We start from the raw sequence: 130106 nt of genomic DNA, 5'->3' as shown, positions 1-130106 counted from the left end.
TATTCTTCTGACTACCTGGTTTTTGTTGCAAAACTACTTTTTAAAATTGATTTTTATTGGAGTATATTTGATGTACAATGCATTGTTAGTTTCAGATGTACAGCAAAGTGAATTAGTTATACATATACAGTGAAGTGAGAAATAGATTTAAAGGACTAGATCTGAGATAGAGTGCCTGATGAACTATGGACTGAGGTTTGTGACATTGTACAGGAGACAGGGATCAAGACCATCCCCATGGAAAAGAAATGCAAAAAGGCAAAATGGCTGTCTGAGGAGGCCTTACAAATAGCTGTGAAAAGAAGAGAAGTGAAAAGCAAAGGAGAAAAGGAAAGATATAAGCATCTGAATGCAGAGTTCCAAAGAATAGCAAGAAGAGAAAAGAAAGCCTTCCTCAGCGATCAGTGCAAAGAAATAGAGGAAAGCAACAGAATGGGAAAGACTAGAGATCTCTTCAAGAAAATCAGATATACCAAAGGAACATTTCATGCAAAGATGGGCTTGATAAAGGACAGAAATGGTATGGACCTAATGGAAGCAGAAGATATTAAGAAGAGGTGGCAAGAATACACAGAAGAACTGTACAAAAAAGATCTTCATGACCCAGATAATCACGATGGTGTGATCACTGACCTAGAGCCAGACATCCTGGAATGTGAAGTCAAGTGGGCCTTAGAAAGCATCACTACAAACAAAGCTAGTGGAGGTGATGGAATTGCAGTTGAGCTATTTCAAATCCTGAAAGATGATGCTGTGAAAGTGCTGCACTCAATATGCCAGCACATTTGGAAGACTCAGCAGTGGCCACAGGACTGGAAAAGGTCAGTTTTCATTCCAATCCCAAAGAAAGGCAATGCCAAAGAATGCTCAAACTACCGCACAATTGCACTCATCTCACACGCTAGTAAAGTAATTCTCAAAATTCTCCAAGGCAGGCTTCAGCTATACATGAACCTTGAACTTCCAGATGTTCAAGCTGGTTTTAGAAAAGGCAGAGGAACCAGAGATCAACTTGCCAACATCTGCTGGATCATGGAAAAAGCAAGAGAGTTCCAGAAAAACATCTATTTCTGCTTTATTGACTATGCCAAAGCCTTTGACTGTGTAGATCACAATACACTGTGGAAAATTCTGAAAGAGATGGGAATACCAGACCACTTGACCTGCCTCTTGAGAAACCTATAGGCAGGTCAGGAAGCAACAGTTAGAACTGGACATGGAGCAACAGACTGGTTCCAAATAGGAAAAGGAGTACATCAAGGCTGTATATTGTCACCCTGCTTATTTAACTTATATGCAGAGTAATGGCACCCTACTCCAGTACTCTTGCCTGGAAAATCCCATGGACAGAGGAGCCTGGTGGGTTGCAGTCCATGGGGTTGCTAAGAGTCGGACACGACTGAGCAACTTCACTTTCACTTTTCACTTTCATGCATTGGAGAAGGAAATGGCAACCCACTCCAGTGTTCTTGCCTGGAGAATCCCAGGGACGGGGGAGCCTGGTGGGCTGCTGTGTCTGGGGTCGCACAGAGTCGGACACGACTGAAGAGACTTGGCAGCAGCAGCAGAGTACATCATGAGAAACGCTGGGATGGAAGAAGCAGAAGCTGGAATCAAGATTGCCGGGAGAAATATCAATAACCTCAGATATGCAGATGACACCACCCTTATGGCAGAAAGTGAAGAGGAACTAAAAAGCCTCTTGATGAAAGTGAAAAAAAGCAGAGTGAAAAAGTTGGCTTAAAGCTCAACATTCAGAAAACCAAGATCATGGCATCTGGTCCTATCACTTCATGGGAAATAGATGGGGGAAGCGGTGGAAACAATGTCAGACTTTATTTTTGGGGGCTCCAAAATCACTGCAGATGGTGACTGCAGCCATGAAATTAAAAAATGCTTACTCCTTGAAAGAAAAGTTATGACCAACCTAGATAGCATATTCAAAAGCAGAGACATTACTTTGCCGACAAAGGTCCGTCTAGTCAAGGCTATGGTTTTTCCAGTGTCATGTTTGGATGTGAGAGTTGGATTGTGAAGAAAGCTGAGCGCCAAAGAATTGATGCTTTTGAACTGTGGTGTTGGAGAAGACTCTTGAGAGTCCCTTGAACTGCAAGGAGATCCAACCAGTCCATTCTGAAGGAGATCAGTCCTGGGATTTCTTTGGAAGGAATGATGCTAAAGCTGAAACTCCAGTACTTTGGCCACCTGATGGGAAAAGTTGACTCATTGGAAAATACTCTGATGCTGGGAGGGATTAGGGGCAGGAGGAAGAGGGGATGACAGAGGATGAGATGGCTGGATGGCATCACTGACTCAATGGATGTGAGTTTGAGTGAACTCCGGGAGATGGTGATGGACAGGGAGGCCTGGCATGCTGTGATTCACAGGGTCGCAAAGAGTCGGACACGACTGAGCGACTGAACTGAAGTGATACATATATCCACTCTTCTAGATTCTATTCCCATATAGGTCATTTACAGATTACTGAATAGATTTCCCTGTACTACACAGTAGGTTCTCTTTAGTTACCTGTTTTATAGTGTTGATCCTAATCTCCCAGTTTATCCCTCCCTGCCTTTCTCCCTTAATAACCACAGTTTGTTTTCTGCATCTGTAACTCTATTTCTATAGTTTTGTAAATAGGTTCAGTTGTACCATTTTTTAAGATTCTACATATAAGTGATATCATATGATATTATCTTTCTCTAACTTCACTCAGTATGATAATTTATAGGTTCATCCATGTTGCTGCAAATGGCATTATTTCATTCTTTTATATATATGTGTGTTATATATATGTACCACATCTTTATCCATTTCTCTGTTGATGGACATTTGGGTTGCTTCCATGTCCTGGCTATTGTAAATAGTGCTGCAATGAATGTTGGGGTACGTATATCTTTTTGAATTATGGTTTTCTCCTGATATATGCCCAGGATTGGAATTGCTGGATCATATGGTAGGCCTATTTTTAGTTTTTTAAGGAACCTCCATACTGTTCTCCATAATGGCTGTACGAATTTACATTCCCACTAGTGTGTAGGAGGGTTCCCTTTTCTCTACACCCTCTCGAGCGATTTTTGTTTGTAAATTTTTTAATAATGGCCATTCTGAGTGGTGTGAGGTGATACCTCGTTATAGTTTTGATTTGCATTTCTCTAATTAGTGATGTTGAACATCTTTTTATGTGCCTCTTGGCCATCTGCATGTCTTCTTTGGAGAAATGTCTATTTAGATCTTTTGCCCATTTTTTGATTGTGTTGTTTGTTTCTATATTGAGCTGCATGAGCTGTTTGTATATTTAGGAGATTAATCCCTTGTCAGCTGCTTTATTTGCAAATATTTTCTCCCATTCTGAGAGTTATTTTTATCTTATTTACAGTTTCCTTTGCTGTGTAAAGACTTTTAACTTTCATTAGTTCCCATTTGTTTATTTTTGTTTTTATTTTCACTATTCTAGGAGGTGAATCAAAAAAGATCTTGCTGAGATTTTTGTCAGAGAGTGTTCTGCCTATGTTTTTGTCTAAGAAAAAACTCCTATTATATGCTGGCCTCTCCCTTACCTCTTTGGAGTAGTATGTCAGCATTTTCTGAAAGTGTGTCTTCTACATTTAGGTCCTCAGCAAGTCCATAAAATAAAACATAGTTCTTAGGCTTCCCTGGTGGCTCAGTGATAAAAGAATCCACCTGCCAATGCAGGCGTTGGATCACTGATTCAGGAAAATCCCACTTGCAGCGGAGCGACTAAGCCCTTGCACCACAACTATTGAGCCTGTGCTCTAGAGCCTAGGAGCCACAACTACTGAGCGCATGTGCTGCAAGTTCTGAAGCCTGCGTGCCCCAGAGCCCATGCTCCGCAACAAGAGAAGCCGCTGCAATGACAAGGCTGTGCACCGCAACTCGAGTGTAGCCCCTGCGTGCCACAACTGGGGAAAAGCCCATGTGGCAACAAAGACTTAGTTCTCATTTGTAAAGGGGAAATCATTTGTCAACTTAGATTCAATGAGTAATCAACTTATTCAGGCCTAGTTACTTTGTTCACTTGAGAAAATTTTGTTCATTTTTAGAGATGTGATATGATATCACATCCTCTAGGAAGTTTTAAAAAATCTAGATCAGGTTAGATTATAGTCCTCCTGTGCCTACTTCAAGGATAACATTTATCTCAATGGGTTCTAACTGCTTCTTTCCTAAATGCTGCAAAGACTTACCTTATCTGACATTATATTAAGTGCTGCAACAGAGAGCAAAATGGATGTGGTTCCTGTGTGAATGGGACTCTCAGTCTAAGAGGAAACAGATACTAATGAGATAATAAGTCTGAATGTATAAACTAAAACTGGAACAGTGAGTTGAAAGAAAGGTATCTTTGAATCTTTGAAGTCAGATAAGAAAGGAATGTAACCTAGACTCAGGGAGTGGTCCCTGGGAAGGCTTTCAGGAGGAAACAACGTTTAGCTGAGATCAAAAGGTAGAGTTAACTGGGAACAGAGACAATAAATTCTTCCATGAGTTTCAATAATTTCTTCCATGGAAGAACATAATTCTTCCATGTAGGAAGAACATGCAGATTTTTACAAATTGAAAGAATACCAGTGTAATTAGAACTCAGAGTGGGACGAGGAGCATCATGGGAAATGAGGCTGGAACAATAGTCAGGTTTCACAGCGTGTGTAGCTTTGTGGACTATCTTAATGGTTTTATACAGGGCGTGGCAGATGGTTGACTCTCTTCATGAAGACCACTCCTACAACCTTCCTAGATCCACAGTTTAGCCAGACTCTTCAGGAAGTCTCTAGAATGCCTGTCTTTATGGAAACAATCTTATCTTTGTCCTGGCAAGCCTGAGAGGGAGAGATGAGGCCCAGCTTTATAGTGCTTGGCTCAGGCACTCCACGGGAAAAGGGCAAGACATTTTTTAGTTCTACCAATCATTTATGTACAGCTGTTGCTACAGGAATACCCTGAAATCTTTCACCAAGAGTAGAAATTTCTGAGGATCCAAATAATGGAAGAAACTTCGCCTCTACCCTAGATACATTCTCGAAAATAAATAGGTGATTATCTAAGATGAATATAGCTAATGAGATGGCTAATAGAAAACCAAGTCCAGCCAGACTTCATAGTAAAGAAAATATGATTTACTTTAAATCCCCATATGATTAGTATCTTCAGATGTGTGGTCTTAGGTCACAGCTAATTCTCCCTGGGTATTTTGCCAAAGAATGAATTTCTTGAGAACCCAATGAAGCAGGAGAGGAGAGAAGGTGAATTCTCACTGTGCTCACTGTTGGAGAAATTTTCTAAGAGTCAGAATGATCCAAAGATAAAATGTCATATCAGTAGATTGTGAATCAAATTTTTAAAAGTAAGCTAGAAGACCAGTTGGGGGAATTATAGAGTAATTCAAGTGTGAAGGTTGGGCTATGTGATCTTAATGGTTTCTTCTCACCAGGAGAACCTTAGGGACAGAAAGTATAATGTGGAAGAGTAGCTACAGGATGGAGAACATTGAGAACTCAGAGAGAGAAAGAGGCTGCTGGTAAAAAGCATTCAGTACCCAAGTCTCCTGCATTGCAGGTGGATTCTTTACCAGCTGATCCATGAGGGAAGCCCAATAAGGAGGAACAGAAAGACTTAATTTTGTTTGGAGTGCAAGCCACTTGGGAAATTGCACCTGATATGATCTGTGTTTGGGGACCAGGGGAAAGAAATCTGACAATGCATCCTTTTCAGGAACTCTGACTTCCAATTTAGACTCAGGTCTGCTCATCTAGTCAACTTCCCTTGAATGTGTTTTCCAGGGAAGCACTAACATTATCATAGTTTGGATGGATATTAGTTATCTATTGCTGTGTAGCAAATTTTCTCAAAATTGTGTGTGTGTGTTTGTGTTTGTGTGTGTGTGTGTGCATGCTCAGTTGAGTAGTTCAGAAGAACAAATATCTGTTTTCTTCACAGTTTATGAGGGTAGATTATCTGAGAGAGGCTCAGCTGGGTGGTTCTGATTCAGGGTCTCTCTTGAGGTTGTTGTCCATCTCTCAGCTATGTCTATAATCAAATCCAGGCTCAAAGGCAGCTGGAGAATCCACTTACAAACTCATTCATTTGGTTGTTGACAGGCCTCCATTCCTTGCTGGCTGTTGGTCAGAGACATGCATTTCTTTTTTTTTTAATTAATTAATTTCAATTGGAGGCTAATTACTTTACAATATTGTAGTGGTTTTTGACATACATTGACATGAATCAGCCATGAGTGTACATGTGTCCCCCATCCTGAACCCCACTTCTACCTCCCTCCCCATCCCATCCCTCAGGGTTGTCCCAGGGCACTGGCTTTGAGCACTCTGTTTCATGCATCGAACTTGGACTGGTGATCTATTTCACATATGGTAATATACATGTTTCAGTGCTATTCTTTCAAATCATCCCACCCTTGCCTTCTCTCACAGAGTCCAAAAGTCTGTTCTTTATCTCTGTCTCTTTTTCTGTCTCTTGTATAGGGTCATTGTTACTATCTTTCTAAATTCCATATATATGCGTTAATATACTATATTGGTGATTTTCTTTCTGACTTCATTCTATTATACAATAGGCTCCAGTTTCATCCACCTCATTAGAACTGATTCAAGTGCATTCTTTTCAATAGCCGAGTAATATTCCATCGTGTATATGTACCACAGCTTTCTTATCCATTCGTCTGCCAATGGACATCCAGGTTGCTTCCATGTCCTAGCTATTGTAAACAGTGCTGCGATGAACAATGGGGTACACATAGAGACATGCATTTCCTAACACACAGCTGTGTTAAGCAGACTTCTCCACAGCCTGCTTGAACAGCCTCATTTCATGGCATCTGGCCTCCCACAGAAGAAGTTATTTAAGAGGAAGAGAAATGTGAGCAGGTAAGTGAAATAATTCTCTAAAAGAAGCAGGATTCATATCTAGAATAATATTAAGATCTTTTATAACTATATTAGTAGGAAGATAAGGTGTCCAAGTAAAAATGGGAAAAATAGTGAAAAAAAGAACTTCACAAAAGAGTATAAACAAATGGCCAATAGGCTCATGAAAGCTATTCAATTATCAGGAGTTATTAGGGAGATAAAAATTAAAACTCACAATGAGAATCTGCTACAGTATCATGAGCATGGCTAAAATTATAAAGGCCGAAAATACCAATCATTGTCAAGGTTGTATGCAGCAAGTTAAATGATCTAAAATTTATGCTGGGAGTGTAAAATGACAGAGCCATTTGTAAACTGGCTTAGTCAGTTTAGTTATAACAAACATTTACCATACAACTTTTAGCTATTTATCCAAGAGAAATGACTTAAGCTGTTCCTAGAAATATTTATACATGAATGTTCCTAAGAGTGTGATGCGTAATAACCAAAACTGAAAATAATACATCTGTTTGTCCAACAAATTTTGGTATGCAGTGGAATGCTACTGAATTTCTTCATTCCAACTCTTGAGAATTAATACTCAACTAAGGTCCCATTAGTTTCCCAAATAATTATGTACTGACACATGAAAGTGAAAGTGAAATTCACTCAGTTGTGTCTGACTCTTTGTGACCCCATGGACTATACATTCCATGGAATTCTCCAGGTCAGGATACTGGAGTGGGTAGTCTTTCCCTTCTCCATGGGATATTCCCAACCCAGGGATCGAACCCAGGTCTCCCTCATTGCAGGCGGATTCTTTACCAGCTGAGCCACAAAAGAAGCCCAAGAATACTTGAGTGGGTAGCCTATCCCTTCTCCAGTGAATCTTCCCGACTGAGGAATTGAACCAGGGTCTCCTGCATTGCAGGTGAATTCTATACCAACGGAACTATCAAGGGAGCCCATACTAATACATTCAGTTCAGTTCAGTTCAGTTCAGTAGCTCAGTTATGTCCGACTATTTGCAACCCCACGGACTGCAGCTTGCCAGGCTTCCCTGTCCATCACCAGCTCTCGGAGCTTACTCAAATTCATGTCCATTAGGCCGGTGATGCCATCCAACCATCTCCTCTGTCATCCCCTTCTCCTCCCACCTTCAATCTTTCCCAGCATCAGAGTCTTTTCTAATGAGTCAGTTCTTCATATCAGGTGGCCAAAGTATTGGGGTTTCAGCTTCAGCATCAGTCCTTCCAATAAACACTCAGGACTGCTTTCCTTTAGGATGGACTGGTTGGGTCTCCTTGCTGTCCAAGGGACTCTCAAGAGTCTTCTCCAACACCACAGTTCAAAAGCATCAATTCTTTGGCACTCAGCTTTCTTTATAGTCCAACTCTCACATCCATACATGACTACTGGAAAAACCATAGCTTTGACTAGACAAACAAAGCAAAATAGTGTCTCTGTTTTTTAATATGCTGTCTAGGTTGGTCATAACTTTTCTTCCAAGGAGTAAGCATCTTTTAATTTCATGGCTGCAGTCGCCATCTGCCGCTCAAGAAAATAAAGTCTGTCACTGTTTCCATTGTTTCCCCATCTATTTGCCATGAAGTGATGGGACCAGATGCCATTATCTTAGTTTTCTGAATGCTGAGTTTTAAGCCAACTTTTTCACTCTCCTCTTTCATTTTCATCAAGAGACTCTTTAGTTCTTCATCTCTTTCTGCCATAAGGGTGGTGTCATCTGCATATCTGAGGTTATTGATATTTCTTCTGGCAATCTTGATTCCAGCTTGTGCGTCATTCAGCCTGGCATTTCTCATGATGTACTCTGCATATTAGTTAAATAAACAGGGTGACAATATACAGCCTTGACGTATATTTGGATTTGGAACCAGTCTGTTGCTCCCTGTCCAGTTCTGTTGCTTCTTGACCTGCATACAGATTTCTCAGGAGGCAGGTCAGGTGATCTGATATTTCCATCTCTTTAAGAATTTTCCAGTTTGTTGTGATCCACACAGTCAAAGGCTTTGGTGTAGTCAATAAAGCAGAAATAGATGTATTTCTGGAACTCTCTCACTTTTTCAGTGATCCAGCGGATGTTGGCAATTTGATCTCTGGTTCCTCTGCCTTTTCTAAATCCAGCTTGAACATCTGGATACATGCAACTATATAATAATCTCTCAAAATGCTGAGTGAAAAAAAGCTAGATAATAAAGAGTACATAGCATATATCTATTGAAAAATGAGTCCACAGTGACAGAAATTATATAATTATATAATCAGTGATTATAAGAGGTAGGGGTTCAGAGGATATTGACTTCAAAGTAACATAAAGAACATTCTGAAATGATGGAAATATTCCATACCTTCTATTATTATGGTTACATAGGTTGTGTGGTATACTTTTGGTAAAAATCATGGAAATATAATTCATCTATATAATTTTATATTATATAAATTATACCTTATAAAAGTAGATTTTTGAAACAAGAAAACCTTTATAATATGTAAATGTTTTTAGAAATATGAGGGAAAATTCACAGAGACAAAATAATACTTGGAAACTTTACTGCCCTCCTAGTCTTTGATCAACTACCCAGGCAAAAATAATAGATAAGAATAATATAATTAATCCCTTTAATTACATATCCATAGACATCCATATAGATAGATACCTATATGAAAATTTTAAGTTCAGGGAAAGTATTTTATTTTCTGTTACCTTTATAACACTTGTGAGAAAGGGCCACAATGATATGCCTCAAATAAAATCTAAATACATTTCCAAACAAAAAATTATAGAGATCACTTTGTCAAAATTCAATGCAAAAAGTCTAGAACTAAATAACTGAAGTGTAATTTTAAAAGCTATTTTAAATTTGAAATTTCTCTACTAAATAACTTTTAAGTTAAAGTAGATAGCAAAAGAAAAAGATGATTTTTAAAATGACAACCTTCTCAAAACCATGATATGATGTATGGTTAAAGATGAATTCAGAGGGAATAAAGTCAGAAGTTCATAGAGTTTCATAGTTTATTAACTCAACAGGTATTTATTGAAGGGCCACTGTGTTCAGAATTTTTCTGCAATCCAGGGATATAGATAAATATCCATGCAACTTCTCTCATAGGGTTACATGCTAGTGGGAGTACATAGACTAACTAAATATATAACATTTTAGACAGTGATAGGTTTTATGTGGATAAAATAATGGTAAGCTCTATATTAGTAAAATAAGCTGAATGTTGGTAGAGAGTGATCAGAGCCATTTCACATATAAGCATACAAGAAAGCCTTTTCTGAAAAGGTGATGTTTCAGCAGACTTCTGAAAGAAAGGGAGTGTGTTAGTCATGCAAGACATTGAGGGAATAGCATGCCAGGCAGAGAAAATAGTAAATGTAAAGACCTAGAGGAAGTTGGGAGTAGATCAAGCAGTGGGTTAGGAGGCGATCAGAGAAATGATATAGAGTCAGGTCATATACCTCTTAGACTAAGGAAAATACAGATACACTATATCCAGAATGAAAAAGAAGATATAGCCTCAAATATGAAATTTTAAATTATAATGAAAAAGTCCAATTTGCTAATGCATTAAAGTGAAGTCATTCAGTCGTGTCCGACTCTTTGCGACCCCATGGACTGTAACCCACCAGGCTCCTCCGCCCATGGGATTCTCCAGGCAAGAGTACTGGAGTGGGTTGCCATTTCCTTCTCCAGGGGATCTTCCCGACCCAGGGATCGAACCCAGGTCTCCCGCATTGCAGGCAGATGCTTTAACCTCTGAGCCGCCAGGGAAGCCCAAAAGTTCCACAGAAATACATATAAAACAAGAATATATATTATTCTATATATTAAAACAAAATAATAATATAATTGAGTAACCTTGGCAGAAATTGAAAACTTTGCTAGGTACTATGTTATAAAAGAACTCGGTGAGAAAATTTCACAGGTGAATTACATCAGGCTTAAGGCAGAGATAATTTTCACAGTATTTGCACTGATTTAAAACAGAAAAAGTTCAAAAGTTTATCAATTCAGGTGATACAATTGCTGTAGCCCCAGTTATAGACTTAACAAAGGTAATACAAAATCCTACATAAATCACAAGCAAATTGAATTTGGAAATAAATTTTAATACATATCCTCTCACAAAGTAGAGTTTATTAAGAAACCACTGCAATGCCCCAAGTGTTTACTCTGAGATGTGGAATCAGTGGAGAATTCTGTACCTAAGGGAGGCATGGTCTGATCTATCTTTATGTAATATTATGAAGAGTAAAGAATGAGTGGGAACAAGGGTCATAATTCTATGAGCTTCTGAGGAAATAACTAGAATCAGTAGGTAGTAAGGATGGTGTTCTAATTAAAAAAACCCACTTAGGGCTTCCCTGGTGGCTCAGTGGTAAAGAATCCACCTGCCAGTGCAGGGAACACAGGTTCAATCCCTGGTCTGGGAAGGTTCCACATGCCACTGAGCAACTAAGCCCATGCGCCACAACTACTGAGCCTGTGCCCTACAGCCTGGGGGCCATAACTCCTGAGCCCATGCGCTGTAACTACTGAAGCCTGCACACCTAGAGCCTGTGCTCTGCAACAAGAGAAACTACTGCAGTGAGAAGCCTGTGCACCACAACTAGAGAGTAGCCCCCATTCACTGCGATTAGAGAAAACCCTGCACAGCAGCAAAGACCCGGCACAGCCAAAAATAAATAAATTATATATATATATATATATATATATATTTTAAGTATAATCCATTTAAAAAAAAACAACAAAACTGGCTGTCCACCAGTGAAATGGGCTGTCCAATCATCTTGGAAGTTACAGTCAATAGCTGGTATCTAGCATTTCCAACAGATACCAAGAATGTTGATGCTGGGAGATTTCTGCATTTAATAAGCCTTTAGACCCTATGACATCCCAGATTCCTTCTAATACTGAATGCCTCTAACTCTACAGCTGGATCACCTCAGTCTCCCCTGGTTAGAACATAAGCCCCATGAATGCAGGGGTTTTTGTCTGTTCTGTTCATTGCTCTTCCTGGAGCTAAAATAGTGTTAAGCCTACAGGAGAGACTCAGTGATTGTTAAACAAGGGAATGTCTCTGTTAAACTTATTTCAGGCCTCTGAGCAATGCACTTTTCTTCTCTGCACCTCAGAAAGTAAAACATTGGATTAGATGGTATCTGATGATCTTTCCAGGTCTACCAGTCTGTGATCCCCTTTCAGATTGTTAGCCACTGCTTCTAAAGGGCTTTGCAGGCTGTGGGGGGTATGAAGAGTGACTGTTGGGAGGTAAGGCAGGAATGGGACATGGGTAAGGAGAAATCTGAGTCAAGGAGAAGAGAACAGATAACCTCTGGGTCTGGGGACCAGAGCACTCCCTGAAAATAAATGTGAATGTCTCTTTGAGATGCTGAGGGTTCTAATTCCAATAAGGGTTTTTCACTTGACACTGAGGGTACATGATGCTGATGACCCAGCCCAAGCATGGTGTCATTGCCTCATTTGAGCCAGCCTGGTCAACAAAGTGTTTACAATTCCCTGAGTTTCTCATGGGAAAAACAGCATAAATAGCAGCAACTGTCCTTTTAACTATATTGAAAATATATTTTTATCTTGATGAAGTGCAAAATGCACTTCATCAAGATAAAAAACATTTCTTTAAATAAAGAGTTCCACTGAGGTTCAGTATTACTACGCACCCTCCAGACACCCACAAGTCAGCGACCTCATGTACTCCTGAGGTTTCGCAGAACAGCTGACAGGCTGGCTGACAGGGTCCAGATTTGCTACCAGCTAAGTCAATGAGATATGTGTCATATTTATTGAATACAGAATCAAATATAAAAAGATGCACTATGGGTAATTGCAATGATTTTATTCTGCATTTGCCTTTATTTCAAGCAAAAAGAAATGTTTTCAGTATCAAGAGACATGCATATATGTGTGTCTTCCTTTCAATTTTTCTTTTCAATTAGTTGCTTTCATGCAAATTAAAAGAAATGGAGTTCAGCTTCTTGGTGACCTAGGAGGAAAAAAAAGAATAGAATATTAGTACTTATTAATAATGAGGCTCTTGTCATGTACTATCTCAATTACTTTTTATATTAATGTTGAAAGGTGGGTATGATTGTTGCCTTCAAGTTATATGGGGAAACCAAGGCTCATGGGGTAACTGGGTCTGCTCCAAGGTTACATAGTAAGGACAAACACAGTATTTGAACCCAAGTCTATACTCTGAATTCAGATGTACATGACATTGTAGGGCTTACTCCAAAGGGAAGGCTCTCTGCCTTTCAAAGTAAAAAACTAGAATAATTACAATTATAACTGCAAAGAAGTTATTTTAAATGAATAGGATCTATACTTCCTCTCAGTGTCACAATAAGACACTGGAAAATATAAATGAATAGAGGGGTTTCAGATATTCAGACTCTCTATTCTATGTCTAGACACTGGGGCCAGCAACTCTGCTGTGGATTTTTTTATGATATAGGAAGTGTTAGAGTGTGGGCTGTACCCCTGCAATACCCAGCCATTTGCCCTGCTATCTGAGGTATTAGCATGCTCACCTTTCTTCCTGGAGTCATTTCACTGCTTAGTGCTGAAGGTCCCTGCGGCGCCGGCCAAAGGCTTTGGAGCCCACGTTGGTGGACATGACGTTCCTCTTAATCTCACTCTCAGATCTGCTTAGTGAGCCTGCCATCTTATGGATCACACAGGAGGCCCTGTTACAGGATCTCTTCTGGGCAGTGATGCTGATTTGCAGAATGGAGAAAAAGAGAAAGTCTGTCAGTGAGAGGTTGAGGGCAAGTGCTACCCCACAGTAATTACTGCTCTGAGAGGCACCAACGAACCTTAAATATTTCTTCTAAGCACAAAATCACAGCAGAAAATCATAGAGCATAAGAGAAAATGCCACAATCATTCTCCATTTCCAGGAGTGTCAGAAAAACCAAACCCTCTCTGGACAACAAGCCATGGAACACAGAACTATAGCAGCCAATCTTTTCTGTGCAAGTAAAAACCTTGGGATTCCCATGTGGCTCTGTGGTAAAAAAAAAAAAAAAAAAAAAAAAAAATCCAGTGCAGGAGACGCAGTAGATGTGGGTTCAATTCCTGGGTTGGAAAAATTCCCTGGAGGAGCAAATGGTAACCCACCCCAGCATTCTTGCCTGGAAAATCTCATGGACAGAGGAGCCTGGTGGGCTACAGTCCATGGGCTTGCAAGGAGTCAGACATGACTGAACATGCATGCAAATGAAAACTTAACTAAGCTTAGGTGACTAGAGAGATTACAGTACCACACCCAACCTCATTCTTAAAGACTGTCTGAGGGATGCATCCCATTCTCAGGGACTCAGTGTTCTTAGGAAAAGAAAAACTCCCCTGTCCCCCTGGAAAAGGATCTTCCCCAACCAGGGATTGAACCTGGACCTCCTGCATTGCAGGCAGACTCTTTACCAATGAGCCACCTGGGAAGCACTGGACTGCCAGACAATTTCCAGAGTGAGCGATTCCACAGCTTCCCCCACTGCTTTCAGAAAGGCATCTTTTTACATGTGGGCAACCATAGTCCCTTCACATGATCTTTGTCTTCAGTGGAGCCTGTAGAAGAGCTGGACCCCAGGCATGAACAGTGACAGCTTGCTGGCTGCCTGGCTAGCTATATTCTCTCCTACCTGTCAGGATACCCCTTCCTGGTAAGCCAGGGGAGAGGGTAAGAGCAGAGTGGAGGGCAGAGCCTTACCGGAATTCCTCTGTATCCTGCTTCAGTTCACTGGTCTTCATCTGCACATAATTGTTCACCATTGCAGCCAGTAGGAGGCACATCTCCTTCTCTGTGAGTGTAGCAGGATCAAAGTCATTCTCCAAGACTGACCTAGGGAAAAGAAGCAAGTCCAATACTGGGTCTGAGTCCCTGCCTACCTCCACCCTCAGGGTAAGCAGCCAGGTTTCCTGGTTTCTGCAGCTTCCCCTGAGGATGTGGCTGCTCCAACTGTCAGTGGAGGAAATGAGCCCATTTTCTATCCAAAAATGCTGCTTCTCCAGCAGTTAGGCTCTGGTGTGACCTCCAAGAAATGGTTTGCTGGAGACTGATGGTTAGATTTTCTGGATCTTTATGAGCTCAGTGTTAAATGCAGCTATTGTTGAAAATTAAATGATAATGGCAGTTTGAATCTGAAAATGGTTTCAGTTTAATAAATATAATTTGAATGAGGATGAGAAATTAGATGACTAGATCACATATCAGACTTAATGACAAATGTATTGGCCAAGCAGTTAGGAGATTAGGGTGAAATCTATTTTTCAAATTATGGTTAAATTAGCAATTATCTTTGTTCAAGATACAAATGTTTGGTAAAAGCAACAAAAGTATGTTTTGAAGTTCAATGAGTTATATGAAACTTATAATAATGAGTACTGTTTTATGCCTATTTGTAAACTGTGTGCTACACATCCTTGTGTTATAAAAAGTTTATGATAAGCTTTATATACAAGTGTACATTCATACATTACCACCATTCATCCCCTGCACCAGGAGCCAGTTGTTAAAGATTCAGCACAGCACAACTGAGAACACAGCACTTACGGGAGGTGAGAGGGCACCTGGTGGGACTGTCTTACCTGAATGGTGCTGCCTGGAGCATGCCTGCTTGGTACACGGCCAGGAAGCTGAGGACCAGGAAGGGCAGAAACTTCCAGAACCCCATGACGTCTCTCTGCAAGGGGGAAAGTGACATCACCACCTGCAGCAGTTCGTTTAGTGAACCCAGAGACCTGGGCTCTACCCCTACCTCGGCTTCTAACACCCTTGCATCCTGGTTTCAGGCTGGTCATTTCACTCCCCTTCACCATCGTTTCCTGTTGGCCAGGACTCCTGGAGGACAGACAGGGAGTACCTGTCTCCACAGCTTTCCCCCTTGGGCCCCCCAGAGCTGTCCTGCTGGAACGGGGCTTTTCCTCATATCTCACTGGGGAAGAGGGTTAGAGAGGAGTTATCACTGCAGTTGGAATCCCTGAAAATTAAAAAACCAAATTCTACCTGTCAGCCACTCCACACTATGGCAAAGAGGACCCTGTAAAAAGCTGGGAGAGTCTCAAATTGGGACCCGGGCTCCCAGAATCTGCAACTGGGGCTTGCGTTTAATAGTTACCCGCCCCTCAGTCGTTGTACCTATTTGCCACCCGCTTTGGCTGGACCAAGTTCTGAACCCATGGAGCAAATTCTGAACCCATTTCCCACGGACCACTAGGCATGAGATGTGCTCCGAGAGCGCTCGGTCCGCACAAAGTTATTCCTGCTTCCTGCTCTGCGGGTGGCACCTGGAGAGCTCCAAAATCTAGAAATTGACCTAAGCACGTGTGCAGCGGGAGAAAGCAAGACTGGAGCCCGGTGTAGCAAGGGGACAGTGGAGCGCAAAGTCCAGGAACTGAGACCATACAGTGTTACCTATGTGGAGAAATCCTTGGGAAGAACCGCGGAGTGACACAGAGTGTGATGAGAACGTGGAACCACACTCTTGATACCGGAAAGGGGATCAGGTAAGAAAAAGTAATGAGGAAAGGGAAGGGAGGGGGAGAGAATAGAATCCAGCTAAGCTGAAGTCTCCAGACTTACCTGGCAACAGGGACTGGGCGGCTTGGAGCAGAGGAGGGAGCAGTGACAGTAGCCTTGGCGGTAGGCGATGGCACTGCAGAAGTGACACGATCTGGTAATGCCTGCCTCTGATGCCTCCAGCACCAGCAGCGGCTCTTATTTCCGCAGCTCTGCGTCTGGGGTGGTCCAAGAGCTCCAGGCAACCAATGACGGGAAGGATCCTGAAGCCCCAGAATGATGGTGTCACTATTTGCGTCCAGAGCCTGGAGCATCCAGGAAGCCCACCCCAAGTGTATTTGCATTGAGATCACTGATGGCAGGGGTGGGAGGGTTGGTAGGGACCCAAAAAAGAATACACGTAAATGTGACCAGCAATTTGAGGACAAATTGACGTCACGGTAAATTTCACCTGTTCAGTTCCTTGAGTTTTGAACACGTCCTACTCCATCCCCAACTGTGTGACGATCTTGTAGGGCAGCATCCAACATTACATGGAATCCTGGCTGCCCTGCAGTCTCACAGTATCCAAAGTGATGCTTTGAGGGTTAATGTACAGCAGAGTGGACGATTCTGTCCCCAAACTAGGGGACACGTCTGATTCAGGCAGCTAGAATGATACACAGAGGGATGGGGCTTCTGGGAATCAAGAAATGGAGGGGCAAGGACTTTGTCAGACCTGAAGTCAGTACCAGCTGTGCCAATATAAGCTAGTAAGATCATAGCAAATTATCAGTGCTTCAACACACTTATCTTTGAAATGGGGACTATATTCCCATCTTGAACACGTGTTTTTTTTTTTTTAATTAAAAAACTCAAATGATCTTTATTTTAGTATCTGACGTTTCTAGCGAAAGGCAACCGATCCCAGTTTAGCCTTACAGCGCTCTGAGCACCCTCTCTTCCATTTTTGCGATTGAATTGTGTTCGTGTGTCTGAGGGAGAGTCAAGCTAGAAACTGTTTCCCTCCTAGGTGGGGATCTAGAAGAGCTTCCTGGTCCGCATAGGGGATTCCGTAAGACTGCAACCTATACTATGGAAATTTCCACTTCGTTTTCTGCCCGGACTCGCAATGGGGGGTCCAAACATACAGGTAAGAAGGCCTGGATGCCCCGCTGGCACTCAGCGCGGAGATTTAAGGCATAGATGTTTCCTAAACCTCGAGGCACGTACTGATCCATCCCCTTCCTAACCAGCCATCCATCATCTCTCACCTGCCCGATCCATTTCCCGATTTCCCCACAGTTTCCATGTGCTTCATGCCAAAATATCCCGACGGCATGTGATTCCAGCTCTGCACTCTCACCCTCCTCACTTCACACTTCCATCCATACTCTTTCCCACACACAGTCTCATTTCTGTCTCTAAATGTGTGCCCACTCCCACACCACCGGAGCTCATAAAACAACACTGGCGCACAGGGGCATCCACGTGGGTTTACTTTGTTCAGTCCCAAGCGTCTTGGGTTCCTATGCACACGACCGCAGTAACACCCAATTAAGCAGCATGTCGACCTTCGTACACCTTCCACAACTAAGCTGCAGAACCTTCTGCCTGATTTTTCGACTTCAAGCCCTCTTCGACGGCCCTAAGAGAATAGAGAGGGCTGCTCCCGGGCTACAGGGGCGCCAGGTCTACTGCACATGCGCAATCTGCTGTTTCTCCTACAGATGTCCCAGCACTGCGAGCACATCGGCCACATCGCGGGCCAACGGTGGGCTGCAAGGACCCCAGCTAGGTGATTCTGCCAGGCAGAGCCGAAACCAGCCCGGGTGTGTGATGAGTGGCCCAGGCCACAAGTCCACGTCCCAGTCCAGGGTTCAGAAACCACTGCATATCCTTCGATACACGGCCCTCGCGCCACACCCCTTCCCCTTTCAGGTTGGTGGTCTCAGGGTTCAGAACACCTAACTTCCAAGAGGCCTTATTCCAGTTTTCTGCTTCTTAACCCAGGAGTGGCACTGATGCAAGAAAAATAAAAATCTCGGGCTGGGGAACTGAGTATCTAAAACTCAGTCGCCTGAGGGTCAATTGGCAGGGCGGGGTGGGGAAGGGGGACACGGAAGTGGAAGAACTCATTGGTTGCGTGCTGCTGGCTTGAGCACAGAGCTGGGAAAGGTGAGCAGACCCAGGGGAGGGCTCAGAATGGCGAATCGCAGACTCAGTGTGCCCTGGAGCTGAGACTCAGAAGGAAATTTGGGGGCTTAGCAGTTAGGATTCCGAGCCTTGGCTCAGGCGTGCATACAGATTTGCAAGTCTAAATTGGTGAAGGGCGCTTAGTAGGTAGTTGTGGCAGTATAAATTGGGCTCTGCCATTTAGTTGAGTCTGACTCTTAGAATACTCTTGCGGATATGACTTCCAAAGAAAGAGGTTTCTCATATATGAACCTTCTGAGATCATTTGTTAGTATGTGTTTACCTGGATGGCATTTTTCTGATGAGAGAACCACAGGTTTCACCAGTGTGATGGTGACTGCAGTGGTTAACAACTTTAGAAGCTGATTTTGTAACCAGTTTACTTTGTGGGCTGGAGCTCCACCCATGACTGCCATGTCTTCACTCTTCAAAGCAAACATCCATTCCTCACTCTGAAAACTTTGCAGGCTACAGAGGATAGCTGTTGGGGCAGGAAGCAGGGTCTGCACCATAGAGGGTGCTAACATAGCCTCTGGCTATTACAGGCTTTACTTTAAAAAGCCTCTCTAGATAGGGAGGGACTGAGATTAATTGTTCCCTCAAGCACTTTCTGAGTGCCTCAAGCTGAGCTGAGTGTTCAGTTCAGTTCAGTTCAATCGCTCAGCCCTGTCCAACTCTTTGCGACCCCATGAACTGCAGCGCACCAGGCCTCCCTGTCCATCACCATACCCGGAGTTCACTCAAACTCACATCCATCGAGTCGGTGATGCCATCCAGCCATCTCATCTTCTGTCATCCCCTTCTCCTCCTGTCCCCAATCCTTCCCAGCATCAGAGTCTTTTCCAATGAGTCAACTCTTCGCATGAGGTGGCCAAAGTACTGGAGTTTCAGCTTTAGCATCAGTCCTTCCAAAGAACACCCAGGGCTGATCTCCTTTAGAATGGATTGGTTGGATCTCCTTGTAGTCCAAGGGACTCTCAAGAGTCTTCTCCAACACCACAGTTCAAAAGGATCGATTCTTCAGCACTCAGCTTTCTTCACAGTCCAACTCTCACATCCATACATGACCACTGGAAAATCCATAGCCTAGACTAGATGGACCTTTGTTGGCAAAGTAATGTCTCTGCTTTTCAATATGCTATCCAGGTTGGTCATGACTTTCCTTCCACGGAGTAAGCGTCTTTTAATTTCATGGCTGAAAAAACCATCTGCAATGATTTTGGAGCCCCCCCAAAATAAAGTCTGCTACTGTTTCTACTGTTTCCCTAGCTATTTCCCATGAAGTGGTGAACCAGATGCCATTATCTTAGTTTTCTGAATGTTGAGCTTTAAGCCAACTTTTTCACTCTCCTCTTTCACTTTCATCAAGAGGCTTTTTAGTTCCTCTTCACTTTCTGCCATAAGGGTGGTGTCATCTGCATATCTGAGGTTATTGATATTTCTCCCGTCAATCTTGATTCCAGCTTGTGCTTCTTCCAGCCCAGCATTTCTTATGATGTACTCTGCATATAAGTTAAATAAGCAGGGTGACAATATAAAGCCTTGACGTACTCCTTTTCCTATTTGGAATCAATCTGTTGTTCCATATCCAGTTCTAACTGTTGCTTGGTCAGGTAGTCTGCTATTCCCATCTCTTTCAGAATTTTCCACAGTTTATTGTGATCCATGCAGTCAAAGGCTTTGGCATAGTCAATAAAGCAGAAATAGATGTTTTTCTGGAACTCTCTTGCTTTTTCCATGATCCAGTGGATATTGGCACTTTGATCTCTGGTTCCTCTGCCTTTTCTAAAACCAGCTTGGACATCTATAAGTTCATGGTTCACGTATTGCTGAAGCCTGGGTTGGAGAATTTTGAGCATTACTTTACTAGCGTGTGAGATGAGTGCAATTGTGCAGTAGTTTGAGCATTCTTTGGCATTGCCTTTCTTTGGGATTGGAATGAAAACTGACCTTTTCCAGTCCTGTGGCCACTGCTGAGTTTTCCAAATGTGCTGGCATATTGAGTGCAGCACTTTCACAGCATCATCTTTCAGGATTTGAAATAGCTCCACTGGAATTCCATCACCTCCACTAGCTTTGTTCATAGTGATGCTTTCCAAGGCCCACTTGACTTCACATTCCGGGATGTCTGGCTCTAGGTCAGTGATCATGCCATTGTGATTGTCTTTGTGGTGAAAATCTTTTTTGTACAGTTCTTTTGTGTATTCTTGCCACCTCTTCTTAATATCTTCTGCTTCCGTTAGGTCCATACCATTTCTGTCCTTTATTGAGCCCATCTTTGCATGAAATATTCCCTTGGTATCTGTAATTTTCTTGAAGAGATCTCTAGTCTTTCCCATTCTGTTGTTTTCCTCTATTTCTTTGCATTGATCCCTGAGGAAGGCTTTCTTATCTCTCCTTGCTATTCTTTGGAACTCTGCATTCAGATTCTTATATCTTTCCTTTTCTCCTTTGCTTTTCACTTCTCTTCTTTTCACAGCTATTTGTAAGGCCTCCTCAGACAGCCATTTTGCTTTTTTGCATTTCTTTTCCATGGGGATGGTCTTGATCCCTGTCTCCTGTACAATGTCATGAACCTCCTTCCACAGTTCATCAGGCACTCTATCTATCAGATCTAGTCCCTTAAATCTATTTCTCACTTCCACTGTATAATCATAAGGGATTTGATTTAGGTCATACCTGAATGGTCTAGTGGTTTTCCCTGCTTTTTTCAATTTCAGTCTAATTTGGCAATAAGGAGTTCATGATCTGAGCCACAGTCAGCTGCTGGTCTTATTTTTGTTGATTGTATAGAGCTTCTCCATCTTTGGTTGCAAAAAATATAATCAATCTGATTTCGGTGTTGACCATCTGGTGATGTCCATGTGTAGAGACTTCTCTTGTGTTGTTGGAAGAGGGTGTTTGCTATGACCAGTGCATTTTCTTGGCAAAACTCTAATAGTCTTTGCCCTGCTTCATTCTGTATTCCAAGGCCAAATTTGCCTGTTACCCCAGGTGTTTCTTGACTTCCTACTTTTGCATTCCAGTCTCCTATAATGAAAAGGATATCTTTTTTGGGGTGTTAGTTCTAAAAGGTCTTGTAGGTCTTCATAGAACTGTTTAGCTTCTTCAGCGTTACTGGTTGGGGCATAGACTTCGATTGCTGTGATACTGAATGATTTGCCTTAGAAACGAACAGAGATCATTCTGTCGTTTTTGAGATTGCATCCAAGTACTGCATTTTGGACTCTTTTGTTGACCATGATGGCTACTCCATTTCTTCTAAGAGATTCCTGCCCACAGTAGTAGATATAATGGTCATCTGAGTTAAATTCACCCATTCCAGTCCATTTTAGTTCACTGATTCCTAGAATGTCGACGTTAACTCTTGCCACCTCCTGTTTGACCACTTCCAATTTGCCTTGATTCATGGACCTAACATTCCAGGTTCGTATGCAATATTGCTCTTTACAGCATCGGACCTTGCTTCTATCACCAGTCACATCCACAACTGGGTATTGTTTCTGCTTTGGTTCCATCCCTTCATTCTTTCTGGAACAGTATGAAAAGGCAAAATGATAGGATACTGAAAGAGGACCTCCCCAGGTCGGTAGGTGCCCAGTATGCTACTGGAGATCAGCTGAGTGTTAAGGTTTATTAAAAACTGTCCTTTTCTTTGTCACTTAACACATCTGGCTCACTAGTCAGCACTCAGCAGATGTTTATTGAGTGAATGGAAATTAATTCATTGGGGGCAAATTCACCAGCCAATCTCTATGACAAATCTCTAATCCCAGGCTGCAGATAATCTGGACCTAGGTAGAGATTCCCAATTTGTGAGTGCAAACATTTCAGTCAGACTTCTCTTATTTTATTTGATACATACAGTTTCCTGATAGATGTTTCTAGGAATGAGACAGGTAAATAACAATTTCCCCTAGGGTGTCCTCTAAAATCTAGGATCTCCTAGTGTGGGATACAAAACCGTTCTCCTCTGAATACATTCCTGATTTATGAAGTGAACTTTGGGAATTTTATACCTCCACGATTGATCACGAATTGTTTGTGATTGTGTCCAGCCCTGCCTGAACCATCTCAGGACAACAGTAAAGAGAGAACGATCTAGCAAAGGTGCCAAGGAAAATGCTAATTTAAAAATAGTCATTGACTATTAGGTTCTTGATTTTATAACCTTATTTCATAACTTTTAAACTTGAAAATCAGGATCAGTTAGAAACAATCTGGTTTGTTAAAAAAAAAAAAAGAAAGAAAAGATTTAACACTATAATAACCTCTCACTTTAATGTCTATTTCCATTCTTTAAAATTATATTTCTGTGCTTTTTGACTTAAAATTTTTTAAAAAGATGGTTTGTCAGAGTGAGCCAGAGACTCAATGTATTAATAGTTGAAAATTCTTATGTGAGTTTCCATGCAGTCAAAAGGTTTACACCTAAAAACTTATTCCTTTAATTCTTTGCAATTCATGTATAATACAGATTCAACAACAACAACAACAAAATCACAACAGTTAACAACCTTAGCAGCAGTGTGTGTGTGTGTGCGCTCAGTCGTGTGTGTCTGACTCTTTACTGCTCCATAGACTGTAGCCTGCCAGGCTCCTCCATGGGATTTCCCAGGCAAGAGTGTTGGAGTGGATTGCCATTTCCTTTTCCAGGGGATCTTCCCCACCCAGGGGTCAAACCTCCTCTCTTGCATCTCCAGTGTTGGCAGGTGGGTTCTTTATGACTGGTGCCACCTGGGAAGCCCCTAGCAGCAGTAGCAACAACACAAATTTTTTTGCTTCAGTCTGGGGGAAATTTGTAGCTATCAAATTAACTGAAGAATTTCAACTGAAAATGCCACAGAGAAGTTTAGAAGTCATAAATACAAATAAAAAGCTGAGCAGACGAAAAAATCAACAACTCTTCAAGGATCACTAGAAGAAGTAAAGACCAAAAGGGCAAATTTCTGCCCCCAAGATTGGCATGATATACAGAAGAATACTTAGGAGACACAAGGGCAGACTCACTTGAAACTAGTGCCAGACAGAGTAGGAAAATGTGAACTATAACTGACAAATTGCTAGAGGCTCAGTGTAAAAAACTCTGAAAGTTAAAAACCCACCTTCCTGCCCAGCAATTGTCTGAGATTTACCTTCAGGAGCCCATGTTCTCACAGTAAATATGGGAGAAAAGTTTCCTCATTCTAGGAAGGGAAAAAGAAAAGGAACCATTTTGAAATACACCAGAGCATTCATTTTTTTTTTTTTAACAAGGTCTGCCTTCAGGAGAAACTAGTAACCCAGAGCCTAACTTGCTGGAATACTATCAGAGCCTAAGTAACCTGGGGGCATGGGAAATTTCCAGCTAACTTCAGTTCTAGTCTTGCAAGTAGGAGAAGGGAAACATTCAACTCCAGGACACTCTAGTTACTTCCTTTATCTAAGAGGGGAGGACAAAAAAGACTGAGAAACACCTGTGAAGTTCACAGTCTGGGAGCATAGGCTGACCAAAAGACCAAGACCTAATTATAGGACTATGGAAATCGTCCCCTGTGCGCAGACTTCACTGCCACCTTACTCACAGCCTCTTTACAGCAGTTTCTCTTATCCTGTACATAATGTCCAGCTAGCAAGAAAAAAAATTACAAGACATGCTAAGAGGCAAAAAAACACAACACGAGTAGTCAGAGCAAAGATCAGAAGCAGACATGGCACGGTTTTGGCCTTAGACTGGGAATTTAAAACAACCATGATTAATATACTAAGGACTGTCAAGCAGACAGCATGTAAGAACAGATGGGCAAAAATGTAAGCAGAGAGATGGAAATCCAAAGAAAGAACCATAAAGAGGGATGAATAGGTAGAGAAGAGAGGATTTTTTTAAGACAGTGAAAATACTTTGTATGTTACTCTAGTGATAGATACATGTCCTTACGTATTTGTCCAAACCCATAGCATATACAACAGTGAGCGTTAACTCTAAGGTTAAATGTGGACTTTGAGTGACTGTGATGTCAGTGTTGTTATAACATATATATCACTCTGGTGGGTGTTCTTGATACTGGGGGAGGTTATGAATGTGTGAATGCAGGAGGAATATGGAAAGTCTCTGTACCTTCCTCTGGACTTTCTTGTGAACTGAAAATGTCTCTAAAAAAAAAAAGTCTTAATAAGTTGGTTGTGTCGTATAAAGAAGGCCATGAACCAAAACTTTTTTATGTTAATCAACATGGGAAGAGACACAAAGCTTCTGAATAATTTCCCTAAAGCATGCTTAGAATTTTAAAAAACCACTATTAGGGGAGCAAGAACAGAAGTGGTTGCCAAAGACTGGCAGGATGTAAATCCTGGTGGGAATTTTGCTAAGATCTTTATTTTCTTTTTAACTGTATTTGTTTATTTTTGGCTGTGTAGTTGTGGCTCATGGATTTAGTTGCACCATAGCATGTGGGATCATCCCAGACCAGGAATTGAACCTGTGTCTTCTACACTGGCAGGCAGATTCTTTACCACTAAGCCACTAGGGAAGCCCCTTGCTGAGACCTTCAGAACAAGTGGATCTATGTAAACACCAGAGAAAGGGAGCATCAATGTTTTATTAATAACCTGGATATAAAATTATCTAAAAGATGTTGCATGTGCAGTGGATATGAAAAATTATGTATAAAACAAAGGAAAATAATATAAATATGATAATGTCATCAATTGAGTTTCAGCTGTGCGCCAGGCACTATGTATACAATATCTCTCATAGCCCCAACAGTTTAAAAATGGACTGTATTTTCTTTGTTTTATTGGCAAGAACATAGTAAGAGTATTTGGCTTGACTTTATTATATTCCCAGGTGCCACTGAGGCTTGAGGTACCGGAACATGGCTTGTCTCTGCATCTGATGAGACATCTGGTCCCCTGAGGACTCAGAGGACAACATGGGCATGTCTGCTTGCTTCAGGGCTAATGTGATTTGTAGTGAGGCTCAATGACCAGGCATCATATACAATTACTGGCCCAACATTTAGAAGATTGACAGTTTTGCAGAAGGAAATTACACATTGGTGCTGTCATTTAAGATAGGTAGACTGCTAAAGAATAAAACCCAAACCTAAACCAATCCAGATGAGTAATTTCTTCACTTTTGCATTACTCATTGTTTCACCTTCTCTTACATTGTGGTTGGTTTTGTAAATTGTTTTACTTTGCCAGTGGTTGAAGTCAGGGGAGGGGATAGTGAAAAGTGTGCTTGGAGTCAAGATTCAGTTCAGTTCAGTCGCTCAGCCATGTCCAACTCTTTGCAACCCCATGGACTTCCCTGTCCATCACCAACTTTTGAAGCTTGCTTAAACTCATGTCTATCAAGTAGGTGATGCCATCCAACCATCTCATCCTCTGTCGTCCCCTATTCCTGCCTTCAATCTTTCCCAGCATCAGGGTCTTTTCTAATGAGTCAGTTCTTCACATCAGGTGGCCAAAGTATTGGAGTTTCAGCTTCAGCATCAGTCCTTCCAATGAATATTCAACAGTATCTCCTTTAGGATGGACTGGTTGGATCTCCTTGCTGTCCAAGGGACTCTCAAGAGTCTTCTCCAACATCACAGTCCAAAAGCATCAATTTTTTGGCGCTCAGCTTTCTTTATAGTCCAACTCTCACATCCATACATGACTACTGGAAAAACTGTAGTTTTGACTAGATGGACTTTTGTTGGCAAAGTCATGGCTCTGCTTTTTAATGTGCTGTCTAGGTTTGTCCTAGCTTTTCTTCCAAGGAGCAAGCATCTTTTAATTTCATGACTGCAATCACCATCTTCAGTGATTTTGGAGCCCAAGAAAATAAACTCTGTCACTGTTTGCATTGTTTCCCATCTATTTGCCATGAAATGATGGGACTGGATGCCACAATCTTAGGTTTTTGAATGTTGAGTTTTAAGCCAACTTTTTCACTGTCCTCTTTCACTTTCATCAAGAGGCTCTTTAGTTCCTCTTCACTTTCTGCCATAAGGGTGGTATCATCTGCATATCTGAGATGATTGATATTTCTTCTGGCAATCTTGATTTCAGCTTGTGCTTCATCCAGCCCAGGATTTTGCATGATGTGCTTTGCACATAAGTTAAATAAGCAGGGTGACAAAATATAGCCTTGATGTATTCCTTTCCCAATTTGGAACCAGTCTGTTGTTCCATGTCCAGTTCTAACTGTTGCTTCTTTACCTGCAAACAGGTTTCTAAGGAGGCAGGTAAGGTGATCTGGTATTCCCATATCTTGTAGAATTTCCCACAGTTTGTTGTGATCCATACGGTCAAAGGTTTTGGCATAGTCAATAAAACAGAAGTAGATGTTTTTCTGGAATTCTCTTGCTTTTTTGATGATCCAACAGATGTTGGCAATTTGATCTCTGGTTCCTCTGTCTCTTCTAAATTCAGCTTGAACATCTGAAAGTTCACGATTCACATACTGTTGAAGCCTGGCTTGGAGAATTTTGAGCATTGCTTTGCTAGCGTGTGAGAGGAGTGCAATTGTGCAGTGGTTTGAACATTCTTTGGCATTGCCCTTCTTTGGGATTAGAATGAAAACTGACCTTTTCCAGTCCTGTGGCCACTGCTGAGTTTTCCAAATTTGCTGGCATATTGAGTGCAGCCCTTTCACAGCATCATCTTTTAGGATTTTCCATAGCTCCACTGGAATTCCATCACCTCCACTAGCTTTGTTCATAGTGATGCTTCCGAAGGCCCACTTGACTTCACATTCTAGGATGTCTGGCCTTAGCCAGGCTCTAACCATCATGGTTATCTGGGTCATGAAGATCTTTTTTGTATAGTTCTTCTGTGTATTCTTGCCGCCTGTTCTTAATATCTTCTGCTTCCGTTAGGTCCATACCATTTCTGTCCTTTATTGTGCCCATCTTCACATGAAATGTTCCCTTGGTATCTCTCATTTTCTTAAAGAAATCTCTAGTCTTTGCCATTCTATTGTTTTCCTCTATTTCTTTGCATTTATTACTGAGGAGGGCTTTCTTATCTCTCCTCTATTCTTTGGAACTCAGCATTCAAATGGATATAACTTTCCTTTTCTCCTTTGCCTTTAGCTTTTCTTCTTTTCTCAACTATTTGTAAGGCCTCCTCAGTCAACTGTTTTGCCTTTATGTGTTTTTTTTTTTTTTTCCCCCTTGGGGATGGTTTTGATCACTGACTCCTCTACAATGTCATGAACCTCTATCCATAGTTCTTCAGGCACTCTACCAGATCTAATCCCTTGAATCTATTTGTCACTTGCACTGTATAATCATAAGAGATTTGATTTAGTTCATACCTGAATGGTCTAGTGGTTTCCCCTACTTTCTTCAATTTAAGTCTGAATTTGGCAATAAGGAGTTCATGATCTGAGCCACAGTCAGCTCCCGGTCTTGATTTAGGACTCTAATTCCTACTCCCTAACTCAAAAGGTGTGACTTAAATAAAACATTTGGACATCTGTTTCCACTTTTGTGAACAAATTTATTGGACTGAGAGATTCTGAACTTCCTTTCTAATTCTGATATTCCATAAATGTGCTTTAAACTTTCTGCCAGATTACAATATGGTTCCTAATAGCAGGTCACTCACCATTTGACTTCCTGGTGGCTCAGACTGTAAAGAATCTGCCTGCAGTGTGGGAGACCTTGGTTCAATCCCTGGGTTGGGAAGATCCCCTGGAAGAGGGCATGGCAATCCACTCCAGTATTCTTCTTACCTGGAGAATTCCCATGGACAGAGGAGCCTGGCGGGCTATAGTGCATGGAATCCCAAAGCAATTGTTCCCTTGAGTGACTAAGCACCGCACAGCACTTATTATCCAGGCCAATGTCTTCACCTCCAGGTCCTTAATTGAATCACATCTTCAAAGTCTCTTTTGCCATGTAAAGTAACATATTTGCATTTCCAAGGATGTAGATTTCTGGGAGTGAGGAAGTTCTTTACTCTACCTACCGCAATAAGTAAATGCTGGGCTGATTTACAGGGACAGTAAGTGCTGGGGCTTTGAGAAGGGAAGCACTGAGGAAGTCTCCTAGGGCAGGTGGGCCAGAGCCAGAAAGTGGCTAAATGGAGGGGAAGTAACAGAGTGCCTGTCCCCACTCCAGTACTATTGCCTGGAAAATCCCATGGACGGAGGAGCCTGGTAGGCTGAAGTCCATGGCGTTGCTAGAGTCGGACTCGACTGAGAGACTTCACTTTCACTTTTCACTTTCATGCACTGGAGAAGGAAATGGCAACCCACTCCAGTGTTCTTGCCTGGAGAATCCCGGGACGGGGAACCTTGGTGGGCTGCCGTCTATGGGGTCGCACAGAGTCGGACACGACTGAAGTGACTTAGCAGCAGCAGCAACAGAGTGCCTGTAAAGGGAGTGCATCTGATGGGGTGTGGGGTGGGGGTGAGGAGATCACTCTTTATATCAGGAGCCATCCTCTGTGCCTCTTCTGCTGGGAATGGCACTCCCACCCCCACCCAAATCTACCACCTGTATGGCTGGCTGCATTCACTCCCCCAACAGTCGTGTCTAGGAATCATGAAATCTCAAGCATAAAATGTTCTTCCCTTACCAGCTTTTGATTTGTCATGTGTCCATCAATATTCTTTTTCAGATATGCTACATAAAATGGGGAACTATTGAGCAAATTGGTGCCAGTTTAGTTTGAAACTCTAGTAGAGATAGGAAATGGACATCTTTGTATCACATAACTCCAGGTCTTGACAGATATTATGATGCAATTAAATCCTGACATTGGTGCTTAGACATTGAGTCCCATGTCTTAGATACCTTTGCTAGACTCCTTTGACCATGACCAAAGAGGTTTTTAATTGTGTCCCCCTAAGGGCTTCCCTGGTGGTTCAGATGATAAGGAATCTGCCTGCAATGCAGGAGATTCAGGTTCAATCCCTGAATCTGGGTCAGGAAGATCCCCTGAAAAAGGGAATGGCTACCCACCCCAGTATTCTTGCTTGGAGAATCCCATAGACAGAGGAACCTGGCAGGCTACAGTCCATGTAATCATAAGACTCAGACATGACTTAGCGACTAAACCACCACCAGATTAAAACCCACCTGAAAAAGCTCACTTTATTTTTTTAACCTGTATCAAATATTTAATGATGCATGTAGTTTGGGTAGGCAGTTGTTAAATAGGGAATTGTTAAAACAAGGAAAATGGATGTCACACCACCAGCTCCCTCCACTGCTGAGACTTTCCATTATCCAAGCTTGGGGATACTTTCTAATATGTCCCTGTACTCAAGAAACAACATTTCAGGCTTGCAGAACTTTGATGTATGATTCTCTGTCCCTTCAGCGAAACACAGCAGCTGCTGTTAGAGCCTAGAACCAATAGTAGATTTTAGGTTAGGCAAAGAATGAGAAGGGCATCTGTGGCAGAAAGAAGAAATGGGGTATCATGTCTGTGGGGCCTTCCTGGCCTATCATTCTTGGAAAAGGAGAGGGTTTAGCTGGTTTCCCTGCAGAGCTGAGTTGTCTTGCCCTTAGGACTGCTTTTCCCAACCCCAAAGGCTCTTGCTTGCTGTAGGCACCAGGAGAGATTCCTTCCTAGGTCAAAAGATTATTTTTAGGACATGATTTTGCTTCCAGGGCAAGAACTAAGTGAGTGTGTGGTTGAGGAGGACCAGGCTGGTCAGTCTGAGAGATGGACAGATTGAACTGGTCTTGTCAAGGAGTTACTCTTGATGGGTTTCTGTTGTACTAGAAAGTTCCTTACAGGGATGACTCCTTTATGGATACTTTCAGGGAGCCATAACGTGCATATAGGGGATTTCCTCTATAACTAGAGTCACCAGGGATGCAATTGGATTGGAATCTTGACTTTATTACTTACTTTTTGTCCCTGAGCAGATAATGATTTCCCTGAACTACAGTTTATCCACATCTAAATTGGGGATGATAATAACTACCTGGCAGGAATAAAGATAATTCATGTTAAGCTTGTCATGGGTCAGATACTTAAGAATGCTATCTTTTTCCTTTCCTCCTTCTCTCTCTCCTCCTCTCCTTCTCCTCTTCCTGCTCTTCCTTCTTCTAACAAATCTTATCCTTTCTAGATTGACATGTACACACTGCTATATTTAAAATGGATAACCAACAAGGACATACTATATAGCACATGGAACTCTGTTCAATGTTATGTGGCAGCCTGGCTGGGAGGGGATTATAGGGGAGAATGGATGCATGTGTATATGTATGGGTGAGTCCCTTGGCTGTCTACCTGAAACTGTCACAATATCGTTAATTGGCTATCAGTTCAGTTCAGTCGCTCAGTCATGTCCGACTCTTTGCCACCCCATGAATCGCAGCACATCAGGCCTCCCTGTCCATCATCATCTCCCGGAGTTCACTCAAACTCACACCCATCGAGTTGGTGATGCCATCTAGCCATCTCATCCTCTGTCGTCCCCTTCGCCTCCTGACCCCAATCCCTCCCAGCATCACGGTCTTTTCCAATGAGTCAACTCTTTGCATGAGGTGGCCAAAGTACTGGAGTTTCAGCTTTAGCATCATTCCTTCCAAAGAACACCCAGGACTGATCTCCTTCAGAATGGACTGGTTGGATCTCCTTGCAGTCCAAGGGACTCTCAAGAGTCTTCTCCTATACTCCAATACAAAATAAAAAGTTTTTTTTTTTTAAGTTTATTCCTTCTAGTTCCAAATGATGTTGGCTTAATACAGTAACCTACAGGAAATCATTGCACATTCCTCTGCTTTCTTAAGAAGAACGCACTCTGTAAGTCTTTAATTCTCAAACTAAAATCAATCACCAAGGCCAGTACAGAATAAATCTGCCTTCTCCAAACTTCTCAGATCCACACCTGGAAATGCTGCACCATCATTGCCCAGCAGGATTATAACAGCATATAACCTGCTGCATTGCTTGACCTGGAGGCCCTCAAAGATGGTGACTATTATTGTCATTATTACAAGAGCTTACCCCTTTAAGTGCCAAATTATATCAACTTGTTTGGAAAATTAGATAAAATGCATTGCATACACTTAAAGATTCTTTAAAATAGTATACAGTATTGAATTTATTTATTTATAGTATCCAACATTTATTGAATACTGTGTACCAGACTCTATACTGAACAGTTTATGTACATAATCTCATTTAATCTTATTGTTGTTCAGGAAAATAGGAACTATTTTGACTTCGTTCATAGGAGGTAACTGAGGAAAATAACTTGCTCAAGGTCACCAATGACTGATCCATCATTCAAACTCAGGAAGACATGGGTCCCAATAAGAGTATACTGAATGTAGTTTAAATCTTTTCTTGAAGATTTATCAGTACCATCACAAGAACATCACTTAGTGTGTTGGGGATTAAATTGTCTACTTTCAAGGCATGTAAGGCCAATAGGCATGAATTACATGATATCACACTGTCTTTCTTTTTTGAGGTAAAATAGCCATATAATTATGTGTTTATTTCATCTCATCAATTTGGCAGTTATTAATATTACTTCTTGCTGATGCCATTGTAGCTGCCTTTTGCAACAATACACTCACCCCTGTTTTCACTGGGTATGCAATGAAATTAACAACAAAACAATAACAACAAAAACCAAGCTTGGTAGAATGACATGTGAATGAAGAGCCTGACTACAGACAGTGCAAACTTGTAAATGTAGCTATATATTTGTATATTTATTATATACATTTACTTTATGTAATGTATATTTTATAAATTTATTGTTATATATTATATGTACATCAAAAACTATAAAAGCATATTTTACGACCTTTACTTAACTAATCTGCACTGAAGTGAACAGAAAGAAAGCTTGTCCAATTTATGTGTAAACACAGAAGAAATAGAAACCAACTGAGCATTTATGAGTAATGATCAGGAATTTTATGGTCTTTGTAACAACAGTTTCAACTAACACATGCTCAGGGGAAAAACAGAAAACAGCCAAACGATTAGAGCTGGGTGTGAATGAAGAGCTGCAGACACTGAGTGAGAACTTGATAATGGTCAGGACAGCAGTAATGATCCATTGTGAGGCCTATTTCAGTTATCTAGAGGCTCTTTTCTTGGTTTCTTCGTCTCAGCTTTGTCTGTTTTAAAGGAAGTCATTAGTCAAGACACATGATGAGTGAGTGTTTTGTAGTTTCTTTCAAGAGGCACCATCATAGTGAAGACAAGACAAAGTCTGTGATGTGGGAAGGGCTCCGTGATCCAGGCTGCAATCTTATGAGGAGTGTGTCCCTGGACAATGGGGCTCTGAAGACATGAGCAGAAATTTCATTTCCAGGCAAATATGTAATTGGTTCTTAGAGCTGATGCAAGATCAGTCAGCTTTCACACGTCCAGATCAAAGTCTCCCATTGGCATAAAAAATCTGTAGGATCTTAAAGGTCCTTTAGGAACCCCTCAGCCCAGGGTCAGTTGTCCTCAGCACACCTTCAACCAGTAGTCAAACAGGCTTAAGCAATCAATGCCTGACTTCTCTTTAGCACTAATAATTGCCATCACAGTAAGACAGGCTGGGACCTGGGACCCTTTCCTGCAGTGCTGTGATGTTTACAACAGGACACACCTCTTTTTGAACACAAAATACAAAGAAACTGTATGGGACTAAAAATAACTGCATTCATGTACAGTTGAGGCAAATTCTGGACAAAAGATACAAGGAGACCAAAAAACCCAACTGCCACTTTTGAAGATCCAGGGGGCTGGAAGCAAAAGTGGGGTATGCTCATGCCTTGTGCACACACCACCACCTAAGGGATGGGCAAACCACCTAAGCCACCCCTCTGGCCTGACCTCTGGACACACCACCACCCTTATCCCATATAAAGAACAAGCTTGCCCTCAGGGAGTGAGCAAGCAAAGGGATCTGTTGTTTATTCTCGCACCCCCCTGCTGTAGCAGGCAGCCCAATAAAGCCTTGCCTGAATTTCTTGTCTGGCTTCTGATCAATTTCTATTGATTAAGGAGGCTAAGACCCTGGTCAGTAACAACAGCAAACTTCCAGTTAAAGTGAGAATGTAAAGAATGGGCTCCCCAAAGAGCCCAAGGGCTGAGCAAAGACCATGGGTTAGAAAGGTTGGTTTCTCCTTTTCCTGCTTTGCCTTGTGGTCAGTCAGGGATGTAGTGTTCCTTTTGGCTTAGAGATTCAGGAATTTTCACTGGCTGCAGTACTTCTATGAAATCCTTGCTGTTCTGTCTGTAGGAAGACAAAGATGTCAAGTCCTGCAGGGGATGAGGCATGATACTTGGAGTTTTGAGAAAATTCATTCCTACTTCTGTCATATATATTGAGCATGAAATGTCTAGAGTGACCCTCTGATATTTGTTTACTTCTCTGCAGCCCAGCTCTGTGTGGGGTAATGTTGGGTTACATGTGGCCATTAGATCATGTATAGCTAATGTTAGGAAAGTCATTCTGCTGATTTGGCCTCTTTATAAGCCTATAAAGTAGTACCATTTAACTAAAATATCTGTGAGGCACCTTCCAATCTTATTCTTTTATTTTATTTAAAGGGGGTGGAAGGAGTGAAGGAGGTAGGTATAGAAGAACAAAGAAGAAATGATGGACATTATGTGATAGCAATGAGATTTAGTTGGAGGTTAGTTGAGAGGCATTGATAATTATTGTATTTTTAAAATATATATATATTAAAAATTTTTTAAAATTATTATTATTATTTTTTGGTTGTACTGTGTGGAATACAGGATCTTAGTTCCCCCACCAGGGATCAAACCAGTGCCCCCTGCATTGAAAGTGTGGATTCTTAACCACTGGACTGCCAGGGAAGTCCCAATGATTTTTGTATTTTAATTTTGTGAACAAGGCCAGCTTGCGTTATCTTGTAAATACTAATGAAGTAAGCTGTCTTCAAGGAAGTCAAATATGAAATGGGACTGGTTCCTTGTGTTCTATGTTTTAGAGCTCATGTCCTCATGAGAAATTTTATTCCTTCCCATTGCTTCACCCATTTTCTCCAATAAGCATGCTTATCCACATCTGTGACAGTCCCTGGTCAGTTTTAGAAACAGAATCAACTCTAGGTATTTTAAGCAGAAAGGCATTTCATACAGGGAACAAGATAGTAAAAAATAATGTGTAGTTCTGGAAGATGCTGGAGTTACGGTAACCACGAGATGGGGATTTGGAAGTCCACACACTTGAACTGCAGACATGAAGAAAATCCCATGGAGTCTGTGATCCAGGGACTGGGACACTGCCCCTGGTGCTGCCACAGCTACCTTTCAACAGCCATGAAATGTTGGGCCCTGGAATGCTGATGTCAAACCCCTGGTTTCTTGGCTGCTCACCAGCAGAAAACAGAAGAGCAGGAAAACAGAACTGTCTGGCTCTGCCATTCAATTCTCACATGAGATATCTAATTGGAAAAAATTTGCATTCAGACACTACCTTTAAGAAAGTGTGGGAAAAATCAATGTAATCCATCACATTAACACACTAAAAAAGAAAAACCACATGATAGTATTAATAGATGGTGAAAAGGCATTTGACAAAAATCTGACACTGATTTATGATAAATTTTGAAATTTATGAAAAATTCAGAGAGCTAGCAATACAGAGAAACTTCCTCAACTTGAAAAATACTATAAAAATCCTGCAGTAGCATTATACTTAATGGTGAGAAATTCAAATCTTCCCACTAAGATCAGGTACGACAATGTCTCCTTTCACTACTCCTTTTCAGTGTCATACTGGAAGTCCTTGCTTGTACAGTAAGGTGAGAAAAGGAGATAAAAGATATACAGTTTGGGGGAAAAAAAAGACAAAAAAAGAAGAAACCCCAGAGAAACACCCCACCCTGGAGCTAATAAGCGATTATAGCAGGTTGCAAAATACAAAGTTAACATACAGAACTGAATTATTTTCCTATATACCAATAATGGACAAATGGTATTTGAAATTAAAAGCAAAATTCTGTTTACATTAGCACCATGCAGAATGAAATAGGTATGAAGCTAACAATATATGTACAAGATCTATATGAGAACTAAAAAACTAATGAATGAAATCAAAGAATAGCTACATATATCAAGAAATATTCCATGTTCATTGAGAGGAAAGACTCAATATTGTCAAGATGTCAGCTCTTCCAAATTTAGTTGATCTATAGATTCAATGCTGTCCCCCCAAATTCCAGCAAGTTATTTTATGAAAACTGACAAACTGATTCTACAGTTTATTTCATTTTCTTATTTTATTTATTTGATCACGCTGTGCAGCATGCAGGATCTGAGTTTCCTGACCAGAGATCAAACCTGTGCCCCTTGCAGTGGAAGCATGGAGTCTTACCCATTGGACTGCCAGGGAAGTCCCTGTTTCTATAGTTTATAAGGAGAAGCAAAAGACCAAGAATAGTCGTGATCTTGAAGGAGAAGTACAAAATTTTGAAGATTGGTGCTACTTGACTTTAACACTTACTATCAGATCAGATCAGTCGCTCAGTCGTGTCCGACTCTTTGCGACCCCATGAATCGCAGCATGCCAGGCCTTACTATAAAACTACAGTAATCAAGACTGTGGTATTGGTGAAAGAATAGACAAATAGATCAATGGAACAGAATAGGGAGCCTGGAAATAGATCCCTCATAATAGAGTCAACTCATCTTTGACAAAGGAACAAGGGCAATGCAAAAGAACTATGGGTGGTATTTTTGTTTTCCAGCTGACTGGGAGAGTTGAAAGAATCCTTAGTGCAATTAAACCATTTTCACTGTAATAGCCAAGTGCTATGAATATTCTCAGCCTGTCATGGTTAAGGCTTAAACCAAAGGAATGGATCTTTAATAATGGGGAACTTCATCTATCAGTGAGAGAAAGTATTTTTTCTCTTCGTGCAGGGAAGCCTTTCATATCTTAAGACATAAATGATCATTTACCAATTTTACCTTTGGTCATCTGATACCATATGGTTATGCATATCCAATAGAGAAAAATAAATAAATGGAACAACTCTTCCTTTTATCACTACTCAGAAATGTGTTATATTCTCATAGGTAATTTTGTGATTGAGATTATCAACTAGATTGTCCCATCTCAGGCTCTTACTTTCTTCCATTCTGGTGAAACACAGCCCTGAGTGCACATAATGTATGTGCAGAGGAGGCACACCTGGGCTGGTTGTATCCCCATGCGCACCGCAGCTCTATGGGGCAAGCACCTAGTCCCAGGCCAGGCTACAGCTATACAAGATCTGGCAAGGACCTTAGGAGACACTCTCACCTGATGCTGCTCCTCAGGAAAAATCTTGGAGGGATAGTTTTCAAAGGGCAAGAAAGAGGCTCTCATTTGAGCAGTGCTGCACTCTTCTCTATTAAAGTGTTACCATTTTGTGAACACAAATGTCAGAACCCTGGACAGAGTATTCACATTTCTCCAGGCACCCATTCCACCTTGGATACTGAAGATAGGATCCTTGCTGTAAAACAGTGAAATCTCTCACTTCCTCTTTCACCAAACATCCTTGTTGTGATCAAATCCATAGATGAACGTTATCGATTGTTTTCTATTACACTAAGAGAAAATGCAGGGACTGTTTCTTTTTTCTGAGCACTGAGAGAACTGGTTACAAGGAAAGCTTTATGTTCTGAGAGATTTTTAGTGGTTATTGAGACCACCCCCCTTACTACCTCTTTTTCTTGGGGAGGAGGCATCTCAACAGTGCTGTTAGACTGGTTGAGTCATGGATCAAGTTCTCCTTTCCCAATGTAACCAGGGGAAGAATGCCAAAGGATGAATGCTGCTTAATTTAAATGAACAGGAGGTATTTACAGAATGGAAATCAATCTTGTTTTGAAGTTAAAAAATGATCTGGCCAAGGATCTTCTCCTGATGGATTTTATGGTTAGACTTTTACTGGTTTTTGTTTTACGGTTTTTGATTTTATGGTTATGGTTTATTTTATGGTTAAAGTTTACTGACATAGATTTCAAGGATTTCAAGGATTTCAAGATTTCAGGATTATCCTTTTTGAATCATCTCCCTTCTTCTGCTGCCTCCTTCTTCACCTAAGGTCCAGTCTTAATGATGTTCTCATAGGTACTTTCTAATGGCCTGACCCTAGGCTGTTATTTATCATTTTGACAAAGTCCTGACCAAAAACCTTATCTTGGAATATCACGTAGCTTGAGGGGCAGTGGAGAAATCTGCATTTGGTACTATTATATAGACCTTTATTATTTAAACCTTCATAATTAATTGTTGCCAACAATTGTGAAACATAGAGTATATTAATCAAAGTCCATAAATAAAATGAGCTCAATGAGCATGATGAATGTTTATAAATCTGGCTATATGTGTAGGAATGTGTTTCTGAGGCTGTCTGAATCTTACTGAAACCATGGTCTAGAAATCCAGGGAAAGTTGACATTTCCTAGTGGTCAAAAAATTAAAGACAAAGTTATACATATGTCTTTGTCTGTTTAGGTTGCTGTGACAGACTACGGTGGACTAGGGGGCCTTTTAACAAAAAAATTTTATTTTTTTATGATTCTGGAGGCTGGGAAATTCAAGATCAAGGTACTGGCAGATTTGGTGTCTGGTGAGAGAGCCCACTTGCTGGTTCATAAATAGATGGCTGTCTTTTCACATGGTAGAGGGGCAAAGGAGCTTTCTAAAGTCTTTTGTAAGGGCACTAATTCCATTCATGAGAGCTCTACCCTCATGAACTAATCACCTTCCAAAGGCTTCACCTCCAAGTACTAATACATTGGGAATTGGGGCTCAACATCTGAATTTGGAGGAAACAAACATTCAGTTTACAGTAGCATAGAACTACTGGAGTATATGAACAAAGCCAGTTGGATGACCTTGGCTCATGCCTAATGTCCCACTGAGCTACTAATACCACCCCCTTTTACTCAGAAGGTTACCAGTATGGACTGCATTTTTGTCCATTTGGGCGGCTATAGCAAAATATCATAGACTGGGTAGCTTATACTCAAAAGAAACTTATTTCTCACATTCCTGGGTTCTGGAAGTCCAAGATCAAGGTGCCAGCTTGATCAAGTGGGGGGTTTGCTTCCTAGGTAATACATGGTTGTCTTGTTGCTGTATCCTCACATAGTGTATGTAGAAAGCTAGGGATCTCTCTGGAGCTTCTTTATAAGACACAAATTCCATTTACCAAGGCTCCACTCTCATGACTTAAGTATCTCCCAAAGGCCTCACTCCCCCAATAATATCATCACATTCATATTAAAATTTCATCATAATGACACAAACATTTCAGACTATAAGCACAATAAAATCTTATATACATACGTCATCAGTCTAGGATATGTGGCCGATCAGTGTAAACTCCTGTCAGTATCATTATTAGATGAGGCCTAGGGGTCGCACAGAGTTGGACACGACTGAAGCGACTCAGCAGCAGCAGCAGCAGTACTATAGAGGCTTCCCAGGTGGCGCTAGTGGTAAAGAATCTTCCTGCCAATGCAGGAGAGGCAGGAGATGTAGGAGATGCAGGTTCAAGCCCTGGCTAGGGAAGATACCCTGGAGGAGGAAATGGCAACCCAGTCTAGTGTTCTTGCCTGGAAAATCCCATAGACAGAGGAACCTGGTGGGCTACAGTCCATGGGTTACAAAGAGTTGGACATGACTGAGTAACTGAGCACCCACACAGTACTATAGAAGACAGGAGAAATAGGCTGTACTGGAGGTGAAAAGAAAGATGAAAAGGAAGACAGATCCCATAAAAAGGTAAATCTTCTGATAGGCAAACCTTTTCTTTATTCTCTAGGCAACAGAATCTACTACACCTCTGATATCTGAAATAAATGTGTCAAATATGAGAGGTATGTGAAGTGTTTGAATGAGAATGTGTAATTTATTAGAACACATGCATATTTATTATTATTCAGCCTTTACTAACTGCAGTTTCTTAGCTACTAGAAATAGAAAAATGAAGAAACAAAGGATTCTGCTTTCAGGGAATACTAGATCTACCCTATGACAGAGAGTGAGGAGGAACTGAAGAGCCTCTTGATAAAAGTGAAAGGGGAAAGTGAAAGGACTGGCTTAAAACTCAACATTCAAAAAATTTGGATCATGGCATCTGGTCCCATCACTTCATGGCAAATAGGTGGGGAAACATTGGAAACAGTGACAGACTTTATTTTCTTGGGCTCCAAAACCACTGCAGATGGTGACTGCAGTCATGAAATTAGGAGATGCTTGCTCCTTGGAAGAAAAGTTATGACCAACTTAGACAGCATATGAAAAAGCAGAGACATTACTTTGCCAACAAGGGTCCATCTAGTCAAAGCTATGGTTTTTGCAGTAGTCATGTATGGATGTGAGAGTTGGACCGTTAAGAAAGCTGAGCACTGAAGAGTTGATACTTTTGAACTGTGGTGTTGGGGAAGACTCTTGGGAGTCCCTTGAACTGCAGGGAGATCGGACCAGTCAATCCTAGGGGAGGTCAGTTCTGAATGTTCATTGGAAGGACTGATGCTGAGGCTGAAACTCCAATACTTTGGCCACCTGATGGGAAGAGGTGACTCATTGGAAAAGACACTGATGCTATGAAAGATTGAAGGCAGGAGGAGAAGGGAATGACAGAGGATGAGATGATTAGATGGCATCACCTACTTGATGGACATGAGTTTGAGTGAGCTCCGGAAGTTGGTGATGGACAGGGAAGCCTGGCGTGCTGAAGTCCATGGGGTCACAGTCGGGCACGACTGAATGACTGAACTGAACTGAGATCTACCTCAGTGTGTATTAACAAGTTCTCTTCAGTCTTGGAGTAATTTTCATATTCCAAGTTACAGGATATCCTTACTCCCTAAATCACTTCTCTTAAGGCACTCTAACATATACTTAGAAAAGATCTTGAGCTCCTGATATATTTATGAAAACATAGAGCATCAAGCTGAAATGGAAAAAGTTTAGGCAATCACCTAGAACTTTCCATTCAACAAAACTTTTAATTTCCTGTAATGATACAAATATTCTGTGCTTGTACTGTCTGATGCCATAGCCACTAGCCACATGTAGTTATTGAACACTTGACATTGACTAGGCCAACTTAGCAACTGATTTTTAAATGTTATTGAATTTAAGTATAGATTGCTACATAGCTAGTGGATACTGTTTTAGACAGTACAGATTCTAGAGCTTTTTTTGCTCAACTAAAATAGTCAAAGTTTTTGCTGATTTTTGTTTTTTTTTCACTTGGATGTTTTAGCACTGTGGGGATATAAGTTGTTTAGTTGCTAAGTTGTGTCTGACTCTTTTATGACCCCATGGACTGTAGCCTGCCAGCTTTCTCTGTCCATGGGATTTTCCAGGCAAGAATACTGGAGTGGGTTGCCATTTCTTCTCCAGGGGATCTTCCCAGCCCAGGTATCAAACCTGAGTCTCCTGAATTGACTAGCAGATTCTTTACCACTGAGCCACCTGGGAAGCCTGTAGGGCTATAATATATGTCCTAAATGAAAGTGGGTAAATTACAGGAATGACAACTAAGAATTTCTGTTTTTAATGGGAGAAATGTATTAATTCACTTAGTGAAGTGAGATTTAGTGAGTATAACTGTGTGCTGGGCACAGTGATGGGATATGATGTGTACATATTTTTGCACCAGGGGATCATAGGAACTCAGGATAAATAATTCATCTGTTCTGGTAATGGATATCATTAGTGCCTATATTGGAATATTTTTCCTACTCTTCTTTCCTTTCCCTGACACCAAATCAGGTGTATCAGAAGTTTCTGACTGTTTAAGCCTTAAACTAAACAGAGGTCAGGCAATATCTCTGTGCTGTGAAAGGGGACTCCATGTCCTGATTTGACTGAGACTAAGGTATTTAATTTCCTGTCCATTAAAGAAAAATATTGAGAGGCCCAGGCAGGAAAGATTTAGAGACATTTCTTATGAAGATTAACTTACTGGTGAGGTATCATTTATAAAAATAAGAAAAAAAATCAAGAAAACGATAGAGACTTCATCTGTTTTTTAATATCTGTACTTTGGAGGGAGATATAATGATATTCCTGGCACGGCAATTTGCCCTCCGGAACCATCAAACATTGTAAATGCTATTAGGTAGGATTATTTAAATATGGTCATATATCTTTACCTTTCTGGTCAATCACAATGTCTGTTTTTTTTCCAGATAATTTACTTTACTTCTGAATATTTTAAATATAATGAAAACAAAAAATATAACAGTTTTGTTTTCAAAACTCTCTTTGAGGTATCAACTATTAAAAGATGGGGGTTTTGTACTAAAAAAAAAAAACACAATGGAGTGGTTTATTGAATATTTACAATGTTTACACCTCCAATATTAATTAAATTCTACTCGGTTTTAAAGGATGGAAGTGCATAAAACAAGGAGCTGTTGGAAACGTCTTCAAAGTTGGAACCCCCACAGATGAAACCGTGGCACTAGACACTGACCCAGTGTCCATGGTGGTGGGGTAGGGGCGGTGGTTTAGTTGCTCAGTTGTGTGCAACCCTTGCGACCTTATGGGTTCACTGCCAGGCTCCTCTGTCCATGGGATTTCCCAGGCAAGAATATTGGTGTGGGTTACCATTTCCTTCTCCATCTGTTATTTTTTTTAAATAAAGTGCTTTTTTTTTTTTTTTTTCAATGTAACCCAACTGTCTGAAAGTCTTCAGGCCTTTTGGGGTCATTCTTTTATTTAACATTAAAAAAAAAATGACTTAAGTTCCCATTCTATGTAACAGCAAGTTCTAGTTTTAACATACCTTTAACTTTATTTCTTTTTCTTTTCTTTCTTTCTTCTTTTTAATCTGTGCTTCCTGTTCCTTAAAAGGATTGGAAAAGGGAGGGTGGAGTGTTTGGAAGTTTTTTTAAGGGGCTCTGAGCAACCGAGCCCATCATTACATTAAGCCTTAATTTTCATCTTCCCCAGAGGATACTGTCTTTGTAGGGCAGCTGGCTAGAATTCAGGATTGTCACTTAACTGAGAACAGGGTAAACTGAATACTGATGATCTGTTTTCCTGAAGCCTGCATAGTTCTTTAAGATCCAGGCCCCTGGGTAATCTTTGTTGAAAGAAAGTCTAAAGACCCACCTGTAGCTTTTCTACACTAAGCCAGTAATCCCCTGGATTTGAGGGGAGGAGGGGTAGACGAGATCATCCCCTTGCATTTTAGGAGTCAGCACCTGAGGCAGCTGACCTCTGCATTGTTTTAATTTTTATTTTTTTAGGTCATTCTATTTTTTTTCTTAAATTGACATATATTTGATTTATAATGTGTTAGTTTCAGGTGTACAGTTGAGTGATTTGTGTGTGTGTGTGTATGTGTGTGTGTGTGTATGTTCCTTTTCAGATTCTTTTCCATTAACGGCTACTAGAAGATATTGAATATAGTTTCCTGTGCTATATGGTAGGTTCTTGTTTATTTTATATATAGTAGTCTGTATATGTTAATCCCAAATTCCTAATTTATTCCTCCCCTCCACCTCTCCCCCTTGGTAACCATAAATTTGTTTTCTATGTCTGTGAGTCTCTCTCTGTTTCTGGAATAAGTGCTTTTATGTCATTTTTAAAGATTCTACATATAAGTGATATCTTATGATATTTGTCTTTCTCTGCCTGACTTCACTTAGTATAATAATCTCTAGGTCCATCCATGTTCCTGCAAATGGCATTATTACACTGTTTTTTTTTTATGGCTGAGTAATATTTCACTGGAGAGTGAAAAAGTTGGCTTAAAGCTCAACATTCAGAAAATGAAGATCATGACATCCGGTCCCATCACTTCATGGGAAATAGATGGGGAAACAGTGGAAACAGTGTCAGACTTTATTTTTGGGGGCTCCAAAATCACTGCAGATGGTGATTGTAGCCATGAAATTAAAAGATGCTTACTCCTTGGAAGGAAAGTTATGACCAACCTAGATAGCATATTCAAAAGCAGAGACATTACTTTGCCAACAAAGGTGCATCTAGTCAAGGCTATAGTTTTTCCTGTGGTCATGTATGGATGTGAGAGTTGGACTGTGAAGAAAGCTGAGCACCAAAGAATTGATGCTTTTGAACTGTGGTGTTGGAGAAGACTCCTGAGAGTCCCTTGGACTGCAAGGAGGTCCAACCAGTCCATTCTAAAGGAGATCAGTCCTGGGTGTTCTTTGGAAGGAATGATGCTAAAGCTGAAACTCCAGTACTTTGGCCACCTGATGCGAAAAGTTGACTCATTGGAAAAGACTCTGATGCTGGGAGCGGTTGGGGGCAGGAGGAGAAGGGGACGACAGAGGATGAGATGGCTGGATGGCATCACTGACTTGATGGATGTGAGGTTGAGTGAACTCCAAGAGTTGGTGATGTTCAGGGAGGCCTGGCGTGCTGCAATTCATGGGGTCGCAAAGAGTCGGACATGACTGAGCGACTAAACTGAACTGAGCTGAATATTTCATTGTGTGTGTATGTTGTATATATATATATGCCATATTTTCTTTTTCCCTTCATTTGTTGAATAATGCTTAGGTTGCTTAGGAAGCCTAGGTTGCTTCTATGTCTTAGCTATTGTATATAGAGCTGCTGTGAACACTGACATGCATATATCCTTCCAAGTTGCAGTTTTTGTCTTTTCCAGATATATGCCCAGGTGTGGGATTGCTGGCTCATATGGTAACTCTATTTTTAATTTAAGGAGCCTCCGTACTATTTTCCATAGTGGCTGTGCCAATTTGCATTCCCAGCTGCATAGGAGGGTTCCCTTTTTGCCATACCCTCTTCATCATTTATTATTCATAGATTTTTTGATGATGGTCATTCTGGCTAATGTGAGGTGATACCTCATTGTAGTTTTGATTTGCATTTCTATAATAATTAGCTATGTTAAATATCTTTTCATGTGCCCACTTACCATGTGTAGGTCTTCTTTGGAGAAATGTCTATCTAGGTCTTCTGCCCACTTTTTGATTTTTTTTTGATATTGAGCTGTATGAGCTGTTTGTATATTAAGAAAAAGGTGTAGGTAACATTGAATGCAAAGCAAGTAACAATTTACTGAAAATGGCCATTTGGCAAGAATAATTCCAAACACAGCTTTATACATATAATCAGATAAAACTATGGATATGTAGGTGGTAAGCAAATAGATACATAAAAACAATTTTACAAAATAGACTGTACATGTCTTTTAAATGTATTATATTTATCATTTGCTGTTCTGTACTTAGTCACTCAGTTGTGTCTGACTCTTTGTGATCCCATGGACTAGCCCACTAGGTTTCTCTGTCCATGGGGATTCTCCATCAAGAATACTGGAGTGGGTTGCCATGCCCTCCTCCACGGTGTCTTCCCAACTCAGGGACTGAAACCAGGTCTCCCAATTGCAGGCAGATTCTTTACTGTCGAGCCACCAGGGAAGTCCAGGAGTACTGGAGTGGATAGCCTATCTCTCCTCCAGGGGATCTTCCTGACCCAGGAATCAAATCGGGGTCTCTTTCACTGCAGGTGGATTCTTTAGCGGCTAAGCTACCAAGGAATCCCTATATTTATCATATTTGAATTCAATAGAAAAGTAAGTTGAAGAAATTGCTGAACTGCAGATAAAGTTGAGAGGAAGATACAAAGATCTCTCATATGTCTTCTGCCCTCACAAATTCTACCCTTCCCCATTATTAACATCACTCACCAGAAAGATACTATTTTTTATATCAAGAATGAACCTACATTAGATATATTAGAATTACCCAAAGTTCATATTACCTTGGAGTTCACTCTTGGTGTTATATATTCTATGGGTTTGGGTAAAAATACAATGACACATATCTGCCACTGTATTATATGGAATATTTTCATCATCCTAAAAGTTTGAAACAAAACTTTTCCTTTTTTTTGATGCATGTTCCTTTCTAGTAGGAAAGCAGGATTTAATTAACACAAAGTTTGAAATACATGTGTTTAAAGCAAAGCCTTGGATAAAATGTGCCACATTATTTTAGGAGAAATTATATTGAGAATAAGATGTTATATATCCCTTTGCCATTTTCCTGGCAATTTTATTAAGGTCTAATTTGCATATAATTAAATGCACTCATTTAAAAAATAATTTATAATTTGATGAGTTTGGACAAATGTATACACCCATGTCATCACCACCATATTAAAGATATAAAACATTTCCATCACCCCCAAAGTCCTCTATCTCTCCTTTCCCAGCTAATCCCTCTTTCCTACCCCCTAAACCAGTGATCTGCTACCTATCATAGATTGGATTACTTTTCTAGAGTCTCAAATAAATGTAACCATACAGTATATATTCTTTTATCTGGCTTCTTTTGGGTAATTATCCATGTTTCTCTGTATCAGTTCTTTATTTTTTTAATTGGTAAGTGTAGTTCATTGTATAAATATACCACATCGCCTTTATCGATTTCAGTTCAGTTCAGTCACTCAGTCGTGTCCGACTCTTTGTGACCGCGTGGACTGCAGCAAGCCAGGCCTCCCTGTCCATCACCAGCTCCAGGAGTTTACACAAACTCATGTCCATTGAGTCAATGATGCCATCCAACCATCTCATCCTCTGTTGTCCCCTTCTCCTCCCACCTTCAATCTTTCCCAGCATCAGGGTCTTTTCAAAGGAGTCAGCTCTTCGCTGGCTCAGGTGGCCAAAACATTGGAGTTTCAGCTTCAGCATCCTTCCTTCCAATGAATATTCAACACTGATCTCCTTTAGGATGGACTGGCTGGATGTCCTTGCAGTCCAAGAGACTCTCAAGAGTCTTCTCCAACACCACAGTTCAAAAGCATCAATTCTTCGTTGCTCAGCTTTCTTTATAATCCAACTCTCACATCCATACATGATTACTGGAAAAATCATAGCCTTGACTAGACAGACCTTTGTTGGCAAAGTAATGTCTCTGCTTTTGAATATGCTATGTAGGTTGGTCATAACTTTCCTTTCAAAGAGTAAGCGTCTTTTAATTTCATGACTACAGTCACCATCTGCAGTGATTTTGAAGCCCCCAAAAATAAAGTCAGCCACTGTTTCCACTGTTTCCCATCTATTTGCCATGAAATGATGGGACCAGATGCTATGATCTTAGTTTTCTGAATGTTGAGCTTTAAGCCAAATTTTTCACTCTGCTCTTTCACTTTCAAGAGGCTCTTTAGTTCTTCACTTTCTGCCATAAAGGTGGTGTCATCTGCATATCTGAGGTTATTGATATTTTTCCTGGCAATCTTAATTCCAGCTTGTGCTTCTTCTAGCCTGGCGTTTCTCATGATGTACTCTGCATATAAGTTAAATAAGCCAGGTGACAATATACAGCCTTAACGTACTCCTTTTCCTATTTGGAACCAGTCTGTTGCTCCATGTCCAGTTCTAAATGTTGCTTCCTGATCTGCATACAGATTTCTCAAGAGGCAGGTTAGGTGGTCAGGTATTCCCATCTCTTTCAGAATTTTCCACAAGTTTATTGTGATCCACACAGTCAAAGACTTTGGCATAGTCAATAAATAGAAATAGATGTTTTTCTAGAACTCTCTTGCTTTTTCGATGATCCAGCGGATGTTGGCAATTTGATCTTTGGTTCCTCTGCCTTTTGTAAAACCAGCTTGAACATCTGGAAGTTCACGGTTTATGTATTGCTGAAGCCTGGCTTGGAGAATTTTGAGCATTACTTTACTAGTGTGTGAGAAGAGTGCAACTGTGCGGTAGTTTGAGCATGCTTTGGCATTGCCTTTCTTTGGGATTGGAAAACTGACCTTTTGCAGTTCTGAGGCCACTGCTGAGTTTTCCAAATTTTCTGGCATATTGAATGCATAACTTTCACAGTATCATCTTTGAGGATTTGAAATAGCTCAACTGGAATTTACTTATTGATAATTGGCTGTTTGCATTTTTGATCTATTTTTTAAAAAGAACTCCTGTAAACATTCCTGTCTAGTCAAAGCTATGGTTTTTCCAGTAGGCATGTGTGGATGTGAGAGTTGGACTATAAATAAAGCTGAGCACCAAAGAATTGATTTTTTTGAACTATGGTGTTGGAGAAGACTCTTGAGAGTCCCTTGGACTGCAAGGAGATCCAACCAGTCCATCCTAAAGGAGATCAGTCCTGGGTATTCATTGGAAGGACTGAAGTTGAAGCTGAAACTCCAATATTTTGGCCACCTGATGCGAAGAGCTGACTTATTGGAAAAGACCTTGATGCTGGGAAAGATTGAGGGCAGGAGGAGAAGGGGACGACAGAGGATGAGATGGTTGGATGGTATCACCAACTCAATGGACATGGATTTGGGTAAACTCCAGGAGTTGGTGATGGACAGGGAGGCCTGGCATGCTGCAGTTCACAGGGTCAGAAAGAGTCGGACACGACTGAGTGACTGAACTGAACTGAACTATGACTGATGATATGAACTACTTCTGATGTGCTTATTGGCCATTTATATGTCTTTTTTTGTAAAGTGTTTGTTCAAATCTTTTGCCCAGTTTTCAGTTGAGATTTTGTCTTTTAACATTGAATTGTAAGAGTTGTTTATATGTATGTGTATGTGTGTGTGTGTATATATATATATATATATATATATATATGGATGGGGAAACAGTGGAAACAGTCACTGACTTTATTTTTTTGGGCTCCATAATCACTGCAGATGGTGACTGCAGCCATGAAATTAAAAGATGCTTACTCCTTGGAAGGAAAGTTATGACCAACCTAGATAGCATATTAAAAAGCAGAAACATTACTTTGTCAACAAAGGTCCATCTAGTCAAGGCTATGGTTTTTCCAGTGGTCATGTATGGATGTGAGAGTTGGACCATAAAGAAAGCTGAGCGCTGAAGAATTGATGCTTTTGAACTGTGGTGTTGGAGAAGACTCTTGAGAGTCCCTTGGACAGCAAGGAGATCCAACCAGTCCATTCTAAAGGAGATCAGTCCTGGGTGTTCATTGGAAGGACTGATGTTGAAACTGAAACTATAATACTTTGGCCACCTGATGTGAAGAGCTGACTCATTTGAAAAGACCTTGATGCTGGGAAAGATTGAGGGCAGGAGGAGAAGGGGACGACAGAGGATGATATGGTTGGATGACATCACTGACTCAATGGACATGAGTTTGTGTAAACTGGAGTTGGTGATGGACAGGGAGGCCTGGCCTGTTGCGGTTCATGGAGTCTCAAAGAGTCAGCCACAACTGAACGACTAACTGAACTGATATGTTGGATACCAGTCCTGTGTTAAATATATGTATCATGAATATTTTCTTCTAGCCTATGGCTTTTTTAAAAATGCTGCCTTTCAAGAAGCAGGAAATTTTAGTTTTTATAAGGTCCAATGTTTCATGCTTTTTGTAACTTATCTAAATAAATTATCAATTACTCCAAGCTTGCAAGATTTTCTCCTATGTTTTCTTTAAACTTTATAGTTTTAATTTTTATATTTAGGTCTGTGATCCACTTCAAGTTAATATTTGGGTATCTATGAGATCAAGATTTCTTTTTTACCATATGGTTGGCCAGTTGTTCCAGCACCATTTGTTCAAAAGATTATCACTTTCCCATTGAATTGCCTAGAACTTGTGTTAAAAATCAGTTGACCACATATGTATATCTATTTCTGGATTATCTATTTTATTGTGTTGATCTACATGTTTATCTTCACTCGATTATCACACTGTTATGATTCCTATAGCTTCATATTAAGTCTTGAAAGTGGGTAATGTAAGTCTTCCCAACTGAGTCTTCTTCAAAATGGCTTTGACTATTCTAGCTCCTTTACATTTAAATTGTCAATTTGGAAAAAAAAAATTCTATGGGTAGTTTGAGTGGCATAGCATTGCATTTATAAGTCAACTTGGGGAGAATTGACTCTTAGCAATACTGACTATTCCAATCCATGAACTTGAATATATCTATTTACTTGGGATTTCTTTAGTCCTGTCAAGAGTGTTTTATAGTTTTCACTGTAAGCTTGTCTGGAAGCGTTTTACATTCTACATCCTTGTAGTTGTAGATGTTATTCCCAGTTGTTAATTACTTGAATATGGAAACAAATTGTTTATCTCTCTGAATGCTTTACATGAATCCTTTGACTTTTATGGGCAACATTTTAATTATGATTTACTTCAGAATAATTTATTTTCCCTATAATTTTTTTTGAGCTATGAGTTCATATGAATTATGAAATTTAATCTCCCAATATTTGAGTATTTAAGTTTTTGTTTAGTTAGTAATTTCTAATTTAATTCCCTTTTGATTTCAATCTTTTAATGTATTGAGACTTAGTTAATGACCTAGCATCTGTTCTACCTTGATAAATGATCCATGTGTACTGGAAAGGATGTATAGTCTGTGGTTGAAGGGTTCAGTTCAGTTCAGTTGCTCAGTCGTGTCTGACTCTTTGCGACCCCATGAATTATTGCATGTCAGGCCTCCCTGTCCATCACCAACTCCTGGAGTTCACTCAGACTCATGTCCATCGAGTCAGTGATGCCATCCAACCATCTCATCCTCTGTCGTCCACTTCTCCTCCTGCCCCCAATTCCTCCCAGCATCAGAGTCTTTTCCAATGAGTCAACTCTTTGCGTGAGGTGGCCAAAGTATTGGAGTTTCAGCTTTAGCATCATTCCTTCCAAAGAACACCCAGGGCTGATCTCCTTTAGAATGGACTGGTTGGATCTCCTTGCAGTCCAAGGGACTCTCAAGAGTCTTCTCCAACACCACAGTTCAAAAGAATCAATTCTTTGGTGCTCAGCTTTCTTCACAGTCCAACTCTCACATCCATACATGACCACTGGAAAAACCATAGCCTTGACTAGACGGACCTTAGTTGGCAAAGTAATGTCTCTGCTTTTGAATATGCTATCTAGGTTGGTCATAACTTTCCTTCCAAGGAGTAAGCGTCTTTTAATTTCATGGGTGCAGTCACCATCTGCAGTGATTTTGGAGCCCCCCAAAATAAAGTCAGCCACTGTTTCTACTGTTTCTGCATCTATTTGCCATGAAGTGATGGGACCAGATGCTATGATCTTAGTTTTCTGAATGTTGAGCTTTAAGCCAATTTTTTCACTCTCCTCTTTCACTTTCATCAAGAGGCTTTTTAGTTCCTTTTCACTTTCTGCCTTAAGGGTGGTGTCATCTGCATATCTGAGGTTATTGTAGTCTTCTAGAAATGTCCATTAGTTTAAGTTCTTTGATAGTGTCATTCAGGTCTTCTATATTCCTACTTATTTCTGTACTTTTTGTATTAAGTACTGATAGAAGAGTTTTGGGACCTACAATTATTATTTTATACTTATCCATTTTTTTTTTGTTTCAATGTAATCAAGTTTTAGTTTTGTGTATGTAAACTTCTACTGTTATCCTTTTAAGAATTTTTTCTCTTCTTTTTTCCTCTCTTTCTGAGACCCAAATCACATTTATGCTAGGCTGCTTGATACTGCTTCACAGATTAGTTAGGCTCTCCTATTTATTTTTATTTTTTTCCCCTAAGTGCTTCATTTTGGACATTTTCTATTGCTTTGTCTCCTAGTTCACTAACCTTCTTTATCTTTTATATCTAATTTGTGGGTAATTTCATTCAGAATAATTTTTACTTCATGTATTTTATTTTTCTTCCCCAGCAGTTCAATTTGGTTTTATTTTTTAATTCTTCTATTCCTACCTCATTATGTTCCTGCTTTTATTTAAGTTCTTAAGCATAGTGAGTATATGTTTAGTGAATATTTATAAAACATAGTGAATATCTGCTTAGTGAATATGCATAGTGAATATTTATAAAAGTTATTTTGTCATTCATATTGCTAACTCCATCAGTTTTATAGTTTATGCATCTGTTTCTATAAAGTCTTTTTTTCTTTTGGTCACATTTTCCTCTATCTTTGCACATCTTGTGCTGGATTATTGCATTTCTTTAAAGGGTGTGGATTTGGTTCTGGTAAGCAGTTAAATTACTCATGATTCATTTTGATATTTTCTAGACTTATTTTAAAGCTTTCTAAGGATGTGACTAGATGTTTTCCTGTAACACCAGTTTAGCCTGAGATATGACTCTTCTAGAGTCACTAGTAAATGTCATGTATATTTAACAAAGTCTTTCTGCTCTGATGGGCAGGAATTTGAATAGTCCTGGCCCTGTATATATGGTGGATGTTTGGTTTCCACTCTGTGGTAATTGGTTTTTTCTCCACACGTTGTCCTTCATGCAGTCTTGTTGAATTTTATGTTATACATGGACATATTAGTATTCAATCAAAGGCTGACAGAGATCCAATTCAGATATCTTAGACTTCTTCTGTATAACCCCCTTCTCTGTAATATTCTACTCTGCAAATTCTAATGGCCTGAGCTGCCCTAAACTCTTAATGTCTGACTCCTCAGCACAGAGAAGACTACTAAGACTTTGAGATCTCCTATCTGCACCCCTGGGCCTGAAATTGTCTTCTTTCTGAAAGCTGGAGCTATTGGATGACCTATATCATTTATTTCCTTTCTTTCAGGGGTCATAACCCTTCAGTGGTTGTTGTCCAGTGTCCAGAATCATTTAATATATATATATATATATGTATATTTGGTCAGTTTTCTAATTGTTTATGATTGAAGAATTTACTCCCTCACAGTTATAAGCACAAACCATAGTATTTTTGTTGAAATTTTTTTTTCCAAGTGGCTTTGTTTCAGTTCTCTGTTCATATCGTGGTCATTACTTATCATTTTACCTCGTTGGGTTCTTAACTTTGAATCAGCTTTTGCTTAGCTCATTTTATCCATCTGAAGTGCTTTTTGTTGAGAGGCTTATGGGTGCTATGTGTCTAGAGAGTTTCAGAAAACATCACTTAACATTTTTTACTTGAAAAACAACTTGTGTGGGTTTAATATTTGTGAGTCATACCCATTTTCCCTTATAATTTATAGACATTTTCCCAATGTCTTCTGCCACTGAATGTTACTGTGAGAAGCCAGTATGATATCCAGCTCACTTTTAATCATTGTATTTTTATTTTTTGCTCATATGTCTGAAGACTTCTGTTTTCATCCTTAGAGTTCAATAATCAAGATCTGTCATTAATGCCCTGTTTAATTCTGGGGCCGGGGGGAAGGTATGTGGTATATACCATTTTAATCCACAGATTTTGATTTGCAGATATATTTTTTTAATTGCAGGTTTATTTTTTAATTTTTGTTGGGTTCACTATTTTAGAGACATCTAAATAACTTAATATTCCAATATGAGATTGTCTTTCTCTGATTTCTGTCTCTATTTTTTTACATCACTTGTTTTACTCTCTGTTTTTTTTTTTCTATTCATTCATCATCATTGTGTTTTTTCTTCTGCCTTCATTTGAGTTTTAGCTATATTTGTCCTATCCATGCAATTTCTAGTTTATAGATAATGTTGTTTGGATCTCATTTTATTTCCTTAGCTTTAAAATTTCTGTTTTTCTTTCCTTTCTGATACTTCATTTTCCATTTAGTCTTTAAGCTCTCATTTTACTGAATTCATGTTTACTAAGTAGTTCTATAAAGCTCAGCACTTGTAGGTAATTTGTTTCTGCATCTCATGCTATGTTATTTTTCAGACTGCATTCTTTGACAGTTCTTGCTTGCTTTCTGGATTGTTTGTTTGTTTTTTTTTGAGTAAATTCTCCTTGATGTTTTTCTCACTGTATCTGGGAATTGGTTTTTTTTTTTTCCCTGCCACTGTTTGAGATTTAGATATTTCACTTTTCTGAAGCCTATTTATCCCTCTGTTCTTGACTTAGTGTTATTACTTAGGGAGGTCTTCTCTTATTCCCCAATCTAAACTAGGACTCCACTGTTATTTTTCCCCCAGATCTCTGGTCTTTCCCCTTATAGCATTTATTGGAATGTGTGATTTTTACCACAATTTGAAAAAAAAACTTTCTACAGTTTTGAAGTAATTTTTCCTCTTCCCTATAAAGTCTATTAGTACCATCAAGCTTTTTTTTTTTGTCTGTTTTTTTTTTAAAGCATTAGGAGTTTCAACCTTGTAAATATTTTATTACCTAGGGAATAAAGATAATTACAGTAAAACTTTCAAATAATCTTAAAGAAAAAATACCTGCTTTACAAACCACACAGATGAGATAGATTGCTTGGGGCATCACTAAATGTTTTAAAGGTCATTAGAAAGATATTGATTTCATGAATACTTTGACCCTTTTTACTAAAGCTCCTATCAAGTGCTAAATGATCACCTCAATGCCACTTAAATAAAGAGTGTAAATGTAAACTCACGAAATTCTGCAAATTACTGTATTTGTCTTTTTCATGTACACACACACACACCTACAAACACACAAACATCTATATGTGGCTATAGAACTACTTATTTTGTGCTTATTGTCATTACCACAACTTAAAAGTATGGCCAGATAAAGAATGAGAGGAATTTACATGGTTGAGAAAAAGATATTAAAATGTATTTAGAGATATATATAGAGTCAACTGAAAAGAATTTGAAAAATAAATGCAAAATTCAATCAGACAGGAAAGTCATTACTGCTGCTGCTGCTAAGTTGCTTCAGTCGTGTCCGACTCTGTGCGACCCCACAGACTGCAGCCCACCAGGCTCCCCCATCCCTGGGATTCTCCAGGCAAGAACACGGGAGTGGGTTGCCATTTCCTTCTCCAATGCATGAAAGTGAAAAGTGAAAGTGAAGTCGCTCAGTCGTGTCCGACTCCTAGCGACCCCACGGACTGCAGCCTACCAGGCTCCTCTGTCCGTGGGATTTCCCAAGCAAGAGTGCTGGAGTGGGGTGCCATTGCCTTTAGTTGACTCCAAATTGGGATAAAGAGTTTCAAAATACCATCTACCCAAATTGACTCATATAAAAGATCCCAGCATATCAGAGGAAAAATAGAATCATTTTGGAAACAAAGAATATCTTTTATTTCCTGTGGTTCATTTTTCTTAGAGTGTAAAAACTTCTGGTATGATAAAAACATTATCTGGAATTTTTGGTGCTGGGATTGAGAAAGGCAATCTCTGAAGATTAAATTAAAAATCTTTGGGAAGTCAAATGGTTTCCTATTATTTGTTTTCAACAAATCTAACAAAGGACCTCATCAAGATACTTGCTTACAGATTATTAAAAATTATTTTTGAAGCTTAGAGTATTAGGTGCTTTCTGGCTTTTAACTCAGAAGTAGTTCAACGAATTATGATATTGTTATGAAAAAATTTCTTCCATGCCCATTCTCACTATTTGTGTGAATGAGGTATCATAGTTTTTACATCTATTAAGTAGGAACTATAAAAATAGGAATAGAATTGTATCTGAGCATTTTTTTCAAATAAGTAAGATTGTCCACAGATACTGAAATTGATTAAAAAATATCATATCCACCTTGTTAAGAGATGCATTTCCAGTAAAATTTTACTTTATATATTTAATAATTATGTAACAAAATAGATAATGAATTTATAATGTATAATTGATTATATTATCAATAATATTTGTAACCATAATTTTATACTTGGAGTATTATAGATAACTAGAAATAAAAAATATATTCATCTCTTTTTTCAGAGCAGAATGCAATGGGACAAATAAAAGACTCTCAGACATAAAATGTAATGCATTATGATAGAATTCAAGGGAAGATGAACAATGTAAAATTTCTGACAGTTAAAGAAGAGCCTGTTCTTTTATTTTTTGGATTGATGAGGTTGTTATACATTGCTATAGCATTTAGATTCCAGTGAATATCTTTAAAAGAACAATATAATAGCTTAAAATGTCGATATTTGCAATGTCCTGGGAAGTATGTGATTTTACTACTCTTCAAACTTAGGAGAAACATTTTAGATATCATCTAAAAGAGGGTAGTGAGCAAATCATTTAAAATTACTGTACCAAGTTATGTGGACTGGTAATAATCTCACTTAGTTTAAATTTTCTAATCTGAAAAAGTAGGCTTAATTATACCAAATTCACAGGGTACTTCTGTTAAATAAGATAATAAATGTAAAGGTTTTAGCATGAAATAAGCTCTCAATGAATGTTAATTCTGGTCCTTCTCATTTTTCGAGTGAAGAAACTAAATTGAAACTTGCTTAAGAAAAATGGTGTTAAGCTAGCTCCAGTTCCAATGAGAGGAATGTGGAGGCAGTACCTTGTATTGGCAACCCTGGGTAAGGGGTAGAGGGTCCAGGTAAAATCCTAGACAAAGGGACTCATTTAGGTGCCAAAGTTAGTGTCAGGAACAGAACACGAGATCAAGCAACTTTCCCCCTCTTCTGTGTATGGAGCACTTGCTATATGTCCGGTACTGTGTGTTAAACCCATTTCAATCATTATTTAATTTAATCCTATGAAAAAGTCTATCTAGACTTTATTTTTAAAAATTTATCTCCATTTATCAGATAAGGAAACAAAGTCTATCTGATGTTAATTTGTCTGAGGTAAGGCAGCTAGTATATTTCTGAAGCAGGAATCAAATCCCGCCTCAGATAAGTTTGTCCCCAAACATAATCTTGCTTGCACTGAAAAGAGTGTTCTTAGTTTGTATTCTACAATCTCCTTCCTCAGAAGGTCATACCCAGAGAAGACCATGAGATTGGTTTCTAGATTCTAGAAATGGTCCTTTTGGGACAGAGGCCTTAAAAGCCCTGTGCCAGGGCACAGCATGACTCACCAAGACCCATGTTTCAGATTGAACTTTAGGTAAGACTCAGAGCTGGATTCTAGAGTTGGACCCCAGGCTCAGAGAATGGCTGCTGAGCCCCCACCGTCACCTCTTGTCATTTCCAGGCAGGAACGGTGGTCACTATCTTGGGTCAGGCTTACATAGAAACTGGCCAGTTTTCATATACCCTAGGGAAATCCATCTTGGGCTCTGTGAGCAGCCTGCTGTGAGAGGGAACCTTTCCCTTAAGTCAGGGTCTTTGATCCAAAGCACCATTCTTATGGAAAGACTTGATGAACTAGGAAAGTATCACAGTACACTGTAGTAGATTCTCTGATGAGGCTAATTATAGGAGGAGTGAGATGATGGAAGAGAGAGCCTCTCAATACAGTCCAGCAATGCTACCCTTGAAGGATGAGAAGCACACTACAGAGGTAGTAGTGAGAAGTGGGGAAGAAGGGGTGAGGGGCAGTGAAAAGGTCTTCAGGTGGAAGAAAACAGGGTGTTTGAGAGCCTTAGTGCCATGTGAAGAGTTTGGACTTTATCCAGTGCAACAGGGGAGCAATGGAGTGTTTTAGGCTACACAGTGAGCACCTCTGACTATGTGTGATCAGGGCTTGGAAATAGAAAGGGGTGGCACATTTAATTTAGAGGCTTGTATATAATTCAGGCAAAAAATGATAAGGACTCCATTTAAAGTAGTGACAGTGGGATTAGAAAGGAGAAAGCAATAGTTTTTCTAAGCACTGTCCTGCTTCAGAATAATCTGCAGGTGCATCTGAAAAACAATGCAGATTTCTAGGCCAACCAAAGGGAGAATCTTTGATGGATAAGGTCCAGGAAACTACAAGTTCATCAAGTACCATGGCACAGCACTTTACGATTGGGAAGGAATCACCAAATAAATCCCAGCTTCTCTCTAAGGAGTGAAGATTTTGGATCATATATCTACTGCCCTGATTTTTACATCTGATAGCCAGTGAGACTCAGCATTTGCCAGTCCATCAGGACCACAGTCAACAAACAGGTGGTGTTTAACTGAGTGTGTGAGCACTTTCAAAGGCTTTCCCGTGAGGTTCATCACAGAGGGAGCAGGCAAAAACTCAAGAGCTCTCAGTTTCTCCCTGCAATGGATTAGACTACGTTCTTTCCTACCTACTGCCTGAAAGTTGGGCTTCTAATTAGCCTGCATGCGGGAGCTGACTGGGATCCTTGCTGAAGCCTGAAAGAGCTTGTGGGCACTTCCCCAGCCACACTGAGACACATTGTATTCAAACTGTAAAAAGTTGAAAGGGAGAATCTTGAAAGCAGCAAGCAAACAGTGATATGTTACATATAAGGGAACACTCAAAAGACTACAGGTAGATTTTTCAGCCGAAACATTATAGGGCAGAAAGGAGTAGAATGATATTTAAAGTGCTGAGAGAAAAAAACTTGCCAATGAAGAACAGTTTTCCTGGCAAAGTTGTCCTTCAGAATTGCAGAAGAGATAAAGATATTCCCAGACAAACAAAGCTGAAGAAATTCCCCACCACTAGATTGGCTTTGTAAGAAAGGCTAAAGGGAGTTCTTCCAGCCGAAATGAAAGGACACTCATTAGTAGCATGAAGACATAGGAAGTATAAAATTCACTGGTGAAGGTAAATATCTGGTTACATTCAGAATACTTTCATACTGTAATGATGGTGTATAAATTACTTATTAACTCTAGGATAAAAATGAAAAGACAAATTACCAAAAATAAGTATAGCTACAATAATTTGTTGGGCTTCCCTGGTGGCTCAAATGGTAAAGAATCCACCTGCTATGTGGGAGACTTGGGTTCGGGCATGGCAACCCACTCCAGTATTCTTGCTTGGAGAATCCCATGGGACAGAGAAGCCTGGCAGGCTATAGTCCACGGGGTTGCAAAGAGTTGGACACAACTGAGCAACTAAACACACAGCACACAATAATTTGTTAACTGATATGCAATAGGAAAAGATGAACATTGTAACATCAAAAACATAAAATATGGAGGGAGAGTAAAAGTGTATAGCTTTTATATGACATCAAATTAAGTTGTTATCAGCTCAAAATACATTATTGTAAGATGTTCTATGCGAGTGTCTTGGAAACCATAATTCAAAAACTTGTAGTAGGTCCACAAAAGTTAAAGAGAAAGGAATCAAAGCAGAAAATTATCATATCACAGAGGAAGACAGCAAGAGAGGAAAAAGAAGAACAAAGGGTTAATGAAACCGCCAGTACATTAAATATAAATCTACTAAATTCTTAAAGTTTTTAGGTAAAAAGCTAATGAGACTACACAGTACTCCTGTGAATAGTAATATGCCAGCAAATTGGATCACCTGGGAGAAGTGGGTAAATTCCTAGAAATATACAACTTACCAAGCTTAAATCATGAAGAAATTAAAAATTTGAACAAACTGGATAATGAATAAAGAAAGTGAATCACTAATCAAAAACCTCCTAATAAAGAAAAGTCCAAGACCAGATGGCTTCACTGATATTTCTACCAAACGTTTAAAGAAGAATTAGAATCAACCTTTCTCAAATTCTTCCAAAAGACATTAAAGAGGGAACACGTTCAAACTTATTTTATGAGGCTAGCATTACCTTAAAATCACAGCCAGATAAGTACACTTCAAGAAAAAAAATTGCAGCTCAGTATCTCTGATAAACATAGATGCAAAAGTCCTCAATGCAAAATACCAACAAGCCATCCTTAAGAGTGCATTTAAAGGATCATACACCACAATCAAGTAGGATTTATCCCTGGATGCAAGGATGGTCCAAGATTTGTAAATCAATAAAATTAATGCACCACATTAACAGAATGAAAGATAAAAATCATGTGATTGTATCAGTAGATACAGAAAAGACATTTGATAAAATACAACATCCTTTAACATCCTTTCATAACTAGAATTCTCCACAAACTAAGAATAGAAGGAATGTATCTCACCATAATAAAGGCCAGCAGGACAAACCCACTGCTAAGTCACTTCAGTCGTATCCGACTCTGTGCAACCCCAGAGACGGCAGCCCACCAGGCTCCCCCGTCCCTGGGATTCTCCAGGCAAGAACACGGGAGTGGGTTGCCATTTCCTTCTCCAATGCATGAAAGTGAAAAGTGAAAGTGAAGTCGCTCAGTCGTGTCTGACTCCTAGTGACCCCATGGACTGCAGCCTGCCAGGCTCCTCCATCCATGGGATTTTCCAGGCAAGAGTACTGGAGTGGGGTGCCATTGCCTTCTCTGGGACAAACCCACAGCTAACATCATACTCATTGGTGAAAGCTGAACACTTTAAAAATGCACTTTGGTCATTCCTATTCAATAAAGTACTAGAAGTCTAGCCAGAGCAAACAGGGAAGAAAAAAAAAAGCATCAAAATTGCAAATACAGAAGTAAAATTGTCTCTGTTTTCAGATGACATGATGTTATATATACAAACCCTAAAGAATTTACAAAAAATAAAAGACAAAAAACAACTGTTAGGACTTGTAACAAATTTGATAAAGTTCCGGACTACAAAATCAAAATACAAAAATTTCAACTGTGTTTCTATACACTGACTATGAATAGTTAGAAAAAAAAAAACAATCCCATTTGAAATAGCATCAAAAAGAATAAAATACTTAGGAATCCATTTAACGAAAGAGGTGAAAGATCTATATATTGAAAACTATATAATATTGATGAAAGAATTTAAAGCAATCACAAATTAAATGAAAGATATCCTTTGTTCCTGGATCAGAAGACAATATTGCTAGAATGTCCATGTTGCTCTACAGATTCAATGCAATCTCTATCAAAGATTCTAATGGCATTTTTCACAGAAATTAAAAAAAAATTAAAATTAACATGGAACCAAAATAAGACTCTGAATAGCTAAAGCATTCTTGAGCAAGAGGAACAAAGCTGGAAGCATTATGCTTCTGGTTTCAAACTGTATTACAAAGCTATAGTAATCAAAATAGTATGGTACTGGCATAAAAATAAACACACAAATCAATGAAACAATAGAAATTCATAAATAACCCCATACATATATTGCCAACTAATTTTTGACAAAGGTACCAAGAATACAGAATGGGGAAAAGATAGTCTTTTCAATGAATGATGCTGGAAAAACAGGATATCCACATGCAAAAAAAAAAAAAGAAACTGAACCATTATCTTACACCATACACTAAAATTGACTCAAAATGGATTAAAGACTTAAATGTAAGGCCTGAAACCATAAGAACCCTACAAGAAAACTCCCTAACAATAACTTTTTGGCATTAAGTTGGCAATAACTGTTTGGATTTGACATTAAAGCTCAGCCAATGAAAACAAAAATAAACAAGTGGAACTGCATCAAGCCAAAAAGTTTCTATATAGCAAAGGAGATAATCAACAAAATGAAAAAGCCAATTATGGCTAGAAGAAAATATTTGCTAAGCATACACTGAATAAGGGGTTAATATACAAGCTATATAAGGAACAACTCAGTAGCAAAAAACTCAAATATTCTAATTAAAAAATGGGCAGAGAAACCGAACAGACACTTCCCCCCCAGAAACATATAGTTAACAAGTATGTAAAAAAAATGCTCAATATTACTAATCATCTAGGAAATGCAAATCAAAACCACAATGAGATATCAAGTCACACATTTTAGGATGTCTGTTATCAAAAAGATGAAATAAATGCTGGTGAGGATGTGGTGAAGGGAATGTAAATTTGTACAGCAATTATGGATAACAGTATGGAGGTTTCTAAAAAAGTTTAAAATGGAACTATCAAATGATCCAGAAATCCCACTCTGATATTCAAAGGAAGTGAAATCACTACCTTGAAGAGATATTTGCACTTGCATGTTCATTGCAACATTTTTCATAGTAACCAAGATGAAGAAACAATCTAAGTATCCATCCATGGATGAATGGATGAAGATGTGAATATGTAGTGAGATATCAAGAAGGAAATCCTGTAATTTGCGACAATGCTAGCAAAACTGGAAGTCATTATGCTAAGTGAAATTATCCAGACAGTGAAAGACAATGCTTATACATAGAAGCTTTTGAAAAAAAAAAAAAAACAAAAAAACAAAAACAGACAATGCGAAATTCATGGAAACAGACTAGAATTATGGTTTCCAGGAGCTGGAGGTATGAATGAAATGTGTTGATGCTGGTCAAATGGTACAAAATTTCAGTTTTAAGATTAATAAATTCTTGGCTCTAATGTACATCATGGTGACTCTAGTTAATAATACTATATTGTACATCTGAAATTTGCTAAGTATAGATCTTAACCATTCTCATAAAAAAGTAACTATGTGGATTGAAAATTTGTTAACTTGATTGTGACAATCAGTTTTAGAATGTATACGTATACCAAATCATCTTGTACACTCTAAATACATTGCAATTTTATTTATCAAGTATACTGTAATAAGGCTGGAAAAAAGTAAAATAATTGTCATTCGTTTTAGTAGTACATGAAATGAGTCTGGAGAAAGAGTCATAAGTGAAGGGATACACCATCTGGATGGTTGGCTCAAATATCAATGTATAAGGAGGCTAAAACATCTCTAGACAATTGGAAATATGTAATTGTTCATTTTGTTTTCCAATTTTCCAATAACCATTTTCCTGATGGAAAATGGTTAAATGTATGTTGTTTCCATTTCTGCTGAAGTAGGTAGTGCCCTCTAGTGGAAAGTTAAGCAAAAATACCCTCCTTGCTGGTGTCAACCGACTATAACTATCTTTTTCACTAGCCTCTTTTTCTTTTTAAATTTAAAAAAATTGTAGATCTCCACTTTCCCAGCCCTCTTTGAAGCTCTCAATAGCCACTTGTGGCTAATAGCTACTGTACAGAATAGCACAGGTATAGATCACTTCCATAGATGCTTCCCAGGGGGCTCTGTGGTCAAGAATCTGTCAACCAATGTGGGAGATGTGGGTTCAATCCCTGGGTCAGGAAGATCCTCTGGAATAGTAATGGCCAACCCACTCCTGTATTCTTGCCTGGAAAATTCCATGGAAGAGGAGCCTGGCAGGCTACAGTCCATGGGATCGCAAAGAGTCAGATATCACTGAGTGACTGACCATACACATACACACAGATCACTTCCATTGTTGAATATCATGCATTGTAGACTGTGTCACTAACTACGAGTCCAACAGCTGATGTGTCTTAAATCTGTTGCCACAGTCAATTCAAATTCCAAGTCACTAAAATACATGGCATTGTGCTTTCTACCAGGTATAAGTGATTTCTTTGTTTCAAATTATTTGTCTCTTTAAAATACCTTGCAGGGAGTTGTCAGTTTAAGAAAATAGAAAACATTTAACTTTAAATAAGCAAAAATGTCATGTTAAATATAATTTTTAGCATAAACAGATATGCTAAAAATTCTACCCACAGCAAAATAATATTGAACAATTTTTAAAAGAATTAGAGCCTGAAGTAGGCTCTACTACAAAGCCACAGTCATCAAGACAGTATGGTACTGGCATAAAGACAGAAATATAGATCAATGGAACAAAATAGAAAGCCCAGAGATAAATCCACGCACCTGTGGACACCTTATCTTTGACAAAGGAGGCAAGAATATACAATGGATTAAAGACAATCTCTTTAACAAGTGGTGCTGGGAAAACTGGTCAACCACTTGTAAAAGAATGAAACTAGAACACTTTCTAACACCATACACAAAAATAAACTCAAAATGGATTAAAGATCTAAACATAAGACCAGAAACTATAAAACTCCTAGAGGAGAACATAGACAAAACACTCTCCGACATACATCACAGCAGGATCCTCTATGACCCACCTCCCAGAATATTGGAAATAAAAGCAAAAATAAACAAATGGGACCTAATTAAACTTAAAAGCTTCTGCACAACAAAGGAAACTATAAGCAAGGTGAAAAGACAGCCTTCAGAATGGGAGAAAATAATAGCAAATGAAGCAACTGACAAACAACTAATCTCAAAAATATACAAGCAACTCCTACAGCTCAATTCCAGAAAAATAAATGACCCAATCAAAAAATGGGCCAAAGAACTAAATAGACATTTCTCCAAAGAAGACATACAGATGGCTAACAAACACATGAAAAGATGCTCAACATCACTCATTATCAGAGAAATGCAAATCAAAACCACTATGAGGTACCATTTCACACCAGTCAGAATGGCTGTGATCCAAAAGTCTACAAGCAATAAATGCTGGAGAGGGTGTGGAGAAAAGGGAACCCTCTTACACTGTTGGTGGGAATGTAAACTAGTACAGCCACTATGGAGAACAGTCTGGAGATTCCTTAAAAAACTGGAAATAGAACTGCCTTATGATCCAGCAATCCCACTGCTGGGCATACACACTGAGGAAACCAGAATTTTCTTTTTTTTTTTTTTTTATGTTTACATATTCTTTTTTTTTTTATTTTATTTTATTTTTTAAACTTTACATAATTGTATTAGTTTTGCCAAATATCAAAATGAATCCACCACAGGTATACATGTGTTCCCCATCCTGAACCCTCCTCCCTCGTCCCTCCGCATTCCATCCCTCTGGGTCGTCCCAGTGCACCAGCCCCAAGCATCCAGTATCGTGCATCGAACCTGGACTGGCAACTTGTTTCATACATGATATTTTACATGTTTCAATGCCATTCTCCCAAATCTTCCCACCCTCTCCCTCTCTCTCAGAGTCCATAAGACTGTTCTATACCTCAGTGTCTCTTTTGCTGTCTCGTACACAGGGTTATTGTTACCATCTTTCTAAATTCCATATATATGTGTTAGTATACTGTATTGGTGTTTTTCTTTCTGGCTTACTTCACTGTGTATAATAGGCTCCAGTTTCATCCACCTCATTAGAAAGAGACACGTGTACCCCAATGTTCATCGCAGCACTGTTTATAATAGCCAGGACATGGAAGCAACCTAGATGTCCATCAGCAGATGAATGGATAAGAAAGCTGTGGTACATATACACAATGGAGTATTACTCAGCCATTAAAAAGAATACATTTGAATCAGTTCTAATGAGGTGGATGAAACTGGAGCCTATGATACAGAGTGAAGTAAGCCAGAAAGAAAAACACCAATACAGTATACTAACGCATATATATGGAATTTAGAAAGATGGTAACAATAACCCTGTGTACGAGACAGCAAAAGAGACACTGAGGTATAGAACAGTCTTTTGGACTCTGTGGGAGAGGGAGAGGGTGGGATGATTTGGGAGAATGGCATTGAAATACATATAATATCATACATGGAATGAGTTGCCAGTCCAGGTTCGATGCACGATACTGGATGCTTGGGGCTGGTGCACTAGGACGACCCAGAGGGATGGTGTGGGGAGAGAGGAGGGTTCAGGATGGGGAACACATGTATACCTGTGGTGGACTCATTTCAATATTTGGCAAAACCAATACAATATTGTAAAGTTTAAAAATAAAATAAAATTAAAAAAAAATAAATGAAAAAAAAAAAGAAAGTGAAAAGAGGAGAATGAAAAAGTTGTCTTAAAACTCAACATTCAGAAAACTAAGATAATGGCATCCGGTCCCATCACTTCATGGGAAATAGATGGGGAAACAGTGGAAACGGTGACACTTTATTTTTTTTGGGGGGGTCCAAAATCACTGCAGATGGTGGCTGCAGCCATGAAATTAAAAGACACTTCTCCTTGGAAGAAAAGCTATGGCCAACCTAGACAGCATATTAAAAAGCAGAGACATTACTTTGCCAACAAAGGTCCATCCAATCAAAGCTATGGTTTTTCCAGTAGTCATGTATGGATGTGAGAGTTGGACTATAAAGGAAGCTGAGCACCGAAGAACTGATGCTTTTGAACTGTAGGGTTGGAGAAAATTCTTTTGAGAGTCCCTTGGACTGCAAAGAGATCCAACCAGTCCATCCTAAAGGAAATCAGTCCTGAATACTCAATGAAAGGGACTGATGCTGAAGCTGAAACTTTAATACTCCAACTCAAACTGACTCATTTGAAAAGACACTGACTCTCGGAAATATTGAAGGCTGGAGCAGAAGGGGACAACAGAGGATGAGAGGGTTGGATGGCATCACTGACTTGATGGACACAAGTTTGAGCAAGCTGCGGGAGTTGGTGATGGGCAGGAAAGACTGACATGCTGCGGTCCATGGGGTCGTAAAGAGTCAGACACGACTGAGCAACTGAACTGAACTAGAAAATGACAAAGATAAGGAAGAAGAATTTATGTATAAGGATACCACTGCAAATGAAAAATTAGAAAGGAGTAAAGAATATACATACCAATGGCTTCATACACAGGTTGGGGTTCTTGAAACGACTGGTTCCAGAAATATGAAATGCAAGCACTTCTTGCCTGAGTTAGATCCAGATGTACGTAATGGTGGAAGAGTTCAGCTTGTGGTAAGAAATGTGTTTAAAGTTCAGAAAAAGTGTGTGGACAACAAGACTCAACAGATGGCACTTTAAGATGTGTCAATAAGTAGTATAAATTATGAAAATACCACAACTGTATCTTTTGGGGATAATCTTAAAATATTAAATATTAAAAAAAAATTAGAGCCTGAAGTAGTGTTATGTTTTTAGCTTCTGTGTCTTCTCCATTCTACCTTTTTCCAGTTAGACTCTATCTACCTCCATGACAGCAAGGAGTAGGATGAGTTAGTGATCCTTCAGGCTTTTGTTATTTCTGAGAATCGAAGTTCTTCACTAAAGCTATTTGGAAAGCCTGTTTTGTCATATAAAATGCATGACATTTCCCCTGCACAGAAGCTGAGTAGTGGCACAAGAAAACCAATGAGGACTCACAAATATTTGTCTTATTCAGGATGTTCATGACCATATCAGTAGAGGAAACAAGAGGTAAACCCCATGCCCCAGAAATTTTCATCAAATAAAACCCTCATTTATCTACTGTTTTAATTGGAATCTAATTGCTTTACAACATTGTGTTAGTTTCTACGGTACAATACTGTGAGTCAGCTATGAGTGTACATGTATCTCGCCCACCCCGAGCTCCCGCCCAGCCTCCCTTTCCACGGCTCTAGGTCTTCACAGAGTACTGAGCTGAGCGCCCTGTGCTGTACAGCAGCTTCCTGCTGGCCGGCTGTTCCACACGCGGTCGTGCATATGCGTCAGAGCTGCTCTCGAAATATGTCCCGCCCTCACTTCGCCCCTCTGTGTCCACGAGCCCATTCTCTGCCTTTGTACCTCTATTCCTGCCCTGCAAATTAGGTTCATCAGTACCATGTTTCTAGATTCCATATATATGCTATTCTTTTAAAAAGCTATTGAAATATGTATAATATCTTATATGAAACGAGTCGCCAGTCCAGGTTCGATGCACGATACTGGATGCTTGGGGCTGGTGCACTGGGAGGACCCAGAGGGATGGTATGGGGAGGGAGGAGGGAGAGGGTTCAGAATGGGGAGCACATGTATACCTGTGGCAGATTCATTTTGATATATGGCAAAACCAATACAATATTGTAAAGTTAAATAAAATTAAAAAAAAAATCCTGTCACTTTCCTTTGCACATACTTCTTTGAAAACTCACATCAAATCTGGCCCTCTCTTATAATAGAAAAATATTAAAAGTGTGGTCTCTTTTTCTCATGCTTTGTTTCCAAGGGTCTTGCTGAGATATATTTTTCATGCTTATTAAGTTAAATCATCTCTATCTACTGAGTCAATTAATTCTATTTCTACCATACAACACAGCATGAAAAATACCCTATACTGTACAATCAGATAATTATGTATTTTACATACTGAATCTTCTGTAAAATGTCTTTATATATTAATTAGTCTAACAGTTTCCTTCTATTTTAATGTGGTATCTTTTCTCTCAACCAGTGCTTGGAGAACTGGCATTTCTTTATCAGGCTAGAAAAAAATGAATGTGAATAGAGTCTCAAGAAACAAATTCTCTCTAGTAAATCAAACATAAGACAAATAAATGTAACACTTTGCAATTTGGTCTCCAAAAGCTACCTGAGCATATGTAGAAAGGTTGAGAATGACATGACTCCACAGATGCATTTGTGAAAAATGTTTAGTACTCTTGATTTTAAGATATGTTGGTAATGTGACAATGTAGTAGATATCAGCTAGGGTGATGGTCTGACTGTACCCTCTACTTTCTGGGAGCAGAAATAATACATACAGTTAGACCTAGGTTGGTCATGTTGAAATGAATTACCCACAGCCAACTGGCCCTGATGGCACCTGACAAAGACTGATCAAAGTCTGTTCCCAGGATCTGCCACAGGAAACTATGAGAAGAGAGAGTGGTTTTTGTTATTGAGATATGAATATAGCGCCTGATGGGGCTTCCCAGGTGGCTCAGTGGTAAAGAATCTGCCTGCCAATGCAGGAGAGGCATGTTGGATCCCTGGGTTCGAAAGATCCTCTGGAGTAGGAAACGGCAACCCTTTCTAGTATGCTTGCCAGGAAAATTCCATGGACGGAGGAGCCTGACGGGCTGCAGTCCTGGAGTGGCAAAGAGTCGGACACCACTTAGTGCACTCACACAGATGCACGTATAGTACCTGACCATGCCCGTGTTTCCTGTCACAAGAGTCCTGTAAGGAGCTAGTCTTTGTTTTAGTTGTCTCTTGGGACTGTTTGACTTTTCACTGTAGTTAAATAAGATTTTTAATCCCAGTTATTGTCCTCTGCACAAAACCCCTTATCTTTGCAGTGAATTTCTTTTTGCTTGAGTTCACGTCGCTTGACTTTCTACTACTTGCAACCAAAGTTGAGATTAAATGCTGTTTTCAAAGGAACGAATGAAATCTTAGTTTACAGTATTTTAGGACTGTGAGTATTTAGGATAAGAGAAGTGATATACACATTTTATTCTAAACTGTAGCATTATGTTGATTCTGGATGATAAAGAGATTCAAGGTCACATCATATAAAAGAAGGTTGAAGGAACTGGAAATTTAATTTAGAGGAGACTCCATTGGGACAATGATCGCCTGAAATATGGCTGTTAGGTTTGTTTTATACTATTTCAAAGGCCCTTAAAAATTATTCAAAGTCCAACATGCTTTCAATGCCTAAATCTCTATAGGATTCCTGCCTCTAAGACATTGGTGTATTTTGGACACATCCAGGAATTCAACAATTATTTAACAAATAGTCAGTGTATACCTACTATGTGCCAACCACTATACTATAAACTTGTGTTTTAGCAATGAGAGTGATGTCTGTGCTCTCAGGGCAACTAGAGTCTCATTGAGAATTTAACTCCCACTTGAAATATTCTATCAGAAAATTCTTGCTGGGCCCAATGGAAAGAAATTGTGGAAATACATGATTTGAGTTGTTTGAAAATGGCCAGATCTGAATGAGAGTAAATATTTAGATACATTTAGATAACTTTCCGGTCCTGAGATTATATGTGAATAAGGACATTCTTGATATCAGTAGTTTCCAGTCTTTGGACTGCAGACCATGACGGTTTCAAGGAATTATTTCAGATGGTTTAGGAACCATATGTGCTTCATTAATTGTTTAAGATGAAGTCAGTAGTACTGCCACTGCTATCATGTAAGAATCCACTGAAATTTTCATTCATTTATGCATTCATCCATTCAGTGTATATTGATGACCAGTCAGGTCCCAGGGACTGATTTAAAAGCTGGGGGAAAAACAGAACAAAAAATATTTAGAAAGATTGGGAACCACTGCTTTGAGGTATTTGTAATATTCAGTTTTATGTACTGTATGCTTTCATCACAAGAAACAGAAGGCAAATCCATGATCCTGTTGGCTTTTTTTTGGCAAGTAGGGGTGTTTCACACACTATATACTAGTTATTAGGATATAAATGATACTCTACAAGCTGTATGATCCAGGACAATTTGATAAGTTTAAGACTTTTATCATGACCTTTGGCTGTGAATAAAATTTTATTTGACTGAAAGTCACATTATCTTGCTATGTTCACAGAAAAAAGAATTTCTTCTTTTTTATGGCAGTTAAATTGAAGCTGATGTGTTAAAAAATAATGAGATGTCTGTTTCCATGGTAGTAGTACAAGAACAGCCCACAAAGAGGAGGATTTCAAAGCTCCTGTAACTGGAATCTTCGAAAATCTGTAATTGCTTAATAATCTCAGGAGACCCTGGAAGCCTTGGACATCTAGAATCAGCAGAGAGAAAACAAAACATCAAGCACCATTCTTTGCCTCTTCCTTTACACAGTGCTAGCATGTGAGAGTCAGATTATAGAGACCCATTAGCCAGGTTGTATCCTAGAAAGAAGGTAGTTAAAACTAGTGAATGGTGCTGGTTATCTTAGTGCTATGTAGTGGTCAGAATAGTATTGAGTAACACTGGTTTAAAACATTATATGTGTCATGTGAACAACATTAAATTTCTGCTTCTGTATACCCTATAGTGTGCTTACCACCAAAAATTTCATTTCCATCGGTCACCCTACCAGTTGATCCCTGTTACCTGCTTTGCCCACCCGCCACTCCCTTTCCCACTGCTAACCACTGTTCTGTTCTCTGTATTTACATGTTTGTTTTTTCCATTTATTTTTTTTTTTATATCCCACATATGATTTAAATGATGTGGTATTTGTCTTTCTCCATTTGACTTATTTCACTTAGCATAATACCCTCAAAATCTATCCATGTTGTCACAAATGGCAAGATTTCATCTTTTTTTTTGGTTGGGTAGTATTCCATTGTATATACCTCCCACATCTTCTTTATCCATTCATCTACTGATGGGCACTTAGGTTGTTTTGATACCTTGGCTGTTGTAAATGATGCCGTGATGAACATGGGGCACATGTATCTTTTCAAATTAGTGTTTTTGATTCTTTGGGTAAATATCCAAAAGTGGGATAGCTGAATCATAAAGTAGTTATATTCTTCACTTTTTGAGGGCTATCCGTACTGTTTTCTATAGTGGCTGCACTAATTTACATGCCAACCAGCAGTGTATAAGGACTCCTTTTTCTCCACACTCTCACCAACACTTTTTATATCTTGCCTTTTTGATAATACCCATTTTAACAGGCAAGAGATAATATCTAATTGTGGTTTCAATTTACATTTCCTTAATGATTAAACTAAAAAGCCTCTTGATGAAAGTGAAAGTGGAGAGTGAAAAAGTTGGCTTAAAGCTCAACATTCAGAAAACGAAGATCATGGCATGTGGTCCCATCACTTCATGGGAAATAGATGGGGAAACAGTGTCAGACTTTATTTTTCTGGGCTCCAAAATCACTGCAGATGGTGACTGCAGCCATGAAATTAAAAGACGCTTACTCCTTGGAAGGAAAGTTATGACCAACCTAGATAGCATATTCAAAAGCAGAGACATTATTTTGCCAACAAAGGTTCGTCTAGTCAAGGCTATGGTTTTTCCTGTGGTAATGTATGGATGTGAGAGTTGGACTGTGAAGAAGGCTGAGCGCCGAAGAATTGATGCTTTTGAACTGTGGTGTTGGAGAAGACTCTTGAGAGTCCCTTGGACTGCAAGGAGATCCAACCTGTCCATTCTGAAGGAGATCAGCCCTGGGTGTTCTTTGGAAGGAATGATGCTAAAGCTGAAACTCCAGCACTTTGGCCACCTCATGTGAAAAGTTGACTTATTGGAAAAGACTCTGATGCTGGGAGGGATTGGGGGCAAGAGGAGAAGGGGACGACAAAGGATGAGATGGCTGGATGGCATCACTGACTCGATGGACGTGAGTCTGAGGGAACTCCGGGAGTTGGTGATGGACAGGGAGACCTGGCGTGCTGCAATTCATGGGGTCGAAAAGAGTCTGACATGACTGAGCGGCTGATCTGACCTGATCTGAATAATTAAATATCTTTTCATGTTCCTGTTGATCCTCTATATGTCTTCTTTGGAAAAATTTCTATTCAGATCATCTGCCCATTTTTGAATCAATTATTTGTTTTTATTGTTGAGTTGTATTAGTTCTTTATATAATTTGGATATAAACACCTTATCAAATTGTTTGCAGATATCTTCTCCCATTTGGTAGATTGTCTTTTTGGCTTTCTTTTTACTGTGCAAAAGCTTTTTAATTTGATGTAGTCCCATTTGTTTATTTTTACTTTTGTTTCCCTTGCCTGAAGAGACATATCTAGAAAGATATGGCTAAGATGCATGTCAAAGAGGGTATGTGTATTTTTTTTTAGGAGTTTATAGCTTTAGGTCTTACATTCAAGTCTTTAATTCATTTTGAGCTAATCTTTATTTCTGATGTGTGATAGTGATCTAGCTTCATTTTTTAAATTAGGTTTTACCATGACTTGAATGAACTCTCTCTCCAATTTATACAGTTTCTGTGCTTGCCATGTGATTTTTATTTTCTAAATTTGCCTCTTGATTAACCAGCTGCCAAGAAGCATACACAAGTACACTATTCATGGTGAAGGTATACACTCTGTTGCAAATTAGTAGATTTTTATGAACTTAGAAGATCTTGTTGTGCTTCATAGCCATGGTTTTCTACTATTATATGTCATTCTTTAAGAATTTGAGGTCCACCAGTTTGGATTCATAGGTAAAATTAAACCAGGAAAGGAAACCAAAATCTTGGACACTATTGTTACTTCATGAGATTCTGCATAAGCATTTAATTTTTAACCCCAGGTGCATTATCTTACACCCCTTTCCAAAGTAGTCCTTTGAACTAGAGATAAATCAGATGCTTGGAAGAGTGAAGAGTAGTCTTTATTTTTAGTTCCTTACTAAAAAACAAAGCAAAAACTAGAAAAAGATCCTTCTGTTTGGATATATGGTTTTATTTCTACCCCATCTATGTAAATCTAATTCCCAAACTGACATCTATATATGCAGAGATGATTCAATATAGTATGCATTTCATTGAAGAGAATTGCACTTCTGCTTTGTAAATGCCAATTTAAACATTCTCAGATTTTAAACATTAATCTTGAATGAACTGTAGAAACTTTATTGTATTGTTAATACTCTATGTGGTTTAATTAGAGGAATTAGGATCAATGAGTGAAAATGTTTTGAAGATTGTTCTCAGGCTTAAATTCAGTTGCAAATATGGCTTAAGCTGTGTTGATCACAACAGATTATCCATAAACTGAACTCTGGCTATGACAAGCTGTGTTGGATCAAATGATACACCTACAAATAGCTTTTAATTTTAAACATTTAATAAACAGGGTGAGGAATCCAGTACAGAGTGGGTTGCATCAACCAGGAAGCCTGGGGGTGCTCTTTTTATTGAATGCTTGGTATATGATGTAAAGGAAAGTTAATGGCAGAAAAATCTTCATATCAGCAAAATGCTTTGAGTATCTTATTATATCTAAATGTGATAAAAATGATGATAGCCCATTAATTACACATTCAGAAGAAAACCATATTGTTCAGTGGAAAAACCCATTTCCTGGAATTGGAATTACCATTAGATATCTTTTTTAATGGATTTTATTTTCAAAAATGAAAAAAGCTTTTTGTTTGTTTCTGATTATAAAAGTAATGGGATTAATGGGAAAGATGGTGGTCTAAGTGTTCATTTATCCATGCCTAATGTTTACTGAAAGGAAGCAGGAGAATGAAGTAAGAAAAAAAAAAACTTCATTAGTGCTGAAACGAGAGCAGGCTTTATCTTCATAATATAATGTCTGGATAAAGGATGCCAAGAAAGGAACATGATTCTCCTGCTCACGAGTATCATGGGCTGGGCTGAGGAAGTGGGTGGAGATGATACAGAACTCCTGTGGTACTTCTCACTAGAAGAGCAAGATACCTGTGGTATGAGTGGGCTGCAGGAAGGGCAGCAAACATCTTCTTTGGAGTGGAGGGGATGGAAGAGGACCATATGACTAAATAGTATCATTCTGTTTTTCTGGCCTAACTTCCTAAGCAGTAAAGATCTACAGATGAACCTTCATTGAAGCTGTGGACCAGAAAAACAGACTTCCCTGATGGCTCAGATGGTAAAGAGTCTGCCTGCAATGCAGACTCTTTACCCTGGTTTGGGAAGATCCCCTGGAGAAGGAAATGGCAATCCACTCCAGTATTCTTGCCTGGGAAATCCAATGGACAGAGGAGCCTAGCGGGCTATAGTCCATGGGGTCACGAAGAGTTGGACAGGAGTGAGAGGCTAATACTTTCACTTTTTCACAAATTTAAATGTACATAATCCTTTAAAGAGAAGTCTCAATGTTGAAAATAGATTCTATATCAGAAGCAATAAAATAAATATACATTTTAGGAGTTCCCTCCATAAAATAGGTAATATTCTATGAAATGGATAATAATGAAAGATTTTTAATAAATTCAGAAAGAAAATACAATTTTCTTTTCCAGACTCTAAGTTTACATAGACACAGACTGCTACCCACCCACACACCTATTTGCCATAGGTAGCTAAGTAATAGAAGAGGTAATATTTACTGTAAAATCCATCCATTTAGCTCAAGTGCTAGTGGAAAGATTAGTATATTGATGAATAAATAGGAAGGAAAGTCAAGTATATTCTATCCATATTAATCTGGAACAAATATTAGACTTATATTATGAGATAAATGTGCAGGAAAATACCAGCTTGCAAATAAACATTTTATAGCAAAAAAGATTAAAAGGACATTTATGTAAAAGGACAAAAATGCATTTTGGTACATTTACTGTAGGGAACAGAGAAAATTTCAACTGTAACCATTTTGTGCTTGTGGTTTCAAGCAGGAGATTGTACAATAGGGTGAAATGAAAAAGCTACTAGAAAAACTAAGAAAAGAAAAAAAGGAAGATAAAGATCACCTTCTAGACAAATATTATATCAATGTTAATTTCCTGTTTTTGATAATTGTACTGTTTATGTAAGTTGTTAACACATGTATTACTGACAAACAATGTGTCTAGAGAACTGGGAATAGTAGGTACTCAATAAATATTTGTTGAATGAGTGAATCCATTTCATCCATAACTGTGTGCCACAGTAGTAAAGAGTGATCATTAGAATTATACAGGAAGCTATTTAAAAGTACATAAATCTAGGTTCCACCTCATATCTATTTAATTAGAATCTCTGAGAAAGTGACAGAAGTTGATAACACAATAGTAATAAGAGACTTCAACATATCTTAGTTCTTGCCAGATTTTGTAATTACAAAAAATCCATAGAAGATCTTAATCATATAATTAACAAGCTTAATCTAACATTTTTAAAGCTGTGGAATTTTTCTTCAGAATATATCTTATATTAAAGACTCTCAAGGATTAAGAGATACAATTCCTTTTTTAAAAAATTAATTTTTATTTGAGTATAGCTGATTACAATGTTGTTTTAGTTTTGGGTGTATAACACAGTGAGTCAGTTAAATATATACCTATATCCACTCGTGGAGAAATAACTCCAGAAAGAATGAAGGGATGGAGCCAAAGAAAAAAGAATACCCAGCTGTGGATGTGACTGGTGATAGGAGCAAGGTCCGATGCTGTAAAGAGCAATATTGCATAGGAACCTGGAATGTCAGGTCCATGAATCAAGGCAAATTGGAAGTGGTCAAACAGGGAGATGGCAAGAGTGAATGTTGACATTCTAGGAATCAGCGAACTGAAATGGACTGGAATGGGTGAATTTAACTCAGATGACCATTATATCTACTACTGCAGGCAGGAATCCCTCAGAAGCAGTGGAGTAGCCATCATGGTCAACAAAAGAGTCCGAAATGCAGTACTTGGATGCAATCTCAAAAACAACAGAATGATATTTGTTCATTTCCAAGGCAAACCATTCAATATCACAGTAATCCAAGTCTATACCCCAACCAGTAATGCTGAAGAAGCTGAAGTTGAATGGTTCTATGAAGACCTACAAGACCTTTTAGAACTAACACCCCAAAAAGATGTCCTTTTCATTATAGAGGACTGGAATGCAAAAGTAGGAAGTCAAGAAACACCTGGAGTAACAGGCAAATTTGGCCTTGGAATACGGAATGAAGCAGGGCAAAGACTAATAGAGTTTTGCCAAGAAAATGCAATGGTCATAACAAACACCCTCTTCCAACAACACAAGAGAAGACTCTATACATGGACATCACCAGATGGTCAACACTGAAATCAGATTGATTATATTCTTTGCAGCCAAAGATGGAGAAGCTCTATACAGTCAGCAAAAACAAGACCAGGAGCTGACTGTGGCTCAGACCATGAACTCCTTATTGCCAAATTCAGACCTAAATTGAAGAAAGTAGGGAAAACCACTAGACCATTCAGGTATGACCTAAATCAAATCCCTTATGATTATACACTGGAAGTGAGAAATAGATTTAAGGGCCTAGATCTGATAGATAGAGTGCCTGAAGAACTATGGACTGAGGTTCGTGACATTGTACAGGAGACAGGGATCAAGACCATCCCCATGGAAAGAAAAGCAAAAAAGCTAAATGGCTGTCTGGGGAGGCCTTACAAATAGCTGTGAAAGAAGAGAAGTGAAAAGCAAAGGAGAAAAGGAAAGATATAAGCATCTGAATGCAGAGTTCCAAAGAATAGCAAGAAGAGATAAGAAAGCCTTCCTCAGCAATCAATGCAAAGAAATAGAGGAAAACAACAGAATGGGAGAGACTAGGGATCTCTTCAAGAAAATCAGAGATACCAAAGGAACATTTCATGCAAAGATGGGCTCGATAAAGGACAGAAATTGTATGGACCTAACAGAAGCAGAAGATATTAAGAAGAGGTGGCAAGAATACACAGAAGAACTGTACAAAAAGATCTTCACGACCCAGATAATCACGATGGTGTGATCACTCACCTAGAGCCAGACATCCTGGAATGTGAAGCCAAGTGGGCCTTAGAAAGCATCACTACGAACAAAGCTAGTGGAGGTGATGGAATTCCAGTGGAGCTATTCCAAATCCTGAAAGATGATGCTGTGAAAGTGCTGCACTCAATATGCCAGCACATTTGGAAAACTCAGCAGTGGCCACAGAACTGGAAAAGGTCAGTTTTCATTCCAATCCCAAAGAAAGGCAATGCCAAAGAATGCTCAAACTACTGCACAATTGCACTCATCTCACATGCCAGTAAAGTAATGCTCAAAATTCTCCAAGCCAGGCTTCAGCAATATGTGAACCGTGAACTTCCAGATGTTCAAGCTGGTTTTAGAAAAGGCAGAGGAACCAGAGATCAACTTGCCAACATCCGCTGGATCATGGAAAAAGCAAGAGAGTTCCAGAAAAACATCTATTTCTGCTTTATTGACTATGCCAAAGCCTTGGATGTGTGGATCACAATAAACTGTGGAAAATTCTGAAAGAGATGGGAATACCAGACCACCTGATCTGCCTCTTGAGAAATCTGTATGCAGGTCAGGAAGTAACAGTTAGAACTGGACATGGAACAACAGACTGGTTCCAAATAGGAAAAGGAGTATGTCAGGGCTGTATATTGTCACCCTGTTTATTTAACTTCTATGCAGAGTACTGGAGAAGGAAATGGCAACCCACTCCAGTATTCTTGCCTGGAGAATCCCAGGGACGACAGAGCCTGGTGGGCTGCCATTTATGCGGTCGCACAGAGTCAGACACGACTGAAGCGACTTAGCATAGCATGCAGAGTACATCATGAGAAATGCTGGACTGGAAGAAGCACAAGCTGGAATCAAGATTGCCGGGAGAAATGTCAATAACCTCAGACATGCAGATGACACCACCCTTATGGCAGAAAGTGAAGAGGAACTAAAAAGCCTCTTGATGAAAGTGAAAGTGGAGAGTGAAAAGGTTGGCTTAAAGCTCAACATTCAGAAAACGAACATCATGGCATCCGGTCCCATAACTTCATGGGAAATAGATAGGTAAACAATGGAAACAGTGTCAGACTTTATTTTTCTGGGCTCCAAAATCAATGCAGATGGTGACTGCAGCCATGAAATTAAAAGACGCTTACTCCTTGGAAGGAAAGTTATGACCAACCTAGATAGCATATTCAAAAGCAGAGACATTACTTTGCCAACAAAGGTTGGTCTAGTCAAGGCTATGGTTTTTCCTGTGGTCATGTATGGATGTGAGAGTTGGACTGTGAAGAAGGCTGAGCGCCCAAGAATTGATGCTTTTGAACTGTGGTGTTGGAGAAGACTCTTGATAGTCCCTTGGACTGTAAGGAGATCCAAGCAGTCCCTTCTGAAGGAGATCAGCCCTGGGATTTCTTTGGAAGGAATGATGCTAAAGCTGAAACTCCAGCACTTTGGCGACCTCATGCGAAGAGTTGACTAATTGGAAAAGACTCTGATTCTGAGACGGATTGAGGGCAAGAGGAGAAGGGGACGACAGAGGGTGAGATGGCTGGATGACATCACTGACTTGATGAACATGAGTCTGAGTGAACTCCGGGAGTTGGTGATGGACAGGGAGGCCTGGCGAGCTGCGATTTATGGGGTTGCAAAGAGTCGGACACGACTGAGCGACTGATCTGATCTGATCTGATATCCACTCCTTTATCCACTCTTTTAGATTCTTTACCCATATATGCCCTTAGAGAGTACTGAGTAGAGCTCCCTGTGCTATACAGTAGGTTATTAGCTATATACCTTATATATAGTACTGTGTATATATCAATCCCAGTCTTTCAATTTATGCTTACCCTTTGGTAACCATAAGTTTGTTTCCTACATCTATAACTCTATTTCTCTTTTGTAGATAAGTTCACTTGTACCCTTTTGTAAGATTCCACATGTAAGCAATATCATATGATATTTGTCTTTCTCTGACTTACTTCACTCAGTAGGACAATCTCTAGGTCCGTCCACATTGCTGCAGATGGTATTATTTAGTTCCTTTTTACAGCTGAGTAATATTCAATTGTGTATGTGTGTGTGTATATATCTTCTTTATCCATTCCTCTATCAGTGGACACTTTGGTTGCTTCCATGTCTTGGCTATTGTAAATCATGCTTCAGTGAGCGTTGGGGTGCATGTATCTTTTAGAATTATGGTTTTCTCTGGATATATACCCAGGAGTGGAATCACTGGGTCATATGGTAGCTCTGTTTTCAGTTTTTTAAGGAGCCTCCATACTGTTCTGCACAGTGGCTGTACCCATTTACATTCCCACCGACAGCGTTGGAGGGTTCCCTTTGCTCCACATCCTCTCCAGCATTTATAGTTTATACATTTTTGGATGAGCAGAGGAGCTCAACAGACATTTCTCCAAAGAAAACATACAGATGGCCAAAAAGCACATGAAAAGATGCTCAGCCTCACTATAAGAGAAATGCAAATCAAAACTATAAAGAGATACAGTTCTGATACTTGTTATATAGTTATTGATTCAACAAATGAAGTGTTTTCAATGCCCTTAAGTAAGGAGTATCAGAAGCAGTTTTCATTCATTTGGGATGAACAGTCAGTCCATATTTATGAATTTACTCTGTGATCTGTGACTGCCCTCTGTCACAATATAGGAATCCAAAGAGTTTGATCATCTGGGCATTGTACAGAAGATCACGTTGGTTTGATATATTGATGCCATCACATTATTTAGCCCTGATGAGCAGGAAATAGTAAATGTTCCAAATGCCTATCACTGCAGATTGTGATTGTAGCCATGAAATTAAAAGACACTTACTCCTTGGAAGGAAAGTTATGACCAACCTAGACAGCATATTAAAAAGCAGAGACATTACTTTGCCAACAAAGGTCTGTCTAGTCAAGGCTATGGTTTTTCCAGTGATCATGTATAGATGTGAGAGTTGGACTATAAAGAAAGCTGAGCTCTGAAGAATTGATGCTTTTCAACTGTGGTGTTGGAGAAGACTCTTGATAGTCCCTTGGACTGTGAGGAGATCCAACCAGTCCATCCTAAAGGAGATCGGTCCTAGGTGTTCATTGGAAGGACTGATGTTGAAGCTGAAACTCCATTACTTTGGCCACCAGATGCAAAGAGCTGACTCACTGGAAAAGACCCTGATGCTGGGGAAGATTGAGGGCAGGAGGAGAAGGGGACGACAGAGGATGAGATAGTTGGATGGCATCACTGACTCAATGGACATGGGTTTGGGTGGACTCCTGAGAAAAAAATGAAGAAAGAAAAAAGTTAGGAAGTCTTGTGAATGGGATGAAATTGAATTTGGACTGACTGGGCAGACACGATGTCACTGAAATGTGAAGGACTAACAGGGAAAGAAAGAGCAAGTCCTGAGGCTACCTGGGGAAGGGGTGCCAGGTGGAATGGCCACAGTGTACACAGGATGGAGGTGGGAGTTTGTGGAGATAACCAGCGGGGCTGGTAAGAACTTTGACAGGTTGAGGGCAAAGGACACCTATGGAAGGTTTTGAGCAGAGAAGTGACATGAGTGCTCTATATTTTAACAGTGCACAGAACAGACAAAGTTCCTGCTCTCATGAAACTTTTATTCTAGTAGAGGAGGCAGACAGTAACAAAATATAATAAATAAAATCTAGAGAATGAAATGTGATACATATGACTAAGAGAGAATGAGGCAGAGCAAGAGGACTTTATGGCTGCAGCATTGAAAACAAGTTGTTGAGGGGCCCTGGGAAGGGTGTGAGGGTGGATGCAGGGAGAGAAGTTAGAGGTTATGATAGTAATCATGGCAGGAAGTTCTGAGAGTGAGTGGTAGCAATGGAGAACAAGGGTCATGGCAGATTCAGGGCATATTTAGGAGGCAGAGTCAACTGGAACTTATTGCTGGATTGGATATATGGTGTGTATGAGAGAGAGAATTCCAGGCTAACTCCAGGGATTTTGGGCTGAGCAACTGGAAGGATGGAGTTGTCATTACTAGGATGGAAAGACCATGGGAGGAGAAGGTTTTGGGGAAACTGTGGGAGCTTGCTTCTTTGAGCCCGTTTGCAAGGCCATAGAGATGTTGAGGGGGAAGTAAAAGTTGGCGTGAACTTTTCCTTTTCAGCTCATGCTTTATCTTGAAAAATACTTTCTCACTGAGAGAAAGCTTGATTATATATAGTTTGATTACTTGGGCTCAAATCTGACTCTAAGATTCACTGTCCCTGTGAACACTGTGCACCAGTTACTGGTGGAAGAGTTAGGATTCAATTCCAGGCAACTTGGCTCCAGAATCCAGGTGTTTTGGACTCTCAAAACTCTCAGTTCATTTCAGTTCAGTTCAGTCGCTCAGTTGTGAGCGACTCAGTCACTCATGTTGCAACCCCATGAATCACAACATGCCAGGCCTCCCTGTACATCACCAACTCCCGGAGTTCCCTCAGACTCACGTCCATCGAGTCAGTGATGCCATCCAGCCATCCCATCTTCTGTCGTCCCCTTCTCCTCCTGTCCCCAATCCCTCCCAGCATCAGAGTCTTTTCCAATGAGTCAACTCTTCGCATGAGGTGGCCAAAGTGCTGGAGTTTCAGCTTTAGCATCATTCCTTACAAAGGATCCCAGGGCTGATCTCCTTCAGAATGGACTGGTTGGATCTCCTTGCAGTCCAAGGGACTCTCAAGAGTCTTCTCCAACACCACAGTTCAAAAGCCTCAATTCTTCAGCGCTCAGCCTTCTTCACAGTCCAACTCTCACATCCATAAATGACCACAGGAAAAACCATATCCTTGATTAGACGGACCTTTGTTGGCAAAGTAATGTCTGCTTTTCAATATGCTATCTAGTTTGGTCATAACTTTCCTTCCAAGGAGTAAGCGTCTTTTAATTTCATGGCTGCAGTCATCATCTGCAGTGATTTTGGAGCAAAAAAATAAAAATAATAATAATAAAGTCTGCCACTGTTTCCACTGTTTCCTCATCTATTTCCCATGAAGTGATGGGACCGGATGCCATGATCTTCATTTTCTGAATGCTGAGCTTTAAGCCAACTTTTTCACTCTCCTCTTTCACTATCATCAAGAGGCTTTTTAGTTCTCTTCACTTTCTGCCATAAGGGTGATGTCATCTGCATATTTGAGGTTATTGATATTTCTCCCGGCAATCTTGATTCCAGCTTGTGCTTCTTCCAGTCCAGCGTTTCTCATGATGTACTCTGCATATAAGTTAAATAAGCAGGGTGACAATATACAGCCTTGAATACTCCTTTTCCTATTTGGAATCAGTCTGTTGTTCCATGTCCAGTTCTAACTGTTGCTTCCTGACCTGCATACAGATTTCTCAAGAGGCAGATCAGGTGGTCTGGTATTCCCATCTCTTTCAGAATTTTCCACAGTTTATTGTGATCCACACATCCAAGGCTTTGGCATAGTCAATAAAGCTGAAATAGATGTTTTTCTGGAATTCTCTTGCTTTTTCCATGATCCAGCGGATGTTGGCAATTTGATCTCTGGTTCCTCTGCCTTTTCTAAAACCAGCTTGAACATCTGAAAGTTCACGGTTCACGTATTGCTGAAGCCTGGCTTGGAGAATTTTGAGCATTATTTACTAGCATGTGAGATGAGTACAATTGTGCGGTACTTTGAGCATTCTTTGGCATTGCCTTTCTTTGGGATTGGAATGAAAACTGACCTTTTCCAGTCCTGTGGCCACTGATGAGTCTTCCAAATTTGCTGGCACATTGAGTGCAGCACTTTCACAGCATCATCTTTCAGGATTTGAAATAGCTCCACTGGAATTCCATCACCTCCACTAGCTTTGTTCGTAGTGATGCCTTCTAAGGCCCACTTGACTTCAAATTCCAGGATGTCTGGCTCTAGGTGAGTGACCACACCATCTTGATTATCTGGGTCATGAAGATCTTTTTTGTACAGTTCTTCTGTGTATTCTTGCCACCTCTTCTTAATATCTTCTGCTTCTGTTAGGTCCATACAATTTCTGTCCTTTTATGAGCCCATCTTTGCATGAAATATTCCTTTGGTATCTCTAATTTTCTTGAAGCGGTCTCTAGTCTCTCCCATTCTGTTGTTTTCCTCTAATTTCTTTGCATTGATCGCTGAGGAAGGCTTTCTTATCTCTTCTTGCTATTCTTTGGAACTCTGCATTCAGATGCTTATATCTTTCCTTTTCTCCTTTGCTTTTCACTTCTCTTCTTTCACAGCTATTTGTAAGGCCTCCCCAGACAGCCATTTAGCTTTTTTGCTTTTCTTTCCATGGGGATGGTCTTGATCCCTGTCTCCTGTACAATGTCACGAACCTCAGTCCATAGTTCATCAGGCACTCTATCTATCAGATCTAGGCCCTTAAATCTACTTCTCACTTCCAGTGTATAATCATAAGGGATTTGATTTAGGTCATACCTGAATGGTCTAGTGGTTTTCCCTACTTTCTTCAATTTAAGTCTGAATTTGGTAATAAGGACAGAATGTGGTCCACTGGAGAAGGGAATGGCAAACCACTTCAGTATTCTTGCCTTGCGAACCCCATGAACAGTATGAAAAGGCAAAATGATAGGATACTGAAAGAGGAGCTCCCCAAGTCAGTAGGTGCCCAATATGCTACTGGAGATCAGTGGAGAAATAACTCCAGAAAGAATGAAGAGACAGAGACAAAGCAAAAACAACACCCAGTTGTGGATGTGACTGGTGATAGAAGCAAGGTCCAATGCTGTAAAGAGCAATATTGCATAGAAACCTGGAATGTCAGGTCCATGAATCAAGGCAATTTGGAAGTGATCAAACAAGAGATGGCAAGAGTGAATGTCAACATTCTAGGAATCAGCGAACTGAAATGGACTGGAATGGGTGAATTTAACTCAGATGACCATTATATCTACTACTGCAAGCAGGAATCCCTCAGAAGAAATGGAGTGGCCATCATGGTCAACAAAAGAGTCCAAAATGCAGTACTTGGATGCAATCTCAAAAACGACAGAATGATCTCTGTTCGTTTCCAAGGCAAACCATTCAATATCACAGTAATCCAAGTCTATGCCCCAACCAGTAACACTGAAGAAGCTGAAGTTGAATGGTTCTATGAAGACCTACAAGACCTTTTAGAACTAACACCCTCCAAAAATGTCCTTTTCATTATAGGGCACTGGAATGCAAAAGGAGGAAGTTAAGAAATACCTGGAGTGACAGGCAAATTTGGCCTTGGAATACGGAGTGAAGCAGGGCAAAGACTAATAGAGTTTTGCCAAGAAAATGCACTGGTCATAGCAAGCACCCTCTTCCAAAAACACAAGAGAAGACTCTACACATGGACATCACCAGATGGTCAACACCGAAATCAGACTGATTATATTCTTTGCAGCCAAAGATGGAGAAGCTCTACACCGTCAACAAAAACAAGACCAGGAGCTGACTGTGGCTCAGATCATGAACTCCTTATTACCAAATTCAAAAGTCTCTGAACATGTTAAATATTGTCATTTCCCTGGGTTTTTTCTTCCTTGTATCAGGGCATCAATTCTTAATCTGCATCAATTCTTAATCACACTTAAAATTCATTTAGAGTCTGATATTTGTCAATTGTACTCTAAGGAGTATTGTTACTTTCAATCCACTTTTTAAAGTATAATTTCTAATTGCACTAGGAATGACCTATCTTTGCACTGGCCAGGCCCTGTGGCTTCCTGCCATTCTCTAATTTGAGCACTCTGTCTTGTGTATCTAGGTGATCAGCATTCTGCCAGTTACAGTGACAACACAGGGATTCAGTTCTGCCTGCCTTCGTGGGAAGAGTTGATTCCTGGTTGAGATTCGATCTCCCATGACTGCTGCCACGTCGGGGCATTCTTGTTTTATCATTTCATGTTCATTCTTATGTGGACAATAGTTGAATAGTTGGGTTCACTTATGTTACATCACACACATCATTCATACATTGCAAATATTATTTGTAACAGTTGTTTATAAGCTCTCCACCCAGGACCTTGTTTGGTAAAATATGAAATTTTAATAATTAGGAAAATCTTTTTTGACAATCAAGTAACTTGTATTTTATCTTTACTTATTCCTTCTTTGATGCTTTTTTCCTTTCTGTAGATATGAGTTGCTTACCTGTATTATTTTCCTTCTCTCTAAAGAAACTTCTTTTAACATTGCTTGTAAGGCAGGTCTACTGGCAACAAGTTTCCTCAATTTTATTTATTTATTAAAAATATTTTTATTTATTTACTTATTTGACTGCAATGGGTCTTAGTTGTGGCACATAGGACCTTCAATCCTCATTGCGGCATGCAGGATCTTTAGTTATGGTATGCGAACTCGTAGTTGCAGCATGTGGGATCTAGTTCCCTGACCAGGGATTGAATCTAGGCCCCTGGCATTGGGAATATAGTATCTTAGCCACTGGATCACTAGGGAAGTCCCCTTCAATTTTAATTTGCCTGAGAAAGTCTTTATATTGCCTTCACTTTTGGAAAATAATTTCAAAGGGTACAGAATTCTAGGTTGATTTTTTTTTTTTCCTTCCCCTTAACACTAAATAGTTCATTCCCCTCTCTTCTTGCTTGCATGCGTTCTGAGGAAAAGTCAGAGGTAATTTTCATCTTTTTCCTCTATAGATAAGATGCTTTTTAAACTCTGGATTCTTTCTTTATCTTTGATTTTCTGTAGTTAAAAATTATGTGTCTACTTATAGGGGTTTCTTGTTGTTTTATTTGGTTGGTTGGTTTTTGTTTTTTGCATTTATTCTGCTTGATATTCTCTTAGCTTCATGGATCTATGGTTTGCTGTCTGACATTAATTCATAGTAATTCTCAGTCATTATTGTTTCAAATGTATCTTCTTTCCCTTTCTCTTTCTCTTCTTCTATATTTTTATTACACATATGTTACACCTTTTGCAGCTGTCCCCTAGTCCTTGGATATTCACTTTGTTTTTTCAAGTCTTTGTTTTTTTGCTTTTCTGTTTTGGAGGTTTCTGTTGACATAGCCATGATTCTAAGATTCTTTCCTCAGCCGTATCCAGTTTACTAAATTCATTAAAGGCATACTTCATTTTATTACAGTGTTTTATATCTCCAACATTTCTTTTTGATTCTTTTCCCCTCTTTACTTAAATGTCTCACTATTCTTGCATGCTATCTACTTTATCTGTTAGTTCAGTTCAGTTCAGTCGCTCAGTCATGTCAGACTCTTTGTGACCCCATGGACTGCAGCAAGCCAGGCCTCCCTGTCCCTCACAACACCCGGAGTTTACACAAACTCATGTCCACTGAGTTGGTGATGCCATCCAACCATCTCATCCTCTGTCATCCCCTTCTCCTCCTGCCTTCAATCTTTCCCAGCATCAGGGTCTTTTCAAATGAGTCAGTTCTTCACATCAGGTGGCCGAAATATTGGAGTTTCAGCTTCAACATCAGTCCTTCAAATGAGTGTTCAGGACTGATTTCCTTTAGGATGGACTGGTTGGATCTCCTTGCTGTCCAAGGGACTCTCAAGAGTCTTCTCCAACAAAACAGTTCAAAAGCATCAATTCTTCTGCGCTCAGCTTTCATTATAGTCCAACGCTCATATCCATACATGACTACTGGAAAAACCATAGTCTTGACTAGATGGACCTTTGTTGGCAAAGTAATGTTCTGCTTTTTAATATGCTGTCTAAGTTGGTTATAACTTTTCTTCTAAGGAGTAAGTGTCTTTTAATTTCATGGCTGCAATCACCATCTGCAGTGATTTTGGAGCCCCCCAAGAATAAAGCTTCCCCATCTATTTGCCATGAAGTGATGGGACCAGATGCCATGATCTTTGTTTTCTGAATGTTGAGTTTTAAACCAACTTTTTCACTCTCCTCTTTCATCAAGAGGCTCTTTAGTTCTTCTTCACTTTCTACCATAAGGGTGGTGTCATCTGCATATCTGAGGTTATTGATATTTTTCCTGGCAATCTTGATTTCAGCTTGTGCTTCATCCAGCCTGGCATTTCTCATAATGTCCTCTGCATATAAGTGAAATAAGCAGGGTGACAATATACAGCCTTGACATACTCCTTTTCCTATTTGGAACCAGTCTATTGTTCCATGTCCAGTTCTAACTGTTGCTTCCTGAGCTGCAAACAGGTTTCTCAAGAGGCAAGTCATTCCCGTCTCTTTAAGATTCCACAGTGTGTGGTGATCCACACAGTCAAAGGCTTTGGCATAGTCAATAAAGCAGAAATAGATGTTTTTTCTGGAACTCTCTTGCTTTCTCTATGATCCAGCGGATGTTGGCATTTTGATCTCTGGTTCCTCTGCCTTTTCTAAAACCAGCTTGAACATCTGGAAGTTTACAGGTCACGTACTGTTGAAGCCTGGCTTGGAGAATTTTGAGTGTTACTTTACTAGCGTGTGAGATGAGTGCAATTGTGCGGTAGTTTGAGTATTCTTTGGCATTGCATATCTTTGGGATTGGAATGAAAACTGACCTTTTCAAGTCCCGTGGCCACTGCTGAGTTTTCCAAGTTTGCTGATATATTGAGTGCAGCACTTTCACAGCATCATCTTTCAGGATTTGGAATAGCTCCACTGGAATTCCATCACCTCCACTAGCTTTGTTCGTAGTGATGCTTCCTAAGGCCCACTTGACTTCACATTCCAGGATGTCTGGCTCTAGATGAGTGATCACACCATCATGATTATCTGGGTCATGAAGATCTTTTCTGTACAGTTCTTCTGTGTATTCTTGCCTCCTCTTCTTAATATCTTCTGCTTCTGTTAGGTCCATACCATTTCTGTCCTTTATTGAGCCCATCTTTGCATGAAATATTCCCTTGGTATCTCTAATTTTCTCCAAGAGATCTCTAATCTTTTCCATTCTATTGTTTTCCTCTCATTTCTGTGCACTGATCACTGAAGAAGGCTTTCTTATCTCTCCTTGCTTTTGTTTGAAACTCTACTTTCAAATGCATATATCTTTCTTTTTCTCCTTTGCTTTTCACTTCTCTTCTTTTCCAGCTATTTGTAAGGCCTCCTCAGACAGCCATTTTGCTTTTTTGCATTTCTTTTTCTTGAGGATGGTCTTGATCCCTGTCTCCTGTATAATGTCAGGAACCTCAGTCCATAGTTCATCAGGCACTCTATCAGATCTAATCCCTTGAATTGATATCTTACTTCCACTGTATAATCATAAGGGATTTGATTTAGGTCATACCTGAATGGTCTAGTGGTTTTCCCTACTTTCTTTACTTTAAGTCTGAACTTGGGAATAAGGAGCTCATGATCTGAGCCACAGCCCACTCCTGGTCTTGTTTTGCTGACTGTATAGAGCTTCTCCATCTTTGGCTGCAAAGAATATAATCAGTCTGATTTCGGTGTTGACCATCTGGTGATGTCCATGTGTAGAGTCTTCTCTTGTGTTGCTGGAAGAGGGTGTTTGTTATAACCAGTGTGTTCTCTTGCAAAACTCTATTAGCCTTTGCCCTGCTTCAGTCTGTACTCCAAGGCCTAATTTGTCTATTACTCCAGATGTTTCTTAACTTCCTCCTTTTGCATTCCAGTGCCCTATAATGAAAAGGACATCTTTTTTGGGTGTTAGTTCTAAAAGGTCTTGTAGGTCTTCATAGAACCATTCAACTTCAGCTTCTTCAGCGTTACTGGTTGGGGCATAGACTTGGATTACTGTGATATTGAATGGTTTGCCTTGGAAATGAACAGAGATCATTCTGTTCTTTTTGAGACAGCATCCAAGTAATGCATGTCAGACTCTTTTGTAGACTATGATGGTACTCCATTTCTTCTAAGGGACTCTTGCCCACAGTAGTAGATATAATGGTCATCTGAGTTAAATTCACCCATTCCAGTCCATTTTAGTTTGCTGATTGCTAAAATGTTGATTTCACTCTTGCCATCTCCTGATTGACCACTTCCAATTTGCCTTGATTCATGGACCTGACATTCCAGGTTCCTATGCAATATTGCTCTTTACAGCATTGGACTTTGCTTCTATCACCAGTCACATCCACAACTGGGTGTTTTTGCTTTGTCTCTGTCTCTTCATTCTCTCTGGAGTTATTTCTTCACTGATCTCCAGTAACATATTGGGCACCTACCGACCTGGGGAGTTCATCTTTCAGTGTTAGATCTTTTTGCCTTTTCATACTGTTCACGGGGTTCTCAAGGCAAGAATACTGAAGTGGTTTGCCATTCCCTTCTCCAGTGGACCACATTTTGTCAGAACTCTCCACCATGACCAGTCCGTCTTGGGGGGCCCCACACAGCATGGCTCATAGTGGCATGTAGGACCACACAGAGCGGTGCCTGTGCTTCGCTGGAGCGGCTGTGAGGAGATAACCCACGTCCAAGGTCGGGAGCTGCGGCTGCACTTCACTGGAGTGGCTGTGAGGAGATACCCCACGTCCAAAATCAGAGAAACCCCAGTAAGAGTGTAGGTGCTGGACCGGCTATGTGGCATTGGAACAGCTGTGAGCAGATACCCCACGTTCAAAGTCAGAGAAACCCCAGCAAGAGGGTAGGTGCTGGAGCGGCTGCGCAGCGTTGGAACAGCTGTGAGGAGAAATCCCACGCCCAAGGGCAAAGCTCTAACCATTAGAGCCCTTAGCATATTAACCATAGGTGTTTTAAATTCCAACATCCCTGCCATGTCTGCTTCTGATGCTTGCTATGGATAGCCATATTGTGTCTTTTGACTTTTAGTATGCCTTGCAATTCTTTATTGCTAGTCCAAGGAGTCGTAGCTGCGCAGGCGCAGGAGGGCCTAGAGGAGCTATCCCACATTGAAGGTCAGGAAGGGCGGCGGTGAGGAGATACCCCTCGTCCAAGGTAAGGAGCAATGGCTGCGCTTTGCTGGAGCAGCCGTGAAGAGATACCCCACGCCCAAGGTAAGAGAAACCCAAGTAAGATGGTAGGTGTTGCAAGAGGGCATCAGAGGGCAAACACACTGAAACCATACTCACAGAAAACTAGTCACTCTAATCACACTAGGACCACAGCCTTGTCTAACTCAATGAAACAGCCATGCCCATGGGGCAACCCAAGATGGGTGGGTCATGGTGGAGAGATTTGACAGAATGTGGTTCACTGGAGAAGGGAATGGCAAACCACTTCAGTATTCTTGCCTTGAGAACCCCATGAACAGTATGAAAAGGCAAAATGATAGGATACTGAAAGAGGAACTCCCCAGGTCAGTAGGTGCCCAATATGCTACTGGAGATCAGTGGAGAAATAACTCCAGAAAGAATGAAGGGATGGAGCCAAAGCAAAAACAATACCCAGCTGTGGATATGACTGGTGATAGAAGCAAGGTCTGATGCTGTAAAGAGCAATATTGCATAGGAACCTGGAATGTCAGGTCCATGAATCAAGGCAAATTGGAAGTGGTCAAACAGGAGATGGCAAGAGTGAATGTCAACATTCTAGGAATCAGCAAACTGAAATGGACTGGAATGGGTGAATTTAACTCAGATGATCATTATATCTACTACTGCGGGCAGGAATCCCTCAGAAGAAATGGAGTGGCCATCATGGTCAACAAAAGAGTCCGAAATGCAGTACTTGGATGCAATCTCAAAAACGACAGAATGATCTCTGTTCGTTTCCAAGGCAAACCATTCAGTATCACAGTAATCCAAGTCTATGCCCCAACCAGTGATGCTGAAGAAGCTGAAGTTGAATGGTTCTATGAAGACCTATAAGACCTTTTAGAACTAACACCCCCCAAAAATGTCCTTTTCATTATAGGGGACTGGAATGCAAAAGTAGGAAGTCAAGAAACACCTGGAATAACAGGCAAATTTGGCCTTGGAATATGGAATGAAGCAGGGCAAAGACTAATAGAGTTTTGCCAAGAAAATGCAATGGTCATAACAAACACCCTCTTCCAACAACACAAGAGAAGACTCTATACATGGGCATCACCAGATGGTCAACACCAAAATCAGACTGATTATATTCTAGGCAGCCAAAGATGGAGAAGCTCTATACAGTCAACAAAAACAAGACCAGCAGCTGACTGTGGCTCAGACCATGAACTCCTTATTGCCAAATTCAGACTTAAATTGAAGAAAGTAGGGAAAACCACTAGACTATTCAGGTGTGACCTAAATCAAATCCCTTATGATTGTACAGTGGAAGTGAGAGATTTAAGGACCTAGATCTGATATATAGAGTGTCTGATTAACTATGAAATGAGGTTTGTGACATTGTACAAGAGACAGGGATCAAGACCATTCCCATAGAAAAGAAATGCAAAAAAGCAAATGGCTGTCTGGGGAGGCCTTACAAATAGCTGTGAAAAGAAGAGAAGTGAAAAGCAAAGGAGAAAAAGGAAGATATAAACATCTGAATGCAGAGTTCCAAAGAATAGCAAGAAGAGATAAGAAAGCATTCTTCAGCGATCAATGCAAAGAAATAGAGGAAAACAACAGAATGGGAAAGACTAGGGATCTCTTCAAGAAAATTAGAGATACCAAGGGAACATTTCATGCAAAGATGGGCTCGATAAAGGACAGAAATGGTATGGACCTAACAGAAGCAGAAGATATTAAGAAGAGGTGGCAAGAATACACAGAAGAACTGTACAAAAAAGATCTTCATGACCCAGATAATCACGATGGTGTGATCACTCACCTAGAGCCAGACATCCTGGAATGTGAAGTCAAGTGGACCTTAGAAAGCATCACTATGAACAAAGCTAGTGGAGGTGATGGAATTCCAGTTAAGCTATTTCAAATCCTGAAAGATGATGCTGTGAAAGTGCTGCACTCAATATGCCAGCACATTTGGAAGACTCATCAGTGGCCACAGGACTGGAAAAGGTCAGTTTTCATTCCAATCCCAAAGAAAGGCAATGCCAAAGAATGCTCAAAGTACCGCACAATTGCACTCATCTCAAACGCTAGTAAAGTAATGCTCAAAATTCTCCAAGCCAGGCTTCAGCAATATGTGAACTGTGAACTTCCTGATGTTCAAGCTGGTTTTAGAAAAGGCAGAGGAACCAGAGATCAACTTGCCAACATCTGCTGGATCATGGAAAAAGCAAGAGAGTTCCAGAAAATTATCTATTTCTGCTTTATTGACTATGCCAAAGCCTTTGATTGTGTGGGTCACAATAAACTGTGGAAAATTCTGAAAGAGATGGGAATACCAGACTACCTGATCTGCCTCTTGAGAAATCTGTATGCAGGTCAGGAAGCAACAGTTAGAACTGGACATGGAACAACAGACTGGTTCCAAATAGGAAAAGGAGTTCGTCAAGGCTGTATATTGTCACCCTGCTTATTTAACTTATATGCAGAGTACATCATGAGAAATGCTGGACTGGAAGAAACACAAACTAGAATCAAGATTGCCGGGAGAAATATCAATAACCTCAGATATGAAGATGACACCACCCTTATGGCAGAAAGTGAAGAGGAACTAAAAAGCCTCTTGATGATAGTGAAAGAGGAGAGTGAAAAAGTTGGCTTAAACCTCAACATTCAGAAAACGAAGATCATGGCATCCGGTCCCACCACTTCATGGGAAATACATGGGGAAACAGTGGAAACAGTGTCAGACTTTATTTTTCTGGGCTCCAAAATCACTGCAGATGATGACTGCAGCCATGAAATTAAAAGACCCTTACTCCTTGGAAGGAAAGTTATGACCAACCTAAATAGCGTGTTCAAAAGCAGAGACATTACTTTGCCAACAAAGGTTCGTCTAGTCAAGGCTATGGTTTTTCCTGTGGTCATGTATGGATGTGAGAGTTGGACTGTGAAGAAAGAAGGCTGAGCGCCGAAGAATTGATGCTTTTGAAATATGGTGTTGGAGAAGACTCTTGATAGTCCCTGCAAGGAGATCCAACCAGTCCATTCTGAAGGAGATCAGCCCTGGAATTTCTTTGGAAGGAATGATGCTAAAGCTGAAACTCCAGTAGTTTGGCCACCTCATGTGAAGAGTTGACTCACTGGAAAAGACTCTGATGCTGGGAGGGATTGGGGGCAGGAGGAGAAGGGGACGACAGAGGATGAGATGGCTGGATGGCATCACTGACTCGATGGACGTGAGTCTGAGTGATCTCCGGGAGTTGGTGATGGACAGAGAGGCCTGGCGTGCTGCAATTCATGGGGTCGCAAAGAGTCGGACACGACTGAGCGACTGATCTGATCTGAAACACATTGCTGGCTAAACAGGTTTCCCTGGTGGCTTCCCTGGTGGCTCAGAACCCACCTGCCAATGCTGGAGATATGTGTTTGATCCCTGAGTCTGGAAGATCCCTGGAGAAGGAAATGGCAACCCAACTAGTATTCTTGCCAAATGAGCTATTTTATTTAAAAATGATTCCTTTTCACTTTCCCCTGCTGAAAGCACAGGAATTTTTTCTTCAGTATTTACTGTAAGAACCCAATCAAACTTCTGGAAGTAAATCTCACAAAATTGAGTTCCCTGCCCCCTCCTACATGCCTGAGACCACCTGGATTTTTTAGAGTTGTCCACATGAATCCTCCAGCAACTGATCAATTACAGCTAGGTTTTCCCACCCTGGCCCTGATTCCCAAAGAGTTTATCCCTTCTTAGTCTCTGTTTCAGTAAGCCATGACTCCTTGCCTGCCTGTCTGTCTCTCCAGTTTTGGAGGCAGCAGTTTTTCCTTGTCCTCAACTATCTTATGGGTCCTAGAAAAGCTGTTGATTTTTCAGTCTGTTCAAACTTTTATTTGTTAGTTTGGAGTGACAACTTCCATGCTCATTTTATGCTGAACCAGAAACCGAAAGTGGCAATTAGTGACTTTAATGTGAAGATTTTAAATATTTAGGCATTATCATAGATTATGTACAATAACAACCTAAAGCAGTGGGTTTAATGTGTGTTTCTAAAAATAATACAGCTATATTTTTATAATGAAAACTCCATGTTATGTGGTTAATTGAGAATAAAAACCTATTCTTTGAAGTCTATAAAATGACGTAAACTAGAGATTGGCAAAAGATGAATGGTATTTTGTGAAACATTAAAATTACGTATAGTACATGCCATATGTAAAATAGATAACCAGTGGGAATTTTCAGTGTGATGCAGGGAGGTCAAAACTAGTGGTCTGTGACAATCTAGAGGTTGGGATGGGGTGGGAAGTGGAAGCTAGGTTCAAGAGGGAGGGAACATCAGCTTATGGCTCATTCATATTAATATATGGCAGCAACCAACACAATATTGTAAAACAATTATACTTCAATTAAAAATAAATTTAAAAAAAGAAGTTCACTATATGTATAAATAAAGTTTTATTGGAACACAGTCCCACTGTTACATTTTGTGGATGGCTACCTTCACACCATAGTAACAGAGTTGAGTAGCTATGACAGAGATTGTATAGCCTGCAAAGTCTAAAATAATTTACTATCTGTCCTTTGCAGAAAAAGTCTGCTGACCCCTTAAATAAATTAATACAAAGATAATGGTGCAGGCATTCTTGGTAAGACCAGGGTCCTGCATTGCTTGGTCAGGATCTGTTTGCCCATCTTTTCACAATGTACAGAGCTGTCATGCGACAGTGGATGCTGACTGCAATCAGAGGAGACAGTCAGAGGAAAACATTTAACCTAATCCCATATAACATTCCATTCTTATCTTAATATGTATTTCCTTTGAAAATATGGTTCTTGTAAATTGTTGGTTTGTTTTCCAGAAATAAAACCATCACTGAATGTAGAATTGTATTTTGAAAGCCTAAGTAAGAGAGGATTTTTTTTCCAGAATAAAAATTGTTTTATTTTTCTCATTACAAAAATATGCATTTAGTGTAAAAAATTATAAAAACAAAGTAGCATAATGTAAAAGTGAAAATCCCACCTCTCAGAGATAACCACCATCTGACATCAGTTTATCCTATGTCTTAAAAGAAAGAGGTGATATTTATTTTTCCAAAGACCACTTGATACTGGTCTGGATGCAGTTAAAGAGCCCTTTTCAAGGTGAGCAGAGCAGGTGGCCCAATGTCCTGCCCCAAAGGAAGCCCATTGGCTCTTTGCAGTTGTCCAAACGTCAGGCAGGAAGCCAACAGGTAGCTCAGTTTATATCAGCAATAAAAGCAGGAACATGCTGTATAGAAAGCATTGGATATGCATGCATTCATTTAACCATTCAACCAACCAGTGAATAGTAGGTATGCTGCTGCTACTGCTGCTAAGTTGCTTCAGTTGTGCCCGGCTCTCTGCGACCCCGTAGATGGCAGCCCACCAGGCTCTTCTGTCCATGGGATTCTGCAGGCAAGAACACTGGAGTGGGTTGCCATTGCCTTCTCCCGAATAGTAGGCATACTAGTTCCCTATTGCTTTTGTAACAGATGACCACAAATGTAATGGCTTAGAACGATACAAATTTATTCTTTTATAATTTTGGTGGTAACAAATCTAAAATCAAGGTTTTGGAGGGCTGTGTTTCTTCCAGAGGCTTTAGGAAAGAATCTGTTTTCTTACCATTTCTGACTTCTTTCTAGAGGTAAACTGCATTCCTTGGCTTGTGCCTCTTCCTCTGTCTTCAGAACACATCACTCTAACATCTCTTTCTGTAGTCACATCTCCTTTTCCCTTGGTATCTTGTCTCCCACTTATAAGGACCTTTGTGATTACACTGGACCCACCCAGATAACCCTGGATAATTGCCCCACCTCAAGATCCTTAATTTAATCCCATCTGTGAAGTCCCTTTTGCCATGTAAGGTGACATTCACAGATTCTTGGGAAGTTTTTGAGAGATTATTATTCTGTCTACCACAGTATGTGGGCACCAGCTTTGTTTCTAACACTGCTCTGGGCTCTTGGAAATCAGAGTTGAATGAACACAGCTCCTCCCCCTTGAAAAGCTGACTTCCAGGCCCAAAGAAAGAACTTGGGGAAAGATGTAGAAGAGTGAAGTGAATGGTGTAGCTGGGAGATGGTGATGAATTCACCATTTGGGAAATCCTGTATATTAGTCAGTGCTCTTTGGCTGAAGCATTAGAAAGCAACTTGATCAGGCTTAAACAAAGGTGATTTTCTTAAATAGATGTACAGTGACAAAAGAAACCCAAGGGCAAAAGTGCAGCTGGGCCCCAGGAAGGCCTGAACCAGAAACTGGAAAATGGATCGAAACCCAGGCAACTTCTCTCCATGTGCCTGCTCCTGATGTCCAGTCCATATGGCTAAAATGACTACACCATAGCTCCTAAGCTTTTCTTTTCTCTTTTAAAAAAATGGTCACTTTTCTCACTATTCAGATCCTCAGAAGAAAATCCAGTGTGCTGTTGATTTCTGGTCTAATTCTTTCTGACCTTGGCAGTATCACATAATGTCCACAGGGGAATCTCAAAAAGTCTTCACCTTGGGTGTTTGAATATCATAGTGCACTGCCATATAATGACATTTTTCTTTTCAAAGGGAGGTAGGTTGTTAATTTATTATCATTATTCTTATATTATTGAGGGCCTAGAAACATAGGACCTCTTGCCTGGAAAATCCCATGGGCGGAGGAGCCTGGTAGGCTGCAGTCCATGGGGTCGCTGAGGGTCGGACACAACTGAGCAACTTCACTTTCACTTTTCACTTTCATGCATTGGAGAAGGAAATGGCAACCCACTCCAGTGTTCTTGCCTGGAGAATCCCAGGGACGGCGGAGCCTGGTGGGCTGCAGTTTATGGGGCTGCACAGAGTCGGACATGACTGAAGCGACTTAGCAGCAGAAACATAGGACAGATATCAAAACAACATATCTGTCTGACTGTTCTGAGAGAAAATGAATAACATATCCTAATTCCTTTCCTTTGTTTAGTAATTTTGCTAGCTTACTTTATTCAATGTGTATCTCTCTCTTATCCTATAGTTTCTAACCCTGGCTGCAGAGTCGCCTGGGAAATTTTTATAAAATATTCATGCCTCAGACCAATTGAATCAGAATCTGGGGTGGTAGCAGACGTCTGTGTTTTTAGAAACTACACTGGGTGAAATGAGTGCATGTAACAACTGGTGAAAATTGAATAAGGCCTGTAGTTTAGTTAATAGTATTGCACTGATATTAATGTCCTGGTTAGATCATTGGGGGAAGCTACTGAAAAGTACAAGGGAATTCTCTACTGTTTTTGCAACTTCTGGTAAGTCTGAAATTATCAAAAGAAAAAGATAAAAAGAAAAAGTCCACAGAGGCTAACACAATATTGTGAAGCAATTTTTCTTCAATTAAAAATAAATAAGTTTGAAAAAAAATTCAAATGAACAAACAGCCAAAAGAATCCACCCTTTCCCCATATAAAGAGTTGTCAATTTGACAAATTCATGTTTGAAAGTATTAAAAACAACAACAACATGCCCTAGGTGATTCTGAGGAGGATTGGGAATGTTTGCCTTAATGTATTTAGTAGACCTGAGTCCCTTTGTGTAAGATCAAATTGGATTCCCCTAATGAGAATTTCAACCAAACAAAGCTTCGATGGGATTAAATTTGGGAGAGTTTATAGGTAGAATTTATCTTCTGTTCTCAATCTCAGGGAATGTAGTAAAAGGTCAGAGCACCTCTTTTATAATGCTGTAGAAATGACTCAGAAATTTCCTGTAGAAGCTCAGCTGTAGGCTTCTGACACTCCAACCAATGTTATTTGTCCCCAGCATAAATGAGCAAACAGGCTTGGGGTTTAGGCTTCCTGTATAATTGACATTTTCTGCCTCCAGGCAGTGTGCTGAATGCTAAGAAGGTTATACAAAAAGATTATTGAACATTATATTTAATATGGAGTAAAAGGAACATGTGAAACTCTCTGCCCTTTTGTTGTTTTAGTGTCCTGAGAGTTTTATCTCAAAGAAATTTAGCAAGTTAGAGTGTAGTCAGGCCTGAAAGGAGCAATCATTTTTGATCTAGGGCAGATCTCAAATAGAGGGAGGTTTCGGGGGTGAGAGAGAGATTTTAGGATGTCACTTTGATTTCAAGAAATAATAAATTTTATTTCTAATAGAGCTATCGGTATTAGGAAGGTTCATGTTTTGTATTATTAATAGATTTCAGACTTTATAAGCCGCATGTAGTACAACCATTTAAGTGCATTAGTGAGGAGTCTTTTTGTTTGTAAGTGACAATAGTTTAAAGTAAAAGATTTATTGACTCACTAAGAAGTTGAAGGCATCCCTGCCTTCGGTTATGGCTGGCATCCCTGCCTTCACTATTGAAGCAATGTCATTGAATTGACTCCATTTCTCTACTGTGTTTCTCTCTATGTTAGCTCATTTCTCAGGATATTTTTTCCCAATGTGGTGGCAAAAAATGTATGCCAGCATTCTCAGGCATACGATTTCCATTTAGCTAATGACTCTAAAGAAAAAGATCTCTGCTTTCCCAGTGGTGTGTGCTAAGTCGCTTCAGTCATGTCCTCCTCTTTGTGACCCTGTGGATTGTAGCCTGCCAGGCTCCTCTGTCCATGGGATTCTCCAGGCAAGAATATGGGGGAGTGGGTTGCCATGCCCTCACCAGGGGATCTTCCTGACCTAAGGATCGAACCTGCATCTATTACATCTCCTGCATTGGCAGGTGGGTTCTTTATCATTAGTGCACCTGGGAAGCCTCTTTACCAGTGGTGGTTTTGGTGGTGGTTTAGTCACTAAATCATGTCTGGCTCTTGCGACTCCGTGAACTGTATCCCGCCAGGCTCCTCTGGCCGTAGGATTTCCCAGGTGAGAATACTGGAGTGGGTTGCCATTTCCTTCTCCAGGGGATTTTCCTGACCCAGAGATTGAATCTGTGTCTCCTGCATTGCTGATGGATTCTCAGACAAATTCCTAGGCACAGCTCTCATTGCTCTGGCTTAAGTCACACGTCCATCTCTGAGTCAATCACTGTTTTAACAGGGATCGGACTGCTGTTGGTCAGGCCTGAGTTGTATGCCTCCTCCTTAACTGAGATGAGGTCAGTTCTCCAGATTACCTGTGGAATGAAAATGGAGCAGAGGTGGTTTCCCAAAGAACTGCTAGTCAAATAGAAGGTGATGGTTCTTACTGAAAGAGGTTCATCTGTGGGCATTGGCTATAGCAGTAGACATCACTAGGTGAGTGACAGAGGGGAGTGGTGATGATGCCCTGTGGTAACTAATACGTCTTATTTGTGAGCATTCATGAAAAACTCACATTCATGAAACTCACATGGAGAAACTCCATCCCAGAGTCCCAGAAGTACCATGCTCAGGGCAGACATTGTTGGAAGCAGAAGAGATTGTCCATTAGCAGGTAAAGAGTCTGTGAAGTATGGATGAAACATGGGTGAAATCCTAATGAAAATCAAAGTGGGAATTCAAGGCCAGGCATTGTATAGCATGGCTTACAAGAGAACTGATTTTTTATGAAAAGCCTTATTTTGAATATTTGTCTATCTTATGAAGTTTCTTTTACTCTATACACTCTATACACTGCTGTTTGGGAAAGTGGAAACTAATTTCTTATGATGCGGAAGAAAGTTTTGGGGAAGAGAAAGAAAGAGAGAGTATCGAAGGAGCTGAAGAGAAGAGGAACAGAGAAATGGTATGTATTTAGATCCAATTTAATGTCAGATTCATGAATATTTATGAATGAACATTATACAGCAATAAAAGCTTTTAAAATGTTAGTCTTTTTAAACTGACCTCACACCTCATTCTGCAGGAGGCATATAACTCAGGCCTGGCCAATAGGAGTCTCCAACCCTCTTAAAACAGTGGTTGCTCCAGGGATGGACATGTGACTTAAGCCAGCACAATGAGAGCCATGCCTGGGAGCTTGCCTGGAACCACTGGGAAAGTAGTGCTCCTTTTCTCGGGGGATAATGGTTTCCCCATAAACTGTCCATAGGCCGAGAAATTTCCAGACATTTGAAAAAGGGCCACCCCTGCAAAAGCATCATGTACTACTTCTATTAACATAAACATGAAATGAAGGGAACCTTGGAGATCTGAACCATTGGGGAGGATGCAGAAAGCCAGCAGCCATAATTTGATCTCCAAAAAGAACTTTAACAGGATGTGCTATACCAGATGCTAGTCCATGCTATAGGCTTGGAATATCTGAGAAAATATTGTTGTTGTTCAGTTGCTCAGTCTTTCCAATTAATATTCAGAGTTGATTTCCTTCAGGATTGACTGGTTTGAGCTCCTAGCTGTCCCAGGGACTCTCAAGAGTCTTCTCCACCACAATTTGGAAGCATCAGTTCTTCAGTGCTCAGCCTTCTTTATGGTTAGGAATTTTTAAAAATGGTAAAAGCAGTCTTTTGAGAGAGATGTAGAAAGTTATTACAATCCCTTTCTAGGATCAATTACATATTCAGGTTTTAGAAAAAGATCAAACAACTCTTTTGAGTACTGTGTGTTGGGTTTTCTTGGGCACTGAATTAGACCCACTTCCCTACCAAAATGTTCTCCACCCTTTTTTATAGGGATCTTTGAAAATATGTCATATATTTATTTATTTTTGACTGCACTGGGTCTTCGTTGTTGCACGTGGGCTTCCTCTAGTTGCTGTAAGCAGAGGCTACTCTCTAGTTGCAATGTGCTGGCTTCTTTTGCTGCAGAGCATAGGCTTCAGTGGTTGTGGTACATGGGCTCAGTTGCCCTGCAGCATGTGGGATCTTCCTAAACCAGGGATCAAATCTGTGTGCCCTGCATTGGCAGGCAGATTCTTAACCACTGGACCACCAGGAAAGTCTGTACAGGGGTCTTTCTAAGCAGATCCAGCTAAGTAGGTGAGGAAGAAGCTTATTTCTGGGAAGGTTTTCTGTTAATTAGTAGTGCTGGGGTAACTCTTGGATTTAATGGATACTTTTTAAGTACATAATCATTTGGCTACTTCTATGTTTTAAACCTTTGGTTGATTTATGAAACAGCTGGAATTGGTGAAAAGAGAATGGAAATGGAATGCAAAGATTAAGAGTTCCTGTCTTGGCTTTAGCTTGTACTAGATGTATATCTTCGGAAAGTTAATGTGTTTCAGCTTGGCTATTTCAACCTATAAAGTAGACATAATACTACCTACTGCAAAGGCTTGATTTAAACATTAAAGGAGGTGAATAATCATTCAGAATGCCTGGCATGTTTTAGGAAACAAACACCTGTCATGGGGTCATAGGAAAAATACCTCACATTTCAGCTATAACACAGATCTGTCTGTGACCTGGTCTTTTTGATGAAATTTTGATGAAATTTCCATAGAGCCAATGATTTACCATGTAAAGCCTCTAGGAGTGGTAATCTCAAAGAGGCTTTCAGGAAATATGTCCACCACAGGAATTTTAGTAGATTGTCCCAAACCTATTTAGTCAGGGTTAAAGATGCTGGACCATCAATCTGAGTATAAATACATACTTCTTTTTAAAAACCCCAGAGACAAATTACAAATTATGACCTATAAATGAACCCAGGGCATTTATGCTTCTTGGAAGATTTCCAAGATGCCATTAAAGAGATTTGCTGTTAGTTATTGGTGGATTTAAGCATTACCCTCCCCCAACTCACCATGCCAAGGAATAGTGGTTAAGAATTGATCTTCTTGTTCCAGAGGGACCAGCAAAAAATACTGCAAAAACTGCACAGCAAAGATGCATATAACAATGTGTGTGATCTTATTGCAGATGGCATTTGACTTAGTCTTTTTGAGCTGCCATAACAAAATAAAATAGACTGGGTAGCTTAAATAATAAAAATTTATTTCTCATGTACTCGGTGATTGGAAGTCCAAGATCAAGTTGTTGGCAACAAAGAGTTCATTCTGATGCCTTTCCTCTTGGCTTTTAGGAAGCAGCCATCTTGCTGTGTGCTCACATGACCTCTTAGTGTGTGGAGAGAGAAAGCACTAATCTCTTCTTATAAGGACACTAATGCATTCATGGGGGCCCCATCCTCATGACCTCATCTAAACCTAATTCCCTTCCAAAGGCCTTATCTCCCATACCAACACACTGTAGGGGTTAGAGCTTTAACATATGAATTTTGGGAGGATACAGACATTCAGTATTAACAGGATTTTGAGTGTCAAAACATGTGAGAAAACATGGCCCAAATCCAAAAGGCACATGATCTCTTGAATCTGACACTTCACCACAAAAGTAATTGACTATCTCATGAAGTTATCTTTACCTTCTCCCCTACCTATTTAAGTAATTTAAAAACCTGTTCTACCTTGTACCTGGAGGATTATTTTTATTTTAGGTTTATTTTTGGTTGCACTGAGTCTTTGTTGCTATTCACAGGCTTTCTCTAGCTGCAGTGAGTGGGGGCTACTTTTTGTTACAGTGCCCGGGCTTCTCACTGTGGTGGTGTCTCTTGTTGTGGAAGTCTGTAGGCTCGACGGCTCAGTAATTGTAGCCCACAGGCTCTAGAGTGTGGGCTCAGTGGTTGTGGTACATGGGCTTAGTTATCCAGGGCATGGAATCTTCCCAGACCCAGGATTGAACCCATATCCATTGCATTGGTAGGTGGATTCTTATCCACTGTACCACCAGGGAAGTCCTGGAGGATTATTTTAGAATTTACCCTATTACACAACCATCACTTATCACCAAGTATTGTGATTTTGACTAACAATACTGCCCTGTTTTGGGGGATAGCAAATGTGATATTTGCAATAAGTAAATATTTGCATAAATAAACATAAACTTTGCAGTCTGTCTGAAGTTCCCTTTTATAGCCTTATTCCACATGAAGTCTTTAAAAAGGAGAACTGGGAGATCAGAATCAGTTCAGCATCTGATTCTGATCTGATCAGAATCTGATCAGAATCAGATCAGAATCAGTGTCAGCATCAATTCAGCATTACCCAAGGAGCACCAGCTATATCTGGCAGAGGATTCTGACCAATGGAGTAACCATTTTTGTAGAGCAGGGCCTTATGGGGCTTTGCCAGTGATGAATTTAAATATCCCTGTTAGGCATCAGATTTCTTGCACCTCAGTTTTTTCTGTGTTCTAAGAAAGATTCTGATAAGTTATTTAGTTCCTCAGGTATCTTAATGAGTAAGAGTGAGCTTCAGAGAGTGACAAAATTCTGGTCCTTGGAAAGAGGAAGTCATGTATTTCATTGTAAGTTACACGCCCCAGTCTTTGATGAATTAATTCATGAGGGTTCTGTGTTAGTTCCCCAAGCCTGGTGAATTCTGAGTATACTGAAAACAAATTTGAGTTTCAACACTTTAAAGATTAGAATTAGAGTGTATATATAAAGACTTCCCAGTTCAGTTCAGTTCAGTTCAGTCACTCAGTCGTGTCCGACTCTTTGCAACCCCATGAATCGCAGCACACCAGGCCTCCCTGTCCATCATCATCTCCCGGAGTTCACTCAGACTCACGTCCATCGAGTCAGTGATGCCATCCAGCCATCTCATCCTCTGTCGTCCCTTTCTTCTCCTGCCCCCAATCCCTCCCAGCATCAGAGTCTTTTCCAATGAGTCAGCTTTTCCCATCAGGTGGCCAAAGTACTGGAGTTTCAGCTTTAACATCAGTCCTTCAAAAAGAACACCCAGGACTGATCTTTACAATGGACTGGTTGGATCTCCTTGCAGTCCAAGGGACTCTCAAGAGTCTTCTCCAACACTACAGTTCAAAAGCATCAATTCTTCGATGCTCAGTTTTCTTCACAGTCCAACTCTCACATCCATATATGACTAGTGGAAAAACCATAGCCTTGACTAGATGTACCTTTGTTGGCAAAGTAATGTCTCTGCTTTTCAATATGCTATCTAGGTTGGTTATAACTTTTCTTCTAAGGAGTAAGTGTCTTTTGATTTCATGGCTACAGTCACCAACTGAAGTGATTTTGGAGCCCAGAAAAATAAAGTCTGACACTGTTTCCACTGTTTCCCCATGTATTTCCCATGAAGTGGTGGGACCGGATGCCATGATCTTCGTTTTCTGAATGTTGAGGTTTAAGCCAACTTTTTCACTCTCCTCTTTCACTTTCATCAAGAGGCTTTTTAGTTCCTCTTCATTTTCTGCCATAAGGGTGGTGTCATCTTCATATCTGAGGTTATTGATATTTCTCCCGGCAATCTTGATTCTAGTTTGTGTTTCTTCCAGTCCAGCATTTCTCATGATGTACTCTGCATATAAGTTAAACAAGCAGGGTGACAATATACAGCCTTGACGAACTCCTTTTCCTATTTGGAACCAGTCTGTTGTTCCATGTCCAGTTCTAACTGTTGCTTCCTGACCTGCACACAGATTTCTCAAGAGGCAGATCAGGTAGTCTGGTATTCCCATCTCTTTCAGAATTTTCCACAGTTTATTGTGACCCACACAATCAAAGGCTTTGGCATAGTCAATAAAGCAGAAATAGATAATTTTCTGGAACTCTCTTGCTTTTTCCATGATCCAGCAGATGTTGGCAAGTTGATCTCTGGTTCCTCTGCCTTTTCTAAAACCAGCTTGAGCATCAGGAAGTTCACAGTTCACATATTGCTGAAGCCTGGCTTGGAGAATTTTGAGCATTACTTTACTAGCGTTTGAGATGAGTGCAATTGTGCAGTAGTTTGAGCATTCTTTGGCATTGCCTTTCTTTGGGATTGGAATGAAAACTGACCTTTTCCAGTCCTGTGGCCACTGCTGAGTTTTCCAAATGTGCTGGCATATTGAGTGCAGCACTTTCACAGCATCATCTTTCAGGATTTGGAATAGCTCCACTGGAATTCCATCACCTCCACTAGCTTTGTTCGTAGTGATGCTTTCTAAGGTCCACTTGACTTCACATTCCAGGATGTCTGGCTCTAGGTGAGTGATCACACCATCGTGATTATCTGGGTCATGAAGATCTTTTTTGTACAGTTCTTCTGTGTATTCTTGCCACCTCTTCTTAATATCTTCTGCTTCTGTTAGGTCCATACCATTTCTGTCCTTTATCGAGCCCATCTTTGCATGAAATGTTCCCTTGGTATCTCTAATTTTCTTGAAGAGATCCCTAGTCTTTCCCATTCTGTTGTTTTCCTCTATTTCTTTGCATTGATCGCTGAAGAATGCTTTCTTATCTCTTCTTGCTATTCTTTGGAACTCTGCATTCAGATACTTATATCTTCCTTTTTCTCCTTTGTTTTTCACTTCTCTTCTTTTCACAGCTATTTGTAAGGCCTCCCTAGACAGCCATTTGCTTTTTTGCATTTCTTTTCTATGGGGATGGTCTTGATCCCTGTCTCCTATACAATGTTACGAACCTCAGTCCATAGTTCATCAGGCACTCTATCAGATCTAGTCCCTTAAATCTATTTCTCACTTCCACTGTACAATGATAAGGGATTTGATTTAGGTCATACCTGAATGGTCTAGTGGTTTTCCCTACTTTCTTCAATTTAAGTCTGAATTTGGCAATAAGGAGTTCATGGTCTGAGCCAGTCAGCTGCTGGTCTTGTTTTGGTTGATTGTATAGAGCTTCCCCATCTTTGGCTGCAAAGAATATATCAATCTGATTTCGGTGTTGACCATCTGGTGATGTCCATGTGTAGAGTCTTCTCTTGTGTTGTTGGAAGAGGGTGTTTGCTATGACCAGTGCATTTTCTTGACAAAGCTCTAGTAGTCTTTGCCCTGCTTCATTCCGTATTCCAAGGCCAAATTTGCCTGTTACTCCAGGTGTTTCTTGACTTCCTACTTTTGCATTCTAGTACCCTATAATGAAAATATAGGTAGGTGTTGCAAGAAGGCATCAGAAGGCAGACACACTGAAACCATACTCACAGAAAACTAGTCAATCTAATCACACTAGGACCATAGCCTTGTCTAACTCAATGAAACTAAGCCATGCCCGTGGGGCCACCCAACATGGGCGGGTCATGGTGGAGAGGTCTGACAGAATGTGGTCTACTGGAGAAGGGAATGGCAAACCACTTCAGTATTCTTGCCTTGAGAACCCCATGAACAGTATGAAAGGCAAAATGATAGGATACTGAAAGAGGAACTCCCCAGGTCAGTAGGTGCCCAATATGCTACTGGAGATCAGTGGAGAAATAACTCCAGAAAGAATGAAGGGATGGAACCAAAGCAAAAACAATACCCAGTTGTGCATGTGACTGGTGATAGAAGCAAGGTCTGATGCTATAAAGAGCAATATTGCATAGGAACCTGGAATGTCAGGTCCATGAATCAAGGCAAATTGGAAGTGGTCAAACAGGAGATGGCAAGAGTGAATGTCGACATTCTAGGAATCAGCGAACTAAAATGGACTGGAATGGGTGAATTTAACTCAGATGATCATTATATCTACTACCGCAGGCAGGAATCCCTTAGAAGAAATGGAGTGGCCATCATGGCCAACAAAAGAGTCCGAAATGCAGTACTTGGATGCAATCTCAAAAACGACAGAATGATCTCTGTTCGTTTCCAAGGCAAACCATTCAATATCACAGTAATCCAAGTCTATGCCCCAACCAGTAACGCTGAAGAAACTGAAGTTGAACGGTTCTATGAAGACCTACAAGACCTTTTAGAACTAACAGCCAAAAAAAGACTTCCCAGGTGGCAGTAATAGTAAAGAACCTGCCTGCCAACACAGTTGTAACAGATGTGGGTTCAATCCCTGGGTTGGGAAGATCTCCAGGAGAAGAAGGGCATGGCAACCCACTCCAGTATTCTTGCCTGAAAGTCCTGTGGATAGAGGAGCCTGGTGGGCTATGGTCCATAGGGTTGCAAAGAGTTGGACATGACTGAAGCGACTTAGCACACACACACCTGTACATCTATACACTATATAGTATACAGGTACACTGACCACAGTGAAACCTTGCTTGAATTTCTTGCCAGTGTCTCCATGTCTCCTATATCTTTTAACTTGGCAAGTCTGAATGGGCATGTCATTTTCCACCTGCCAGCTGTTGTGTCATCTTCATAAACACACAGATACCTCCCACTGCCAAACCCACAGAACAGCTCTGCCCCATGAATAGAATATTTGGCAGAAGACACATGTAACTGTGTACAGGGCACAAAATAGGATTGTATTTTCAGGATCTGTAGTTAATTTCTGCATACGCTACATCTCACCTTTCCAAAGAGTCTGCACAACAGCCCAGTTTTAATGGGACACAGTTTATACCAAAAACCAGTGAAGGTTTTTAGAAGCTTTAGGAAAAAAGAAACTTCTAAAAAAGTTTGGAGAGTCATGTATTTCTCCTTTGAGTGGAAGTTTATACTTACTACAGTTACACAGTGAGCCAAACAGGACCTGTCTCTCCAAGCATAGTAACACTTGAACTTATAAACTGTGTCCTGGTAGAAGATTCTGGCTGAAAACTTTGAGGCAAGTTAAGTAAAAGGTATTTGATTCATTCATTTTGCAAATTAGACATCTTGGTAGCTTTTTGGCGACTAACCCATTTAATATAGACATTCTTGTTCAGTCTTTTTGCTGGCACTTTTAAAAATTTTCTTTTCTTTAACAGAATCTTACTGTAGGTTCATTTTTGTAACTCTTCAGGGTACAAGTTCCATTGAATGGCATGCATTTATATAATCCTCTAACTTGAAACAGACCTTTGTCTTTTGAGCAGCTGTCTTTATGAATATTTCATTAGTGACTATATACTAGTAACACTTTTCAAACTTTCCTTTTATTTTTAAACAAGTTCCCTGTTCTTTGTTGATATTAGATTTATGTTCTTTTCCCTTATAACTCTTGCCAGAGATCATCTTTCAGATATCCTAGGAATTTATAGGTATAACATCCATAAATTTTCTCTAAGTAGAGATGTCAGTGGCATCTTGTATATGTTTATTGACATAAAATAGCTCTACAAAAAATAATTCCTCAAATAATGAAATAATGATGTGTTTAAAGTACAAAAAGGCAGAACTTAAGAATACATTTTCCAGACGGAAGTTGGGGTCCCCAAAATATCTTTAAATTATCAGCATGGTGACCGAAGCACTAGTTCTCAGGTTGTTCGCCATTCTCCCTTACAAATGTCAACTAAAGTTCATTCTCTTTCCAACATCATCTATTCATCTGGTGATAAATGTTCACCCATTTGATAACTAGGCTCTTCTGAATACTTAAATATTTCTGTTGAACAAGTTGTTCAATAGATATACCAAAATCATAGATTGAAATGCTCGTAACACCTTTATGGCAAAAACAGCTTTACCACAAATTTCTTTCCAGCTTGATGTCAATCAATCAGTACCCCTCAGATTTTGCTGTTTAACCAGTTGCTCTTCTGACAGTCCAGCTATCTAGTTTTTATTCTTCAGGATTTTGTGAGATCTGCTGCAGAGACAGGAAGCAAAATTTCTATGAGTTGGTTGCTGGGAAAAATGGCAGGAGGTGCCAATCCTATTTCCACCTCTTTGCTGCATTTCCTAGCTAATGAGGATACAGCACAATGTTGTTTTAATACATATGTTGCATTCTGGAGGACAGCTCCCAACATGGCAGAAGGTCCCTGTGATGCTGCCTTAGTTCCTCAGATCATTCCACCACTGTGTGATACTTCTGGGAATAGAGGATTGTCCCAGCCAGTACTGTGTGGGACACAATACCAAATAGATGAGGCATTCTGAAGTCCTTGAGAAGAGGTGCTAAGCAGGGAAGGGAAACCCATATCCACAGTATGTATCAATTGTGATGAGGACAAATAACTACCCCTTGTAGGGTGTATGGAGTGTTCTCTAGACCCTAAAACAGGCCAATCCCATAAGATTAAACCAATAAAGTGAAGCAGATACTTGATCATCTCAATATTTAATTTCCTGCTGTTCTGCATCTTAGTTAACCACAACTGGAAGGCAACCTCCGTGATTTTGATGACCTACATTGCAAGGGTCATCACCACTCTGTTTACCACTACAGTAGAGTTCCTGTTGCCTTTATTTATTTTTTTTACCTTGATTTATTTTTTATTTATTTATTTTTTTGCATGAGTTTATGGATTTTTTTTAAACTTTACAATATTGTATTGATTTTGCCATACATCAACATGCATCCACTATGGGTATACACGTGTTCCCCATCCTGAACCCCACTCCCACCTCCTTCCCCATACCATCCCTCTGGGTCATCCCAGTGCACCAGCCCCAAGCTTCCTGTATCCTGCATCGAACCTGGACTGGCGATTCTTTTCTTATATATTATACATGTTTTAATGCCATTCTCCCAAATCATCCCCCCCCTCCCTCTCCCACAGAGTGGAAAAGACTGTTCTATATATCTGTGTCTCTTTTGCTGTCTCGCATACAGGGTTGTCATTACCATCTTTCTAAATTCCATATATATGTGTTAGTATACTGTATTGGTGTTTTTCTTTCTGGCTTACTTCACTCTGTATCATAGGCTCCAGTTTCATCCACCTCATTAGAACTGATTCAAATGTATTCTTTTTAATGGCTGAGTAATACTCCATTGTGTATATGTACCACAGCTTTCTTATCCATTCATCTGCTGATGGACATCTAGGTTGCTTCCATGTCCTGGCTATTATAAACAGTGTAGCGATGAAATCGGGGTACACGTGTCTCTTTCAATTTGGGTTTCCTCAGTGTGTATGCCCAGCAGTGGGATTGCTGGGTCATAAGGCAGTTCTATTTCCAGTTTTTTAAGGAATCTCCACACTGTTCTCCATAGTGGCTGTACTAGTTTGCATTCCCACCAACAGTGTAAGAGGGTTCCCTTTTCTCCACACCCTCTCCAGCATTTATTGCTTGTAGACTTTTGGATCACAGCCATTCTGACTGGCATGAAATGGTACCTCATTATGGTTTTGATTTGCATTTTTCTGATAATGAGTGATGTTGAGCATCTTTTCAAGTGTTTGTCAGCCATCTGTATGTCTTCTTTGGAGAAATGTCTATTTAGTTCTTTGGCCCATTTTTTTGATTGGGTCATTTATTTTTCTGGAATTGAGCTGCAGGAGTTGCTTGTATATTTTTGAGATTAGTTGTTTGTCAGTTGCTTCATTTGCTATTATTTTCTCCCATTCTGAAGGCTGTCTTTTACCTTGCTTATAGTTTCTTTTGTTGTGCAAAAGCTTTTAATTTTAATTAGATCCCATTTGTTTATTTTTGTTTGTATTTCCAATATTCTGGGAGGTGGATCATAGAGGATCCTGCTGTGATGTATGCCGGAGAGTGTTTTGCCCATGTTCTCCTCTAAGAGTTTTATAGTTTCTGGTCTTATGTTTAGATCTTTAATCCATTTTGAGTTTATTTTTGTGTATGGTGTTAGAAAGTGTTCTAGTTTCATTCTTTTACAAGTGGTTGACCAGTTTCCCCAGCACCACTTGTTAAAGAGATTGTCTTTTCTCCATTGTATATTATTGCCTCCTTTGTCAAAGATAAGGTGTCCATAGGTGCGTGGGTTTATCTCTGGGCTTTCTATTTTGTTCCATTGATCTATATTTCTGTCTTTATGCCAGTACCATACTGTCTTGATGACTGTGGCTTTGTAGTAGAGCCTGAAATCAGGCAGGTTGATTCCTCCAGTTCCGTTCTTCTTTCTCAAGATTGCTTTGGCTATTTGAGGTTTTTTGTATTTCCATACAAATTGTGAAATTATTTGTTCTAGCTCTGTGAAAAACACCATTGGTAACTTGATAGGGATTGCATTGAATCTACAGATTGCTTTGGGTAGTATACTCATTTTCACTCTATTGATTCTTCCGATCTATGAACATGGTATATTTCTCCATCTCTTAGTGTCCTCTTTGATTTCTTTCACCAGTGTTTTATAGTTTTCTATATATAGGTCTTTAGTTTCTTTAGGTAGATATATTCCTAAGTATTTTATTCTTTTCGTTGCAATGGTGAATGGAATTGTTTCCTTAATTTCTCTTTCTATTTTCTCATTCGGAGAAGGCAATGGCACCTACTCCAGTACTCTTGCCTGGAAAATCCCATGGACGGAGGAGCCTGGTAGGCTGCAGTCCATGGGGTCGCTGGGAGTCAGACACGACTGAGCAACTTCACTTTCACTTTTCACTTTCATGCATTGGAGAAGGAAATGGCAACCCACTCCAGTGTTCTTGCCTGGAGAATCCCAGGGACAGGGGAGCCTGGTGGGCTGCCGTCCATGGGGTCGCACAGAGTAGGACACTACTAAAGTTAGTGTATAGGAATGCAAGGGATTTCTGTGTGTTGATTTTATATACTACTATATTCATTGATTAGCTCTAGTAATTTTCTGGTGGAGTCTTTAGGGTTTTCTATGTAGAGGATCATGTCATCTGCAAACAGGGAGAGTTTTACTTTTTCTTTTCCAATTTGGATTCCTTTTATTTCTTTTTCTGCTCTGATTGCTGTGGCCAAAACTTCCAAAACTATGTTGAACAGTAGTGGTGAGAGTGGGCAACCTTGTCTTGTTCCTGACTTTAGGGGAAATGCTTTCAATTTTTCACCATTGAGGATAATGTTTGCTGTGGGTTTGTCATATATAGCTTTTATTATGTTGAGGTATGTTCCTTCTATTTCTGCTTTCTGGAGAGTTTTTTTTTTTTTATCATAAATGGATGTTGAATTTTGTCAAAGGCTTTCTCTGAATCTATTGAGATAATCATATGGCTTTTATTTTTCAATTTGTTAATGTGGTGTATTACATTGATTGATTTGTGGATATTGAAGAATCCTTGCATCCCTGGGATAGAGCCCACTTGGTCATGGTGTATGGTCTTTTTAATGTGTTGTTGGATTCTGATTGCTAGAATTTTATTAAGGTTTTTTGCAGCTATGTTCATCAATGATATTGGCCTGTAGTTTTCTTTTTTTGTGGCATCTTTGTCAGGTTTTGGTATTATGGTGATGGTGGCCTCATAGAATGAGTTTGGAAGTTTACTTTCCTCTGCAATTTTCTGGAAGAGTTTGAGTAGGATAGGTGTCAGCTCTTCTCTGAATTTTTGGTAGAATTCAGCTGTGAAGCCGTCTGGACCTGGGCTTTTATTTGCTGGAAGATTTCTGATTACAGTTTCAATTTCTGTGCTTGTGATTGGTCTGTTAAGATTTTCTATTTCTTCCTGGTTCAGTTTTGGAAAGTTGTACTTTTCTAAGAATTTTTCCATTTCTTCCCCGTTGTCCATTTTATTGGCATATAATTGCTGGTAGTATTCTCTTATGGTCCTTTGTATTTGTGTGTTGTCTGTTGTGATCTCTCCATTTTCATTTCTAATTTTATTGATTTGATTTTTCTCCCTTTGTTTCTTGATGAGTCTGGCTAATGGTTTGTCAATTTTATTTATCCTCACAAAGAACCAGCTTTTGGCTTTGTTGATTTTTGCTATGGTCTCCTTTGTTTGTTTTGCATTTATTTCTGCCCTAATTTTTAAGATTTCTTTCCTTCTACTAACCCTGGGGTTCTTCATTTCTTCCTTTTCTAGTTGCTTTAGGTGTAGAGTTAGGTTATTTATTTGACTTTTTTCTTGTTTCTTGAGGTATGCCTGTATTGCTATGAACTTTGCTTTAGCACTGCTTTTACAGTGTCCCATAGGTTTTGGGTTGTTGTGTTTTCATTTCCATTCATTTCTATGCATATTTTGATTTCTTTTTTGATTTCTTCTGTGATTTGTTAGTTATTCAGCAGCGTGTTGTTCAGCCTCTATATGTTGGAATTTTAAATATTTTTTCTCCTGTAATTGACATCTAATCTTACTGCATTGTGGTCAGAAAAAATGCTTGGAATGATTTCAATTTTTTTGAATTTACCAAGGCTAGATTTATGGCCCAGGATGTGATCTATCTTGGAGAAGGTTCCATGTGCGCTTGAGAAAAAGGTGAAATTCATTGTTTTGGGGTGAAATGTTCTATAGATATCAATTAGGTCTAACTGGTCTATTGTATCATTTAAAGTTTGTGTTTCCTTGTTAATTTTCTGTTTAGTTGACCTATCCATAGGTGTGAGTGGAGTATTAAAGTCTCCCACTATTATTGTGTTATTGTTAATTTCCCCTTTCATACGCATTTGTCTTACATATTGCGGTGCTCCTATGTTGGGTGCATATATATTTATAATTGTTATATCTTCTTCTTGGATTGATCCTTTGATCATTATGTAGTGTCCTTGTCTCTTTTCACAGCCTTTGTTTTAAAGTCTATTTTATCTGATATGAGAATTGCTACTCCTGCTTTCTTTTGATCTCTATTTGCATGGAATATCTTTTTCCAGCCCTTCACTTTCAGTCTATATGTGTCCCCTGTTTTGAGGTGGGTCTCTTGGCGACAACATATATAGGGGTCTTGTTTTTGTATCCATTCAGCCAGTCTTTGTCTTTTGGTTGGGGCATTCAACCCATTTATGTTTAAGGTAATTATTGATAAGTATGATCCCATTGCCATTTACTTTATTGTTTTGGGTTCGAGTTTATACCCGTTTTTGTGTCTCCTGTCTGGAGAATATCCTTTAGCATTTGTTGGAGAGCTGGTTTGGTGGTGCTGAATTCTCTCAGCTTTTGCTTGTCTGTAAAGCTTTAGATTTCTCCTTCATAATTGAATGAGATCCTTGCTGGCTACAGTAATCTGGGCTGTAGGTTATTTTCTTTCATCACTTTAAGTATGTATTGCCATTCCCTCCTGGCCTGAAGAGTTTCTATTGAAAGACCAGCTGTTATCCTTATGGGAATCTCCTTATGTGTTATTTGTTGTTTTTCCCTTGCTGCTTTTAATATTTGTTCTTTGTGTTTGATCTTTGTTAATTTGATTAATATGTGTCTTGGGGTATTTCACCTTGGGTTTATCCTGTTTGGGACTCTCTGGGTTTCTTGGACTTAGGTGACTATTTCCTTTCCCATTTTAGGGAAGTTTTCAACTATTATCTCCTCAAGTATTTTCTCATGGTCTTTCTTTTTGTCTTCTTCTGGGACTCCTATGATTCAAATGTTGCAGCATTTAATATTGTCCTGGAGGTCTCTGAGATTGTCCTCATTTCTTTTAATTCATTTTTCGTTTTTCCTCTCTGATTCATTTATTTCTACCATTCTATCTTCTATTTTACTAATCCTATCTTCTGCCTCCATTATTCTACTATTTGTTGCCTCCAGAGTGTTTTTTATCTCATTTACTGCATTATTCATTATATATTGACTCTTTTATTTCTTCTAGGTCCTTGTTAAACCTTTCTTGCATTTTCTCAATCCTTGCCTCCAGGCTATTTATCTGTGTTTCCATTTTTATTTCAAGATTTTGGATCATTTTCACTATCATTATTCAAAATTCTTTATCAGGTAGATTCCCTATCTCTTCCTCTTTTGTTTAGTTTGGTGGGGGTTTATCCTGTTCCTTTACCTGCTGGGTATTCCTCTGTCTCTTCATCTTGTTTATATTGCTGAGTTTGGGGTGGCCTTTCTGTATTCTAGCAGTTTGTGGAGTTCTCTTTATTATGGAGTTTCCTCACTGTGACTGGGGTTGTATCGGTGGCTTGTCAAGGTTTCTTGGTTAGGGAAGCTTATGTCGGTGTTCTGGTGGGTGGAGCTGAATTTCTTCTCTCTGGAGTGCAATGAAGTGTCTAGTAACGAGTTATGAGATGTCAATGGATTTGGAGTAACTTTGGGCAGCCTGTATATTGAAGCTCAGGGCTGTGTTCCTGTGTTGCTGGAGAATTTGCGTGGTATGTCTTGCTCTGGAACTTGTTGGCCCTTGGGTGGTGCTTGGTTTCAGTGTAGGTATGGAGGCGTTTGATGAGCTCCTATCGCTTAATGTTCCCTGGAGTCAGGTGTTCTATGATGTTCTCAGGATTTGGACTTAAGCCTCCTGCTTCTGGTTTTCAGTCTTATTTTTACAGTAGTCTCAAGACTTCTCCTTCTATACAGCACATTGATACAACATCTAGGTTAAAGATGAAAAGTTTCTCCACAGTGAGGGACACCCAGAGAAGTTCACAGAGTTACATGGAGAAGAGAAGAGAAGAGGGAGGAGGGAGTTAGAGGTGACCCGAATGAGATGAGGTGAAATCAAAAGATGAGAGAGCAAGCTAGCCAGTAATCACTTCCTTATGTGCACTCTACAGTCTGGACTGTTCAGAGATGTTCATGGAGTTATACAGAGAAGAGAAGAGGGAAGAAGGAGATAGAGTTGGCCAAGAGGATAAAAGGGAGGAATGAAAAGGAGAGAGACAGATCCAGCCAGTAATCATTTCCCTTAGTGTCCTCCACTGTCTGGAATACACAGAGATTCAGAGAGTTGGGTAGAGAAGAGAAGGGGGAGGGAGGAGACAGAGGCGACCTCGTGGAGAGAAAGGAGAGTCCAAAGGGGGAGAGAGCAGTCAAGCCAGTAATCTTACTCCCAAGTAAAAACAGGTACTGAAGATTGGGTTCTTAAAGGTACAAAATTGATAACAAATACCAAAAAGCAAAGATTAAAATTCTAGAGCAGAGGTTGGATTTTCAAAAATACAATATTAAAGAAAAGAAGAAAAAAAGGTCACAAAAGTTATTAAAAATATATATATGTGAAGTTTGCTTTAAAAATAGTCTTTTTTTTGAAAAATAATAGGTTATAAAAATGAAAATTAAAGGAGTAATAGAGGACTTAAAAATTTTAAAAAAAAGTTAAAGAAAAAGAAAGAAAAAAAGAAAAAACAGAAGAAGAAGAAGAAGAAAAAGAAAGAAAAGAATGATCGTAAAAATAGTAAAAATATATCTAGGACTTTCTCTGGTGTTGTGGGCAGTGTGGGGTCAGTTCATTTTCGGATAGTTTCTTGGTCCGGCTTATATTTTTCAAGATCTATAGGCCCCTTCCTATGTAGTCGGTACTAACTACAAGGTTTTAATCTATTGCACCTGTCACTTCCAAGGCAGTTCCCTCAGTTTTAGCTTCTGTTTGCTGGTCTCTTCAGTGTCTGATTTCCGCCCTGACACAAGGGGGCGGTGGTGGACACTTTTTTAGGCTCACTTGTTCAGTTGCGCTGTGGGGAGGGAGGGACGCTGCAAACAAATAACACTGGCGTGTGCTCCTAGTGTACCAGCCACACTGGGCCTGCCCCCGCTCACGGCGTGTGCACCCTCCCTGCCCACACAGCTCAGGCTCTAGGTTGCTCTGCTGGAACCGTCCGAGGCTGGCCCTGGGCTGCATGCACCTCCCAGGTCTAAGCCGTTCAGGTTCAGGCACTTGGGTAGTCCTCAGAGATGCAGACTCCGTCGGGCCTGCGTTTTGTGCCCTTCCCAGCTCTGAGCAGCTTGGGTGATGAGGTGTTTGGCGAGCATGGTCACTGTGACTTATTGCCTCTCCCGTCCCTGCTGCTTGGTTTTCTGGGTGTACAACTGGCGCACCTTCTCAGGCGGATGACTGTCCAGAACCCCAAGAAGGCTTAGTAAGCAAAGAAGCCTGCTTGCAGTTTGGTAGATAATGTCTCTCTGGGGCTGCGATTGCCCCCTTCTGGCTCTGGCTGCCTATCACCAGAGGGGGATGGTCTGCAGCCGGCTAGTTCTGTTCAGCCCTTTGTTCTGTGCGCGGGCCTAGCAGTGTCTTAGTGCTTTTCACGTGGTAGCTATCCCACAGTCTGGTTTGCTAATCCAAATTAGTTCGTTCTGATTACCCTGGGAGGCATTCAGGCCCGATCCTTACTCTAAGCAATGCAGCCTGCTCCTCCCTGCCCAGCCCCCTCTTGCTAGTGGTGGGCGCAGGCCTCTGCGCTGCTTCTCCACTGGGGGAGTTACTGTTGGGCTTGTAATCTGTGGGTTTTGATTATTTAATTTTTCCTCCCTATTATGTTGCCCTCTGTGCTTCCAAGGCTCAGCACAGACTCGTCAGTGACAGTGTTTCCTGGTGTTTGGAAACTTCTCTCTTTTTAAGACTCCCTTCCCAGGACAGAGCTCCGTCCCTACCTCTTTTGTCTCTCTTTTTGTCTTTTATATTTTTTCCTACCTCCTTTCGAAGACAATGGGCTGCTTTTCTGGGTGCCTGATGTCCTCTGCCGGCATTCAGAAGTTGTTTTGTGGATTTTACTCAGCATTTAAATGTTCTTTTGATGAATTTGTGGGGGAGAAAGTGGTCTCCCCATCCTATTCCTCCACCATCTTAGGACCGCCTCTCCTGTTGCCTTTAGATCAGTGAATAATCCAACTCCAAATCCCATTGTGAGGTTTGCTTTCCCAGGGCCACTGCTGGGACTGTCTTAGCCTGGGTTTCCTAGAAAACAAGATCTGAGGCAAAAACTTAGATTCCTAACATTTTAGAGAGGTGTTTAAAGTAGAAATGAAGGGAAACAATAAGTGGGACAAGGGAAGGAGGGAGGACAAACACACAGGGATGTGCAACTGAGTTGGTCACCACCTCATGGATAACAAAGCCAGTGGACTGCCTGGCCCACACGATGTCTGCAGAGGAGCCAAGTAAGCCCATGCTGCACCTTTGAAACAGTCCATGGCATGGGGACAAAGGAGTGTAGGGGAGAAAAGGCAGCAAAACTTGTTTGCTTTCTCCCATCTTCTCCCATGGGTTTAAGCCCACCCCAGGTGGTATTACTTGTTCTTTACTTCTCCAGGTAGCTGCTGTTCCCAGAGCAGCTGCAGGACTGCAGGACCCTCCTTCTCTATCATCCCTGTATTATCTGGGGGCTCTTGATCTGTGTGTGTTGTGGCAGCCTGGGGGATCCTGCTCTGTGACCATGGGAATTGTGTTAAGGCTGCTTGGTTGGAGCACAAGTAATGAAAAGTGGGTGTGGCCGTAAGAATGGGGTCTTGCATGAACTGGGTCTGTTCAGAAAACATGGGTGTGTTCAGAAAATAGTGATTTTCCCTAGACTCATACCCTACAGGATCCTTCTCTGCCTGGAAAATTCCACAGGCATAATCAAGAATACATTTCCAGCATGAGTTCTTGTAAAACATTTATACTTCTTGCTTTCCTTAGGGGACCTAGCAAAGCGCCTGCCACAGAAAAGGCTCTGGGCAATTTGGCTTTAGAAGACTTACAGTTCTTACAAAGCCATCTCCAGTGTCTGATGGACCCAGAAGACAAATTACTGCATTTGTCTCTGTAATTAGCTTCTCACAAAGTGTACATATTAGCAAGAAAATGATAAAAAAAAAAGCTCACTATTTCTGACATTTAATTTAATTACCTGGGTCATTTCTATAACTTAAATCTCAACCTACTGGAAATGATTTTTATCCTTTCTTGAACAAATTTACTGTTTTTTTTTTTCTTTGAACACACAGGGATTAAACCATTTTTCTCAGTTAGGACAAGACATTTGAATTCTTATGTCTTTTTATAATTCAAAGCTGTTTAATTTTGAAATTAAAACAAGAAGGAATACCCATTAGCTTAGATTATATGTTTAGTAGGTGTATTTTATGTTTAGTTTCTGGGGAAGGGTGGGGATGGGAGGGTGGCAGAAGAGAAGAGGAAATCCAAGGAAGTCTAGAGATATATTGATTAGCATTTAGAAATGAGAGAAGACTTTTGATTGTTTATTTGTTTTTTACAACCAGGAAATCCTGTGTTATAACCAGTTAAAATATTGAGATTTCTTATCAGCATTGGTAAATTAGTAAATTGGTAAATTAGTTTTCTCAATCAATATTTCAGGTGCTTGAACTATCATTTTGTGAAATTCACCCCATGCCAGTAAGTTATATCCTTCAAGAATTCATATATTAATATGACAAAAACTATCAGTCATTGGGATCATTTAGTTAGACAATGCCAATCATTTGCAAATATTCATATTCAATAAAGATCTTCATTATTCTTTCAGAGGTGAGGAGATGTATGGCTATGGAAGGGAATGTCTCTCTGGTCTCAGACCACTAGTGAGGGAACTAAGACCTCAGTTAGTCCTACTTCAGTAACTCTTTCACAGTAACTTGAAAGATTTAATTTTTTTTTCTTATTAAAGACACCAAGGCAGGGATGGCAAGGATGAACCATATGAAAATGGAAGTTATTTGGAATTTGCTTCCATGTTTATTACATATATCCATATGTCCCATATGCATGCATGCTTAGTCGTGTCTGACTCTTTGTGACCCCACGGAAGCCTTTAGGTACTATTGCCTAGTCTGTACAATAAGACAACATTGGAAATATACACAGTATATCTTATCTATAATATAAACTACATACAGAATATATTATAAACAAATATATGTAATAAGGTTTCCCAGGTGGTACAGTGGTAAAAAATCTGCCTGCCAATGCAGGAGACGTGGGTTTAATCCCTGGATTGGGAGGGTCCCCTGGAATAGGAAATGGCAACCACTCCAGTATTCTTGCCTGGACAATTCCATGGACAGAGGAATCTGATGGGCTTTAGTCCGTGGAGTTGCAAAGAGCTGGACGTGACTGAACAACTGAGTACACACACGCAGAGTGTATTGGGAGTAACCACTAACACCTTCCCATCAGGGAATTGAAGAAGCCTTTAACCAAAATTGTATGAATTTTAGATCCTTTCTAACCCTTCTTGTTTTTGCCAACTAAATTAGGAATCTCCAGCCCATGTTCTGTCACCCAGACTGATCCTCCTAAACTGTGTACTCCTTGGCACTACTGATAACCCATTTAACTACTGAAAGCCCGTTACTGAGGACTTTCAGCCTGTCTGCCTTCAGTTGCCTCAGGTTCCATCCCTGAAGCAGAGAGTTTGTCAGAAACAAACTTATGCAATACAGGAGATGGGATTTGGGATATACTTCCCTTCACATGCCTGATAAATGCCCTTTGCTGTGTGCTACCACTGAGGGAGTCGTTTCCACAGTTCATCTATTTAACACTTGTTCACTTATTTACATTTGTCAGTTTTATTGAGTTATAATTTTTCAGTTTTATTGAGTCTCAAATAAGATTGTGAGATACTTAAAGTATATATCATGGTGACTTGATATACATAACATTGTGAAAGGATTTCCTCCATCTACTTAATTTATATACCCATTACCTCACATATTTGTGTATTTATTTATGTGTTGTGAATATTCAACACATATTCACTCCATGCTTACTTTGTGCCAGGGATTCATGACAGGTGCTAGGAATATAGACGTGAGGAAGATGTGTCTGGGCCCTGGCCTCCCAGACCCCATGCTTTAATAGACACTAGGGACAATTTAATAAGCAGTCTCTGTAGTGAATGCTGGGCTAAGGGAACTATAGAGTGCCTTGGAGTTGAATAAACAGGTGGGGGGACATCATGGTAAGCTTCTGTGTAGGAGGACCAGTGTGTGACATGTGAGGGAAGAATGTGTAGAGATTAGCTATATGTGGAAAGTTTTAGTGTTCTCAGAGACTTAAGTGATTTTTCAAAGTTGGATTGTGTTGCCTGAAAGAACCCCCTTTATTTAAGATTGTCCCTGTCTCCCCCAAACCCCAAGATAAGTGCTGGGCTCCAAGTCAGATGAGCTAGGGTTTGAATCCTAGCTCTCATGGTGAGTTTTCAGAGTTTTCAGTTGTAGACCACAAAATTCCCTCTAACTCTAAGCAGAAAAGTATTTGTTCTGGGAGATTAGGTAGGTTGAAGACGCGAGAGAGGCCAAGGAACCACACCTGATTACTGCACAGCTAAGAACACAGCAGCTTAGGGAAACACTCAAGCACACCACAAGTCTGTTTTGGGGGATCCCCTACCTCTAGTGCTACTGAACCTATGATATTGGGGACCAGAAACTAAGTTCCCCCTCAGTTGCTCCCGAAGAAGCACATGAAGAAATACCACATACAGTCTCCACAGAGGGAGGCTGCTCCTTGTCACTTCTGCCTCCAGGCGTTGCTCATGAGAATCTAGGCTGCACACAGAATCCAGTTTCAATGCCTGGGTAATGCCGTTTCTAATTTTCCAGCCTCTGTGATGGCATATTATACCCAAGACAAATTGTGTGTGTTGAATGAGCCCGTTTTCTTTATATGTCACAGCCAATTACTAACCATCTAACCTTAAGGAAATTGCTTAATCTTTCTGTGTCTCAGTTTTTTCGTTTATAAGATGGAACTGGTAAATGGACCATATCTCACAAGGTTGTTGTGAAGATTAATAAAATATATAACACATGCTGTAAAGATGACTACGATCGATAACAAATGCTAGCACTTAGTTTAGATATATGATATTACACAATAATGTTATCTTCTACTCCTGCTATTATTATTATTATTAGAAGTAGCCCTACCTCAAAAGGAACTGCATGCCCAGGGAAATAGCTGAGTGCAACTGGCTTTACTTTGAATTACCTTTTCTGAACATACATATATTACGTTGCCAAACCCAGGGACTAAGGTACATTATTGGTAGACAGAATGGATGAGATTGGGGAACAAACAGGAAAGTGTGGACAAGACTTAACAACACCTAACAAAAAACTCCTGACTGCCTGTTAAACTGTCTAAAATTCAACTGTGAACTTTAGTCTTTTGGGTCTCTTGTGTTTTCTAGAGTTCTTTAAGAATTGCAACAAAACCGTTGTCAGTCCCTGTCTTGTATTTGCCTGCTGCTTATTTTCATTATGAATCCTCCACAGTAGGATAGTCTCACCATGGAAGAATTCATCTTAATAGTGACCATCCTACCGCCTTAGAGGGCCTGGAATTGTCATAATCCTTAAAGCACTTGACAGCTGCTTAGCTCCAATTAGGGTCCTTTTAGATCCTCTTGCTGGAGACCATCTTTTTTTTTTTTGCTAATAGTTATATCTAGAAATCTATGTTTCATCCAGTACCAATTAGTGCTTTCCCTACTTGTCTTATAACCTGACAGACACTTAGTTGTGAACTGTGTTGGTGTCCACAAATTAGCTGCCTAGCTCTCTACTCCATTTCAGCAGCTGCAGAGTGGGAGGGGGAATTTTTGTTTCCAAGTCCTCCAATTTTCTGGTTGGATGTTGGGGTGAGATTCATACCCTATGATTGAAGAGAGACTCAGATTCTTGAGTGATCCTTCCCCTTGTGGAGTCCTGATCACTGTGTTTTACCAATGAGATCTGACACTCAGTGCTGATTGCTTTTGGAATTAAAAATCTGTCTTCTCAGACACTACCATGCTGGACAACCTAGCTATCTTCAGCTAGTCTCCGATTTACGTTGTATTTCTCCAATCTCTGTATAAAAGTCTTCTACTCCAAGGTCCCAGCCCAGGTCCACCAGAATTATGACTAAAGTGAGATCTTTATGAGCTTCCTCTGGAAAATCCTATGAGAATGAGATGGAAACAGGGTAGATACATTTAGAAGAAAGGCCAGCAAGCACTATCTGATCTTTGTTTGTACCCTTTGTCTGCATGATCAGCCCTGGCGACAACCATGGTTCAGAATTTGATGTACAGAGCAATTTGTATACACAGCAGCCCTTCATTTTCAAAAAGGATTTATTTTTATCCCCCAAATATCCTTCAATTTATTTATCCTAAAGGAGCCCTGCTTCTTTGGCAGTTTTCCTCTGACTGCATTAGTTGGAAATCTCTGTGAGCACCTCTCCTTGGCTGCTGATCCCTGTCTGACTGACAGCATCTAGGAGATGACCTCTCTCTGGGAAAATGCAGAGGGATTTCTTAGGAATAACTAAAAGTCTTTTTAGAAAACAAAGCCTTCTTCCAACCACTTATAATTTTCCTCTGAGTACTCAGCAAAGAGAAATATCTCATGGAAATCTCCCTTCTTGCATTTACCCTTTGAAGGACAGCAAACCACTTTCTGCCCATTATATAGGGCTCTTTGGCCAGAACAGTAATTTAGAGATGTCACCTTTTCATGGAAGGGTCCTGTCTTTAATATGCAGAGTAGATGGAAGTCTCTAGAAATGTGAGCACGATGTAAAAAGGATTTTGCATTGCAGTGTGAATGATGACAATATTTTTAATCGAGAAGAGCATTGCTGTGCATGAGCCAAGAGACTCTTTCTCTGGCTGTTGGGAGCCATTTCCTCCAGGACTCATCCCACCAGTCCGTCATCAGGTGAGAGTGTTTCTTGGGCTGCACGCCAGTTCTTGGATGGCTGAAATACTTGCCTGGACTTTGGCTACTCGCCCCATAGTGCTCTCTGAACACAGTCACCCCCAGTGACTCACATAGAAAGATGTTACCTCATTGTGTTGACTTCCATTGTGTGAGCTGAAGGTTGAGTTTAGCTGGAAGAAAGGATAATGAGAACCAGAGATGAGGTGGCTAATTGACAATCTCAATTACCAAATGACACATGAAACCACAGAAGCTCTTAATAAGGAAGGGAAGGTGAGAGCTTTGCCCTCTACTGGATTTCTTTTGCAATCAGCTACTTGTGAGTCACTGCTGATCTGGGGGAAGGTACAGTGAGTTCAGTGGGGTTTAGGCAATGGAATGAAGAGTTTTCAGTGAACAACTCCCAGCGGAGCCTCACAAAGGAGAAGGGTAGAGGAGGACTCACATTTCTACTAAGTGGAAGGTAATAATCTGGAGAAATCTTTTACTGAGTGGCTGTTCCATGCTCGTGTAACCCAGATCTGAGCTGAAGTCTACCAATCCCTTACAAGAGAGTCAGTTCAAACCCTTATTTCATGCTTTATCATCTCTTGGTTCCAGTTTTTACATGTGCTGTCTTTGGTTCTGTCTCATGTGGACTCTGAGATAAAAAACTCAATGCCTTCCTTGATTTCCTCAAAAATAGTCCAACAAGACAGAAAAGATTATCATCAATTTTATTAAAGATATGGGGTAAAGGAAGAAGTCACAACACAGCTTGACAAGTTAATAAACTAAATTTTCATATTAGGCATTTTTGTTCTTTTCCTTTTTTTTGTCCCTTACCTCATCCCCTAGCTACCAAGAAGAGTTTCTCCCTTGCTGTTTACCCTTGTGAGTTCTGGGGCTTCTGTTGTTTCCTCTTTCTCCTTTCACTTCCAGACTGCTCTATGGGAACTTCAATTTTTCATCCCTCTATGCAAAACAATGCTGTTTCCCCTAACTCCAGATCACAAACTTGGATGTCCAAACACATCAATGATCTAACAAGGTGGTGGTGATGATGAAAAAACAAAACAAGCCAAAAAGCAAAAAATAAAGTTGTTATACCACTACTATTCATTTAACAAATACATGCTAAGTGGTTACTATATGCCAGGCATTGTTCTAAGCACTGTCTATCTCTCAGTAGAATTTGCATAGCATCTTTGCATTGTCAGGATTGCTACCTGATTTCAGTTGGAATATCACATTTGTTGCCCTAGGTCAAGACTTTGGTTAACTCTGACTCATGCACCTGATGGTTCATTCATTCCTTTAATTATGGAAGACAGATATCACCTCTGACCTATGCAGTCCATCCACTGTGGAGAAGTAGTCAACTAAGGAGAGACTAGGCTCTGGTCTTGGTTCTGGAGGCTTCCTCTCTGAAAAGTTATGGGGTATTGCCACGGTCTTCAGATATATTGGAAGGATGTGTGATGATCATAAGAATGTGATGCTCTATAAGGGAGCTAATTTGGTTCCCCAAGAAACTTCTATAACAATTATGGCTAGGTACGTCTGGGAGACGACTGGGGCTGCCTACAGTTCATTCTGTTCTCCAGGCCTCTTCTATATAATTGAGCTCATAAGACCATTTATCAAGTGCTTCCTGTTGGTTGTTGTTGGTTGGGTCAGTTGTGTCTGACTCTTCACGACCCCATGGACTGTAGTCCACCAGGCTCCTCTGTCCATGGAATTTTTCAGGCAAGAATACTAGAGTGGGTTGCCGTTTCCTATTCCAGGGAATCTTCCTGACCCAGGGATCAAACCCTCGACTCCTGCATCTCCTGCATTGGCAGGTGGATTCTTTACCACAACACCACCTGGGAAGCCAAGAGCTTCCTTCTTCTCCTTAAATATCTACAGTTGACATGAAAGAGACAAATAAACAAAAATATTTAAATGTGGGCTCTGAAGTCAGACTGTCTATACATAAATCCTGCTCTTAAGACTGGATATGACATTGAGCTAGTACTTAACTTTTCCATCTTTATTTTTTCCCCCAGATGGATAGCAAGCATACAAACATCTGCTTCGTAAGGTTGTTATTAGATGTGATAGTTAATTTTATGTATCAGCTTGACTGGGCTACAGGGTTTCCAGATATTTGTTATATATTATTTCTGGGTGTGTCTGTGAAGGTGTTTTCTGGATGAGATCAACATTTGAATTCATAGACTGAGTAAAATATATTTCTTTCCCCAATGTGAGTGGGCTTCACCCATTCCACTGAAGCCTAGAAAGAGTAAAAGGCTGAATAAGAAAGAATTGTTTCTTTCTTTCTGGCTATCATTGAGCTGGGACATAAGTTTTCTGCCTTCAAACTCAGACTAGAACTCTGACATCTGTTCTCCTGGGTCTTGGCTTGCTGACTGTAGATCTTGGACTTCTCAGACTCCCTAATCACATGAGCCAATTTCTTATAGTAAATTTGTATGTAGTTTCCTATTGATTCTGTTTCTCTGGAGAAGAAAGGATTAACACATAAGGATTATGTAAAATGATCTAAATAGAGCTCCCAGCATACTGCTAAGTGTTGCATAGTAAGCACTCACATACTTAGCGATTCTTCAGATGTTTATCAAATCCAACTTTTGTGCTGGGTACTGTTCCAGGAACTGGAGATACAGTGGTGAACAAGGTATTCAAGGTGACTGCTCTCAAAGAGCTACATTCTAGTGAAAGAAGACAAATAATACACAAATAAGTAGATTTCAGAGATAATTTCAGAGAGTGGTAAGTTCTGTAAAGGACGTAAAACAGGTTGATGTCATAAAGAGACTGGAGGGATTCCTTTAGATAAGATGGTTGTGGAAGGTCTTTTTTAAGTAGGTGATTTTTAAGTTGCAAAATGAACAGTGATAAGAAGCCAGCCATCAAAAGTGTTGTTGGTGGTGGTGGTGGTATGGTGTGTGTTTATTGTGTGGTGTCATAGAAGGGGAAGATTGACAGATAAGAAAGACATTTCTAGGCAGAGGAACCAGCAAGTACAAAAAGTCTGGAGTGGAAAAGGTTTTGGTGTGTTAGATCTAAGACTTCCAAAAAGTCCAGTGTGGGTACCTGGATGAGGGGAGACTGTCATCAGAGGGTACTTCTGAGATGGATAGGAGCTAGACCATGTCTGTCTTAAAGCTATGGAAAAGCATTTAAATTTTTATCCTAACTATACTGGAGCACTGTAAGAAGAGAAGTAACCCAATATGATCTATGCTTTTAAAAGATCACTCTGAGCATTACATGGAAAAGGGATTACAGAGGCAACCATCAAATCCAGGAGATTATTTAGGAGACTACTGAAATTGTTCAGGCAAGAAATGATGGTGACTTGGACTACAGTCCCAGGTTGCCATGGTCTGAATGTTTGTATCTCTGCCCCCACCCCGATTTATATGTTGAAATTCTAATGCTCAGTAAGTTAGTATTAGCAGTTGGAGTCTTAGGGAGGTGATTAGGTCATGAGGGCAGAGCCTTCATGAATGAGATCAATGCCCCCATAAGAGAGACCCCAGAGAGCTCCCTTGCCCCCTTCTGCCATGCGAAGATACTGTGAGAAGTCTGAAACCTGGAAGAGGGCCACCCCCTGACCATATTGCCACAACAATCTTAGATTTCCAGCCCCTAGAATTGTGGGAAATAAATTTCAGTTGTTTATAATCTACATAGTCTGTGTTATTCTGTTACAGCTGTCTGAATGGACTAAGATTTTGATGGAGACAGGGATAAATGGATGGATTTGGTATGTTTTGGGGGCAGGGAGAGTAAATAGGAGTGGAGTAATTAGTTACTATATCTCATCAATGGATTAGATGTAGGTGAAGGAAAAAGAAGAGTTAAGAATGATACCTACTTTTGAGCTGAATCTACTGATTATTAGTGCTACCATTTACTATGATGGGTAAAAGTGAGGGAAGGACAGATTTGGACAGAAAAAAAAATTCTTTTTTGACCTGGTTAGATAGAGAGACTTATTAGACATCCAAGTGAAGGTGTATGTTAATTACTCAATCCTCATCCAAACCCCTTCTTGCAAGCCTCTCTATAAAGGTTAGAAAATTAAAGACATTTCTTCTCAGGTCCTTTTGGGGCTAGAATGCACACAAAGCTTGGGCTCTGGCTATCAGAGGCATTTCTAAAGACTGGGAGGGCAAACGTGAACATTTTACAATAATGGCTGTATGATAGGAGACTGGATATTCTGAGGCAACCATGGAATTCCTTGGAGTGAAAACTGCTATCGGCGAGCAGCAGTGGACTTCCTACTATGACATTTCCACAGTGTGATTGGTTTTTATTTTGGGTGTGTGACATCTGCACCTGATTCTCTGGCTCTTTAAAAAAATTCTGTAAGCTACTCAATACCTTGTAACAAGTACTGCTGCTGCTGCTGCTAAGTCGCATCAGTTGTGTCCAGCTCTGTGCGACACCATAGACGGCAGCCCAACAGGCTCCTCTGTCCCTGGGATTCTCCAGGCAAGAACACTGGAGTGGGTTGCCATTTCCTTCTCCAATGCATGAAAGTGAAAAATGAAAGTGAAGTCGCTCAGTCGTGTCCAACTCTTAGCGACCCCATGGACTATAGCCTACCAGGCTCCTCCGTCCATGGGATTCTCCAGGCAAGAGTACTGGAGTGGGTTGCCCTTGCCTTCTCCACATAACAAGTACTGTCCTGTTTAAATTAGCTTGGAGAATTCTGTTACATACAACTAAGCACCCTGATGAATACAGTATCCAATGTTAACAATTAACATTATTGCTCTCAGTCATTCTGCCACCTCCCATGATCCTCCATCCTTTCAGGTATGTGTATGAAAAATTAATTTTAACCCATCAAGATGGAGAGCTGAAAACACCCATTCATGAAAAAAGCCTGATATGATTATCTTCCACAACAAACAGACGATATGCCCCAGTAATTTCTTGGCTAGGGAAATTTCTAAGCTGCTAGGTTTGAGAAAATAGGGTCTGTTCAATAAGAAGTAACAAATCAAGTCATGAAAACTAATAAATCAGGGTTGGATTTATTTTCTTCCTACCGCCCCAAGCTCATCCAGCATTAATGAGTCTTTGGCAGCATGTCCTTTATATTTTCCTTTGAGTGGAAGTTTCTGTGTGTGTGTTTGAGTTATTGCTGCAAGAGACTAGAGGGCACCGATTTTTTCTGGTGTTTGCTTACTGACGAAATGGACACTGAAGATAATGGACCCTAAGACCCAGGGACCACCAAAGGCTTTCTAAATACTCTGAGCAAAGACCTTAAGAATCAAGTGAGTGGGAATAGTCAACAAAGTGACATCAGCATATCACAGCCTGTTTACTAATCTTTCAGGACACAGTGTGGACGAGAAACGTATTCCTGCCCATTTTTAGGGAGAGTCATTAAGCAGTGGCAGACTCTTTATAAGCTGTAGAAGATTGTCATAGAGCCTCATCAGTTTTTCCTATTCTTGTATTTAACTATAGCTTTCTACTGCAAGCACCTGTGACCTGGGAATTTTCTCTGGCCATGGACCCTGGCCATGCAGGACTGGCTAGATGTGCTGGGCAGTTGGCACCTGTGGGAGCGGTCCTAAACTGGTGATGGACTGGAGTTGGTAGATAAATAACTTAATCCTTTGAGTGGAATAATTCTGAGGCTTTCTCTTTAAGTGTTCCAGGGGATCTCCAGCAGGATCAATTGGCCTATAGCTGCAACCTGCATACTCTGTAATGGTTATCTTCCCTCCCCTGTCTCATTTCCCTGTTCCCTTACTGGTACAACTCCCAAATAAATGGTTTGCCTTGAGTTCTGCTTCTGGAGAAACCCAGTGTAAGACAATGGTTAACATGTGTATAGCACTTACTAGTTACCATACACAGTTCTAAGCACTTTAGGTTTATTACCCATTTAATCCTCATAGTAGCTGTATTAAACCATATTAAATAAGCAACAGTATCCTCATTTTACAAAGGAGGATCCTGAAGTACAGAGTGTTTGAGCTATTTGTCTATGATGAAACAGCTAAATAAGTGTGAGAGGCAGAATTTGAACAAAAAACAGTCTGGCTCCAAAATCTATGCATCTAACCACTACTCTATACAGTGGATTGTCATCTACAATACTCTAATCACTAGCTAAATGAGGCTATTTACCTTTAAATTAATTAAAATAAATTAGAATTCAGCTCTTTGGTTGCACTAGTTATATTTCATGTGCACAAGAGTCACATGTGGCTTGTTGCAATTGCCCTGGAAAGCACAAATTTGGAACATTCCCATTTTTGCAGAAAGTTCTATTCGACAACACTGTTATGCAAGATCCATTTTAAAACCTGTGGTCTAACTCAAACTTCCTTAACATTAAAGAAACACTCACTTATCCAGAAACACCCTTCTATAGAAGACATGGGCTTCCCAGGTGGTGCTAGCGGTAAAGAACCCACCTGCCAGTGGAGGAGATGGTAAGAGGCCTGGGTTTGATCCCTGGGTGGGGAAGATCACCTGGAGAAGAAAATGGCAACCCACTCCAGTATTATTGCCTGGAGAATCTCATGAACAGAGGAGCCTGGTGAGCTACAGTCCATAGGGTCACAGAAAGTCAGACACAACTGGAGTGACTTAGCACACACACACAGAACATATAGTTGAGGGTCAGAAAATGCATTAGATCTCTCTGCCATTTCTCACAAGAGAGACACTCAGATCTTTCTCTTAACCTTCCTTACTTCTGATTTGCTCCAGCCAGTTCTATTAAGCATGTTTCTATTGTTTTCCTGATGATATTGAATTAGCAGGCAAAAATTCTGGTAAACTGGCCTGAGGCTAGAGGCAGATATATTAACAGTGACCAGCAGAAACCATCAAAAACCAAAAATGTGATCCTGAGATACTGACTATGTGTCTCATAGTCAGCAAAATATTAATAACTAACATGCTAACTGTAAACAGTGGACCAAGAGCTCAAAAACAGAAGTTGGGGTCAAAAGGTGTGGAGGTAAACAGTCCAACTAAGTCCAGCCCTCACATAGGATGCAACACTGTGACTGATGTTCTCTTGATGATGGCTGTGAGTCATTCAGAGAAGGTTAAGAGGAGAATGCCATGCATTTTAAAAGGGTTTCCATCCAAAATGACTTTTAAAAAGCTTGTTTTCCATTTAAAGTATGTTTCTGTTACCTGGAAATTTACTTTAGCAAAAACTCTCATTTTTCTGAGAGTGTTGGATGCAGGAAATTTTTCTCTAATGAGCTTTACAAGAAAGCTTTACCTGTATTTCTACTTCCATTGCAGTATGGAATAATGCTTTCAGACAGGGAGGATATAGCCAGTTTGGGTTCAGTGAGTCTGAGCCAAGAAAGAAGCTTAATCATCTCAGAGGAACCCAACCTGAGCAATTCCTTGACGTCATTCACTGTCCATCTCTCAGGAGTGACCAGCTTGGGTCTGGGCCACCATGCTTTGCTCATTCTCTGGCAGACACAGACAACTCTAAAAATAATCTCTAAGAAAGGACTTATGCAAGTTAGATGTTGGCATCTCTATTTCTCTGGGGTTTGGAGGAAGAAGCCTCCCAAGCAGGTTGCCTGTGATGGGGAGTGGGACTTCATTGAGGTCAAGTGCCCAGTGGATTGAATCTAATTTGAGGGCTCTGTAATTACTGTATCTCTTATCCTTCGACCAGCCTTCTTAACTGGTTTAGCACAAGAGAAAGCTGTGTAATGACATACATTTCTAGTGCAAACTACTCTAGTAGGGCAGGGAAAGCCATCAAGAAGCAAGGACTCCAGACAGGCTCTGGGCTCTGAGGAATTGGTTGCCTCTCTTGGTGGTGTTATAGACTGGGTTGAAAATTGGAGTAATTGCAAGCCTTTAAAAGGAGTAGTTAGACCCAAAATTTTCTTCTGTATCCTATGTAGTTAGATGACTGGGTCTCAGAAAAGACTGGAGGATTATTATAATGAATGATAAAACTCTCAGCCTCCTTCTTCATTACTTACCAGTTTATACTCTATCCCCCAACCCCCCATCCGGTAATCCTTGCAGGAATCTTCTTAGGAGATGAAGAGCCAAGAGGAAAGACTTACAAGTTATTCTTAGTTTAGCATCCCTCCCCCAATAGAAAGGCAAGGCTGCTTCTTATCTAATCATTTTATTATATTCAGGTCTATCAATGGACAATTCTGCCATTCTCATCTTCTGAATAGCATATTATTACCTCCCTCTTAAATATAAATCAGCAGCTAGGGAGAACTAGAAATATGAGGGTAATCTCTAAAGTGAGAAAAACAAAACAAATAACCTATATTTAACAGCTGCA

General features: G+C 40.0%; 1 protein-coding gene across 1 annotated transcript; it reads right to left on the bottom strand.

Annotated features, from left to right (window-relative positions):
- Nucleotides 1–12720: 12720 nt before the first annotated feature.
- Nucleotides 12721–94572, bottom strand: LOC129628081 (calcitonin receptor-stimulating peptide 2). The gene is made up of 6 exons (XM_055547499.1): nt 94458–94572; nt 16518–16717; nt 15524–15618; nt 14646–14777; nt 13468–13653; nt 12721–12920 (listed from the first exon to the last, which is right to left on the bottom strand). The coding sequence occupies exons 3-5, from the start codon at nt 15607–15609 to the stop codon at nt 13494–13496; spliced, it is 378 nt and encodes a 125-aa protein (XP_055403474.1). The 5' UTR covers nt 15610–15618; nt 16518–16717; nt 94458–94572; the 3' UTR covers nt 12721–12920; nt 13468–13493.
- Between the last annotated feature and the right edge of the window lie 35534 nt (nt 94573–130106).

Source organism: Bubalus kerabau, chromosome 15 (genome assembly GCF_029407905.1).
Source record: "Bubalus kerabau isolate K-KA32 ecotype Philippines breed swamp buffalo chromosome 15, PCC_UOA_SB_1v2, whole genome shotgun sequence".
Taxonomy (NCBI): domain Eukaryota; kingdom Metazoa; phylum Chordata; class Mammalia; order Artiodactyla; family Bovidae; genus Bubalus; species Bubalus kerabau.
This window is presented reverse-complemented; position numbering and strand designations above follow the sequence as displayed.

Bases quoted from the DNA above. Each gene is read 5' to 3' on its own strand.
- LOC129628081 (XM_055547499.1), bottom strand. From the start codon at position 15,609: ATGGGGTTCTGGAAGTTTCTGCCCTTCCTGGTCCTCAGCTTCCTGGCC. The intron at 14,778-15,523 runs GTAAGACAGTCC...TCTTTTCCCTAG, and splicing joins CTCCAGGCAGCACCATTCAG to GTCAGTCTTGGAGAATGACT. The intron at 13,654-14,645 runs GTAAGGCTCTGC...TCTGCAAATCAG, and splicing joins CAGGATACAGAGGAATTCCG to CATCACTGCCCAGAAGAGAT.